This window comes from Rhineura floridana, chromosome 19 (assembly GCF_030035675.1).
Source record: "Rhineura floridana isolate rRhiFlo1 chromosome 19, rRhiFlo1.hap2, whole genome shotgun sequence".
Classification (NCBI taxonomy): Eukaryota; Metazoa; Chordata; class Lepidosauria; order Squamata; family Rhineuridae; genus Rhineura; species Rhineura floridana.
Genome location: NC_084498.1, coordinates 25252021 through 25365052, shown reverse-complemented (window position 1 = coordinate 25365052; position 113032 = coordinate 25252021). Strand labels below are relative to the sequence as shown.

General features: G+C 48.5%; 3 protein-coding genes and 1 pseudogene across 9 annotated transcripts; 2 read left to right on the top strand and 2 right to left on the bottom strand.

Moving 5' to 3' along the window:
• Window positions 1-3547: 3547 nt before the first annotated feature.
• On the bottom strand, window positions 3548-11363 carry LOC133373110 (phospholipase A2-like). 2 transcript variants are annotated; one of them, XM_061602400.1, is made up of 4 exons: window positions 9266-11363; window positions 7146-7320; window positions 5754-5881; window positions 3548-3835 (listed from the first exon to the last, which is right to left on the bottom strand). In XM_061602400.1, exons 1-4 carry the CDS (start codon window positions 9294-9296, stop codon window positions 3717-3719), a joined length of 453 nt encoding a protein of 150 aa, XP_061458384.1. In that variant the 5' UTR covers window positions 9297-11363; the 3' UTR covers window positions 3548-3716. The 2 variants fall into 2 exon arrangements, with proteins under 2 accessions (XP_061458384.1, XP_061458385.1); XM_061602401.1 differs by lacking the exon at window positions 9266-11363 and adding an exon at window positions 7966-8623.
• Window positions 11364-11450: 87 nt separating this feature from the next.
• On the bottom strand, window positions 11451-24279 carry NIPSNAP1 (nipsnap homolog 1). The gene is made up of 10 exons (XM_061602399.1): window positions 23951-24279; window positions 21212-21339; window positions 19589-19634; window positions 18391-18485; window positions 17078-17148; window positions 15313-15453; window positions 14867-14898; window positions 13708-13802; window positions 13409-13492; window positions 11451-12704 (listed from the first exon to the last, which is right to left on the bottom strand). The coding sequence occupies exons 1-10, from the start codon at window positions 24262-24264 to the stop codon at window positions 12640-12642; spliced, it is 1071 nt and encodes a 356-aa protein (XP_061458383.1). The 5' UTR covers window positions 24265-24279; the 3' UTR covers window positions 11451-12639.
• A 1620-nt stretch (window positions 24280-25899) lies between these two features.
• Window positions 25900-105936, top strand: NF2 (NF2, moesin-ezrin-radixin like (MERLIN) tumor suppressor). Of its 6 annotated transcripts, none has more exons than XM_061602442.1 (18): window positions 25900-25978; window positions 27072-27303; window positions 38198-38323; window positions 39759-39881; window positions 40381-40464; window positions 48979-49047; window positions 50301-50383; window positions 51299-51374; window positions 52333-52467; window positions 55774-55848; window positions 57157-57270; window positions 61678-61800; window positions 63402-63619; window positions 67685-67790; window positions 77199-77329; window positions 78762-78918; window positions 83747-83792; window positions 100327-105936. In XM_061602442.1, the coding sequence occupies exons 2-17, from the start codon at window positions 27190-27192 to the stop codon at window positions 83780-83782; spliced, it is 1770 nt and encodes a 589-aa protein (XP_061458426.1). In that variant the 5' UTR covers window positions 25900-25978; window positions 27072-27189; the 3' UTR covers window positions 83783-83792; window positions 100327-105936. The 6 variants fall into 6 exon arrangements, with proteins under 6 accessions (XP_061458426.1, XP_061458428.1, XP_061458427.1 ...); XM_061602444.1 differs by lacking the exon at window positions 100327-105936 and adding an exon at window positions 88514-88917; XM_061602443.1 differs by lacking the exon at window positions 100327-105936 and adding an exon at window positions 88502-88917.
• LOC133373624 (5S ribosomal RNA) lies at window positions 73636-73754 on the top strand (annotated as a pseudogene).
• Window positions 105937-113032: the final 7096 nt, after the last annotated feature.

The following is a 113032-nucleotide window of genomic DNA, read 5'->3' as shown; positions in this document are numbered from 1 at the left end:
CATGACACATGAGGAAAAATGAAGGGGAGGGAGAAGGGGAAAAGCAAGCTCAGGCACAAGCTCTTGAGGTTACAGCTCTTCAAGTTACAACCAATGCCAATGGCAGTTCTTGCTTATCTTCTGGTTGGCTTCTTAGTGGGTTTGCATGGGGAAGGGTAGACAGAGATGAGAACCTCCATGCTTCCTAGAGTGTTCTTCTGACCTAACCTGTACTGACCTTCCTTCAGGTGCTAGACTGATACGCTTAGGATTGTTGACCTTGTTTCCTGCTAGTAGTTTGCTTAGGGTGCTGGGAATTGTAGCTCTGTGAGGGGTAAACTACCGTTCCCAGGATTCTTTGGGGGAAAGCCACATGCTTTAAATTGTGTGTTAAATGTGCTTGAAATGTTTTGGGGCGGGGGATGTGACCTAAGCGGGAGGAAGCCGACAGACAGTGCCACCCCCTGGACTGGTTGGAAGCAAGGGGGCGGGCTACGAGCTTGGTGAGGCAAGACCCAACTTGCCCTAACAGACCAGCCTCCTCTCCTCCCAGGGAAGCATGTGTGGGATTGCAGCCAAAATCTGATTGCAGGTGCACAAACCCTGCCCGGCATGTGATGAGCTAAAGTGGTACCTCTATTTAGCAGCTGTCGCTTATTCCCAAAGACTCCTTAGGCTTGTAATAGCCTAGCAGCCGATGTCTGGGCCAGCTACCCTGGAAAAGAGGTGCAGTTTTGAGTCTGAGGTGGCTGGTAGAGAGCAGCTCTGCAAGCCAACCCATTCTGCTCTGATCTCCCATAGCTGCCGGCCTCAGGAGGGATTGTGACGTCAGAGGCGAAGGAGCCAATCCCTTGCGTGTTCCGGTTGTTGCCTCCAACACTGCAATTGTGACATCACAGATCAAGAGCAGCCAATCATTATTCCCAAGACCAGCTATCAAGGGTTTCTAGCCAAAATTGTTATTTTCTCTGTCCACTTGTTACACCCAGAAAGGTTCTTTTCATCTGGAGGAAGCTCCAATAATCACACCAGATGTGAAACCAGTAATATAAAACAACACCTTTATTGTCTTTTGCAAAAGAGAGGCTAGGTATTCGACTCGTGTCTGAAAACCCGTCTGAAAGCATAGCTACACAGATTACATTGATATATGGCTCCCAAGTTCTCCTTACACACAGCCCCTCCCTTATTGCTTGTTAGCAACATTTCTCAGTGAGGCATTGTCCTGCGTTGAGCTAGCTGTGGAACCTTGAGCACTTCTCACGCTGTTCCTTCCACTATCTACTTGGATGGCGTCCAATTACATGAGAAGAGCAAACTAGCATTTAGTATCAAACAGCAACTGATCATCTAGCCTTCACAGGCACTTTTAGTATCCACAGAGAAATTGTGCTTTTCTATTTCTAAGTTAAATCAGGTTAATCCATTTTCTGCTGTGTCATATTAACACTGCATACTAGAGTTCCCAAACTATATGCCTCTTTCATCACACACTGGCAGAGACAGGATGCCTTTGAATACCAGCTGCTGGGAATCACATGGAATACCAGCTGTTGGGGAGAGTCCTGTTGCCTTTTGGCCTAGCTAGTCTAGCCTCCTGTTCTCACAGTGTCCAACCACTGGGGTCCAGAAAGATTATTGGGAGGGCAGCAGGGGTGTAGTTGTCTTGGGGTCTTGGGGTGTGTGTTAGACCCCATTCTTTTTGGCGAGCAGGGTCCCAGCTGAGTCCCTATGTCTCCAGCATCCTACAAGTCAATCAGCATGAAAGGGGTGTGTGTTAGCCAGTAGTCTTCTAACATGCGTCCTTGTCCTTTCCAGCTGATTGGAGCCAATCAGAGCGAAAGGAGGTGAGCCAGCCACTGAGAAGACTCTTCTCAGAAGGTAACACTCCCCTTTCGTGCTTATTGGGCTCCCAGGGATGTCTGTTGTTGTGGGAAAAGGCATTAACAAGGATATCACTCTCAACTCAGCAGCAAAAAAAGAGAGAGGGGTGTGTGTAGCTGTGACTAATGTGAAGGGACTCTGCACTTCTGAATTTGTGCCACTACACAACTGGAGGACAGTGCTCACATTGTCCTATGTGAGCAGCCCCCACTCAACCAACAAGATAACTATGAAAAGCCCACAAGCAGTGCCCAAGCACAGTAGAGCTCTCCTCTCCTGCAGTCTCCAACAACTGGCACCCAGAGGTATACTGCCTCCAACAGCGGAGGTGGAACATAGCCATTATGGCTAGCAGCCATCGATAGCCCCATCCTCTACAAATTTGTCTCCCAAGTGAAGAAAAGGTGGGATTAGCCACTGAAGTTACCTGGGTTCAGACATAATGCTAAGCCAAACCGTGGCTTAGCTCCCAGTCGTGTGGCAGGAGCAGAGGAGGAGCGAAGCGGCTGCAGTGTTCTCTAGCCCCCTTGCTCGTTCATGCTAAACCATAGTTTAGCTTCGCATTGCATGTGAACCAGACCAATGTTCCATCACATTCTTCTGCTGTCCAACATTCTTAGGTGGGGGCACTGGTCGCTAGAAAAGCAGCCAGAACGGTTTTCTTGCCTGTGTTTTGAAGCGACTGTGCCCTTGGCTGGCCATACCACCCTTCCCCACTGCTGACCTCAGACCTTTCAGGACCTCCCACAGCAAAGCATTGGTCCAATCACTGTCTCTGCCTGAGCCTGCAGCAAAGTGTTTCCATTGGCCTCACCTGGAAGACAAATAGGTTGATCTACCAATCAGCTGCAAAATCTGCCTGACGCTGAATTTTTTTAAAAAAAAATGCACTTGAGCTGATCTGACAAGGTTATTAGTGTAAAAAGGGGTGGAGTTTGACTAGCGTTGTGTGCCCGTTTTCAGAAAAGAGAGGTGGAGACGAGCTGGAACCGGCAGAACAGCAAGTGTGCCTCTACCCTTAAACTCGCTCTTCTGTTACACCCCCATTTTGAGTTGTGGCCGTGTGTGTGGTGCAGGCTGGGGAGACACCTGTGGTTATTCCTTGCTGAAAGAACAGGGATGGATGCCTCTGCCAATTTTGGTTTCTCTCAGTTCCTGTCCTTCACATTTCCACATCAATTTGCGATTTTTTTTAAAAAAAAAGTTCCCACAAAAATTCATTAGCATTTTAGTGTGAATTTCTCCTAATGTCCATTTTTTTTGCAAAGCAAGGTTTCCCTCGCGTAATGCATTTCTCAGACCTTACTGTTTTCATGACTGTCGGGCACTTTTATACACTCCTTATACAAGGCATATGCATTCTTGTACACAGTACTCGGCTGGCGAACCGCATTGCAAAATTTGGAGAAGTGCAAATTTCAAAGGACGTCTGTGTTTCGGCTCAAGTACTGTTTTGGGAAGTGCAAAATGGGTAGATGTGTGAATGGAATCAAATTTCTCCCTCCTGTCTACCCACTGATGCAAAGTACTGCCGTGCTGTACCCAATTTGGCAATGTATAAGGTGGCCACTTTCCCAAGGGAGGAGCTGGAGGGTGTGGAAATCATGACAGTGGTGTCAAGATGAGGGTTTATAAATAAGGGAGAGGGAAAAAAGAATAAAACACAGTTTCTAGATGCCTGATTTTATTACTCAGAAAGAAATCCCTTTGCTGTAGAAAACACAAAATTGTTTTATCAACCCTGTTTCCGTCATTCCAGTGTTCCACAAAGGAAGAGATGGGATCCTCCTGTCCAGGGGATGAGCATGGGCGAGAGACAGCATCAAGAGCCTTGCACTGGTGAAACACAAACATCACTTGCAGTATTTACTTGTGTCCAGCTGCTTGTATTCTTCCTGGTATGGAGCCCCTGCAAAGCAGACGGCCGCACTGTGGTCACAGTTGCAAATAAATGCTGCACACTCGTCATCGTCTGGAGGAAGAAAAGAAAAAGGTGAACAATGAACTGGACGACTTCGCAGCTGCCTGAAGCAGTCAGACCTATTTCATTTCATTTTGGAATTGCTTCCTGTTAGGGATGGGGGCGAAATTCAGTTCAGCTCGCATTTAAAGCTGAATCTGCAGTAGAAGCTTGGAGTAGACACAGAGAGTACTATACTGCAGTGTTGCAGTGCAGTACTCTCTGTGTCTACTCAGAAGTAAGCCCTATTGAGATTGTTGGGACTTACCCCCAGGTAAGTGAGTAGGTTAGCAGTCACTTGCTCAATAATTTGCTTTAATAATGTTATTTGTTATCTAATTTTGAGAATTGTTATTTAATTTTGAGAATTGTATTTTATTGAGGTATTATGTTCTATTGATGTATTGTTATGTTCATTTTCTTTTGTAAGCCGCCTTGAGGGCCTTTTGGGCAGAAGGCGGGGTATAAATTTAATAAATAAAATAAAAATAAATAAATAACAGGGAAGTCAGGGGACAAAGGATGCACCCATGTTACAGGAATTCTGTGTTATTATGAAAACTGTGGTACTGTATGTAACATTGTACTCGGGGACATTCGTACCCGTGGCATATCTGAATCTGTGGTGCAGTGAGCTGTGTTATAACGACCTCCCACTGCATCAAATTTGAACTTTCTGAGCCAATATTAGAACCAAAACACAGCCCTCCTTTGCAATTTGCACTTATCCGCATTTTACGATGCACTTCCCCAGACAAACAGAAATGGATCTATGGAAAAAAATGAGAAGCAGAGGAAACCAAAACGGACTGATCCTTCCATTCCTATCTCAAAGTGATTTCACAATGAAAACAATTACACAGTTTTTATCCCAGTCTGAATCTGTATCGGAACAATCTTTACCTGTTTTTATATACGGAACTGTTTAAATGTTCTTATTGTTTACGTATGGAACTGTTTTTCATTGTGCTGACACTTTTCTTGTTTTATGGTTGTAACTCTTTTATTTGTTTTCTAATTGTATATATTTTATTGTTGTAAACCATCCTGGGACCTTATAATAAAGGGCAGGTGAGAGATCAAATAAATCATTACAGCCTAAAGATCTCCACTTAAAAGGCTTGGCAAAATGGTAAGGTCTTTAAAAAGCACCAAAAAGACCATTTATTTATTTTATTTATTTAACAAAATTTATATTCCACTTGATTAAAAAAACCCTCTAATTTACAAAAGGCATTAAAATTGTTGATAAACAGTTTAAAACAAGTAATTTAAAACATTTTAAAAGCAATTTAAACAGCAACAGACTAAAAAGATTAAAACACATCGACATCTATAGAGACGGCGTCTGATGTGTAACAGCAGGGAGTTCTAAAGAGTAAATGTTGCCATGCTAAAGGCTCAATTCCTACATCATATGAAGCAGACTTTCTTATGGGATGGTGTCAACAGGAGGCCCTCTCAGGCAGGATTCCATTCTGATTTTAGCCTTCTGTTTTAATTTTACCTCTTTAGTCCCTTCACTACCACTCCCATATATATAATGTATTTTAATTGCATTTTATGTGTTTTAGTTTATTTTAATGTTTTTGTGATCTTTATTGTGTACAATTTTTATTATGTACATATTCAATTTTACTGTAAGCCACCCTGAGTGCCCTATTATAGAGTAGAAGGGCGGGATAGAAATATTTTAAATAAATAATAATACATAAATAAACTCCCATCATCCCCTGACCATTAGCCGTGCGGGCTAGGGCTGCTGACAGCTGGAGTCAAACAACATCTGGAGGACCCCAGGTACTCCATCCCTGGTTTATAGCGGGAGGTGACAGGGATTTAATCTGGAGTACTGTGCGTGCAGTGCGGATGCTTTGCTGCTGAATTAGGGCCCCTGACACAGTTAAAGCGTAATGAAGGTTGCATTTACCAGTGCAGGTGATAACACTGCCAGAACAGCTGTATTTATAGGTCTTTGTGTAAGGGTTGTCCATGAAGAATTTACACGCCGGATGCTTGTTAGCCTCACCATAGCAATTGTCATGAATCTGGCAGCACCTGCTCAAAAAAGGCAGAAACGTTCAGGGTGATTCATCAGGCTTGCGAAGCGCTTAGGAACCACCTTGCTCAATGAAGGACCAAAGATTTATTGAGTCCAGTGTTCGGTTGCAGCCAGATGCTTCAATCAGTTTTGTTGGCTGACACCCGCCCCTCCAAGTTCTAGAATTATGAGAGGGAGGAAAAATGTCTCTCTGCAGACTTTGTCCAAACCCCTTGCATTTATAAACCTGGGCTCAAGCGTTATGATAATGATGGCTGGTCAGCAGCTTTTGACAGTCTCGAAGATGAAGAAGGCCTTACCAGTCTCCCCTCTCCAATAAGCAATACTCAGTGGTAGGCAGCCCCTGATTGTGGAGGTTTCACTTGGCCACCTTGCAGAGCTTGGAAAAGTTACTTTTTTGAACTACAACTTCCGTCAGCCCAATCCAGTGGCCATGCTGGCTGGGGCTGATGGGAGTTGTAGTTCAAAAAAGTAACTTTCCCAAGCTCTGCTACCTTGGCTAATAAATCAAACCTGTATGGGTATGTCCAACATAATAATAACATATCTTTATATAGCACCATCAGATGCACATGGCACTGTACATAAAATAAAACAATAAAAACAAGTCCCTGCCCCAAAAGGCATACAATCTAAATAATTTGTTCTCCTTCCTTTCCTGAACCTTTTGGTTCCCTGACACAGGAAGGGAGGGGAGAAGACAAAACAACGACTTCAAATACAGCATAGGACTCTGGATTAGACACTGAGATTTCAAAAACTACAACTTCTCCTTGCTAGAATTAAAAGGGCATTTTTGAAGGCATATGTGAATGCCATAAACTCTAGGTTATCATATTTCAGAGTGGCTAGTTTTAAGAGCACCTGCCTAATGATTTCTTCAGACAACCTATTTATTGAGCATTCATCCTGATTTGCTTGCAGAAAGCTTCCAGGGAAGTTAAATTACACCCGGTCTTTATTGAACATTTTTTCTGATTTGCATGTGGGGAATTTATGTATCTTCCTGTTATCATTTGTTCATCCCACCATTTTCAATGGACGTTCCCTGTCACTTTCCTAACCACAAAAAGTCAGTGCCATTTATAAAAAGTGGATTTGTTGCATGAGGTCACAGAGCGCTTGGTATGCACTCGAATCACTCCTCCTGCAAATTCCTGACAGTCTGCAGGCACCCTAATAAAACGAAAAGGTGCAAAGCCTAGGGATATGCTGCGGGGGTGGGCAAGGTGTACGTGCGAAGGCAAGAGATGTGCTTACTTGTCCAGGTCGTCGACGGGGGTTCCGCTGCCCCCCAAGCCACAGTAGCAGCCGTAGTTAGCGTAATCCTTCAGGGGGTCACTGCTGGGGATGGTGCATTTGATCATATTGTGTAACTGCCACACATTCCCGGGGATGAAGGCAGTGGTCGAACCCACTAAAAAGGAGACACAAACTTCCCACAAGAAGATCCCTGTTAGGGTTAGGACAGCATCTCCCAAACGTCTGAGAGCTGAAGCATACTCCCCACCCCCAGCTAAAATGGGGAGGAGACTACTTCACTTTTATTTACATCCTCAAAGATACCCTTTTGGAGCACACAAGCATAAGAATCATCAGCCTCAGAAAAGAGCAGATCTGCTACATTTCTGCGTAAGAAATCAGAAGAAGGCTAGGACTGGGGAGGGCAGCTATGAGAGAACTAGAAAAGGTCCTCAGATGCAAAGATGTGTCACTGAAGACTAAAGTCAGGATCATTCAGACCATGGTATTCCTGATCTCTATGTATGGATGTGGACAGTGAAAAAAGCGGACAAGAGAAAAATCAACTCATTTGAAATGTGGTGTTGGAGGAGAGCTTTGCGCATAACATGGACTGCAAAAAAGACAAATAATTGGGTGTTAGAACAAATTAAATCAAAACTATCACTAGAAGCTAAAATGATGAAACTGAAGTTGTCATACTTTGGACACATAATGAGAAGACATGATTCACTAGAGAAGACAATAATGCTGGGAAAAACAAAAGAGAGCAGAAAAAGAGGAAGGCCGAACAAGAGATGGATTGATTCCCTCAAGGAAGCCACAGACCTGAACTTACAAGATCTGAACAGGGTGGTTCATGACAGATGCTCTTGGAGGTCACTGATTCATGGGGTCGCCATAATTCATAATCGACTTGAAGGCACATAACAACAACAAATGCAAAGCAAACAAGCTCAGATCAAGCACTCATGCAGAGAGACAATTAACAGGAACACCTCACACCCCATCACAGTTTCCTGAATCCATCACACAGATGGTATCAAAATCCAATCTTGCATGCTACATGCACTGGCTTGTCCCCTGAACCAAGCATGCATGAGAGGTGAGCTGTATCCTTCCCTTCCTACTGTTGTTTTCCCCACGGTCTATTTGAGACCCAAGATAGTTTGCTGCCCGAAGCAGAGCTCAAAGCTCCACAAACGGTTTTTCAGAAAAGTCTTGCTATGCCCATGACACCAAAGTCAAGGTTTTTGTTTTTTTGGTGAACTGGACCTCAATCCCTGCCTTGGTCCATCTCCTTCCTTATAGCGTTGCCTGAATCAGGTTGCTTTATCTTGTTGCATGGCAGGGTTCTCCTTGATTTTGGTCTGTAAGCCCTTTGGGGCAGGAACCTACATTTCGTATGGAACTCTGCAAGGTGCCAAGCATACTGACAGCACAGTATAAATGATCTCTTATGGATAACAGGTTGCATCCAATGCTACTCAGAGTAGACCCACTGAAATTAATGGACCTAAGTTAGTCATGCCTATTAATTTCAATGAGCCTGCTTTGAGTAGGAGGAGCATTGGATACAGCCTATTATTAACAATCCTTTATACTGTAATAATAATGATGATACTATTAATAATGGGTTGTACCCAATGCTAGTCTCACTCAGAGTAAGCTCACAGCAGGACATGACGGAACCATTAATGTCAATTGTCCTACTTTGTTACCCTGGGCTCCTGTGGGAGGGTCTATCTATCTATCTATCTATCTATCTATCTATCTATCTATCTATCTATCTATCTATCTATCTATCTATCTATCTATCTATCTATCTATCTAATCATAAAAACAGCTAAAAAGTTCAAAAAACCCAATACAAAACCAAACTGAAAACAGGTTTGCAAACAATACAAACACCTGAGGCAGAAGCCTTTTCATCCACTTGTCGAAACAAAAATGTCCTGAATTATTTCCAGAACAGAGAGCAGGTGCCCATCCTATCTCAGCAGCAATGCTGCTCCAAATATCTTAATGAGTTTATTTCACCAGCCTCTCTGCAGGAACATTTCCCGTTCTACTAGGGCATGCCACAACACCCCAAGAGGACTCTATTGGGCAGCTGGCCCTGGATAGTTGCAACTTACCTGATGCAAGGAGGAGCCCGACAAAGTTCATTTTGTCGACAAGGGTTCTGCTGCTCGACTTCCAGCCTCTTATAGCATGGCTTCACCTTGGCCCCGCCAAAATCTGAGATAAGATGCTTGTGTGTTTACCTTTCTACAACTGTTGCTCGCTCGGCCTGTGATTAAGCCAAGGCCACCTGAAAACAAGCTATTTTTATTTCCAGGAATCAGCTTGGACATTAGGTTTCCCAATGGAGATCTTGGCTTTGTTTTACAGCAGATGCTCTAACCACTCAGCTACAGCCCCTCTTATTCCAAACCCCCATGAAGACCTTGGGTGTGTGTGTGTCACAATCACTATCATCAAATCATTTCAACTGACGGGGGTCTAGCAGGGGTGGGGAACCTTTGGCCCACCAGATGTTGCTGGATGACTCCCATCACCCCTGGCTTAATGGTCATGCTTGCTGGTGCCACATCTGGAGGGCCAAAAGCTCCCCACATCTGGACTGTGCCAGCCTTCCCTGAGCCTGCTACCCTCCAGACATTTTGGATGTCAACTCCCATCAACCCTTGTCAATGCTGGCTGGGGCAAATAGGAGTTGTAATCCAAAAAAACCAAAATAGCTGTATTCCTTTTGGTGCCTGCTTAAAACTTTTTTGTTTGGGAAAGCTTATCTTGGCAAGTAGATGTTTTCATCTTTTTAGTCTATTGCTGTTTTGTTTTCAATTACTTGCTTTTATGGATAAACTTAAAAACTTTTTTGTAAACCGCTTAGGGGTTTTCTACAATCAAGCAGTATATATATTTTGTTCAGTAAATAAAAACAAATGTTTAAAAAACATCTGAAGGGCACCGGTTTGGGGGAAGGCCAGGCTACACAGGTAGTTGTGAGTCATGTGACAAGGCCAGTGTCAACCTGTTTTGAGAATTCTCTTTCAGAACCTGTAGGCCGAGGGTAGGGAACCTACGGCCTTCCAGATGTTGCTGGATGTCAGCCCCAGCGCGCAGGGCGGCTGATGAGAGCTGTAGCCCAACAACATCTGGAGGGCCGCAGACTCCCCGGCTATAGGCTTTGCCCCGGCTGTGACTCCAGTAAATACATGCTGCAGCAGGGCTCCATTCCATCGACCCGCTGACAGCTTTGCAAACAGAACAGCTCATATGCAGATTATAGAAACGAACAGGTGGCATGGGATCCACACTCCTCCAAGCGCAATTTCTGTTCATGCCAGAGGGCGGGCGAACCCTTTTCGGTCCAAGGGCCACATTTCCTCCCAGACAACTTTGTGGGGGCCGCATCCCAGCAGAGGCTACACTGGTACATTTGTAGCACAGATTTCTGGGGCTCACACGGTAGCCTTTGGCAACAGCAAGCTAACTCTTCTCACTCTTGAAAATGGAAATGGACTGCCTTCAAGTCGATCCCGACTTATGGCTACCCTATGAATAGGGCAAGCGGTATTCAGAGGGGGTTTACCATTGCCTCTCTCTGAGGCTAGTCCTCCCCAGTTGGCCTGCTCAGCTTGCCACAGTTGCACAAGTCAGCCACTTCCTTGTCTGCAGCTGCCAGCTGGGGAGCAACTGGGCTCCTTGGGACTATGCAGCTTGCCCACGGCTGCACGGCATGTAACCCCTGAGCCACTCCTTGTGGGGGTGATCTTTAGCTGGCCCTTGACGCCCAGGAGACACAAGCGAGGATTTGGACTCCCAGCCAGGCTCTCCTCCCCACTGTGCTATACCAGCTGTTCTTCTCACTCTTGGCCTGCTGCAATATAGAGGAGTAACACTGATCTACAAACAACCTGTGGCCCTCCAGGTGATGCTGAACTACAACTCCCATCATCCCACTGGCTATGGCTGCTGGAAGATGCAATCCAGTAGTATCTAGAGGTCCACAGAAGTTCCCAATCTCTGATGGAGCCAATGGGAAGATGCCTCTTACGCACAGAGTGGGCAAAGAGAACAGCTGCTCTAGGCACCTTAGGAGTGATGCTACTGAGAGCCATGCAGTCCTTGGATTGCATCCATTGGATAGGCCCACTCAGAGCTGGGTTCCCATTCCTGGTCTACAAGTTTCCATTTGCTGCTTCCATGTCTTTGGAGCAGAGGAAATTTGACACCAACGCAGACACATGCTCTCTCACTCACACACACACACATACATAGCAGTATGTTAAATATTTCATTATATTTGCAGTTAGGTCACTTGCATGGTCCCTCAAAAGAGCACTTTATTATTATAATTACTAACAAGTACGTTCTCATAATGGTACCCACTGCCGAACACCTGTCAAAAGAAAAGGTGAGGACACTGACTCACAGCTAGGCCAACACAACGAAACAATTAGGGGGTGTGCTCATGTGTATACAGACTAAGTAAGCAGGCAATGGCCTACATTCCCAGAACTCTACCCTGTTAATGAGTATTTCCTGCAGATAAGTTTGGCAACCGCGTGCAAAACGGAGGTCTATCTTTGCAGCAATTAAAAATGTCCTCTAATGCCAATCACCATTGGGAGCTGGGGAAGAGAACAGACCTGCCTCAGGACACTTCCTTTGCAATTCAACAATGCTTCATGAGAGGAGAATTGCTTGGATGATCTGACTGCCCTGTGGGGGTGCCAGCCACCCAGACAAGACTAAGCTAGCAGAATGCAAGGATGCTACCACAGGGAGACTTATCCCAGGGGTAGCCAACGTGGTAGCCTCAAGATGCTGCTGGATTCTAACTCATAATCCGTGACCAGGAGTGGGGGGCCATTAGCCCTCCAGATGTTGCTGAACAAGATTGCCCGTCAGTCCCAGGAAGCATGGCCAACTGCCAGGGACAATGGGAACTGTAGTTCAGCAACACCTGGAGGGCCAAAGGTCCCTCATGCCATGCTGGTTGGGGCTGACAAGTTGCGAGTCCACCAGCAGGTGGAGGGCACCACGTCAGAACTCATGCATTCTGCCCTTTTGAGGCAGCTCTGCGTAGCACAGAACCTCAAAACGGAAGTGCCGCGCTGCTCTGGGATGGGGGAACGGAATGGGGGCCGACGTAGATTTGGGAGGGTCGGTGCGAGCAGGAGCCTTGGGTCACATCCAACAGCCAACACAGTTGTAGGGAGGGGAATGGAATGATTCAGGTGGGATTGAAGAAGGCGTGTCCCTCCGGTGGTTGTTGGACTCCAATGCCCATTATCATCCCTGAGCACTGGCCACGCTGGCTAGGGCAGGGAGTCCAGCAACATCTGGGAATTATACGGTTTCCAGCCAAAGCAGCAAGGGGTGTGTGTGGGGAGGGACGGTCCGAAGAGAACTGGGATGGTGGCGGCGGCGGCAACAGAGCAAGACCCCTTTCTGTGAGGTTGCCGAGGCTGGTGTAGAGAGAGGGCGCATGGGGACAGCATCACTGCAGTGGGGAGATCTTCAAGGGAATCATGATCCGCGATTCCATGCTCCGAACCAGAGGCACTGGAAACACAAAAAGGGGCTCAAATAGTCAGTCAGCAAGGAAGTCAGAGGACCCTCCCTGTAGCTTCCCTTCCAATGTTATGCACTTGTTGGTTAACAGAGATCCTGGAACAAACCATCCGGTCCACGGAGCTGAATATTCGACACTGGTCATCCATAAGCAAGGACTTCTCCAAGGGAAGCTTGCCCTTCGGGGTAAGAAGGGTTCTACTGTTCTCTTTGCTACTTTGTGAGCCTCATCAGCTGATCATTGTGGCTTGCATAGCTCCTCATGCAGTGCTACGCAAGCCCCGATAACCACCTGATTGCCCGCGCGGGGAAAAACAGGTCTTACGATCCTTCAATATGACAGGAAAGAAGTGAAGAACGGACAAAGGGGAGGCTGGCTGCAGCAAACAGGTAGGAAGTGCAAACTCCAGCAATCGATGGAGGCAGGTCCATGAGGGCAAATGGGGGCTCTGCCCCACCAACCTCAGTCCGCCCTCGGCTACCGCCAGCTTTCTACTTAGAGCCGGTCCAAGGGGTCTCCCTGGCTCTCCCAGCTCCCTCCTCCTCAGTCTCAGTGTTGCCCTTGTAGAACTCAGCAGAGAGGAGAAGAAGGCTAGAATTAGGTTGGCTCTGCCTGTCATTGGCTCTGGCACCACCTACTGTCGGGCTCCCGGCTTTCCGCCCCACCAGCCACCAATGTGCACAGGATGCCTCACCTGTATAGTACACATTCTCATCCCAGCCTCGCTTCCTCCAAGCCGCGTTCCTCGTTTCCTCTCGAGACTGCAGGTCTCTGTAGGCTGGAAAGAGAGCAAACCGACTCATCCCGGGAATGCTTGTCAAAATGGACAGAAGGGCAGGCTACGGCGGAGTTAACCCTGTGGAACTCACTGCTATGGGATGGGGTGATGGCTGCAGGCTTGCCGAAAAGGGTTGGCCTGGTCTCCCCCGACCTGGGGCCCTCCAGATCTTTCGGACGACAACTCCCATCAACCCCGGCCAGGTGGCCACCTACCCCACAAGTGGTGGACGATGTACAGCTCCCCGATTTGGGAGAAGAAGCCACCCACCGCTTCCTGGTTCTCTTGGCGATGTTTAATGGCCCGTGCCCTGTTAAAAATCAAGAGAGAACAATATGCAAAACCAGGAATAAACAAACAGCGGAAGCAGAGCATAGCCATCATGGCTAGTTGCCATGGTTAATAGCCAACTTTTAAGTCTCCTTTGTATGGCAAACTGGTTATAGGATTTGAATCTTATCCAGAGCCGTATGTGCAGTCCTGGCACATGGATGCGCAGTGCCTCTCGGACCATCCCTGGAGTTAGCATCTTTGCTCTGGTCGCTATGCTAACTTAAGGCTTCTTGCCTTCAATTCACTCCTATTTCTTGAAGTCACTTTGCTCATGCATTTTATGGGCCTGGCTACAGATACCCCCATTCTAACCTTACCTGGAGGACAACGGCTACTAGCCATGATGGCTATGTTCCATTTCCCATGTCAGAGGCAGTACGCGCTGCCTTGTTGCTGCGCTCAAGTCCTGCTTGTGGCTTCTCTTTGAGGCATCTGATTGGCCACTGTGAGAACAGGATGCTAGACTAGATAGGCCACTGGCCTGATCCAGCAAGGCTCCTCTTATGTTATTTCTGGATCTAGGGCATCACCCTTTATTTAGACAGGTGAGTTAACAAAAATTAAATTAAACTAAAAAAAAGGAAGCTATATCCAGTTATAGATAAGGGTGGGGAGAAACTCAGTTCAGTTTGCATTTTAGCACAAACCTAACTCACACCTCCCAAAACAATACGAACACCATTTCAACATCTCTGGATTTTTGCAGTGTGGTTCTCCAACCAAACAACGCGTACAAAAGAGTGCGTATTAGGGGAAAGGGTGTATAACAATTCATACATTACGAACCTGCTGTTGAAGGGCGGGGTAATAAATGTAATAATTGTAATAGCAACATTAACGAAAACAACATACAAAAATGTGCAGCAGGGGAAACTGCCAAAATGCTGAATACAGTTTTGCCTGAGGAGAAATGCACGTTAAAACAGAGATGAATTTCAGAGAGTAAGCCGCTTCTCCTTCGGAGGCTACGGGACAATGCATCGGCTCTTTTCGTCAACCGATATTTTGGGTAAAGGTGCGACGGAAAAATCTTCTGCTTACCAGTTGTTCCCCCACTCGATCATGGTGCCAGGCTGAAAGGAAAAGGAAGACTTGTAGCTGCTGGATATGGCTTGGAGGCGTCATTGCAAAACTCTGCGGAAAGCCACCCTCCCTCGAGAGTTGCGGGGAACTTCCACACCTCAGCCGTTTGGAGGCCTGCCGTTCGCAGACGCATTTTGGGCCCGGTTCCGGTGTGTTCTGGAGTCTGATGCACAATGCATCCGCGAAGGGGACCCTGGGCAGGGCTGCCACTGCCTGGAGCAAGGCTGGGGAAACTGTGGCCCTCCCAACAGCCCTTTACCAGAAGGGGCCCTCGAGAAGAGCCTCCAAAGAAAATCTAAGGGTCTGGGTAGGCCCATAGTGGGGGAGGCGTTCCAAAAGCTATTGGGGTCCTGAGCCGTAACACCCTCCCTCCCCTTCCCCAAGATTCAGCCCCCAGAACTCACTTTGAGCTTGTACGTCCTCAGCTCATAGATATTGGGCCCAGACCGCGGCAAAGGCTCATTCCAAAAGCTGAACTCCAACAGCAGCTGGTTCCTTCGCGAAAGCAGCATCTGACTCCTCTCCTTCCGAAATTCCAGGTACTCCTGGCGAGGGGAAGAGCTGAGAGGTCACTTGGGGGCAGCTAGTTGTGGGCTGGCTGCCTTAAGCCCTAGACCAGAGGGTTCCCAAAACCGTGGTCTGCAACACATCCGCAATAAACAGTCAAATTGGTTTTTATATTTATCGCTTCTTTTATGTCTTATGTTGTATTACAATTTGAACTCCATGGAACGCAAACTGTAATACTGTGAAATACAATATAAGAAAGAAAAGACATTAAAAACACAAATAAAAATCATAGGCAGCGTCTAGCACAGTGCATTACAATTGCAGAAGCAGGCAGAAAATGGTCCAATAGGACCATTAGCAATTTTCAAGTCGTCTGGTGGGAAATTTGGGAACTGCTGCCCTAGACTACGGTAACTTCCTCGGAAGGAAACACGATCCAATGGAGCGGGTTAGTAGATGGGGGAAGTATCACAGGTAGAGTGCTTGGGTCCCCCACCTCCCCCTGCTCTGCACTAATAGATGTGTTGTGCAGGCATAGAACTTGACTGGGCTTTTCTTTGAAACAAATTTCTAGTCCTGATTGACCTGAAAAGGCATGTTGGCAGTGCCTGGTAAAACCTCAGAAGCCATGGTGCTGAACAGGACTGATATTTGGGGTGGTTGCCCATTAGCTACCAGGCCAAGTTCAAAATTCTGGTTTTGGTTTACAAAGCTCTACGCAGCTTGGGACCAGGATAACTGAAAGACCGTCTTACCCCCTATATACCCAGTCGATCACTAAGTTCTGCAGGTGAGGGCCTCCTGCAGATGCCATCTTATCAGGATGTCCATTCCACACAATGTAGGAAGTGGACCTTTAATGTAGTGGCCCCGACTCTTCGGAATTCCCCCCTTTTAAATATTAGACAGATCCCATCTCTGTTATATTTTTGGCGCCTATAGAAGTCCTTCCTCTTTCAAGAAGCCTTTTAAGCAGAGACCTTATCCCAGTCTGCGTCTGTGTTGGATTGGCTTCTTAGTATGTTTTTAAAGCTTCTTTTTTTTTAAAAAAAAAAAGCTGTTTTGTCTTCATATGTTTGTAACGCTGTTTTGTTTTAATAAGCTTTTTTAGAAGTCTTTTGTTTTTATGATGTTTTAGAATATTTTTAGTGTTTTTGTTTGCTGACCTGGGCTCCTTCTGGGAGGAAGGGCAGGACAGAAATTCAATAAATAAATAAATGTTATGCTGGGCCAATCCACCCCTTGTTAATCAGGGTCTTATACCAGGGGTCACAGGTACAAACCCAACACTCAAACCCAGGCGGAAGCTAATGTGGTGTTTGCCAGATGTTGCTGTACTACAACTCTCATCATCCCTCACCACTGGCCACGGTGGTGGGGGCATTGGGAGTCCACTGCACCTTCTTGATTGTCTTTCCCATGCCTCCTAAAGACACGGAGGAAGGGCGGGGTATAAATTTAACCATAAATAAATAAATAAAAACAAGCCCTTCTAAAATCTTTCTCCCACTTGGTACCTGTCTCGGATTTGAATTTTTGAACATGCCGTTGCTTCAAGCAGTTTTTATTTATATATACTGTCAGGCTGAGAGGCAATAGCTAGCCAGATGTGGCTTGCCACAAATGCATTTAGAGAAGCGGCGAGACCGGGTGGAGTACCTGGTTCTGTTTGAGCTTGTTCATGCAGTCCATGAGGGCCGGGTAGCCGCCGATGAATCGCCAGAGGTGCACTGCAACACGAAGAGGGAACCCTCAAATTCTTGCAAGCCCAAGCAAAGGGAGAGGCAAAGGACCCCAGCGGTGAGCTGCCGCTTGTGCAGCTCAGTGGCAGAGCATCTGTGTTGCATGCAGAAGTCCCCAGGTTCAATCCCCAATGGCATCTGGGGAAGACTCCCTGTCTGAAACTCTGGAGAGCCGCTGCCAGTCAGTGTTGCCCATACTGTGCTAGATGGGCCGATGGCTTGACCCAGTAAGAGGCAGTTCCCTGCGTTCCAAAAACCAGCACTGTCTGCAAACGCCTAAGCTCCATGCCACGCAGCCTGAAATGCTACTGAGGAACACCTCAAGGTATTTCAGGGTGCACAAAGCAGAAAATCCCCTCCCATAGCGGTAAAAACATAACTGAGAATTTGGTAGCCTTCATCAATTTTGCAACAGCCTCCCTCCGGTCTTTCCCCCTTGGGTTACAGCGAATATCCTGGCTTTTCTTCGGGGGCTGAGAGCAGACTGAGGCTGGTGGTCTCGCATTTGCCCTCAGGGACTGGCCTCCACTCGACAGACAGCCACAAGGCAGCCTTTACTGTGGAGTTACACCTGGGCAGATGGCAAGAGAAATATACTTGGTGCTGCCCTGGGCACATCCAGTATTTTTGGCTGCATTTCACTGCCCCAAAATTGAGCGTGGGAACCTTCGCACCTCGGCCTAATTACACAATCATCAGTCAACACCACAAGAACTGACGCATATTCATACAAGCAAATTTGCCCGTGGCGTTGCTACCAGCTGCCGCTCCACTGCCACATTCAGGGGGTCGCATTCTGCCAACGGTAGCGTCAAAGCTTCAGCAGCTTCCAAAGAGTTGGAAATGAAGCGGGGCGAGGCCCAATATGCTCCTTCTCAACAACCAGATAGATGCCCCTGGAAAAGCCAGGATATACTTCTCTTGTGCATGAAAGTTCTGATTAGTGACTGTGGCAAATCAGTTCGTGAAATATATTATTTTTGGGGGGGGGGGGGGAGAGAAAAGGCCGAATCATTAGGGCTCCTGGGTTATGCACACAGGACCATTATCTAGGGATATAGTGCTCCTGAATGTGGAGGTTCTGATTAGCTGCTGTGGCTATTCAATTTCTGAATTTTGGGGCAGGGTGGGTGGGTGGGTGAAGGAGGGGCTGAATGACTAGGTCTTTCTGCCAGGGTAGACCTTGAAGCCCCCTAACCCTGCCCTGTTAGATTGCCCCCTCCCCCTCACCTGCCTGGTCCTGTTCACCATACCAAGTATTCCAGTTGCCAACCAGGTCGCAGGGGTAATCTGGATCCGAATGGAGCTTTGGAAGCACCTGCTCCCTGCAAAGCAGGCGGGGAATCAACAGGTCAGGCGGGCATAGGCAAGGCTCGCATAAAATATTATCATTGTTAACTGGATTTTTCACCTGTCCCTTCACCATAAGGTCCATGGGCGGGTTACAACATAAAAATACAGTATTAAAATCTGTCACAACCATTTAGTTGCTCTCATAAGTTTTTAAGAAACAGGGGGTGAAGTGTGGGGGGGGCTTCTGCGTTGGCTGTCCTCTAGGACTGCAGTCTGCCCCCTACTCCTTTCATGCTGGTGTAGAATCCCAACAGACCCTGCTGCTTGCCCCACGAAAAAAGATCCTAAGAAGTGCCCTGCTGGATCAGGCCAGTGGCCCATCTAAGTCCAGCATCCTGCTCTGAGTGGCCAACCGGATCCCTCAATGGGAAGCCCGCAAGCAGGACCTGAGCGCAACAGCAACTCTCCCCCTCCTGTGGTTTCCAGCTACTGGTATTCAGATGTCATCCTGCCTCCGACAGAGGAGGGAGAACACAGCCAACAGGGTTAACAGGAGCCAGTGTGGCGTGAGAGTCAGTGTGGCGTAGTGGTTAAGGTGTTGGACTACGACCTGGGAGACCCAGGTTCGAAACCCCACCTAGCCATGAAGCTCACTGGGTGACCTTGGGCCAGTCACTGCCTCTCAGCCTCATGAAAACCCTCTTCATAGAGTTGCCGTAAGTCGGAATCGACTTGAAGGCAGTACACATCTGGCATCTGGCAGCCTTCTCCTCCGTGAATTTCCCTAACCCTCTTTCAAAGCCATCCAGGTTGGTGGCACCATCACGACATCTCGTGGGAGCGGATCCCATAAGCTCAACAATGCATGGGACGCTTCCATCATACCTGACAAGAGAGCCCCGTTGGACTCGGAAGCCTGCGGACTCTTTCGCCAACAGAAAACAATCCGATGAGAAACAGCGCTGAACATGAAACATCCCACATTGCAACAAGATCCCGCTTGTGGAAATTTAGCATTGTTTGTACGGTATTGTTGTTAGGCCTCATAGCCATACAAATAAAACTTAAAAAAAAAAAATCTCTGTGATTGATCCCAGAATTACGTGTGTGTGATGAGAGAGAGGGAGATACTTACGTCAGGCTGTTATAGGCATCTAGGCACTCGGGCTTCACATTATGGACTGGAAAAGAGAGAAAAAGGAGCCATATATATCTTAAAAAAGACAAAGAAGCAAGAGCAGCGAAAGGGTATTAGAAGCAACTTGGATTGCAGCACCTCAGGCGGGCAGACTTTGCAGCAAGAGCCTCACACTCCCTTTGGAATACAAGAGGGCAGGAAGCCGCCTTGTACCGAGTGAAACCCTTGAGGTCCATCTAGCCCAGTACTGTCGACACTGACTGGCAGCAGCTCTCCGGGGTTTCAGACAGGGTCCTCTCCTAGCCCTATGTGGAGGTGCCCTTGCTGCAGCACTGAGCTATGGCCCTTCACTGTTACTGAGCCACTGGTCCATCTAGCTCAGTATTGTCTACACTGACTGGCAGCAGCAGGATTTCAGGGAGAGTTCTTTCCCAGCCCTACCTGGAGATGCCACTGGGGATTGAACCCAGGACCTTTTGCACGCAAGTCAGATGCTCTGCCACTGAGCTATGGCCCTGCCCCAATAGCCTGGCCTTGCCACTGGCAAGCTGGAAGGTGGGTTAGTGGCTATTCCGTGGCGCAAGAAAGGGTTCAAGGGAATAGTATAAAAATGTTCTGCGGCAGCAAGTGTTCAGGGGACAGCGCTCTTGTGCTCAGGCCCTGCTTGTGGGTTTCCCATTGTGGCATCTGGCTGGCCACTGTGCCTGATTGACCACTGGTCCCCTTTGGACTGATCCAGCAGGCTCTTCTTATGTCCTGGCCAGATAAAAGGCACCCCCCAAAATCCAGACTCTATTCCAAGGAAACCCAATTCCCAAGCCTCAAGGCAATAAACGCAATTGCTTTTTCGGCACAATCCTGTTCCATGTGCACGCATAATTCTGGATGTCACGTCTGCATCATGCACAGAAATTGGAACTTCTTGGGGGCAAAGAACAGAGTTGGTGGAGGAAGGGTGATTTGGGGTAAGAGTTTGCAACAGTGTCTTGCATGCAGATAGGATAGTGGCTAGAAGGGACAGGTAGCCACGTGGCCTCTAGAAAAGCCACATCGTGGACAACAGAGCCTTCTGCAGATGGCAGATACACTTTCCATAATCATGTGGGTTAGAAACTTGACTCTTCCCCCACCCTCAGCCTTAATATTAAAAAAAACAAAGCTCTGGGCCAAGAGGATTCCCACAAAGTCCATGATTTATGCTAAGGCTGCAGAGACACCATACATTTAAAGCACACCGAAAGCACATTTTCCTCCCGCCCCAAAAAAGAATACTGGGAACTGTAGCTTGTTAAGGATGATGGTAAGTGCAGTTCTCTGAGGGATAAACTACAGTTCCCAGGGTTTTTTTTTGGGGGGGAGGAATGTGCTTTAAAAGTATGATATGTACGCAGCCCGAGTGTGGAGCACTCTTCATTTATCAGTTCCTCGGACCCCGTTCTGCTGAACTGGAACGAGATCAGCCTACAAGAGATTGGAAAACCACATCTGTTTGCTGCAGCTTACAAACACAGCCTTTGGAGTGCGCCAGGCCTTGCCTGCAGACCAGCCCTCCGCCCTCACCCCGCACAGAAAGTGTCCAACAAGAGCAGAGGGAAAAGGAGGCATCAGAGGGTGGCTCACACTGGATCTTGTACAGGTGGATGGTCTCTTTCTTGGAGAGGAGGTTGGAATGAGCATCCTTTCGGGGATCCACTTTGTGGACAAAGAGGGAACGGAACCAGCTGCTTTCATTTTCTTTGGAATAGTCCCTGAAAAGAAGGTGCAGTCAGTCAGAAAGCCAACCCCACAAAGGGCCATGGTGGAGGCTTCTGAATTGCCGCTCGCCTGGTCACCTACGGCGAGTGAGAAACTACCTCCAGGCAACCAAGGCACAAAAGGGTTATGCATGTTTTTACCTCTCGTTGGCTAAAACGGATCAATTTCTCAGATGAGTTTTATTTCATTTAATTTGCATAATTCAGCATGTGGATGAAAAGGCAACAGTTCTGAAGCAAGTGGTATTCCTTGTTTTTAGATATTGGGCACCTGTGCTGTGAAAGACGCTGCCTCAGTTCACACACAATTCTAAGCCAAACCATGGATGAGCGTGCTTCCCCCAATCCTCCTCCTGCTGCGCTGCTGTGAGTTAAGCCATGGTTTGGTTTAGTGCGTCACCTGAGCCCAGGCTCATGGTTTGTCTCCTCTAGACAAACCACAAGCTGCCAACCCAAGAGAAAATCTTAGTTACAGCTCATGGTTTGCTTGGAGCAAGATAAACCATAAACCTGGGTTCAGACAACAAGTTAAGCCAAACCCTAGCTTAGCTTACATCAGCACCAGGCCTTTAGGAGGAGCAAAGCAGCCACAATTTCATTTCTGGGAGCCCATACACTTATGCATTCATGCTAAACCATAGTTTGGCTTAGGGTTACGTTCAAACCAGCAGTCTCTCTCTCTCTCTAAACACACACTTCTGTTTTTTTTACAAAATATATTTTTACATATTATTATCATAATAGACCGGCTGCTTGTTTATAAATTGGCGATACCTTTTTATAGTCAATTTATTAAACAATTGACTAATCTAACCAATTCGTTGATTTAAACACAATGGCTCTAGGGTAAATATTTTTATAAGCTAGACATTTTGTAGACTTATTTACAAGGCTCATCCAGACCAGCGGCCTTCAAAATTTTAACCAATAAGAGTCACGGATGTATTTCATGCACCCATCCTTCAGGTCTGAAATCTGGCTGCTTGCTCCCCAGCGGGGTTGCTAGTCCTCATGACGCAACGAGCGCCTCAGAAGTGAGCACATGGCATAAACAGGGTTACAGAGCAATCTTGATCAAGCTTCCCTCTCTTTACCTCTCCTCACATTAAAAAACAAACAAACGATCTATCTGCAAAGGATGCAGAATTAAAAACAAATGGCTTATCTCAAGAATTGCCCTACAAACAATGGATTCCATCCCGCTCTAGCTAGCATTATGGATCCAGTATTCCAACTGGATCGGGATCTGCTTCTGCTTTAAAATGACAAAATAGACAGATTAAAAGAGAGAGAGAGACCATTTCTTCTTGGCCAAGACCTTTGCCTCGACACTGGTCACTTATTAACTTGAAAAAATACATGATAAACAGCCTGTCACAGAGGCACGGCCAGCCCAGCAGGGTCTTCTCCACCAGCTCCCTCAAGTCTGGGGCTATTTCACGCTCTCTACACCAGCTTTCCCCAACCTGGTGCCCCCCAGCTGTTTTGGACTACAACTCCCATCAGCCCCAGCCAAGCACGTACAATGGTGGGGGCACAGCACATGGCTGATGGGAGTTGTAGTCCAAAACCGCTGGAGGGGGGGGGAAGGCTGACCTACAAAAAGGCTGCAACCCAATACATGCCTACTCAGAAGTAAGCACCGCTGGGTTCGATGGGACTTACTCCCAGGTGTGTACTGGATTGCAGCCCAACCTGTTAAGCCAAGGGGTAACAGCGCCTCCGCTTCCCATAGAGAACATCACTCACAGAGCAATCCTAATAACCATATCTACTTGGAAGTAAAGCTGACTGGAGTCAATGGGGGTTACTCCCAGGTAAACTGGATCAGGACTGCGGTTTAAGGCCTCATAATCAAACAGAAGCAGAATTGTTTTGGGTCACTTTCTGTGGAAAAGGCAACTAATAAATGCAATTAATGATAACAACAGACAGTAAATTGCAGAACAGTTTTCTGCAAGGATCAAACAAATACAGAACTTGCCAAACAAGTTGTACTACTGAAATTAACAGAACTAAGTTACAGTGCAATCCAAAACATGTCTACTCAGAAAGTAAGCTCCACTGGGTTCAATGGGACTTACTCCCAGGTAAGTGTGTACTAGATTGCAGCCATAGTCGTGTCCATTAGTTCCAATAGGTCTACTATGAGTAGGGCTAACCTTGGCTTCAGCCCAAAGTCTACAGCGGCTTCAGATACCCCCGAGACAACCCCTCACACCACCGTGGCTCGGCAGCATGTCAGCCCGGCACCAGCTTCCAACGCCAGGCCTCGTCAGCCTTGCAAAGAGAGTCATTTTCCTGCCTTCCTCGCAAACTTCCGAATTTGTCGAAGTTATTTGGGGGGGGCGAGGGGGCTTCAGTTTATGAGGATGTGACCCCAAGACACGCTTGACCTCCTCCCCCCCCGGTTTCTTGGAATTAACCCTTTGCCCCCAGGAGAGAAAAGGCGCGCGCGGCGCAAGCAAAGGCGCACGATATGGGCATGGAGAGGGGCGCAAGGGGGCAGGATCGTGGCCTCGGAAGGAAGACGCGATCCGACGGAGGAGGAGATCGGAACAGGGGGAGAGGGAGGAGAGATCTCCCGTGGGGCCCAGCTGCTCACCGGCCCCCGCCACCGGCCGGGCAAGAGCCTCCGCCCCGCGGCGGCGCCAGCAGCAGCCGCAACCCGCGCCGCGGGAACCCGCACGCCCGTGCCGCCATCTTCGCTGCTCTCCGTTGCGACTGGAGCAAGAGCAAGACCGGCCCCCGGGAGGGAGGCGGAGCGGCTGGGCGGGTCTTGGTGCTGCGCGACCGCCGAGCTGGAGCCGGCCGCGGTGGGAGGGACGCGCGCCCTTCCAAGTCGCGCTTCCCAGGAAGCGTCCCGGGTCTTTCCCTGCGTGCCTCGCGGAAGGGGCGCCAGCTCGCAGCAGCCTTCATGCGGACTAGCCGCCCCGTTTCACGCGCTTGGAAGCAGTAGTGTAGTGGCAAATTCAGACGTGCAGGGTCCTAGTCGCAGCCACGACCCTCCCTTTTTTTTGCCGCAGGTTTGAGAATGAGATCCTTGTTCATGCAGCCTTCCCCCACAACAAGAAACGTCCCTAGGAGCCAATATGGACGAAAGAGGAGAGTGTTAGCTACTGAATAGAGTCTTCTCAGTGGCTGTCTCACCTTTTTTCACTCTGATTGGCTCCAATCAGCAGGAAAGGACAAGGAAGCATGTGAGAAGACTCTTCTCAGTGGCTAACACACTCCCCTTTCATGCTGATTGGCTTATATGATGCTGGAGACATAGGGACGCTGGTGGGACCCTGCTCCCAAAAAAGTAAAAGGTTTAAGATTCCTCCCCCACCCAGACCCTGGACGACTATACCTGTGCTTGGAAGCTTTTCAGGACTTTGAAGCCCTGCAAAGCTTGGTGAAGGGGTAGAGTAGCTCCATGGTAATAGAGCATCTTCTTTCTTTCTTTCTTTCTTTCTTTCTTTCTTTCTTTCTTTCTTTCTTTCTTTCCTTCAACCCTATGTTTGTAAATTGGATCATCTGAGCCACATCCCAAATCTCAGCTAACTAGTCTTCTATTTCTAGGGGGGGATTTGATCCCTCCCCTCCTTCGTTCTTTCTTTCATTTCCCCTCCATGGGTGTAGTTGTCCGGGGTCTTAGACCCCTTACGTTTTTGGGAGCAGGGTCCCAGCCGGGTCCCTACGTCTCCAGTGTCCCATGAGCCAATCAGCATGAAAGGGGAATGTGTTCTCCACTGAGAAACAGTCTTCTAACATGCTTCTTTGTCCTTTCCTGCTGATTGGAGCCCATCAGAGTGAAAGGAGGCAAGCCAGCGATTGAGAAGACTCTTCACAGTAGCTAACACACAGCCTCCCCTTTCATGCCGATTGGCACCTAGGGGATGTCTGTTGAATTTGCCACTGCATTACTGCTCCCCTGTCTTCTTTTTCTTTGTATTTTTTCCCTTTCCTTCCTCTATCCCTTTTTTCTTTAATTCCCCCTTCCTCTCTGTTATTTCTGTCCCTTTGTACTTCATTTCTTCCTTTAGCTCAGTAGAGGGCGCTCAAGGCCACCCAATTCCCCGCCCGGTCTCCTTCCCTGCCCGCTCACCTTTCCAAGCTCAAAGCCGAGGCGGGAGCCGGTCTACCTCTTTCTCGTCTATGGTCTGAACTGGGAAACAGGAGAAGAGGGAGGTATTTCGGCTGAACAGCTAATCCGTGAGAGCGGGAGGCGTACAGTTCCCGCCCACTAGGCGATCAAAGGCGGTTGCGGGCATAACAAAAACTAGGTTAACACTTCCGGCTCCCTGTCGAAAGGCTGAGGGGTGGATGGGTGGGAAGGGGAAACATGCCAAGAAATCACTATAGACAACCCTCCATCCCCGCGAACTGTCTCCTTTCTTCGCCTTGTCTCTTTGCAAGAAACAGCGCAGGAAAGATTCTGGAAGGGGGGGCGGGTGGAATGCGGCTGCTGCACCCGCTTTGCCCCGCAAATGGCAGCCGCGCACCAACGAGTCCATTGCCGTTTCCTCCGCGTTCCTATTGCCTCAGCCGGAGGGAGGCCGGAAGGCTCGACGTCCCGCCTCCGGGGAGGCCGTCTCAGCCAATGAGAGGAGAGTGGCGAGGAGTGGCAAGTTAGGCTGTGATGGCAGAGGTGAGGGGTAGTTTCTCAGGGCGGGAGGGGGGTGGGGAGTAAGAAAGCGCCCCCCCCAGGCAGACCCCTCCTCTCCCCCCCTTTGGTGAGCCAGAAATACCCCCTCCCCACATATATGGGGCAGGATCTCTCCTTGCCTCGTCCCTGGGTGGGTGAACCCCACCCCTGACTCCCCTCTCCCCACACGCCCCCTTCCCCCCAGTAGGGTCCCAAAATAGCCCCCCAAATTACATTAGGAATTCTAACCCCCCACCCCACATCCATTGACTATCTGGGTTCTCCTGGCCCAGATCAAACCCCGCCCTCCTTTTACAACTCAAATCCCCCCCCACAAATATACATACGTATCAACAATGCTCCCCCAAAGCACCATCCGCAAAGGAAAAACTCTCCCCCAGTTGCCACGCAGAAGCTCCCCCCATTTCACTTCACCACCCTCGCTGCACCCCCTCCCAACTTTGTACAGAGTTTTTGGCTTGTGCATTATTATTATTATTATTATTATTATTTCTTTCCTGCAGGGCTTTTCCAAGGAGCCCCCTTCCCAACTGCAGCCAGCAGTACCTGCTTTGGAGTAGGGAGCGGGGTCCCCCTTCCAAAATGTGTATCTCTTCTTAAAAACAATACATTGAGATAACTTCACCATCTCCCTCCTCTCCCCAGGTCAGCGGTTGAGGAGCACTCTGGTCTTTCCAGGCTCTTCTCCCCCAAATCACATCGAGGAACCTTACCTGCCCTCCGCCTTTTCCCGCCCTGGGCACAGCCGAGGCCCCCTGGGTCGGCCATTGCCCAATTACTCTCCCCACATCACTTCGTAGCAAGCGAAGTGTGCATGTGGGAGGCGTTTTGTTTCCAAACAAATCGTTACCACTTGCCCTGCTGTGTTTTTTTTTTTAAAGGGAAGGTGTTGTTAGTCCCAGTTATTCCTTTGCACCCGCCTAAACACTTTCCCATCACCAAGGAGAGAAGCATTGAGGGAGCGGGAGGGGAGAGGAGAGGTAGATGTGCTGCTGACCGCTTAGCATCCCCCCCTCAAGGAATAGCCAGGACAGGTGAAATAGTTCTCTGAGGCTTCTCTCGTTTGATCCTCCAGTGTTGCATCCTGCACGGCGCCTGTACCGCTGCTCAGCCGTCGTTGGGGACGTTCCCCTGGCATTAGGAGGAGACGTTTGTGTCCTTGGGAGCTGGGCTAGCCCTCCAGTGTTTTTGCCATGGCTGGCGCCATTGCCTCCCGCATGAGCTTCAGCTCCCTCAAGAGGAAGCAGCCCCAAACCTTCACGGTGCGGATCATCACCATGGATGCAGAGATGGAGTTCAACTGTGAGGTAACAGGTCGTCGGCTGTGCCCACTCCAGAGCGCGGCGTCCTTGCAGTGACAATGCTGCTTAGAGGGTTGCTTTGGGGCAGTGGCGCCTTGCGCAATGTGACACCTCTGAAATCACTTTATAATTAAAATAGACAAAGGAGCCTGGTCAGTGGCCCATCTAGTCCAGCATCCTGTTCTCCCAGTGGCTAGCCAGGTGCCCAGGGGAAGCCTAAAAGTAAACCCTGAGCGCAACTCTCCCCAACTGCAATTCCCAGCGACTGGTATTCAGAGGCATATTGCGTCTGACGGTGTGTGTGTGGCAAGAACATAGCCAGTGTGGCTAGTAGCCGTTAATAGCCTTATTCTCTGTGAATTTGTCTGATCTTCTTTTAAAGCCATCCGGGTTGGTGGGTATCACCACCTCCTGTGGGAGCAAATTCCATCATTTAGCTATGTGCTGTGTGAAGAGGTACTTCTTTTTTCGGGCCTGTCCTGAATCTTCCCACATTTTGCTTCATTGGAAGGCCTCAAGTTCTAGTATTATGAGAGAGGCAGAAAAGCTTCCTTCTAGCCGCTGTTTCTGAACCATGCATAATTTTATACATCCCCTATATTGTCCCCCGCAGTCCCCCTTTTTTCTAATACCCCCTCAACACTGAAACCTTTCTTCATAGGGGAAGTTACTCCTACCCCTTGATGCAAATGTGTGTAAGGATCCCTAACAGATCTCTAGTTTTTTGTGGGTTTTTTTAGGAAAATCTGCTCTGGAAGGGGTGATTTTTCAAGAGCGAGTGAAAGCAGTGTCTGTTACCTGTTGTGTACCTGCACCGTGATATCGGTTAATGACGGTTAGGGGTGTAAGAACTAAGGTGTACAAATTGGCCATTATTGTCAGTGGGGAACGGGAAGATTAATAACTCATTTAGAAGTGGAACACTTCTCAGATCATCTTGGAATAAATATGAGAATAATAAATGCTCCCAAATACATTTTATAAAGGATCATCCTGATGGTTTCAGCCGCTTTGACAATGGAACAGATTGCCATGGAGGCTGTTGCCATGGAGGTTTTTCAGCAGGGCTAGACAGCCACCTATTTGCGAATCCATAGGAGTGGATTTCCTGCATTGCAGGTGTGTAGTTGTTGGGGCTCCCAGGGGACAGGAGACCCCTTACTATTTTAGGAGCCATATCCCAGCAGGGCCTCTATGTCTCCAGTGTCCTACGAGCCAATCAGCATGAGCAGGGAGTGTGTTAGTAACTGACAAGAGTCCCAGGGAGTGTAAGTTGCAAGCAAGACTTTGTTCCTACTTCAAAAAGCCAAGCCAAGTTGTGGAGAGGGAAAATTCTGTGATTGCAGAAGCAGAAACAGTGAATCCTGCTGATAGCATCCTATCTACCTCATCAAGCAGTTTGGTATCAGCAGGAGATAAAAGTGTAGACGCTGAATTCAGTAATTCAAGCAATATCTGTGGCAGTGAGAAAGGACAGTCAAATGGTGACAGTGGCAGAGAAGCAGGAAGCAGTATTCAAGTCTGGGCAGATCATTCTATAATCTTAGAAGGGGCCGTGGCTGTGACTGTCATGAAGGGCCACTGCACTTTTGAATTTGCCAGTACGATGGGGTTGGACTAGATGGCATTTGAGGTACCTTCCAACTCCGTGTTTCTTAAAAAAAAATTGCCCTCGTGTGTTTTGATTTCTGAGCACTCAAGGGCTGGGCACTTTTTCAACCGATCTGCCTCTTCGACAAACAGATGTCAGGAAAAACTTAAAGAGCTCCTTAACTATGCCGCAGGTAGAAGCTGTAAAAAAGCTATTTTTATTTACCTGTGCTGCACGACAACTTGATAATGACTTTTTAATTAAAAGCTCTTTCTGCGCCCCCTGCAAGGAGACAGTAAAACATGGCAAGGTATCGCTGCTGAAACACTCGACTGGCCCTCTGACATCTGTTTGTCGAAGAGGGAAATGAAAGGAAAGCAGCTGATTTTCTGCCTCCCCCCCCCCCGGTCAGTTCTCAGCGTCTCTGAAATATTATGACTCTTCTTCAGTCGCTCCTCATCTAATGCCGGCTGCTAATGTTTGGCATGATGATTGGGATCTCAGTATACCCCATCACTGATATGTTGCTACTGATGAGCGGCCCTTGGAAGACGTCTTGTGAAATGCTCCAGTATCTTTCCAGACAGTGGGAAATAAAGTAAAAAAAAATCATTGCAAGTCGACCAACTCTAGGGATATCATTGTCTGCCCCAACTAGACGGAGACTTCTTGGTGGAGGTCCCCTGTTTGTGAAATGCCCTCCTTAGGCATTTCACAATTTCCTTCTGTCACTATTAACTTGTCAGGAGAAATTTAAAAACATTCTGGTTTACACAGGCATTTGTTGGCTGAAAGACCTGTCCCTGGCAACCCTGAGATTATTTTGAGAGTAGGTGATTGCTTTTAGGGAGTTTTTAACTGTTTTTGCAAGGCTGCTTGTAACAGTTTTTGAGAAGGTTTACGGGTATTGTTTTAGTATTGATATGTTTGGTGTCTTGGGGTCCTTTAGAGGAAGAGGCGGGATGTAACTTTAATAACCAGCAAGATGATGAGCGATGTGGATAGCATGTAAACAAGTAAGAATACGTGAAATAAATATGGCTGCCCCCTCTTTTGTTGCAGAAGGCTTTGAGATATGTTTTGCTCACTCCAAAGGCCTGACTGGTTGCCATGTTGGAAGCCAGGCAGGTCTTTTGTTGTGTTCAGCTCTGATGCTGGATCCCACGGAGAAAGCAGTGAGGTTGCTGAACCACAGACAGCTCCAAGTGAGCAACTCGCTCCTGTCGGGAGCAGACTGAGGCCTTCTGAGCCCCAATGGGGAGGAGAGCCTGGCTGGGAGTCCAGAGTCTGTGAGTTTGAATCCCCACTTGTGTCTCCTGGGTGTCAAGGGCCAGCTAAAGATCACCCCCACAAGGAGTGGCTCAGGGGTTACGTGGCCTGCCACCTGTAAAGCCGTGGGCAAGCTGCATAGTCCCAAGGACCCAGTTGCCCCCAGCTGGCAGTTGCGGACAACGAAGGGGCTGGCTTGTGCAGCTGTGGCAAGCTGAGCAGGCCCTAGCCAGCTGGGGAGGACTAGCCTCAGAGGGGGGCAATGGGAAACCCCCTCTGAATACCGCTTACCATGAACACCCTATTCATAGGGTAGCCATAAGTCAGAATCGACTTGAAGGCAGTCCATTTCTCCAGCTTCTTCCTCCCTGGGTCACCTGCCTTGAGAGAACTAGAGAGCCTGCAAGAGCCAGCCCTCCGGCCTGAAGACGGGCACTCCTCCTCCGTTCCATCGCCTCCCTCCTGGCATGCTCCCTGCGCTGCTGGACTGGTGCTGTGTGATGGGAGGCCTCTGGTTCCTCAGGGGAAGGTGCCCGGGAGGATCCGGCCTTGTCCTGTTCTTGCCAGGCTCCCTAAGGAGGCAAGAGACTCCCCAGCAGAAACACAAGGGTGTGGGCAGCACAAGGGTCAGTCCGCCATGAGATTCCAGAGCCTGCCTTGACACCAAGGGGGTCAGGCGAGAATCAGGGTCAGAGCGGTCCGAGGTCGGAAGCCAAGCAGCCTGTGAGCAATGCAGGCAAGCAAGAGACAGGTCCGGGGTCCTCAGGCAATCGGTAGACTGGTCAGGGACAGAGGTGGAGGATAGACATTGTTCCAGCAGCCTTTCCAGCCTAGTACTGGAGCTGCTGAAGTCTCCATTGACACCCGTTGATCACCTCCCACCAGACCTTTACTCCCAAGGAGACCTCCAGATGGGGGATGACTCTCCCTTGGGCTCCGGGGCTGGTTAGCCTCAATGCCAGAGGCCGAACTTGCCCCGGGTGCAGATGGCCCATCCTGAGCCTTGTCGCAGGACCCTGGCCTCTCACGCACAGATGGAGCCTGAGCTGAGGTTGGGTCCAAGACTGGAGTCTCCTGGTTTTCCTCCCATGAGGAGGACTCCTCTGGCTGGGACCTGGCAGGGCTCTGGCCCTATAGGCCCTGGTGATCTGGAGGGGGGGGGTTCTTTGGGAGTTCCCGCCCAACAGCTTCAGGTGCAATGTGCTCCCCATCTTCAGCAGTCAGATATGAGCCCTGACCCTGACTCCCCTCCCATCTCTGTGTCTGGACGCAGGGGTCGTGACAGCTTTTCCACCTGGTCAGGGTGGATAGAAACTGTTGCAGGAGATTGTGGGGTCGCCTCTTGCCTGCATTTGTCGCTTGGCTCCCTTGCTTTAGTGGCATCTAGAAATGTCTGTTTGGCCAGCACGTTTCTGCAGTGCGCCTGCTTTCAATCTGTCGTGTAGCCAGATAGCTGTGTCCCTGGCCCTTTCCAGCTCTGCGCGTCAATTATTCTAAATATGAACCTGGAACAATGAAATCTGTGGCACTGAAGCAAATATAGGATTGAGCATTTTTAAAAAAAAAAAAAATCTTTCCAAATGTTCCATTATGCATCTCTGGAAGGACCTGTGTCCATTTGACCCTCGTCTCTCTTTGCTGGGATCTGCGGGGGAATCTCGGCTCTGTGGCTCAACTGTTTGCGATGGGGGTTGAGGGGGCCTTGGCCTAGAGTTGGAGAGGCATTGTGATGTAGTGGCTGGAGTAGGATCTGGGAGATCAGGGTTTGGCTTTTCCACTCAGCCATGGAGCTCAGTGGGTGACCTTGGGCCAGTCGCCATCTCTCAGCCTAGCCTACTTCACAGGACAAAATTGGGAAGGAGAGAGCCACGTACGCCACCTTTGAGCTGTTTGAAGGAAAAGTGGGATAGGATAAGATTCAGGACAGACAAAAGGAAGGACTTCTTCATGCGGCACAGAGTTAACCTATGACATTTGCTCCCCAAAGAGGGAGGAATGGCCGCCAAGTTGGATGGCTTTAAAAGACGACTATGGGAGAGGATGAGGCTATCCGTGGCTACTAGCCACAATGGCAATGTTTCCCTCCACTGTCAGAGGCAGGATGCCTCTGAGTGGCAATTGCTGGGAATCAAGTGGGGAGGGCACTGTTGCGCTCAGGTCTTGCTTGTGGGCATCCAGTAGGCATCTCGTTGGCCACTGTGAGAACCCAATGCTGTCCTAGATGGGCCATTGGCCTGATCCCACAGGGTTCTTCCATTGTTATTCCATGGTCCTGACCTCTTCTAAAGGGGCTTCTGGACTCCTACTGGGAGGAAGGGCAGGGTATATATCTCATAAATAAACAATAAATAAATAATTGGAGCCTCTTGCACACTGGATCCCTCTCCAGCAATGGCAGCTAGTGGCTCCATGCCGGTGGGGCAGTGGAATCAACTCCAGATCCCAACCCTAGCTTTCAAGGAGCTGTCCAAGGTGCTGAAGCCATTGCGGGAATGGGTTTCAGAACTGTGGACAGCTCCTTGAACTAAAACCTGGAGCAGATTCCACCGCCCCACTGACATGGGGCCACCAGCCACCACTGCTTTCCAGCAAGGTTCTGGGTTCTTTGCCTCACTTTATCCCTATCGCCATGTGAATGCCTTTCTCCTAAAACTTGCCATAACTTCAGAGCTGGCTGTGATTGCCGAAGAAGCCATTGTGTGGCATTTGTAGGAAGGCCATTGTGTCCACATAAATTGTGTTATCAGTGTAGTGCTTTGCTTGCCTGCCAGTTGCAAATGACTCCTGTTGCAGCTTAATAAATAATGTACACCCTATTAATAGATTCCTCCTGTAACCCCCCCCCCCAAAAAAAACCCGCCGACATATTGGCCAGAGAACAAGTGTACGTTGGGAACACTCCCTCTTGCATCGGCTGGTTGCTGAGTTTTAAGTGCTTACTCCTGTTTACTTAAAAAACACTAGGCACTGATAAATTGCAAGCACTCTGCACTTAGTCAAGATCATAAATCCCATCCCTGCAAAATAACAGCCTTGCAGCACTTAGGTCAGTTTATAACGGGAGTTTATCCACGTATTCCGGCAAGACTTGCAAATATATCTAGCAAACCATGTTAAGATAAAGCTAATGGAATATGACAGGGCCACCGAAGAGAGAACATTCATTCTGCTGCTGCTGCCTCGATTGGGGCATCTCAGGGAAGAGTGTGCGTGTGTGTGTGAGAGAGAGAGACACCGCCAAGCCCCATTACACCCAGACAGGAGTAGGGCCATTGCAGTTTTGTGACATTTAAATCGTGGTTACGCTTCTAATGCATTTTTTTATTTTATTTTAAGGATATAGCTTTATTATATCATTCCGGCCACGACTCTAGTTTATGGCAGGGGAAGAACTTGTGGTGAGAAGCCACACTTTTTCACATGGCAGTGACCTTCAACAGATGCCCTTTTTTTAAGTGTGTGCGTGTATGTATGTGCTAAATCTAGTTACTGTTGCTGGAAGAGCAACAACGGCAGGTGGGTTTTAACGCTCGCTCTCTTGCAGGCTGTTGGTTTGACTTGGAGAGGTTTTACTTTACTTGTGCGTTGCGATAACTGCACTGTTACAAATGATGCAAGGTCGGACATCATCTGAGGATAAGGATGCGTCTGCAGGGCTCAGGCTGTCTTATCAGCCAGGAGAGCATGGCTGTTGCTTCAGCAGTGGTCAGCTCAGCTGTGGTCTAAGAGAGCAGCATTCAGATGTTGCTTCAGCACCAGTCAGCCTTAGACAGGAGCAGCAGTTCTGTCTCAGTGGTGAGCTCCGCCTTCTACTGAAAGGCCCCTCTTCCGTTAAAGGCCCCCAGCCTGCTCCAACTGTCTTTTACTCTGATGGAGCGGAGAAGGCTCTCGTTCGACTGGGGCTTCTGCGACGGAGTCCTCCGAGTCCGAGGGCAGCAATGTGACTTTCTCGGGCCGGAGGGGCACTGACAACAGCGCTGTGTGGTTGCTCTAGTTGGTTTATTATTTATTTTATTTTATTTTTTATTTGGTTGATGCTCTGCAGATTGGCAGAATCTGTTCTTAGTATTGAAAGGAGGGAATTCTATCAAATATCCTGGAATTAACAAACCAATGCCACTAAAGTTTGATCTTAGTTAAGCTCCTATAATTACAAAACAAGAATGCCGAGTGTGGTTTTGTTGTTGAGCCTGTTGACATGCACAAGTCCATCTCGGCGTCTACGGCTCTCCCAGCAGCTGTTGGTGTTATTGCACTTGTGAGTTGAGGCATAAAAACCTAATAGCATAAACAGTCGCAGAAGCTCTAGTTTATATGCACGGGACCAAATTGCAGTTGGGAGGGAGGGAGAGGAAGGCGTATCTCTGTGACACGTTGACGATCAGTATTTGAAGACCAATCTCAGAAATCATCTCGCGCAGCAAAAGCCAACTGGATGTCGTTTACCCCCCGCCATCACCCACATTCCAGACCTATGCGCTAAAACACGACATTTAAAAATCTTTTGAGAACTTCGCTGTCGGGTTTTGTACGAGCTTACATAACATTGCCCATCATTTGCAGTCTGTGGATGGGCTGGAACTCCTGGGAAGGCAGGCGTATGTGCCGTTTGTAGCCTAAAGCACAGCTGGAGTTTGAAAACATTGATTCCGCAGGGTACAGATCTGCATCTGTGGATGAAAGCCTTTTTCTTGGCAAGGCTGCAGCGGCCTGCCTTTCCAAGCGCCTCCTTTGTCGCCTCTTCCAGTGAATGGACTAATCTCTTTGCACACAGACACTTATCATTTGAAAAAACCCTTTGGAACAATAAGCAAGAACGATGGTCCTCCCCAAATATAAAATATTTAAAAAGTGGGGAAAGAGGCCAGGTCCAAAACGCTGATGTTGCATGTGGGTGCGATTTATCCCCAGTAGGAAATAACCTCATGCTCAAAACGTTAGCCCGTTAACTCCTGTCTTGGAAAACCGGAGACCCCCTGCTGCCAGCCAGTGTAGGTGATACTGAGCTCGATGGACCAATGGTCTGATTCGATATATATGGCAGCTTCCTACGTTCCTATTGGCTGTCTGAATGCCTGGAGCCTCATGTCTTTTATATCTTCAATACTGTACGTGGACATGTTTCTTTTCAGCTCAAAAGACTGTTTGTGAGCCAAGACCTGGACAAGCTGGGGTCAAACATCCCCACTCAGCCATGATGCTCACCAGGTGAACTTGGGCCACCATCATGGTTTCTCGGCCTAACCTACTTCACAGGGTTATCACGAGGAAGAAATGGGAAGGGAGGGGAACCGCGTGCGCCCCCTCGAGGCCCTTGTGCAGAGAAACGAGGCGCATGAAAACAAGCTTCTCAGATGCCCCAAAGTTTACAAGTGTCTAAATCTGTGCCCCCCTTTGATCTCCAGGCCCAGCCCAAATGGACTGGGCAGAATACTAAGAATGAGGAGTGTGTGCGCGTGTGTGTGTGTTGGAATTGGGGTTCGCGCCTGTTCTTCTTGATGCAGGGAGGGCAGCAGCCACAAGGGGGCAGTGTGCAACAGCAGAACAGCTGGAGGAAAAGCAGGGCTGAAGCGGAGTGAAGATTAGTATTAAATGCTTGTGGAGGTGATCCTAAGGCTGAGCGATGGGTGTCAGCCTTTAGGAGAGTGGCCGTATGGCTCTACGTGCAATTTCACCGATTCCCCGAGGTAGAACAACACCAGGATTGTCCTGTGCTTCATTTCCATCCTTGCTTCCACTGTACCCGGAAAGCCTTGTTTTTTGAGGTTGATCTGCAGCCATTTAGAAGGCCGCGTCTTTCATAGACTGCCCCGATTTCCCTAGCTCCAGGTGGGGACGGGCCGTGGGGCATCTCGACATGCAAAAGGTCCCCGGTTCAATCCCCAACGGCATCTCCGGGGTAGGACTGAGAGAGACTCCCTGCCTGAAACCCTGGAGAGGAGCTGCCAGTCAGTGTAGACAATACTGAGCTAGATGGACCAATAATCTGATTCAGTATAGGGCAGCCTCGTATGCTCCTATTAATTTATCTGCTTATTGCTAACCCCAAGTCAACGTGCAGCTTTGCTTAACTGCAGCGATCCCCCCGTGTTAACCCAACAGCCGGGCTGCTTACATTGAGAGGCTGCGTTGTGCAGACTTTGTGGACGTGAACGCTGCAGTGAGCGGCCTTACCATCACCTTTTTTGGTCGAGGGCCGTGTTTATTTATTTCATTTATTATTTGATTTATATCCTGCCCTTTGTCCCAGCAGGAGCAGGGTTCCCTCGGTGGTAACCTTCCGCAGTGTCCCACGTGTTGAAGGGAGGAGTGCATCCGTGCTCCCAGTTTAGTTGCATGCGTAATAAAACGAATGCAAACATGTGAAAGCCGCTTGTTGCACAGGAGGCTGCGATGGCCACCAACTTTAAAAGGGGCTTGGACGAATTCATGGAGGATAAGGCTATCCATGGCTACTAGCCATGGCGGCGATGCTCTCGCTGCATGGTTGGAGGCAGCATGCTTCCAAACACCAGTTGCTGGGAATCGCAAAGTGCTTGTGGTGCTCAGGTCCTGCTTGTGGGCTTCCCATTGGGACATCTGGTTGCCTACTCTGAGAACAGCGGCCTAATCCAGCCGGCTCTTCTGATGTGCTTATGCCTCTGTTCCTTTCTTGCCCTTCTGTTTTGTAACCTGTTATCCCGTAAATGCAGCATTTAAAAAATGTGTTATGCTTCCTCTCCCAACAGCTTAACTGAAGGAGAGCACATGTACTGAAAGAGAACACAATTGTCGCTCTAAAAATAAAAATAAAAATGAAAGCCTAATTGTCAGTGTAACCCCCCCGGTCACGTTGCTGTAGCCTTCTCAAAATATCCATGGGCCCTGTTCCACTCACAGAACTCTTCTCTTTTACCCTGGCTGCTTTATACGCTTGGAATATCTACGATGTGACCCTTTCGTTCAGTGGAAGGTGTGCGAAGTTAAGCACATTCCAAGAGTGTATCCTTATTATTTATTTATTTGTTAAATTTGTATCCCTTCATTCTTTCCAGAAGGAGCCCAAGGTGGCAAACAAAAACACTCTAAAACAAAAAACAAAAGACTTAAAAACTTATTAAAACAAAGCATCTTTACAAATATGTTAAAACAAACAACAAACATCTAAAAAAGCAATTCCAACATAGTCGCAGACTGGGATAAGGTCTCTGCTTAAAAGGCTTGTTGAAAGAGGGAGGTCTTCAGCAGGTGCTGAAAAGATAACAGGGATGACGCTTGTCTCATATTTAAGGGGAGGGAATTCCAAAGGGTTGGTGCCGCCACACTAAAGATCTGCTTCCTGTGTTGTGCAGAATGGACCTCCTGATAAGATGCAGGAGGCCCTCACCTGCAGAGCAATCAACTGGATATATAAGGGGTAAGACAGTCTTTCAGGTATCCTGGTCCATAGTATACAAAAACCAGAACCTCGAACTTGGTCCGGTAGCTCATGGGTAGCCAGGACCTATTATTAGGTATGTCAGAGAATTCCAACAGAAACAGGAATAGAAATGGCCAATGTTTGCTTATTTGTCCCATGCCTAGAACAGAAATGGATCTGTTGTTGCTTTTGACTGGCAAGCAACACATAATTGATTTCATCCCCCCCATCTGTTGAGTTTCCTTTACAAGGAAATGAATAATGGAATAATGACAATATGTCTTATGCCTTAGAAAAAAATCATATAAAACATTCATATATGGGTGCAACACCTGCAGTTCATAAATATTTACGTAAAATACATACTCCATAATAGCCAAAAGGAGCGCTGGCATCATACTCTCAGCAGAAGAAAATCAGCTTAGCCCATCAAAGGCCTTGGGATAAAGGTGTTTACCTGGCGCTTAAAATATGTCAGCGAAGGTGCCAAGCAGACCTCACTGGCGGGAGCAACCACTGGGAAGGCCCTGCTAGGTCTTATTTCTGCTTTTCCCACTCTCGGTGGTAAAAGGCAAGGCCAAACCTCAGCTGAACTTGCATTTGAGAACTGGAAGGTATAACGTTTTGTTTCCTTGTGGCAGGTCAAGTGGAAAGGAAAGGACCTGTTTGACCTGGTATGTCGGACGCTGGGCCTCCGTGAAACGTGGTTCTTTGGACTGCAGTACATGATCAAGGACACTATGGCTTGGCTCAAAATGGATAAGAAGGTAAGGATGGTGTCTTTCCCTGGAGGAAATGCGAGCACATGGAAGGAAGGATAAGGACTACATCGACCCGACAGGGATGCTCGAGACAACAGATATGCTTGTGTTTAATGGAGCAGAAAGTACTTCTTCACGTAGTGCATAGACAAACGGTGGAATTCGCGAACAGGGAATAATGGGCAAGGCTACTCTGAGATAAGAGGAAGGGGAATATTACAGCAATTGTCAGGAACGAATGCTGTGGGCTCCCAGATTCTCTTAAAAAAATGGATAAAAAGCCTTAACTGTGTTTAAACGTTTAGGAAGTGTTAGGACACGCATAGCCAAGAGCGGGCCTATGCTTGTGCCGTGGGGGTGCACCAGGCAATCTTCACATCTGTTGCTGAGTTCTTATTAAATATTTCTTGAGAAGGACTCAGTCGTAAGGCGACGTAGGACTAGGCTTCCAAATGTGGGCTCCCACTCGACGACTTGCACTTCTGGAGAGTCACCAAAGCACGGTCTCTTCTGTGCGGCTTTGGAGACAGAGACATGATGGTGGTAGATCTGTGTGGTCTGCTGTGCAGCTGTAGAGCGGCGTTGGGTTAGAGGGGCAATTTATAGTGGAGGAGGGGCGGGAGGGAAACGGTGCTGAGCCCTGCCTGCCTGCCATTCGTGCACCCAAATCTCTGCTTTTCAGACACAAAAACACAAGGAATGTCCCCCCCCAACCAGCAACATATTGAATGAATGAATAAGCTTTAACCAGTAACATATTAACAATACTTTAAACATCAATACATCCATCTTAGTTTACACAGCCATATTAGTTTACGCATATAGCTTGGTAGATTCTATCCAAATATAGTAAGTATCCAGGCAAAGTTTTTCTAAAAAGCGCTTTGAAACGTAGCAAGGGTGTTAAGCTTTTTGGAACATTGCATAATAGGTGGTGGACATTTATTCTTCCAGACTCGAAGTATAAGTCTCTTCGCTACCATAAGGGCTCGCAAAATCCATTTTTTGTCTCTTTCATGTTAGAAATCAGGGGCATCCAATGAAGCTGAATGTTGGAAATTTCAGGACAAACAAAATAAAGTCCTTCCTCACACGACGCATGGTTAAACTATACCATTCACTCCCACAAAGAGGCAGTGATAGTCACTAACTTGGTTTTCAAAGAGGATTAGATAAATTTGTGGAGGATAAAGCTATCAGTGGCTGCTAGCCATGGTGGCTGTGTTTTGCGTCCGCTATCGGAGGCAATATGCTTCCGAATACCAGTGCTGGAAAACACAGGAGGAGAAGAGTTGGTGGTGTCCTTCGGTCCTGCTTGGGGCTTCCCAGAAGAGGCATCTGGTTGGCCACCGTGAGAACAGGATGCTGGCCTAGATGGGCCACTGGCTCGATCCAGCACAGATTTTCTTATGAGAGATTAAATGGAGATCTAATTCTGCAGGTCCTCGACCATGATGTCTCCAAGGAGGAGCCGGTCATGTTTCATTTCCTGGCCAAGTTTTACCCAGAGAATGCAGAAGAGGAGCTTGTTCAGGAAATCACTCAGCACTTGTTCTTTCTTCAGGTGGGTGTTTTATAGGGGGGCCCTAATACTTGTCCAGCCCAGTGTGGGGAGAAGCATTTTCAGGGGGGAGTCCCAAGGGCCACATGGTGAGGGCTGGAGGGTCATGTTCGGCCCCTGGGCCTGAAGTTCCCCAGCCCTGGTCTAAATGACGGGGCCCTGGACCAGGAAGGAAGCCATGGCCTGTTCCTGTACTTTAGTCGGAGATTTCTCTGTGGCAATGGGTGAGATGCTGCCTCTCAGCCACAGCTTCCCTATCCGTAAAATGGGATGAGCGACCTACGCTCATTGTGTGACTTTGTTATGTATAAATGTGCTGTTTAGATAAAATGCTTGGGCTGCATTCACTGGCTGGCTCGCTAATGGTGGTGGTGGTGGGAGCACTGATTTTGGGTTGGATCCAGACTTAGAGTAGACCTGTTGAAGTCAAGGGGACGACTGTGGCCGTCCACTGGGGCTGCTGTTCTTAGCAGTGCGACCTCTCCCTTGTCGTTTTGATCAGGTGAAGAAGCAGATCTTGGATGAGAAGATCTACTGTCCCCCAGAGGCATCTGTTCTCCTTGCCTCTTATGCGGTCCAAGCCAAGGTGAGGACATCACTGGGATTCTCTCTCTCTTTTTCTCTCTGTCCCAGTCTGTGCTGGGCTCTGATTCCTGTACCTTTAAAGCAAGGGTGCGGAACCTTTGGCCCGCAGGACAAGTTGGCCTGTTGGGAGTTTACGGTTGGCCTGCGAGGCCATTTCCCCCTAAACCACGCCCACCTGCTATCATATGTGATGCAAGCTGTGGGGCAGGTGGGTGTCAGCTGATGCCCGGGTACAACCTTGCGCCCCCGAAGCCTGCAGAAAAGAAGGCTCTGCCGCCCATGCTCACGGTGCTTTGAAGTCCCGACATGGTGACATCATGCGATTGATTAAAATGGAGTTCCATTTTAAAGCGGCACAGAACAGTTCACCAAGATCCTCTGAAACATCAGTATGAGCCAAAACAGCTGACGGGTGGGAACCATAATAACTACTGCATGCATGCACGGACTGCCTTCAAGTCGATCCCGACCTATGGTACCCTATGAATAGAGATTTCATGGTAAGTGGTATTCAGAGGGGGTTTCCCGTTGCCTCCCTCTGAGGCTAGTTCTCCCAAGCTGGCGAGGGCCTGCTCAGCTTGCCACAGCTGCACAAGCCAGCCCCTTCCTTGTCCACAACTGCCAGGTGGGGGGCAACTGGGCTCCTCGGGACTATGCAGCTGGCCCACGGCTGCACAGGTGGCAGGGGAAGGAACCCTTGAGCCACTCCCTGTGAGGGTGATCTTTAGCTAGTACTTGACATCCAGGAGACACGAGCGGGGATTGGAACTCATAGGCTCTGGACTCCCAGCCAGGCTCTCCTCCCCACTGTGCTATACCAGCCTATAATAACTACTTTTGTTGTCTGTACTGCCTTCAATTCCGACTTATGGCAGCCCTACGAATAGGGTTTTCATGAGGCTGAGAGGCAATGACTGGCCCAAGGTCACCCAGTGAGCTTCATGGCTATGTGGAGATTCGAACCCTGGTCTCCCAGGTCGTAGTCCAACACCTTAACCACTACACCACACTGGCTCTCTAGCAGACCAAAATACAGCATGGGGAAGGGCTGTAGCTCAGTGGTAGAGCGCCTACTTTGCACGCAGAAGGTCCTAGGCTCCACCCCGGGCATCTCCAGGTAGGGTGGGAACGTCCCTTGTCTGAAACCCTGGAGAGCTGCTGCCAGTCAGTGCAGGCGATACTGAGCTAGATGGAGCAATGGTCTGAGTTAGAATCATAGAGTTGGAAGGGGCCTATAAGGCCATCCAGTCCAACCCCTCCTCAACGCAGGAATACAGGCACCTTCCTATGCTCCTATGTCTTAAAGGAAGGGCTGTAGTTCAGTGGTAGAGCATCCCCTTTGCATGCGGAAGGTTGCAGGTTCAGTCCTTGGAGTCTCCAGGTCGGTCTGGAAATACTACTGCCTGAAACCCTGGAGATGTGCTGCCGATCAGTGTAGGCAGTCTTGAGCCCGAAGGACCCAAAGGTCTGACTCAGCTTCCTGTCTTCCTGTCATATGTGGAGTGGGGATGGATTTGGGCACCGGCGGACCCTGCCAAATGCTTCTCTGGTTGCCGGCCGTCCTGTTCCTCCTGCCTCTTGTGTCATTTCGCCTTTGTTCAAACAAAAAGGCAGAACTCCATTCATGGTTGTACGGTTGTGTAGAAAGACGATGTTTGAGACATAAATATTGATAAATGATTATTTTTAACGATCCCGTCTTCTTTGCGGTTCCAGTAAGCTGTGACTAATGCATCTTACCTTTTCCTTTAAAAAACCACACAAAAAAACACAGCGGTATTTCATTTAGAGAACTGGCCAGCTGAGGCAGATGAATCTCTTAACAACTGTTTACAAGAGCGTATTGTATTGAACCCCCATGTGCTGTCCTGCTACTAGGCGGCATGGGTGAGTGTTCATCTTCCCCTTTTCCTGTCTGCGCATCATGCTCTCAAGCGGGAGGTGTGTAGAACAACTGTAATTGGCCAGAAAAATAGCTTGGCAGAGCAGACTTCACCTGCTCCTACCTGTGGAGCTCAGAAGCCATTATTCCACAGTGTATTTATCACCAGCAACATTCCATCTTCTTGCAAAGGGATTCTTGCTTGTTCATTTCCTCCATTGGCCTCGTGGCGGGCAATGTAATATTTGCCGCATGTATCTTTTTGAGAAACTGTTGGCAGGGTGGTTTTGTAAATCTGCTCTTTGATAGTGAGCACCCTTCCTGTCTGTGGCAGTTACCTCCCCCCCACATGCCCTGCCTGCAACAGTAGAGGGAGATCATAGTCATCAGGTTTAGCAGCCATTCCAGTAGATGGAATGAAATAAATATATATATTTTTTCAGATCCCCAGTTAACTGATGATAACCGAGCATGGGCACCTCACATTCTCGCATGCGCTCTCTCGCATGTGCGTGCACACAGGCAGACATGCACACAGGCCCTCTTCCTCAGCTGATCCATGCAGATTGACTGAGGAGGGAGGGGTATTGCCCTCCCCCCCGCTCATGAAATGATCAAACTATTGACCGGGGAGATGGAGATTGCATCCCTGTCAGGGCATTGGGCTTCATTCAGCCCAGAGCTACATTCTCCCTCCCCTTTTGCAGATGCTACCAAAATTGGTGAGGTCTTGGAGGGGGCAGAAAAATTTGCTTGGGGAGCTGGACCTGTCCCCCAAACCGGGGATTGCCTTCATGCCGTCATAACCATTTTCCAGCACTGGGCTTTTTAAAAAAAAAACAGCAAATGTTAAAATAGAGAGAGAGAGTAATAAATGCCCTTTTCCAAAGCAATAAATGCATTTCTTTTTTCCCCTTAGAAGCCTGAGTCATCATCGTAAGTGACTCTTGCCTGTTACAGCCGCTTGCATTTTGTAGTATCTCTGCTCCTGCCAGCCCTCTTCCCCATTTGCTTGAATATAAATGTGAACAAATTTATTTGGTGCAAGGAAAACCAGATGTCTTGCTGATAGAAAGACAATCTGCAAGTGAAAACATAAACCTGAATCAGTGTTCGAGAAGAGTCGCTTTCCTGACATTTTTAAAGATGTAATTTAATTGAAAAACTTTGTATGCATGTACGTGTGTATGTTTTTCTCCTAAAAGTTTGTCAGGTTACACAAACCAACATCTCTTGAAATATTTATGATATCCTTCATTTCAACAGCTTTCCCCCTCCCTTTCCTAAATTTGAATCTCCAGTTCTTCATCCAGGCCTGCTCTTGGCAAATCACTGCTGTGATATTTGTTAACCGTGGTCTTTCCTAAGGAAGGCTGTCAGCTGATCTAAAGATTATTATTTTAATGGGTTTGATGTTTTCACCAGTCAGTTAAACGTGAATGATCGCAAAGCCTCTGTGAAGGTGCCTTTTGGGGGGATTTGTGAAGGTTGCTGTCTCTCGTTAAGTGTGCGAGAACTCAAGGAAGCTGCCTCTCGTTGTATAAAGGAAAAGTCACCTTTTTTTTAAAAAAAAATGTCCCTTTTGATTAAACTTAGGAACACGAAAAGTACAGAATCTTCCCTATTACATCAATGCACCAAAGACAAAATGGCCTCAATGAAAACAACGGGTTGTATTCAATGTAACGCTAAAGAGATTGTTCCATCAGGGCAAGCATTTCTGCTTGCCCAACAGAACAATCTTCCTCCTGCGTGTGGTTCTCCCAACTAGAACTCGGGGACATCCAATGAAACTGAATGTTGGCAGATCCAGGGCAGACAAAAGCAAGCCCTTCTTCACACAGAACATAAACTATGGAATTTGCTCCCACAGAAGGCAGAGACTGCCACCAACTTGGATGGCTTTAAAAGAGGGTTAGACAAATGCATGGAGGAAAAGGTGGCTACAAGCCTTGATGGCTATGCTCTGCCCCCGTAGTTGGAGGCAGTATGCTTCCGAATACCACTTGCAGGAGAGGAGAGTGCTCTTGTGCTCAGGATTGTGCGCTTCCAATTCGGCCATCTGGTCGGCCACTGTGAGAACAGGATGCTGGACCAGATGGGCCACTGGCCTAGCACAAGTAAATATCATGATTAAAATCCATCTCCCCCAGCCCGCTCCCCAATAAATCTATGGTTGGAATTGTTCTGTTGTTGTTATGCGCTTTCAAATCGACTACGACTTATGGCGACCCTATGAATCTGTGACCTCCAATAGCATCTGTCGTGAACCACCCTGTTCAGATCTTATAAGTTCCGGTCTGTGGCTTCCTTTATGGAATCAATCCATCTCTTGTTTGGCCTTCCTCTTTTTCTATTCCCTGCTGTTTTCCCCAGCATTATTGTCTTTTCTAGTGAATCATGTCTTCTCATGATGTGGCCAAAGGATGATAACCTCAGTTTCATCATTTTAGCTTCTAGTGATAGTTCTGGTTTAATTTGTTCTAACACCCAATTATTTGTCTTTTTTGCAGTCCATGATCCGCAAAGCTCTTCTCCAACACCACATTTCACATGCGTTGATTTTTCTCTTATCAGCTTTTTTCACTGTCCAACTTTCACATCCATACATAGAGATCGGGAATACCATGGTCTGAATGATCCTGACTTTAGTGTTCAGTGATACATCTTTACATTTGAGGACCTTTTTCTAGTTCTCTCACAGCTGCCCTCCCCAGTCCTAGCCTTCTTCTGATTTCTTGACTATTGTCTCCCTTTTGGTTAATGATTGTGCCGAGGTATTGATAATCCTTGACAAGTTCAATGTCCTCATTGTCAACTTTAAAGTTACATAAATCTTGTGTTGTCATTACTTTAGTCTTTAGTTTAGAACCTGCTGCCCTCCCCATAATCTTTAGTGCATTTAAGAGGACTGCCAGAAATCCTACATTCATCTTCTCTGGACATAAATGAGGCTATTTTGCTCATCTTTTGCTCAGCCACACCCTTCTAATGGTGGTTGGGTCCCCTCCCCCAAATATCCTTCTGAAGCCAGTGGGGAGTTGCCAGGTGCCCAGCACCTCCCTGGATTGGCTCTTGCGACATTTCTTGCATGAATTGGAATCTGAGTCAGATGCTGATCTGGCATTTCCTTTTGCATCTGTGCTTGCTCCAAATTTGGCACTTCCGTCTTGAAGCCCCTCTCTTGTCTTGTATGAGCTACGGAGCGCCTTTGGCCGCCTTAGAGGATGTGCACGTGGCTTGTTGAGGCTGATTGTCAAGCTCTGCCTTTTTTTGCTCAAAACTTTTAAATAGAGGCTGATTGAGAGTGACTCTTGACTTCCTGTCTTTGCTTTATTTTATCATTTGTCTTCCTTTAAACCCCGCCCCACCCCCAAATTACCACGCCAGATTCTCTTCCCAACTGAATTGAGTCCTCATGGCAATGGAGGACATTTTTTGCTTACTGGGGTTAATTACTGAAGGAAATCATTGTCCTGGCTTTATAAGTGAATGATGGCAGGACGTTGGCAGCTCTTGGCATCAATGAGAAAATCAAATCAAAATATTTCCGGTATATATCACTTGTTAATTGCCCTCCCTTGTAACACTCGTTTGAGAGGCGGCTATTTACGTGCCCCTTTGTACAGTGTCTCTTCTGTATGGCTTATGGGAGCAGCTGGCCTGAATTCTTAATTTCCAAAGTGATGGTTTTGTTGGGCTTCTTGTTACTTGAAGGGTATTGGCGTAAAATGATGGATTGTAGGAACTCACAGGAATAATGATTTGGTACTGTTTAGTGGCCCAATTTAGGTAAAAGAGCTTTTGGCAGCCAGACAGGTTGCTGTCTGAGGCATCTCCGACGGCCCGTCTAAATCTTGCTTGCATGGAAAGTTCTTCGTGGTTGACAGCCGGAGGCCTTAAGTGTGATCCTCTTGAGAAGGACAGAACAGTTGCCATCTGCCTAGTGACGTACAATAAGATGCTGCTTTGGGGCTATTCCTTTGTATGGAGAGGTGCAGCCTCATAAATCACCACAACAATAGTTTGACCCTCTCATAATACTAGAGTCTAGGGACATCCAATGCTAAAGTGATGAAACTGAGGTTACCATACTTTGGACACATGAGAAGACATGATTCATTAGAAAAGACAATAATGCTGGGAAAAACAGAAGAGAGTAGAAAAAGAGGAAGACCAAACAAGAGATGGATTGATTCCACAAAGGAAGCCACAGATGTGAACTTACAAGATCTGAACAGGGTGGCTCACGACAGATGCTCTTGGAGGTCGCTGATTCATAGGGTCGCCATAAGTCATAATCGACTTGAAGGCACATAACAACAACAACAAAAGGGACATCCAGTGAAGCTGGAAGACTCTAGACAGATAAAAGCAACTCTTTCTTCACACAGCGCGTGTTCAATGGAATTTGTTCCCACAGGAGGTGGCAATGGCCACCAACTGGGATGGCTTTAAAAGAGGTGGAGGCAAATTCATGGAGGATAAAGCTGTCAATGGCTACTTAGCCACAAAGGCTATGTCCTGCCTCCACTGTCAGAGAAAGCATGCCTCTGAATACCAGTTGCTTGGATTCACAAGTGGGGAGGGTGCTGTTGCGCTCAGGTCCTGCTTATGATGGGCATAATGGGCATCTGGTCAGGCACTGTGAGTGCTGGACTAGATGGGCGTTTGACCTGACTAATCAGAGCTCTTCTTCAGTGCTTATGACCACCTCATTTGTCAGGGCAAAGCAGGATCAAACCACCTGGATCTAGACTTGGAAGGTCCCTAGCTTGGGAGATTTCTTGAGCAGGCATCCGGAGCCTGAAATGTAGCTGGTAGAAGGCACTGTTCTGCTTACCGGGTAAAGAGAGAATGCCATGTTTCCAATGTTTACAACAGGATGAGGGAATCCAGAGGCTTCAGTCCACCTGCCCTCAGCCGGGGCTGCTGTTGTACACCTTCGTTCTCCCTTGGAACCTGAAGAGGACTTTGGGATTTGAGTTCGGGCAGACTATGGCAGCTCAAATCCTGAGGTTTTCAGTTTTGTCTGCTAGTTTACAATGTTTGTACTCTACCAGTTCTAGTCTGGGAGTCCCTAATGCCCACCAGGAGCTTTGACAGAGAAGTGAAGGACAAGGAAAGCAATTGCTCCTTTTTCAGTGCTGTGATTGGATTTGACCAGAGCAAAACCTTAAGACCCCTTCACAGAGGTAAAGGAAGAAATCTTAACTCAGCTTATCTCTGCTGTGGGATACCATTGCGCTCCTCCAATTTTCCCCTTTTTGCTGGTTTAGGTCCTGGTTGGATGAAAATCCCTTGGATGGCATATAAATATTTTTTAAATAAAATAAATAAGTTGTGCATGCTCTGCCTTCCACAGATTCCATTGATTTGCCCCCCCATGCAAGTTTTATCCTTTCAAAAAAACCAATAGTTGATGGACCGTTTTCTCAAGTTTCATAGCCATGCTATAAATATTGCCTTTGACATGAAGCACCCAGTTTTTATTTTGCAGACATACAAATGTATATGTGAAAGCCAAAGAAACCTCCGAAGCCAGACTTAGGAGCTCAGTAGGGAAGAGTTTCCGTGCTTGGTTGAGCGCCCTCCTTCCCCTCGTGCTTAACAAAAGTAGAATAAATGATACTGCTGAATATTTATGCAGGGTTAATTTGTGCAGCCTTATGTGGGATGCAGAACGTGGCTTTTCTTCCTACGGTATTTGGCTGGGTAACGAAAGGTTAGGGCAGGCAGGTCATTGGGCCACTTGTTCTTTATATATATTTTTTAAATTAAAACCACTGCAAATCTTTTAATTTTTTTTAAGGGATCTTGGTTACCTTGCAAATAGAATTTCAGATTTTCCCCCCATGGTTGAGTATACCAGGTTCTGGGCAGTATCTAGAGTGCTTGTTCCTTTAGCGCAAGGAGTTACGCTTGCGCAGTGAAACTTCCTCCTCTCGCTTCCCTCCGCGTGCATCTCTGATCTGCTCTGGAGGGTTGGGGAAACCTAAGAACAGATTTTTTTGGGGGGGGGAGGAGGAGGAGAGATACAGCACTACTTTGGATAGAAGCATATGGTTTTAAGTTGTTGGGGGAAAGTAAGAAACCTTTAAGGGTGGCTGCGTTGAACCAGCCGCAGTCAAAAATGAGTGTTGGACCACTGAACAGAGGAGAGCATTGTCCTCTCAGATGAGCCGGGGGGGGGGACTTTGTACCTTCCCTAGCAGCTGTCTGCCGCTTTGGATTCCTTTGGCAGCAAGGGAGGGGTGTAAATTTAGTATTATTTATTGCATTTATATACTGTCTCATAGCCGAAGCTCTCTGGGCAGTTTACAACAATTAAAAACATTAAAAACAAGTATCCAAATTTAAACCCTACCAAATTAAAACCCATAAAAACCAATAGGCAAGTTAAAAACACACGCTATTTAAATGCTGTTTAAAATGCCTGGGAGAAGAGGAAAGTATTGACCTGGTGCTGAAAAGATAACCGTGTTGGTGCCTGGCGCACCTCATCAGGAAGATCAGGAAGGCCCTCTCCCTTGTTGCCGTCCTCCAAGCAGTAAATAAGATATTCTCTTCATCTGCTGGGACTGCCTGTTGTTCCACTTGTTCTAATGCTGCGCCTTTCCGTGTCTTTTGCAGTATGGAGATTATGACCCCGCCGTGCACAAGCGGGGCTTCTTGGCCCAAGAGGAGTTGCTTCCGAAGCGGGTAAGGATCTCGCCTGCTCAGTTGGAGAGGCGGCGAGAGGCCACGGGTTGCTGGGAGAGAGAGCAGCGAGCCGGGCCTGAAACCCTGGAGAGCTGCTGCCAGTCACTGTAAGGAGTGAGCTAGATGGGCCAGTTGGTGGTGACTCTGCGTAAGGCAGCTCCCTACCTTCCTTGCATGTAGGACGACTTGTTAAATTTATAACAGAAGATTTGCACGGCCTCTTTCCCACGCTGGCCTCTCGCGGCTCTGCCTGAGACAACGGTGGTGTTTTGGCTGAGGTTTGGTCTGCTTCGCAAAGGCTCTTGAATAGGGAAGGGCTGTACCTGTGTGACCGAGCGCCTGCTTTGAATGCATTGGGTCTTGGGCACAGGCCTCTGCCTCTCCAGGTAGGACTGGGAAAGACTCCCAGCCTGAAACCCTGGGGAGCTGCTGCCGGTCAGTGTAGACAGCACTGAGTGAGAGGGACCAGTTGCCTGACTTGGCGTAGTGAAGGGCCGTCGCTCGGTGGCAGAGCCTCTGCCTTGCATGCAGAAGGTCCCAGGATCAATCCCCAGCGGCATCTCCAGGCAGGGCTAAGAGTCCCTGCCTGGAAACCCAGAGAGCCGCTGCCAGTCAGTGTGGGCGCTACTGAGCTAGATAGAAAAATGGTCTGACCCCAGTGTTGGCTTCCTGTGTTCCTACCAGTGGGGGACATGTCTCTGGGCTTAATGCCTCTGCTTGTGTGGCTCATTTTTCTTTGTTTCTTTAGGGCAGTCTTCTCCAGCCTGGTGTCCTGCAGACTCTTTTGATCACACCTCCCGTCACTCCTGACCTTTGGCGATGCCGGCTGGGGCTGATGGGAGTTGTCGTCCAAAACGTTTGGAGGGTACCGGCTTAGAGGAGCCCAAGGTCCTGTCAGTCTGGGCAAATAATGGAATTGATCTGTAATCTGGTAAACGGGGAAGTGACTTCTGTCATTCCTTTTTCTTCCCTTTCAAAGGTTAATACCTGGGATGGGAAAAGAAAAGAAAATGCTGTGCCCAGATATTCATTCATTCATTCATTCATTCATTCAGTTTATATCCCACCCTTCCTCCTGAAGGAGTCCAGGGTAGCAAATACAACACTTGGCTGGCCACTGTGACAGAAGGATGCTGGATTAGATGGGCCACTCACCTGATCCGGCAGCCTCATCTTAGGTTCGTTGACCCCTTTTGTGAGACTAAACTGCAGGTAGGCTGACCTAACGCTCTTCCTTTGTGGCTCCTTCTCAGGTGATAAACCTATACCAGATGACCCCAGAGATGTGGGAAGAGAGAATTACAGCTTGGTATGGCCAACATCGAGGCAGAGCCAGGTGAGTCTTATTTATTTATTTTTATATATATATTTAAAAAGCAGCCGTGTTGGAGGCAATGAACGCGTCTCAGCAGCACTGCTTGAGCCCTCTTCATTCGATGCACAGTTACATATGGGAGCCGCTGCCCCTTGACTTGATTCTCCATAGCTGCGGCACATGTGCGAATAGTGCAACTGCCAGGGCTGGTCATGTGAATCTTGCCCATCCAATCGCCAACCAGCAAGGACGGAGAGCCACCATTGGGTAGGATAGGCCCATGTGATTGACCCTGTCTTTAGCCGCATTCATGCATAAACTGCAGCTGTCTGGGATTGCATCATGGGGAAATTTGTGTGTGTTTGCGCGTGTGTGAGAGAAGGGGCGTGAGATCTTCCTTGTCAGCACAGTGCATAGTTAAAACTGTGAAATTTGCTCCCACAAGAGGCCGCGAAGGCCGCCCACTTGGATGATGGCTATGCTCTGCCTCCATAGGCGGAGGCAGCATGCTTCCAATTACTAGTTGCTGGAAACGGCCGGAGGGGAGAGTGCTCTTGTGCTCAGGTCCTGCTTGAGGGCTTCACATTGGGCCGTCTGGTTGGCCACTGGGGACAGGATGCTGGACTACATGGACCATTGGCCTGATCCATCAGGCTCTTCCGATGTTCTGACTTATGTTCCATAGGTATGCTAGAACTTGATCCTTGGGGGTCTTCTGCAGTCTAGGGAAGCACAAGTTAGGATGCAATAAACCTGCAGGATGGCATTGTCTGTCTGTCTGAGCTAAATATACCTTGATTCCATCTTGCCCTTCATGTAATATGCCTGTGAAGCTAAGAACCTGTTTTATTTCTTTGCGCTCTCTCTTCCAGACGATTTCCCTCTTTCTGTCGAGCTTTTGCAACTGTAAACCTTTTCCTTCCGTTCACGTTACAGAGATGAAGCTGAAATGGAGTACCTGAAGATCGCCCAGGACCTCGAGATGTACGGCGTGAACTACTTTGCAATCCGGGTAAAAGTCCCAAGTCCTTTTGGGAGCAGGCAGGTGACGAAAAGCAAAGAGGAGCCGGCTGTGCGGAAGGACTGTGATCTGCAGGCCATTTTGCTACAACCTGCCTCCGTATTGCAGAGGAGAGTGTCATGCAGAGCCTTTTGCTGCGCTGGCGGCTTTCCTGCCGTAGCTTCACCTGCAGCCAGGAAGGGGCCACCGAAAGCCTTCCCGTGGGGAATGAATGAATGAGTCACTGCCGCTGCGGTTCATGTTGCCTCGGGAAGCCTGAGTACTTCCCCTCTGCCCTTTAGGCCGGGTTAATCCTCTAGGGCAGGGGCCACCAGCCTTTTCAGACCTGTGAGCACATCTGCAAGCCGAAGAAGCTGCTGAGGGCAGACGCTGCCCTGTAATCAAGCACACGCCATAGCCTGTTCTGTTGGTCACAACAGAATGCTTCTTTCAACCCTAATTTGGGGGAGGGCTCTGGCTGAGTGGAAGAGCATTTGCTTTGCCTTCAGAAGGCTCTAGGTTCAATCCCTGGTATCCCCCAGTAGGGCTGGGAGAGACCCCTGCTTGAACCCCAGAGAGCCGCTGCCAGTAGTGTAGACCAGCCTTTCCCAACCAGTGTGCCTCCAGATGTTGTTGGACCACAACTCCCATCAGCCTCAGCCAGCATTGCCAATGGTCAGGAAGTTGTGGTCCAGCAACATCTGGAGGCACACTGGTTGGGAAAGGCTGGTGTAGACAGTACTAAACTAGATGGATCAATGGCAGTTTACCATGTTCCTTATGGGGGGGAGACAGGAAGGGGGCAGAGGACCCTTTGAGCCCAAGGGAAGGCCTCTGCGTGTAACTGGGCACCCGTGGGTGCCACACAGGGGTGTTGGATCATTGAGCCACGGTTGCACAGAATGAGACGCAGTATGTGTGTCAGATCCTTCAAATGGATGTGACCTGTTCTTTCTTTCTTTTCCCTTAGAACAAGAAGGGAACCGAGCTATTGCTGGGGGTCGATGCTTTGGGCCTCCACATCTATGATCCGGAAAACAGGCTGACCCCCAAAATTTCCTTTCCATGGAATGAGATTCGGAATGTCTCGTACAGCGATAAGGAGGTAGGCATGCTCCTCCTCTCCCCTGCGGACACCTCAGTGTCTCTCCGTGGTGGCTGGTCCATTAGGGTGCACAGGGCAGTGCCCCTTCAAGCCTAGTCTGCCATTAGCCAGCTCTCACCTGCCTGCCCTCTTACTTGCAACCGGTCCAGGGGGTGGCCCTGCCTGTCGTCGTCCTCCTCCTCTGCTTTAATCTCAGTGTTGCCCCTTGTAGAATTCAGCAGGGAGGGGAAGGAGGATGGGAGCGAACCTAGAATCAGTTGGCTCTGCCTGTGATTGGCTCTGGCTCCACCTCCTGTTGGGCTCCCTGCCTTCTGCCCCACCAGTCCCAGTGAACACCAGCCGCCACTGGTGTCTCTGTACAAGTGCTGGATAAGCTATAATGGATGAGGATCTGTCTTTAAAATCTCCTCCTTGGCCAGGTTAACCCTCATCGGAGCTCCGCTGAAGTCTTAACACTCGGGCTTGCTAAACGCAAAAGCAGATACTCTCAAGCCTGGAGCAATTTTTCCTTCTTCTTTTTAAATAGAACCTTTTGGCTTTCAGTTTATGCTCAGCCCATTTTGAATCTGCCCATTTTGGTTTCTCATTTTCCCAGTCTTAAGCTCCATTCCACATCAGTTTGCAATTTGTTCATTTTTGTTAATAAAAAAAAAAGTTCTCGTCGAAATTCATCGGCGGGTTAGCTCAGATTTCTCCTAATGTACCCATGTTTCTATGCAATTTTGCCCAGCACACACACTTCTGCAGAACAACATTCCTTGATATACTGCATTTGTATATGTTGTTTTCACTAATATTTGCGTTTGTGTGCACGTTGTTTTCGTACACATAGCGTGACTGGAGAACTGCATGACTGTTTTGGACATTAGGCCAGTTTGCCTTTAAATGTGGACGGATTCAAATTTCTCCCCCCATTCCTAAACCCAGAGAGTTCATCGTTGGACACTGCCTGCCCTACCACGGTTTCTGCTCTGGCCTTTCACAACCCTTTTCCACTGTGTTTATGTGAAGGAGAGTCTTTGATCCCTTGCTGTCTGGCAGTGCCGCAGAGAATTCTTAACTTCCTGGACTCTGCAGTTCTTAAAAAACAAAACAGAGGCACCAGTTATAATATGAACAGAGATTCCCTACCCTCTGTATTGGAAAGCACGGACTGCAGTTTTCTTTCTTTAGGATTGATGCAGAGAGGGACACACAGAAGAAATTTGGTGTTTTATATTTTTGGCAGGAGGGGGACAGGAAGAGGATTGATAACATTTAAGCATTATCTAGCAAGTGCAAAGAAAAGTTCCACTTCACTTAGTATCATTGCTGAAGCGTAAAGCAATTAGCTTGTGACGGGCTGGTGTTTATTTTTTTTAAAACTTTTGGATACATAATCTGATTACTGGAATTTTTTGGGGGGGGGTATTATTCTTGCACGATCTCTTTTCTTTTTTGCTGCCTGTACACAAGTCTTCTCAGTTTAGGTTTTTCCCCCGAACTGTCTATTCCACCAGGAACTGAGGGCCCCGAGACCTTACCTGCTGGGCTTTGAACATAATAGACTGTAATAGAGCAGCCCCTCGAGGGAAGGATCTGTCATCTTTTATCATGTCAACAATCCTCACAAAAAGATGGCCACAAGCAAGATCTAACGCAATAGTGAGGGGACTTAGTAGTGGTGCGGGACAGCTGCAGCGAAACATCAAGAGGTGTTTAATCTAGTGCAGAGCTTGGAAAAGTTACTTTTTTGAACTACAGCTCCCATCAGCACAATCCAGTGGCCATGCTAGCTGGGGCTGATGGGAGCTGTAGTTCAAAAAAGTAACTTTTCCAAGCTCTGATCTAGTGTGTCCATTATCAAGGCTGGGATGGCCCTTGCGAATGGCAGCGAGCGGAGGTAGTTTTTGCGAGCGTTGGAATCCGAGGCAGCATGGCGCACTCTCATCCTAGGCTCGGTGGAGGCTGGTCTATGAGGGCAGATGGGATGCTGCCCCACCAGTCAGCATAGTATATTGGTGTATTAGGCTCCTACTGGGAGAAAGGGCGGGATATAAATTTAATAAATGAATGAATGAATAATATAGAGTGCTGAACTAGGACCTGGGAGACCCGGGTTCAAATCCCCACGCAGCCATGGAGCTCACTGGGTGACCTCGAGCCAGTCACTGCCTCTCTCAGCCTTAACTACCTCACAGGGTGGTTGTGAGGATAAAACGGGGAGGGGGAAGAACCGCCTTGAACGTCTTGAAGGTACAGCAGGGTAGAAATGTTATCACAACAAGAGCAACAACCTCAGCCAGCTCCATCCTCCCTGCCTTCTTGCTTACAACCTGCCAGAGATTGCCTGCCATTGGCCCTGGCTCCACCTACGTTTGGTCTCTGTGCCTCTCGCCACTGGTCCCAACAGGCATCAGTCGCCACTGCCCAGGATGGTGATTCACCTGGCGAAAGAGCCCATCGCGCTGCTTTCCTAAGATGAGCCATGCTGATCTCCCCCTCCCCGCTCCAGGCATCGGCAAAGAAGAATTTGTATTCAGTGTAGCCTTTGGGCAAAGAATTGCTTGATTGCCGCTTTCCCCGTGCATTCCCGAGGGAGGGGAAGATGAAGGCAGGAATCTCCCAGTGGGCCGCCGCAAAGAGCAGCTTAATTTTGCTGCAGCGGCTACCGGTTTGATTTCTTCACACTGTCCTCGAGCCCTCTTCCTTTCCGGCACTTTTTGATGTTGCAGATTGGCTTTGCTGAGTGGGATCTCGTTTACAGGGTGTGAGAACTACCTGAAAGCACCGAATTTCCCCAGCCGAAGGGAATGAGTGTCCCTTGATAGGTTCTGCATTAGCGGCCTGCCAGACAGTAAAACGTCTTGCTCATCCTTTAGGGGAAAGGCTGTAGCTGTCAGTGGCAGGAGGCCTAATTTTCCCGCAGAAGGTAAGGCTAGGAAAGACTCCTGCTTGAAACCCTGGAGAGCCACTGCCAGTCAGAGTAGGCAGTACTGAAGTGGGTGAACCCAAGGATCTGACTCAATATAGGGAAAAGCCATAGCTCAGTGGTAGAACATCTGCTGTGTGCGCACAAGGTCCCAGGTTCAATCCCTGGCATCTCCAGGTAGGGCTGGGGAAAATAACCTTGAAGAGATGCTGCCAGTCAGTGTTGACAGTACTGAGCTAGATGGGCCAGTGGTGCGACTCAGTAAGAGGCAGCTTACGACGTCCCTTTGGAATGCTGTCAAGACCCAGCTTAGCCATCAGGCTGTATCTTCTTCCTTTTGTTTTATTTCACCTTAGTTCGGTCTTTGAGTTTGATGACTTTTCCCTCACTTCCAGTTTACGATAAAGCCTCTGGACAAAAAGATAGACGTCTTCAAATTCAACTCTTCAAAGCTGCGTGTGAATAAGCTGGTAAGTAGGGAGAAAGACACAGCAGTTGCATTGTGGCAATCTGCCGAGCAGTGAGGCGGTCTTCCAAGGCAAAGCCTCTGTGCCAGGAAATAAAACAGAGGATGGCTCTGGTGAGCTGAAAAGGCTCCCAGGGTTCTGCAGACCTGGAGAGTTGCTGCCCGTCCCATCTACGGTACATCAGCCTTCCGCATCCCGGTGCCCTCTAGGTGTTTGGGACTACAACTCCCATCAGCCGTATGATGATGCTGGGGCCGGTGGGAGCACAGCTGTGCTGGCTGGGGCTGAGGGGAGTTGTAGTCCAACACATCTGGAGGGCACCAGGTTGGGGAAGGTTGATATAAATGGCCCAGTGGTCCGATGGTATGAGGCAGCTTCTTGTTCCCAGCAGAAACAAAGCCCAAATATATGTAACTGCGTTAATAATATCCATCCTTCGTCTGTTCCATTATATATACATACACGACCTCTGTTGGATTGTTATCCTTTCCAAGCCAGGCTAAATTTAAACTAAGCTCCTCTGGGCAGATATCGTTTGTTGTGTTGGTACTTTGCATGCCTCGTATAAAGGACCACAGCTCAGAAGAAGGGCCGTACTTCAGTAGTGGAGCATCCATCTTACCTGCAGAAGGTCCAGTCCCCAAGGGCATCTCCAGGTAGGGCCTGGATAGACCCCTGCCTGAAACCCTGGAGAGCTGCTGCCAGTCAGTGAAGACAATACTGAACTAGATGGACCAGTGGTCTGACTCAGTATAAGGCAGCTTTCCATTGTTTATGTGTGTTAAGGGAAGATCATCTGCTTTGCACACAGAAGGTCCCAGGCCAATCCCCAGTGGCATCTCCAGTGTGGACCAGGGATGAGGAACCTGTGGCCTTCCAGATATTGTTGGTCTCCCAGCTCCCATGAGCCGCAGCCAGCATGGACAATGGTCAGGGATGATAAGAGTTGTAGTCCAATGACATCTGGAGAGCCAAAGGTCGCCCAATCCCTGGATCACAGCTTCACATCTTCCCTGACGTAACCAGTACTGAGCTGGAGGGGACGAGTGGTCCGACTTGGCATATGGCTGCTTCCGTGGGACTGTGAGACTGGCTCAGTCATTGCAGGTGCCATGTGGCAGCCACTGGGAGTGGATCTCCATGCCACCCCTTGACACAATTTGCGGCAGCGGTGGCACGGACCTTCTCCACGTGGCGGGGTTGCCTTGCTGTTCTGGGCGACCAATGGGGCAAAAAGGGCCCTGCACAAAGGCGCTGTGGAGTTGAACGAAAGCTTGCCAGCCCTCTTCCTCTTCTCCTTGGCCGGAGCAGATCCTTCAGCTGTGCATCGGGAACCATGACCTGTTCATGAGGAGGAGGAAAGCAGACTCCCTGGAAGTCCAACAGATGAAAGCCCAGGCCCGGGAAGAGAAGGCCAGGAAACAGGTGAGTGAGAGAAGGGGCTGGGTGTTTTTGTCAGAGTCTTGACATCTTGAATTGTTGAGCCAGGTTCCCAGAGGAAAGCGCTACAACCTCAGCATTGCCGTGACCGTGCGACATCCCAGCACAGCCGATAGTCCTTGGTGGATTCTGCAGATGTGCAAAAACTCAGAAATGCATCTTCTGAAACAAGGATTTCTGCTTCCGCTATGGAATTTCCCCCCTCCTCCTCCGCCCCCCCAATCTGTTCTAGGGTTTTCTCTAGCCCTCTGGGGAGGGCGCAGGGCACACTCGGGGGGAGGTCCTGTTGTGCAAATGGAAATCCTTGTGCTAACGGGTTACAGAACATGCATTTCTGAGTTTTTGGACTTTTGCAGAATTCACTAAGGACTGTCGGCTCTTGTGCTGGGATGTCGTCCCTCATGGGGGCGCAGATTGTCCCTTCCCCAGTCATCAGACTGATTATTCGATGAGTGGAAAGGGAGCAATACCCCCTACCCCTATCAGATCTGTGCAGTTCAGTTGAGGAGACAGAGGAGGGATGTGTGCTTTCTTGTGTGCTTGTCGTGTGTGTGTATGTGTGCTTTTGAGAGTACCACTTTTGGCTGCATCCACTGCTGGCGTGCGCCCCCCTTGGGAGGGTTGGCTGAGGGCGAAAAAAGGGTATCTACCCCTGGATTTAGAATATTTTATTGCATTTTATTTTACTACATTTATATCCCATCTTTCCTCCAAGAAACTCAAAGTGGTGTATATGGCTCTCCTGGCTCTCCATTGTATCCTCACAACAACCCTGCAAGGTAGCTTAGGCTGAGGGCCTGCAACTGGCCCAAGGACACCCAGCGAGCTTCATGGCCAAGTGGGGATTCGAACCTTGCTCTCCCAGGTTCTAGTCTGACACTCCGACCACTATGCCACACTGGCTCTCTTTAAATGCTCCTGTCTGTTCTTTGCCATCTATTCTGTCTCCCCAAATCTGTAATCCTAGTTTTTGCTTGTGGCATTGGTATGCTTGCTATGTTTTGGGGAGGTTGGCTCCAGTTAAGACGGGGCCTGGGAGGGAGAGCCATGCACTCCGGCGTCCTAATTAGATGGTGATGGAATGCACGCCGACCTGCCGCTGCGTGCCGCCTGCATGCTAATTTTGAGCCTGGCCTCCTTCATCCTCTGCGGGTCAGCCCAGCCAGCAAACGCAGCACATTGCAGGCCGCAGCATGGAGCCAATGAGCACATATCAGCAAATTGGATTGTATGAATCATTGTTTTCTGCTTGTAGACCTTTTCTACTCACTGAAACCCACACAGCTAATCTGTGTAGTGCTGCTTGGAATATAGATAGCCACTTCTGGGTAAACTGCAAGGCGGCAGCAGAGTGCATTACTGGGCCAAGAGATGTGCTCAACTCATGGGGAAAGTGTTAGGTTAAGAGGACTCTTCTTGTGGATTTGTCCAGGTCAGTGATGCTGCAGCTCTGGCTTAAGAGCTAAGTGCCCACATGGGCAGTGATAATCGCTCTGGATTTGCTGAGTCCAAGACCTTCGCACAGTTCAACTTGAGCAGTAAAAATCGAGTGGGTCCCATGGGACATGAGGGCTGCTTCCTGACTAGGGATACAGGAAGGCATCGATTTTCATTCTGCCTTGTATTCATCGCACCCAGCTCTGTTTCTGTTCCGCTGCAGGTCCTCTTCTGGCAAAAATGGCGTTATTCTCTCGCTGTCTGCTGTGGCAACACAAAGTCGCAAATTATGCTGTTGTTACATTATTCCATCCCTTTTAAATGCAAAGGAAACACAATGCAAATGGGAGAAGAAAAATAATCGGTCAGGTGCCGTTTGCGGACTGAAAGCAACAGCAACAGCGAATACTGACCGTATTTGCTGGATTGATTTTTGTTCTGGACATGAAACAAATAAATAAACACTGTCAATTTCTGCATTCAATTCCATTTCTGTTGGAATTCTCTGACGCCTCTTCTCCTGAGTTAGCGGGGGAGGAGAAGTCCTTGTCTTAAGCTGTGTCACTTAGTTTGTAAAGACTTTTTATGGACTAGCTGAAAATATCCTTTTTTCTATGTGGGGCCACCTTTCGGCCTGGTCTGGAGGCTTCAGCCAGGGCAAAATGCTGCAGCTAGATTGCCAACGGGGACAGACTACCGCCAGCCCATAACTCCAGCTTGCACTGGCTGCCCGTATGCTGCCTGGCAAGGGTCAAGGTTCTTGTACTATTAATTTCAAAGGCCCTTAACAACGTGGGTCCAGAATGCCTAAAAGGACTGCCTGATTCCTTAGGTTTTATTCCGGTATGCATCTGTGTTGGAATTGTTTTTTACATGTTTAAAAGATGCGTTGGTTTAAAAATGTTTTTTTTTTATCATTAATTTTTTATTCAAATTTTCAAAGACAAACAAAAACAAAAACAAAAACAATGAAACAACAAAATAAAATGTCGACTTCCGATTTGTCGCAGATCAGTTATAGGTCTAGAATATATAACAATCCTATCTCTAAAATTATATTATAAAATCACTTTCCTCCAGTAATTATCTTAATTAATCATCAAATCTCATAAACATTATTTTATTCTTTCCACAAAAAGTCAAAGAGAGGTTTCAATTTCTTGAAAGATATATCTTTCAATTTTTCTCCAAATAAACATGTCGCTTAATCCATCTGATTCAAATCTGTTAGGCCCAATAATTTCAATAGCCATTCTTCCATTATCTATATTAACTCCATCTTCCATCTTCAATAATCCTGTTAAGTCCAGTAATTTCAGTAGCCATTCTTCCATTATCAGTATCCCATAATAATCTTGTTGTCATAACCATAGTCCAAATAAACATATCGATTAATCCATCTCGTCAAATCTGTTAAATCCAATAATTTCCATAGCCATTCTTCCATTTTCAATATTAATTCCATCTTCCATCTTCAATAGTCCTGTTAAATCCAGTGGTTTCAGTATCCATTCATCCATTATCAGTATCCCATGATGATCTTGCTGTCATAGCCATAGTCATATAACAAGAGTCTGATGGGAATTTCCCCCATCACAAATACGTCTTTGCCATCAATTCTGAATATGTTGTTGAAATATTGTTGTAAAGTCACATCTCTGTTCTGAGTGCATCTCTACTCTGTCACATATTTGTAGTTAATTCCATAAATTTTTTCCATGTCAGGCCCCACATCACATCATTCCAGTCAAGAATTCTGAATATATTACTGAAGTATTGCTGCAAAGTCATATCTCTGTTCTTCTTTTTTACAAAATGCAGTGGCTCATCTCTTAAGAGTTTCTCCACTGTCACATATCTGTAGCCAACTCCATAGATTTTTTCTATGTCAAACTCCATCACATCATTCCAGTCCAGAAAATTATCCAAGACATTGATAACTTTACCACCAAAATCTTCATTAATTTCTTCAGAGACAACGTTGAATTCCAAACAGTCAACTTTATTTCTAACATAAAACTAAAAATGTTTTTTTTAAAAAAAAAAGTTGTTTTTTTAAATATGTTTTTTGGTGTTCTGTCGCTTGTCATTTGCCGCCCTGGGCTTCCTTTGGGAGGAAGAGCGGGATGTAAATATTTATTATTATTATTATTATTATTATTATTATTATTATTATTATTATTATTAGATTTATTTCCTGCCCTTCCTCCCAGCAGGAGCCCTGGGCAGCAAACAAAAGCACTAAAAACATTAAAACATCATAAAAACAAACTTTAAAACACATTAAAACAAAACATCTTCAAAAAGCTACTTTAAAAAAGCTATCAGAACATCTTCCATGATTAAAAACATTTTAAAAAAGAAAGTTTAAGAACATATTAAAAAGCAATTCCAACACAGATGCAGACTGGGATAGGTCTCAACTTAAAAGGCTTTATAGGTTAATAAATAACCTAAGTCCGTTAATTTCCAATGGGTCTGCTCTGAGCTGGATACAAGCCTATGACACGGCCGGTAGAGGTCAGTGATATTGCTCACCTGGAGGGAACAAAAATGGATTGAAACTTTGCAATGATAACAAAGAGCTAGAATGTAAGGTGTTATTGTTGAGTGAAGTCAAGAGGGTGCACAGGGTTGGACTTCCACTGAGAACCCTCAAAACGGCCTCTGCCAAGGTGGCTGCTGCCCCTACCACCAGCAGCCTGGTGGCAGACTCCTTGCCTTGAAAACTCCCTGCTCTTTAACAAAACATACGCGTTATTTTGCAAATCTGGATCATGGAAGCAGAATTGACTGTGCCAAGTGAATCCATGAATTCTGTCGCTAGCACCATCCTAATAAATTGGATTTCTCTTCAGTGCAGAATGCACATCATCTGCATGCATCAGTTGCTTTTAATGCTTATGAATTATTTTCTGCCTTCCCCTCTTCCCCATCCCGCCACCTCCCCCCCAGATGGAACGCCAGCGTTTAGCTCGCGAGAAACAGATGAGAGAAGAGGCAGAGCGGACCAGGGACGACTTGGAGAGGCGGCTGTTGCAGTTAAAGGAAGAGGCAACGATGGCAAATGAAGCCTTGGTAGGTCTCTTCAGGAGCTGATTGTCACTCAATGTGGTGGCATAGTCCCATTAACACGATACGCATGGTAGAAATGAGATTCCCTCAACAGACAGGCTGATTTTACCAGTCAGAGTGGATACTCCGTTCTCCAGTTTTCAAACTGGCAATGTTAAGCTTGCTAGCCCAGTGGCAGAGCATCCGCTTTGCATGCAGGAGGTTCAGGTTCCAGGTTCAATCCCTGGGATTGCCAGGGAGGGCTGGGAATGTCCCCTGCCTGAAACCCTGGAGAACTGTTGCTGCCAGTCGGTGTAGATAATACTGAGCTAGATGGACCAGTGATCTGACACAGTTTAAGGCAGCTTCCTATGGGAAAAGGCCATGGCTTAGTAGTATAACATCTGCTTTGCATACAAGAGGGCCCTGGTTCAATCCATGGCATCTCTAGATAGGGCTGGGAATGCCCAGGGTTTTCAGACAGAAGACACTACCAGCCCTTCCTAGAGATGCCATGGATTGAACTGGGGCCTTCCTGCCTGCAAAGCAGATGCTGAGCCCCTGAGCTATGGCCCTTCCCCTAAAATTTACCAGCATTTTAGTGTGCATTTGGTATAGCACAAGAGAGCCAGTGTCGTTAAGGTGCTGGGTGGCCTCGGGCCAGTCACTGCCTCTCAGCCTCAGAGGAAGGCAATGGTAAAACCACCTCTGAATACCGCTTACCATGAAAACCCTATTCACAGGGTCGCCGTAAGTCGGAATTGACTTGAAGGCAGTCCATTGGTATAGCACAGTGGGGAGGAGAGCCTGGCTAGGAGTCCAGAGTCTGTGAGTTCAAATCCCCGCTCGTGGCTCCTGAGTGTCAAGGGCCAGCTAAAGATCACCCCCACAGGGAGTGGCTCAGGGGTTCCTTCCCCTGCCACCTGTGCAGCCGTGGGCCAGCTGCATAGTCCCGAGGAGCCCAGTTGCCCCCCACCTGGCAGTTGTGGACAAGGAAGGGGCTGGCTTGGGCAGCTGTGGCAAGCTGAGCAGGCCTTAGCCAGCTGGGGAGGACTAGCCTCAGAGGGAGGCAATGGTAAACCCCCTCTGAATACCGCTTACCATGAAAACCCTATTCATAGGGTAGCCATAAGTCGGGATCAACTTGAAGGCAGTCCATTTCCATTTTTTTCTCCTAATATATACATTTTTGTATGCAATTTTCCCTATTGCACACATTTTTGCAAGCAATTTAGATAAGGTACTGCTTTATATTGAGTGAGACCTTTGATCCATCATGCTCAGTATTGTCTACACGGATTGGCAGCAGCTCTCCAGGGTTTCAGACAGGGGCCTCTCCCAGCCCTACCTGGAGATGCCAGGGTTTGAACCCGGGACCTGCTGTCTGCAAAGCAAATGTTCCACCACCGAGCCATGGCTAGTTTTCCATGTGTCGGTTTTTTTCCCCTTTTCTTCATGGTGGGCCATTCAGTCCCCTGAGCCTGAAGGTGAAGTGGTATAGCCTTCACCAGAGTCTGTTGCAGGAAGGCTTTTGACCGCATAACGCGGCGGCGTTGGACCAGTGGTGAATTGCTGCTGCGTGAAAACTCGCTGCACGTAAATTCTCCCTCCTCCTTGTTGCCCAGATGAGATCTGAAGAAACAGCAGACTTGTTGGCTGAAAAAGCTCAGATCACAGAAGAAGAAGCGAAGCTCCTGGCTCAGAAGGCAGCCGAAGCGGAGCAGGAGATGCAGCGGATCAAAGCTACGGCCATCCGGACTGAGGAAGAGAAACGGCTGATGGAGCAAAAGGTGCTGGAGGCAGAGATGCTGGCGCTGAAGATGGCGGAGGAGTCCGAACGGAGGTAAGACGGGGAAGAAAATGTGCCCGACTTCAGGGACCGTTTCTCTGGGAATATGGCATACAAATACACTGATGATAGTGTGTGGGGGTGGTGGCACTCTACCATCTGAGGATGTGTCTCCTGGGCTTTTTTATCCAGGAATAGTTTAATCGCTAGATTGCCCATTATTTTGAACGTGGGAAGCTGAGTCAGACCATTGGCTTTTCTCGGCCAGGGGTGGGGAACTGCATCCAGCCAGTGGGCTGAATCCTGATCTCCTGAAACCTCCGTGGGCCATTATGACAGCAAGAGCCAGAGTTTGGCTCCCTCCCCGCCCCTGTTTCTTTGAAAGTCAGCCTAAAGTTGCATCTCTACATATAAATGATCATATGTAAATGTTATGCACATTGGGTTACGGGCCTGTGCTCAGTAGAGGCTGACCCACTAGGGCTCAAAGGGCACTGCCCCACCAACCTCAGTCTGCCTTCAGCCAGCCCACCCCCTCCTACCTTCCCACTTACAACCAGTCCAAGGGGGTGGCCTTGGCTGCCAGCTTCCTCCACTTCCTTAGTGTTGCCCTTGTAGAACTCAGAAGGGAGGATGATGGGAAGAAAACTAGTGTTAATTGGCTCTGGCTGCCATTGGCTGTGGCTCCACTTAGGGTTTGGGGTCCCTGCCTCCCGCCCCACCAGTCTCAAAACGGGCACCCACCATCTCTGCCTGTGCCCCAAGTTGATCAGACATCTGCCACCACCCCATGTGAAGCGGATTTCAGGTTCCACCAAGAGAGAGTCTCCCTCTAGAATGATAAAAGTCCTTGTTAATTTAAACCTGCCTCTGGCGTCGTTGAGGCGGGCCCCTTGCAATCCAGAGAGCAAAAGTAAATAAGCTCTCTTATTATCAAAGCTGGAGGTTGATTAATGCTGAGATTGTTTTAGTTTTTATTCTTTTGAATGTTTTTTTTCTTTTTAGAGAAAGAGTTGTGTACTGTTAAGCCTGTATTCAAAAATGTATAAACCGTAACAAGATATAAATTAAAATAACGATCCTGGCCTGTCTTACAGGGTGGTGGTTTGGATTAATGAGGTACTGTACACAGAGTGCTTTGAAGCACTATACAAAGTGCAATAAGTTTATAGCTAGTTCAGTGCAGAGAAAAATGAAATGGAAGCGGACTGCCTTCAAGTCGATCCTGACTTATGGCGACCCTACGAATGGGGTTTTCATGGTAAGCGGTATTCAGAGGGGGTGTACCATTGCCTTCCTCTGGGGCTGAGAGGCAGTGACTGGCCCAAGGTCACCCAGTGAGCTTCATGGCTGTGTGGGCATTCGAACCCTGGTCTCCCAGATCGCAGTCCAGCACTCTAACCACTACACCACACTGGCTCCAGTACAGAGGGAGCCCTTAATTTCCTTGGGATAACTTGTCGCTATCCAGTCTTTCCCCATCCTTAGGGAAGGGCCGTTGCTCAGTGGCTGAGCATCTGCCTTGCATGCAGAAGGTCCCAGTTCAATCCCCAAGGGCATCGCCAGGTAGGGCTGGGAATGTCCACTTGCCTGAAACCCTGAAGAATGCTGCCAGTCAGTGTAGACAGTACTGAGCTAGAAGGTCTTATGGTCTGACTCATTATAAAACAGATTCCTCTGTTCCATCCCCCCCATCACTCATTCTCCCCGCACTTTAGCTGTGCAAGGAACCCGTCCAGACAAACTCTGAGGTTTTGGGCACTGACTGATTCTTCCGCTGCTCAAGACACTCAGTGCTGTATTCTCCGAAGCATTCGGATGCCATTAATTAAGTTTTTGGCCTCTAGATATTCAACTGAATTCATTACTCCTCCCCCCACCCCCGTCCCAGTGTCTCCAGCTCCAGACCTCTCCTTCCCCTCCCGACTAATCACGAGGCTCTTCTTCTGCGCCAGGCCTCCGTGCTCACGATCCTTTGGGCATACGAGGGCTTGTGCTACCAAGGGCTTTTATTCACAAATGGCATTCATTAGTGGGTAAATTAACAGCAGCACTGATTTCATTCTGAACAATTACTTCTCCCCCCTCCTCTTCTTGTGTTTGGCCCTCTGCCTTCTCACGGTTGGCAACCTCCTCCTCCGTTCTGCACCTTGCTTGCCAAAATCCTCCATACCGGCTATTGCTCAGAAAAGCTGCTTTACTTATTTTCTCTCTTCTCTTTTCCCATCCCTTTCTCCTCGGGAAGTTTCAGAGTGCGTGGGGTATGCCCTAGTTCTTGAAACCGTGTAATTAAGTACTGTTTTTTAGACGGGCAAACCAGACTACCCATAATAGCATTTAGAACAGGCAGGGGGAACCTCTGGTCCTCCGGATGTTGCTGAACTACAACTCCTGCAGCCAGCATGGCCAGTGGCCAGGGATGATGGGAGCTGTAGTCCAGCAATATCTGGAGGGCCAAAGGTTCCCCACACCTGATTTAGAAGGCAGAAACTTCTACTCCAGGAGATGAAAAACAACTTGTATGTCCTAAGTGCTGCTCGGATAACAATTGCAAATAACTGGATAAAATCATAGAATCGTAGAATTGGAAGGGGCCTATAAGGTCATCTAGTCCAACCCCCTGCTCAATGCAGGAATCCAGCATCCCCAACAGGTGGCTGTCCAGCTGCCTCTTGAATGCCTCCAGTGTTGGAGAGCACACCACCTCCCTTGTTTGCCAACGGTTAATAAAAGTGTGGGACTTAGTATCTGTGGTATAGTTAACTGACATGATATGGGTAAGAGAGGGCCACCAACCCTATGGTAACCTTGTCAAAAAATGGTCTTTTTTAATTGTATACTGGTTAGGGAAAAGTCAAGATAATATCTGTCCTTATGCTCTTAAGAGTACTTTGATTTATGTATTAGACATCAGTTTAATTTTTAAGCTTAAATTTTAATTTTCATTGTTAGTCACTTGATAATCGACTGGTGTAGTACTATATATTGTCATTGTTTCATAATCAGATATTTTGATTGAGGTAGTCCTTTTTTATGTGATGTCATACTTGCTAAATCTATTCTTTTTCAATAAATTCAAGTGTTATAAAAAACCTGCCCTGGACTACATTTAAAAACCTATTTTCTGGCCCACCACCTTTTTATGTTACTATTTTATGTATTACTTTTATCTTCTTCCCTGGACAACAGTCAAGAATGATGAAGTGCTGCCATTTCCTTCCATTTTGGGAAGGAGAGATGCAAAAGTTGGCATAGTGGGTAGAGCAGCCTTTGCCATGCTGGTGCCCTCCAGATGGTTTGCATGCTGACTGTCATCAGCCCCAGCCAGCTTGGCCATTTTGAACTGCTCGTGTGATTAAAGGCAGCCGCTGGCAAGATCACATCACTCCAGTGCTGAAGGAGTTGCGCTGGCTACCGGTTGTTTACCGGGCCCAATTCAAGATGTTGGTCTTGACCTTTAAAACCCTATACAGTTTTAGCCCAGTCTATCTGGAGCGCCTCCAGCATCGTCAGGGATGCCGCTCAACAAGATCAGCCTCAGAAGACCTTCTCTCGATCCCACCGGTTAAAACAGCGAGACTGGTGAGGACTAGGGAGAGGGCTTTTTCAATAGTGGCCACCACCCTGTGGAACTCTCTCCCAAATGATCTCCGCCATGCCCCTTCTATGATGAGCTTCCGCCGGGCCTTGAAGACCTGGCTCTTCAGGCAGGCTTTTGGGGTGGGTTAGGTTTTTACTGTTATGGTTTTAAATTTTAACGTTTTAATGTATTTTTTTTTTATCTTGTACGTCGCCCAGAGTGGCTGGACAACCAGCCAGATGGGCAACTAATAAATTTAATAAATAAATAAAATAAATAAATAAAAAACTGCAACTCCCAGCAAGCTGGCTTGGTCTGATGGGAGTTGTAGTTCAAAATGGCCGTGCTGGCTGGGCTGATGGGAGTTGGAGTCCAAAATGGGCTTGCTGGCTGGGGCTGATGGGAGCTGGAGTCCAAAACGTCTAGAGGATACCAGAAAGACATCACCATGTTGGTGAAGGTTGGGGTAGAGTGTTGGATGTGCTCCATCATGGTCTAGGTTTGGCCTTTCACCTCCTCTTTCGTGTTGCGGCATGCAGGGCAAAGGAAGCTGATCAGCTCAAGCAGGACCTGCAGGAAGCCCGTGACTCTGAGCGGAGAGCCAAACAGAAGCTTCTGGAAATAACCAGCAAGTCATCCTACACGGTAAGAAGACTTTTTGCACTTAAGAATACACTTCTCCTCAACGACTCCATGATACTCGCCCCCTGCAATCTGCTCGAAAGCCTCCGAGCTCTGCAATCCCAAGCCCTGAACCCAGCATTTTGATCATGCACATTAGACAGTGCTGTTCCTTTGCCTGCTTTGTATACGATTTTCATAGATGGAGAGGATTCTTATTTTTAAAGAATCTGGGAGAAATCCACTTGCAGAGCTAGGGAATATAGGAGGCTACCTTATACTGAGAGGCCATTGTTCCATGTAGCTCAGTAATGCCTACACTGACCGGCAGTGGTTCTCTAGGGTTTAAGGCAAGGGACATTCCTAGTCCTACCTGGAGATGTTGGGGATTGCATGCAAAGCAGATGCTCTGCCTCTGAGCTTGTCACAGGCACAGAGGAAGCTGCCTTATACCAAAGGGGTCAGATCACTGGTTCATGTAGCTCAGTCTGGTAGCCAATCTGCAGGGTTTCAGGCAGGCATCATTACCAGTTCTACCTGGAGATGCCAGGAATTGAGCCTGGATCTTCTGCCTGCAAACCAGATGCTCTACCAAGGAGCCACCCCCCATGCCCCCGTGTGCTAGGCTCAGTTAGGAAGCATTTAGCAGAAACGTCAACACTTGTTGCTCCAATTTTCTGTAACCATGAGGTCTAGAAACTTTTCCTTTCAAAATGAAAGCTTTGACGATCAGGGATTCACCTTCTGAATTTCTAAAAGCAATGGCTATGAAAACCTTCCTTTAAAAAAAAAAAGGCTGGCAACTGTGGCTTTTTCCTAATCGCAGGAGCTTCTCTAAGATTACCTGCTGTGTGTTTGGTGAGCATAATCAGTCTGTTTGGAGCTTGTGCAATTTAGGCATCTGTTCCTGGAGTTTTCAGCAGGTGGCTGACTCCTTTAATCCCTTTGTCATCATCACCTGCAGTAGAAAAACAACAAGTCCTCCAATTAAACTGAAAGGGTGAGGGACTTTCACGAGGAACAAAATGCTGTGCTTTTGTTAAACGGTCGCGTTTATTAACCGGCAGAACTTGGCCTTACGGAGCGGCACTGAGCCAACACGTTCCCCTCCGCAGTTCCGGCATCCTGTTTTCTTCTGTTTTGCTTCAGCAAGCGCCACCCCGGGGCTTGGGAGCAGAGAAGCAAAGAGCACAATGGCGCAGAGCTCGTCCCTGTCCTGAAAGCTGAAGGTCAAAAAAGGGAGAGGGCAACTTAAGGATGAGATAAAAGGAAAGTTTTGCGTGTGAGTTAAACGGGGTTTGTGAGGTAAAGATGGTGAGCCTTCCCAAATGGTATAATTCAGGGATGGGGTCCTGCCAGCCCATGGGCCACTCATGGCCAGCTAGGGGGCCCAATTTGGCCCAATGTGTCCATTTCCCCACAACCTCGCCCACCTGTCAGTCAGCTGGTGTCACTGATGGGTGGGTGACATTGGCGGCTGGTTGGGGTTCAATTCTGCATTGGCTATGCCTGCCAGATCCTTCACAGTCAAAGCAGCAGGTTTTAACCCCCCCTACACATCAGCTGATGAGTGGAGGGTTAAATCCTGCTGGGTGCTAAAGAACATGACAAAACAGACCTCTTCCCCCATCTTCGTGGGTCGACTTACCAGTCACCAGACATCATTACGATGTCTGAAGGTCCCCCACCTGTCAAAGTTGGCCCATGGAGGAAGGGGGAGATTAAAGATCTGGCGCACCAGACCAATAAGGTGTCTCTCTCCCTGCCCCCGCCCCAGTGCAATTGAGCTGGGGGACAACGTAGACATAAAGGTAAATTTGGATCAACAGTTGGTCATTTTGTTTTATTTTTCATTCATTTAGGTCGGATCCCCACCATGCATTTAAAGCACATCCAATGCACATGACTTCCCACAAAGAATCCTGGGAACTGTGATTTTTGGCTCGCAGAGCTGCAAGAATCCCAGCACCCTTAACAAACTACAATTCCCAGGATTCTTGCAAGGAGCGTGTGCTTTGAATGTGCATTGGATGTGCTTTCAATGTATGGTGTGAATCTGCTTCTAAATCACACTTGCACCCCGGCCTTCCTCCAAAAAGGGAGCCCAGGGCGGCTTACAGCATAAAACAACACGAAGATAAATCTTTAAAAAACGTTTGAAAAGCTGTAAGATCCACAGTCGCATGTAAATAGTCGCAGTTTAAAGTCCACAATATGACAATTCCACGGAGTGCGATCTTGTGAATGTGGGAAGGATGAGGAGAAACAGTAGGGCATGGGATGCAGGAAGCCAGGAAAGGCTATTCCTGGACCTGCCTGATCTGACCAGGGTGATGCATGCCTTGGTCACATCCCGCTTAGACTACTGTAACGCGCTCTACGTGGGGCTGCCTTTGAAGACTTTTCGGAAACTTAAATTGGTACAAAGAGCTGCAGCCAGAGTACTAACTGGGGCTGGTTACAGGGACCATACAACTCCCCTGTTACAACAGCTCCACTGGCTGCCAATTTGTTTCCGGTCACAATTCAAAGTGCTGGTTTTGACCTACAAAGCCCTATACAGCTCAGGTCCAGACTATTTGACAGATCACATCTCCCTACATGAACCTGCCCGGGACTTGAGATCTTTAGGTGAGGCCCTTCTTGTGTTCCCTACACCTTCGCAAGCACATTTGACGCGGACACGAGATAGGGCCTTTTCGGTGGTCGCCCCTAGGTTGTGGAACTCCCTCCCGAGTGAGGTATGATCAGCTCCCTCCTTGCCGTCTTTTCGGCGACAAGTAAAGACTGTTTTATTTCAGCGGGCATTTGGGACAGAGAACGACCAGGATTAATGTCTTATAGGCTTGGTGACCATATTATATGATTATTATTTTAAATTGTTCGCTGTTTTAACTTTTATCTTATAGTTTTTAATTTTCCCTTATAGTTTAATTCTTTTTTAATAATATACTCTGTATGTTTTAATGATGTTGTTTTTAGTTGTAAGCCGCTCTGAGTCCTATTGGAAAAGGGCGGGGTAAAAATAAAGTTTTATTATTATTGTTATTTGGGATCCATCAGAGATCACAATCAGGACGATAAAAAGAACCGTAAAAATATCAATAAATACTGGTTGGCAAAAAAAGAAATTTACTTTGCAAAGGCCTGTCTGAATAACACAGTTTTTAGGAGACGTCTAAAAGAAGGCAGGTATTATTTCTGCCAAACCTCTACTAGCAGGGAGTTCCAGAGGGCAGAGGGCAGGGCCTGCTGCACTAAAGGCTCGGCCTGTAGTAAAAGACCAGCCGGACCTCAGGGGTGTGGGGAACGTGCCAGTAGTTCCCTTTCAGAAGATCTCAGCAGAGTTTGGCAACAGCACAAGGAATGCCCCATTCGACGATTGGTACTGTCCATCGCAATTGAAAGCATTCATATTACTCATCCCTCCCCTGCCCTAGTCATTTAATAAGAGCTTTGGGAAGCTTCCCCCGCCCCCCTTAGCACAAAATTGTTGGCTTCTTTTGCAGGGGTGTGTGAGTCGTGTTTTGCGCTGTCACAAATAAACATTATAAACAGGTTCCTTTTTACAGCAGTTCCCAAGCCTCTCTTGCCATCACAATTTCTCTTTGACACTGCATCACCCCGAGTGAGTGCTTATAGAAGCAGAACAAAGGTGGCTTGAATTTAATGGCTTTTCCCCCCGGATTCTCTGAGGCCCTCTGCAAACGTTCAGAAGCTTTTAAGAGCACGGGCTGCAATGGTGAAATGAGCCTGCCATTTCTAGCTGGAGGCCCCTCGAGTTGAACACGAGTCGCTTTGGCGCTTTGTCAGAGAAATCTTTGGAATGCACGTGCTTTCCGAGCCTCTCTCCCGTTCTCCTGTTGCTAACTGCAAGGGCCCCTAGCTTCAGTGAGTCAGCTGCCAGTCGTCGCGTTCGTGGTGACTGCAATTCAAGATGGACAAAGTACCTCTCCACCCGGCGCATAGTTAAATTACGGAACTCACTCCCACAAGAGGTAGGGATGGCAACCAACTGGATGGCTATCCAGGGACCGTGCTAAATATCAGCAGAGGCTGGTCTGTGAGGGCAAATAGGGCACCGCCCCACCAACTTGATTCCTCCAGGCCCACCTGCCTGCCTTCCCACTGAGGTGGCACTGCCTGCCTGCTTCCTCTTTGGTCTCAGCACTGCCCTTGTAGAACTCAGGTGGGAGGTAGTTGGGGAGAAAGCTAGAATTAGGTGGCTCTGCCTGTCATTGGCTCTGATTTCACCTACTGTGGGGCTCCCTGCCTTCCGCCCCACCAGCTGCAATGGGCACCAGGCACCACTGATAAACATGGTGCTGGGCTGATCTGTAAGGACTGCTTTATGATTACAGTAACAGTGGCATTTGAAAATGATCACCTGACCCCTTAAGGATTGTTTATCTTCATAATCTTTACAACAACCCTGTTGGGCAGCCTTCGTCAAGCTGATGCCCTCCGCATGTTTTGAACTGATGGGGCATTGTGAACCCTTGAGGTATAACTAAGTATTATATTAAAACTAGGGGAAGGGGGACTGTCCCTCCTGAAGCCAGAAATTCCAGGTGGACTCGGTTCTGTGAGTTTTTCTCTTTTTATTAAAGTTACACACAACTTCAAAAGCCTTCCAACTCATCCACCTGTCTACTTTGTAAGAACTAATTTCCTTACTAACTGTAACTATGCTGCCTCCAAGCTACAGACGTTGATGCAGCAAAGTAACCTCCCCCCCTGTGTGCCTTCTTAAGAGGGCTTGACTTTCACGTGAACTAGTCTTTGGCTCCGCCTGAACCCTGACCGTTCCTCTTCGCGCCTCTGAATTCTTCTAGAGCGAGGCGAGTGGGGTTGGAGCTCAGGTTCCTGCTGTGAGTGGGGAGGGCTAACGGGTCGGGGAAACATGGGAACCTGCTGGGCACCGGGCTGGGTATCTTCAACCTGGTTCCTCTGGCGCGAGCAAAGGGGGTGTGCCCATACGACCAGTCTCTGCCAGTTCACTCTGCCAGCCCTGGGGGGGTCAAGGGACTGAGCGTGTGGTTCACTGTCCTCCCTCAAGTCTTCACCCCAGTCCTGCAAGTCCCAGTCCCCCTCCACTAAGACCCCCCCCTTTATCCTAGGTCACAACAGGGGCTGAGAGAGAGGATTGCCTGAGGTCCTTAAGCCATACAGTATATTCTTTGCAAGGTGCGTGAGCACCATTAGGGCAGTGTGTCTTTGGCTGAACTACGCAACAAAACAGGCATGCACCCCAGGTTTTCATTGGGAACTAATAATCAGAAATCCAAGTATGTTGTAGCCACTGGAAATGAAGTATAATTTAGGGGAAGATTGCGAGACAGCAGCAGTTTAACTCCATCCCTCCGGCTGCATCAATCCCAGACATGTTACATAAGAGAAGCGCTTCTCCCCCTTCTTTTAAAACACACCCCACCACAGTCTCTCCCAAGGATCTCTTAAAGGGGCCCGTCTGCGGATAAGGCTATCAATGGCTGGCAGCCATGGTGGCTGTGCTGTGCCTCCACAGTCAGAGGCAGTATGCTTCTGAATACCAGTTGCTGGAAACCACACTAGGGGAGGGTTGCTGTTGCGCTCAGATCCTGCTTGCTGGCTTCCCAGAAGAGGCACCTGGTTGGCTACTGAGAACAGGATGCTGGACTAGATGTGCCATTCTGAGCCGGGTGCCCATTGCAGCTGATGGGGAGGAAGGCAGGGAGCTCTGGTGAAATCTGGTAGGTGGAATCAGAGTCAATGACAGGCAGAGCCAACCATCTCCAGCTTTGTCTCTATTCACCTCCCTCCTGAGTTCTACAAGGCCCATCTAGTTATGTATGCACCATACATTTAAAGCACATCTAAAGCACATGGCGCCTATGGCTGTACTACCCTCAACATGCCCAATCTCGTCTGATCTCGGAAGCGAAGCAGGGTCAGGCCTGGTTAGTCCTTGGATGGGAGACCGCCCAGGAATACCGGGTGCAGTAGGCTTAGAGGAAGGCAATGGTGAACCACCTCTGAACACCTCTTACCGTGAAAACCCTATGAATATATCCAAAAAAAATCCATAGGGTCGTCATAAGTTGTAATTGACTTGAAAGCATATAACCACAACAAAGCATATGGCTTCCCCTGAAGAATCCTGAGAGCTATAGTTTACCCCTCACAGAGCTACAGTTCCCAGCACCCTTAGCAAACTACAGTTCCCAGGATTCTCTGGGGGAAGTCATGTGCTTTAGATATATGGTGTGTATGCAGCCTAGCGCACAGACCCAGCAAGAGGAGGCAGAGCATTGGAGTGAAGGTACTTTGCATCACTGCAACAGGTTTCACAGGCTTTTGTACACATTCCTCTTCTTTTTGGCATTTGCATTTCAGCCGGAACCTGCGATCTGAACAATTCCGCCTGACTGTGATTTCTTAAGCTTTTCAAGTGAGTTGTAAAAAACCATTCAGCCTGCAACCCTTTTTCTTGGCATCAGCTGTCTGGAAGAGTTACGATTATCAGCTTGGCTGTTCTGACCAATTTGTAGTGTAGGTTTCCATCACATCTCTCTGGTTCTGAATAAATGTCAGGTTCACGGACTGGTGGAATGAGAAGGGACAAAAAAGCTGTCTAGTCCCAGTCCGCATTGCAAGGCAGGATCATCTACCCACTCCTCGCCTCCCGCTTGCACCTGCCTACACAATCAGGGGCAAGGTGAGCTTTGCAGCATACGCTGGCTGAGCAAATTGCTCCAGCTGATTTGAGCCGCAGGAAGGTAAATAAAACCTCTCAATCACCAGACAATCTTGGGATTCCTTCCCAACCCTAGACATAGAAATCAGAATCTGGGAGGAATCAGAAATCATGACAGACTCATGCTGCGGAAATTTTGTCAGCTGAAGGACGTTTCAGTATCCGAGGACCCTTTTGCATTGGCTAAAAGTTCCCAGACTTCAGCAACAAAAACCACAACTTTGAAAGTGAGGCTCCGGTGTGAAATTGCTGAACTAGAATTCATCAGCAAACTTGATTATATTCAGTGCATATCTAATCTGAATTCTGGGTTTCTTTCACATGAGAGGTGTTAAATTAGCTTGCCTGGAAAGAGAGTATTCTCATCAGCGATTGCTGTTATGATGGGATCTGGACATGTATGCATATGAACTATGCATAGTGATGGCATAGACCACCCCTCCCCAACCTGGCGCCCTCCAGATGCTTCAGACTAAAGGTGTCCTGCTGGTTTCCAAACCACTTTGTACCTTTTATTACATTTTGTGTAGGGGCATGAAAGTGATAAGATGCAGACGCAGGGACTTTGAGGATTTGGAATTATCTCCCTGTTGAGATCTGCCAGTGTCAACCATCACTGGGTTCTAGAAAGTGGTACAAGTCTTTTTTTTAAAGTAGGGCAGGTGTGAGGAATCTCGTTTAGCTCAAGGACCATATTCCTTCATGGTCATCCTTCTGGGGGTGCATATCAAGGGTGGTTGGTGGCAAGGGCAAAAGTGGGTGGGACAATGGATGTGGCTCTTACTGTTGTACAGCAGGCTCCATTCCTGCCCCACACAGGTCAGAGGAAGGGTCCTTGCTCAGTGACAGAGCATCTACCTTGCATGCAGAAGGCCCCAAATTCAGTCCCCAGTGGCATCTCCAGGCAGGGCTGGGAAGAGCACTCCCTGTCTGAAATCCTAGACAGCCACTGCCAGTCAGTGTAGGCAATACTGAGCTACATAGACCAACGGTTTAAGGCAGCGTCCTATGCCCCTAGGTTTTAAGGGACGGGCTGTAGCTCACTGGTGGGAGCATCATCCCAGAAGGCAAGACATGGAATAATGGGCTCAAGTTGCAGGAAGCCAGATTTATTATTATTATTATTATTATTATTATTATCTTTATTTACACCCCACCATTTTTCCAAAACTGGAACTCATGGCGGCTTCCAGTTAAAAATACATATAATTAAAAACATACAAAGTCTACATTAAAATAAGATTAAACTATTTCCAATATTAAAACCATACACACATATAGCTGAAAGAGTTCAGACTAGTTTAAAAATGATTTCAACTGACCATCAGGAAAAAAACTTCCTGTTAGAGCGGTACGACTATGGGACCAGTGACCTAGGGAGGTGGTGGGCTCTCCAATGCTGGAGGCATTCTAGAGGCAGCTGGACAGCCACCTGTCGGGTATGCTTTAAGTTGGATTCCTGCATTGAGCAGGGGGTTGGACTAGATGGCCTTAGGAGTCCCTTCCAACTCTCCTGCTCTATGATTCTATCTGCCTTGCATGCAGAAGGGCCAAGTTCAAGGTTCTAGGCTTGGTGTACAAAGCCCTATACAGCTTGGGACCAGGATACCTGAAAGACCATCTTATCCCTTATATACACAATCGATCACTGTGCTCTGCAGGTGAGGGCCTCCTGCTGATTCCATCTTATCAGGAGGCCCGTTCCGCACAACATAGGAAGCGGTTCTTTAGTGCTATGGCACCGACCCTTTGGAATTCCCTCCCCTGAAATATTAGACAGGCGCCATCTCTGTCATCTTTTCGGTGCCTCCTGAAGACCTTCCTCTTTCAACAAGCCTTTTAAGTAGAGACCTTATCCCGGTCTGCATCTGTGCTGGAATTGCTTATAAGATGTTTTTAAAACTTTTTTTTAAGATGTCTTGAAAGCTTCTTTTAAAAAAATGTTTTTAAAGTTTTGTTTTAATGTATTTTAAAATCTGTTTTTACGATGTTTTAAAGTGTTTTTAGTGCTTTTGTTTACTGCCCTGGGCTCCCGCTGGGAGGAAGGGCGGGATATAAATCAAATAAATAGATAAATGCAGAAGGCCCCAGGCTCAATCCTCAGCGTCTCCAGGTAGGACTGGGAGGTACTCCCTGCCTGAACCCTGGAGAGCCGCTGCCAGTCAGTGTAGGCAAGCTAGACCACTGGTCTGACTCCCTATAATGCAGCTTCCTATGAGGTTTCTATACACATGTAGAAACAAGCAAGAGGCATCATCGCCATTCAAGGACACGCTCCAGCCAGGCAAAAGCACTTGAGGAGGAGGCAGAACAGGGCCAGTGAGGGGTGGAGAATCTAGAGGGCCACATCAAGGGGCCCTTACAATATCGTAATAACATTGCAATGTCTTAACGGGAATATTTTCTTGGGTATTTTAATTACGGGTGTTTGTCTTCAAACATTTGAAGAACTGGGGCTGAAGCCAGCTACTCAGAGTAGACCCACTGAAGTTCATGAACCCAAGTTAGTAAATGTCCTTTTAACTTCAGTGGGTCTACTGTGAGTAGAGCTAGCGTGGGATGCAACTCTTGGTTTTTGTATTTGCCGACCGCCGAGAAGCCTGCCTTTGCATCGGGTGGCATATAAATTAATCTATAAATGGCAGTGCTGAGAATAATCCCCTGCGGTGGGTAATTAATGTCTGCTTTGCCTTTAGCAGCCCATGAACTCGAGCACGACGGCGCTGCCTCCCGATTTGCCAAACTTCAGCCTCATCAGCGAAAGCCTTTCCTTTGACTTCAAGGATACCGACATGAAGAGATTGTCCATGGAGATTGAGAAAGAAAAGTGCGTTCCCTGCTCCCTTTCCTGCTCTAACTCTTAGGCTGTTGGCGCCACGCAGGAGCAATACGGGAACCCCCCTCCCCGCTTTCTCAGAGTGACGTTTCGCCGAAAAGCAGAGGAATGCAGGAAGCTGCTTAATAATCGAGTCAGACCCTTGCTCCATCTAGCATTGTCTACTCTGACTGGCAGCAGCTCTCCATGGTTTCAGACATGGAGTCCTTCCCAGCCCTACTTGGAGATGACCTGTTTGGGGATTAAACAGGACCCTACAACGCCTGCAAACAGATGCTCTGCCGCTGAGCTATGGCCCTGCATAATATTTTACTGCATGATAATGCAGAGCAGGGGAGGCCCTTCAGGCCTCTCTGTCCGGACCTTGGGAATCTGATCGGGTGACACCATCCCAAGCCGGACCTCTCACTGGCCTTGCCCTGCGCATTCCTCTAGTGATCTTGGAGAGAGCACAGTCTGGGGGTTCAGGACCATGGATAGGGCTCCTGCTGTTGAGGCCAAACATCCGAGTTGTCTCAGCAAGGTCCTGGAGCAACTGGCTGAGTTTTAAGCATCACGTTAATTGACGCCCCTGCTCTGAGTGCTGTCTCCTGGCCAGTGAAAGGACCGGTGCCTCCTTCTGCTGCCTTTGGCTTCTTCCTAGTAATGGGGTTTCTGGCTGTGGGGGTCTCTCCTCGGGGTTATCTTGATAAGGAGTCTGGGGACCAATCACCAGAGTCTGGCAGCAGTGGCCTCCTCTTAGGGCGGGGAAACGGGCTGTGGTGCAGGACAGACTGGAGCACTGGATCCATATCCTCCTTGGAGCTGCAGTTACCAAAGGACTCTGGGAAATCCTGGTCTGGGGCCATGAAAATGCAGCAGGTTGTTCTCCCCTCCTCGTGTTCCAGGCACGGGGGAACGTTGACCCTCCAGATATTGCTGAAGTTCAGCTTGCATCATCCCAGGCTGTTGGGCCATGCTTGCTAGGGCTGATGGGAGTTGTGGCTCAGCAACATCTGGAGGGCCAAACGCCCATCGTATTACCTTAGCAGAGCCGAGGTGAAGCCCAAAGACTGCCTGGCGACAGCAAGATCGTGGGCACAGTTGTGCAAATGCTGTGTTCCGAATTGCATATCGTTTGTCCTCCATCTCAGAGGTTGGGAGGCTGAGCGGGATGACATGTAGACCTGTTCCAGTCCTGCAGTTCTGTGGGGAGGGGGAGAAACACCCGCCCCACACGCACACACACCCTCTGCTTTTGCGAAGCTTTCTGTTGCAGTTCAAAGCGATATCATCACTTTCATCCTCCAGGCCGTGCTTCGGGGATAATTGGATAAGAAGCCTTATCGATTTTAGCTGCGTCTGCAAGAAAATCATTTTGGTTTCACAGCTAACTGCAGGCTCCTTTTCCTTCTTCTTTGGGTGTGTCTGTGCATGTGCGCAGGGTGGAATACATGGAGAAAAGCAAGCACCTCCAGGAACAGCTGAATGAGCTGAAGACCGAAATTGAGGCTCTGAAGTTGAAGGAGAGGGAGACAGCGATGGACATCTTGCACAACGAGAACGACCGGGGGAATGGCAAGCACAACACGATTAAGAAGGTATGGCGGGCTTTTTGCTATGACGCAATGGGTTGTCGGCAATCCTTGGCCTAGTCAGAGTAGACCCATTGAAGTTAATAGACGTGACTGACTTAGGTCCATTCACTTCAGTGGATCTGAGTAGGACTAGCAGAGGATACAACCCAGCGCTTTACGAAAATGGAATTTCTTGGCTTGTGAAAACGCGACTCTGCTCAGTTTCGGCCCTGTTGCACAGAGGGAGAGATCTTGCGCGGTGTTTTGGAGATCCTCTTTGGCAATTGCCTTAGAGACCCTGAGAACGAGAGTGCGTGGGATTCCCGCCAGGGCTCCTCATTTTGTTAACGTTGCCAGTTGACAGCATTAAGCTTCGTATAGAACAGGCCTGGGGAACCTTTGGCCCCCCAGTTGTTGCTGGACTACAACTCCCATCTGCCTCAGTGAGCATGGGAAATGGCCAGGGATGATGGGAGTTGTAGTCCAGGGCCATCTGAAGAGCAAAGATCCTCCCGTCCCTGGTGTAGAAGTTCCATGTCTGTCTGTCTGTCTCTTTCTCTCTTGTTCTTCCGGAGAATTCTCTTAAGCCAGCCTGGTGTCCTCCAGATCGGATGACAACTCCCACAAACCCCAGCTGCTGTACGAAACAGCTTGAGGCCCCCAAGTTGGGGAAGGCTGGTTTAAATTTTCCTAACTGTTGCCTTGCCTGCATTTCCCGTGCCCTTCGATGTTGCTCCGCTCCTGAGCTCTTGTTCCAGTGGAGACCACAAAGCCCCTGGGGGGAGGCAGTGTCCTTTCAGCCTCCTGCACAGTGCACAGTGCACCCGTGTCCAGTGAATGTTAAGTAGCAGCAACAGCCGTCCTTCCCGCCAGCAACAATGATCTGGCCATCTTGACAAAGAATCTTACCTTTTTGCTGCAGGCCCTGTTGTTGCCGTTATTTTGTAGATGTTGGATGCTGGGAGAGGGGGAAAGCTCCCCGTCGCAGCATGTAAGACTTTTGCTTTCTAATCCACACCGGGGTCTAGGCACATCTGGCCATCTAGCTAACCTAGGCTGGAGCCGCGTCGCGGTGTGGGTTGTGCCGAAGTCTTCCTTGGCAAAGCCAATCAGCCTCATGCTGCCGCTCCCCTTAACAGCTGCAGTGCTGTGTAACCGTGATAGAAAAACAGCCGATATATGGACGCTTTATAAATGAGAGGAATGCACACACTGTGTGAATGGTGACCCCCTTTATTATGTAATGCAACGAGCTGTGGTGGGAGAGTGGAGGGGAAGCCTGTACATTTAGGGTGGGAGAGAGAAATTTAATGCATTTCCTAAATGCCTTGTTGGATCCAGAGCAAAGGTCCGTGCAGTCCAGCCTCCTGTTTATTGGGGAAGGGCCATAGCTCAGTGGTTAGCTTTGCATGCAGAAGGTCCCAGGTTCAGTCCCCAAGGGCATCTCCAGGTAGGGCTGCAAGAGACTCCCTGCCTGAAACCTTGGAGAGATGCTGCCAGTCAGTGTAGACAATACTGAGCTAGAGGGAACAGCGGCCTGATTCAGTATAAGGCAGTCTGCTGTGCAGTGGCCATCTAGGTGCCTCTGGGATGCCCACAAGCCGGCAAGAGCCTTCCCTGCTTTTGCAGCCCAGCAGTTGGTATTCAGCAGCATACTGCTCCTGAATATGAAGGCTCCACTTAGATGTCATTTCAAAGCCTCTTTCTCCCATATTACTGATCTCAGCCAAGGCTGCCGAAATGAAAGATCAACTTTAAAATTCACTTTGTGTAAACACCTTCTTGGTGTTGGGAGTCTGCTTGCGCTGTGTGCCTCATTCGGTTGCAATTGTTGTCTTTTCTCTCTGCCTGTTGACTTGCTGTCTAGAATAATTCTTCTTGTTTGGATCCCCCGTTCCTATGGAATTCAGTGATGCTGGCGTTTGTGAAATATTTGTTGGGAGGAGTGAAATCATCTTTGGATTGCCTTAAATGTCTCTTTAGAATCTCAAGGGCCTTTGCCAGCAAGGAATTCTCCCTTTAAGCCGGAGATAAGAAGGCTTCTGTGAATAAATCCCATAAGATGTGAGGAGACAGAGGGATTGTTATAGACAAGAAGCTTTGAGCTGTGGGACTTCAGTTGCTTAATCTCATCTCACCTCTGTTTTATTTTGATTTCTTTCCTACTCCATGTCAAGAGGTCAGGGCTTTTTGAAAAAAGATGTCCAGATGCGAAGGAGGCTCTTGTGTCATTAATATGCATTGTTGTTGTTCTTGTTACTACCTGCCCATCACTAGCAGGTCCAACGGTGGGTTACAGCAGTTTAAAATTCAGTATTAAAAGCAATTATAACACATGGCTTTCACCGGAATAGGGTGAGTCCTGCAAACACACATCTCAAGTGCTACAACCAGGTGGAGAGTTGAGTCTTTAGCATCCGCCAAAAACTGTACAGCGAGGGTGCCAGGTGCACCTCTGAATGTGAATTTTAGCCAGTACCAGGGATGTGCAGGAGTGGCTGGAGGGACATGGCGGCGATGTGCATCAGGACTCCCCACTACTGCATTGCTGCCGCTTGCTGGGAAGGAGAGGGTTGCGATGGTGGGAAGGTTGGCGTTACCTAAGGGCACTGGAAAAGCTTATCTGAGGCTCCTGCCGGTGTGCCCGCACAAAGGCAACCTCCCCACCACCCTCACCGTCCCCTCCTGGTACACAGCAGCGATGCCGCAGCCCGGATGCCAGATGTATTTTGCTGCCCCTTGCCACCAGCTGCTCCCGGATATAGGCAACCTACATCTTCTGGAATTCCTTCCCCTGCACACGTATTCAAGGAGTTCTACATCACGGCGCCTGTGTGTGTGTGTGTGTGTAGAATACCAGCAACGCAGCCCACCTCTGAGTGTGGCAAGATCCACCAATCGAAGACCCAGGGGTTAAAACTAAGGCACTGTTCTTCAACCTTGGGTCCCCAGATGTTGTTGGATTACAATTCCCATCTACCCCAGCCAGCTTAGCCCAGTGGCCAAGGGTGATGGGAGTTGTAGTCCAACAACATCTGGGGACCCAAGGTTGAAGAACAGTGAACTAAGTGACAGTAGGTTGTGTCCCGCTAAGTTCTGCTCAGGGGATACCCATTGCAAATAATGAGCCTACATTAGTCATGCCCATTTATTTCTGTGGGTCTACTCTGAGTATCAGGGTGGTTCACGACAGATGCTCTTGGAGGTCGCTGATCCATAGGGTCGCCATAAGTCGTGGTCGACTTGAAGGCACATAACAACAACAACAACAACTCTGAATATGATAGCATTGGATACAACCCATTTATTTCACCAACATCTCCCATGTTAGCCCAACACACAATAGAGTGGGATCGGACCAGCTAGTCTTACCTGTTTTGTACAGTGGCCACCAGCAGGGCCTGAAAGCTGTTTGCCCCACAGCAACTAGTTCTTGGAGGCATAATTGCCTGTGAACCATGGAGGTTCCCAGTTAGCTGTTGTAGCTTAATAGGGCCATCAGCTGCCATCCTCTATGAACCTTTATTTTAGTTGTACCAAAAAAATAATAATTCAAGATAACATACATTAACAAACTCAGGTCTCCAATATTTACATTTGCTAGGAGCGTCAGTGGCGGGTTGAAACAGGTTGACCCAATAGCCAGTGTCCTTTAGCAACAAGCCTCTCCAAAACCTAGCATGAGATCCAGGTGGCCGCAGACCCTCTGCTGACATTTTAATGAAAGGTAATAAAAGGGAAAGCAGGAAGCTTTAAACATCTGTTTCGTCTTGGCCCTTTGCCAGCCTAACACAATGCATTAGTTATTGTAAGAGGATGATGCACCAAACGCGTTCATACCAGTTCTCAATCGAAAAGCTTGAAGCAGTCTTCTACCCCCCCCCCCAGCCAGAGTCATCCTTGTAGCAACCAGAAGGGAAAAAGAATACGAGGACTCTGCGAGCGAATCTGGGAGCCTGAGAGGAGAGACAGCAAGGCCAGTGGAGGTGATGTGGCACAGATTGGTTGGGGAACGTACAGATGTGATCAGAAACCAAGTCTCTGACATGAGCTACATAAAGGCAAAGCCACCACCTGTGCTTGTAGGTGCCCTGTTCCTCGCAGGCCCCCCAAAAGTTAGGAGACCTGGTAGGATTCATGAATTCAGCCTTGTTAAATCTGTGCGCATCACCACATCTTGTGGGACATTTTCCCATAAATTAGTTGGGCATCATGTGAAGACACAGACTGCCATACCACTCTGGTGCTTCTCCTATGTCTACCAATGATAGGATTTGCCCTATCAGCGTTTTCTATTGAAAGCTTAGTTTGCACCTTCTTCCCTCGCTGAGGAACAGCCTCAAAACAGCTCTGGTGTTGATCTGTATAGCAATTTAAACAAAAGAAAAGGAATCAAGTTATGAATGATGATGTCCACTGCTGTGACAAGAAAACACTCTTCTGGCCCATGTTGGGTGTGTGAACAGGTTGAGCCGGCCTGACCTTAGTAACTGTCAGGTTTGGCCCAAGGCATTTCAGCACTTGAAAAGGTACATCCTCTGCCCTCTGATGAACACAGAGCACAATTCTCTCCCCTCTTTCCGGGAAGTTCTCTTGTGCAAGTCCTGTTGAAGTTAACGGGGGTTGCACAAGAGCACGGAGTCTTCCAGAAGACGACTTCCAGAACTTGCACAAGAGAACTTTCTGAGTGGTGGTGGTGGGGAATGTGCTCCATGGGTTAGAAATGCCAGCTAAAACTTCACACTTTTGGCCAAGGGTCGTCGCGAATACACATCTGGGAATGTTGCTACTCTTGATTTCACAGAAGAACCTCTCTTTGTGTGTGTGTTTGTTTCTTATTTTGCTTGTTTAGCCTCAAGCCCAGGGCAGAAGACCAATCTGCATTTGAGACCTTCCAAGTAGGTTTTTCCAAGATTACTTTGCGTGTGGTGATGGGATGGTCATCTGTCATACTAACTCCTGCATGAGCTTGCTTGTGAAAATCTGCTGCTGTAGCTGGCTTTCAGAAAAACCAAACCTGACAGGGCAGCTTGAGCCTGTCACACCGCAGCGGGGTGCCTTGCAAGTGTGAGGTTGGGTGACGTGCCGAGGACAGCACACGGCACCTATGCTCCCAGACAAGGACTGCCCCTCCTTATTGATGCATTTTCCCGCTTTTGCTGACACAATTGATAAGTCAGGTCTTGACAGAAGCAGATTTTGTATTGGGAAAGAAGGCAGATGGTAACATTTGTAATATTACTCCAGCGCAGCCCTCACCAACCTGATGTCCTCCAGATCTTTTGGTCTACAGCTCCCACCAGCCCCCAGACAGGGCAGCCCTTTTAGACAACAACTCCCATCAGCCCCCAGCCAGTGCAGCCATTTTGGACGACAACTCCCATCAGCCCCCAGCTAGTGCAGCCATTTTGGACGACAACTCCCATCAGCCCCCAGCCAGTGCAGCCATTTTGGATGACAACTCCCATCAGCCCCCAGCCAGTGCAGCCATTTTGGACGACAACTCCCATCAGCCCCCAGCCAGCACAGCTGTATGATGTTGGGGCTAACAGGAGCGTGGCCATGCTGGCTGGGGCCGATGGGAGCTGTAGTCCAAAACATCTGGAGGGCACCAGGTTGACAAAGGCTGCTCTGCTGCCTGTGCTCAGCTGAGACCCAGCAGTTAAAGAATACAGGCAAGTAAGTTGATTTGCTTACCATGCATCAGATACGCAGCTGTACAGCCTCCTTCCTTCATTGCAGGAAGGAGGTATTCTTTGTGTGCCTATAGGGGAGTATTGCACTGAAACTGGACTTGCACACATTTGTGATAATGCATGGTGGGGAACCAGACCCATAGGTGAGGGCCTCTAATTTTTTTCTGACATCCCTAATTTTTAAAAGAATTAAATTGATTACAGGAAAAAAATAGTCTCCCGCAGAACTTTTAGGCCCGTGGAGAAGGTAGGGGCAGATGCCTCTGCCTCTATCATGCCAATTACCATCCAGTAAGCAAAGTTAAAGTCAAGGCTGCTTTGTGACTCATCTCCTGCCCCCCCCCAATCAAGCCCTAATTCCCTTTGCAGCCAGTGGGATTTTTTCCCCTCCTCCTGAAAACTAGACCTTCTGAAACCTTTTTAAAGCTGCCACTTTGCTCTTTCTCTCCAGTCGAGCACTTCAAAGCAGCTCATGGGTCTTTGGAAGCCTCCGTGAGGGCATCCTCACCACCGGCAGCTGCGGCGGCGGCTGCCGCTCTGTGCCCTTGCTCTGCACCCTGCGGTTTGCTCAGCAGAATCACTCGGAAATTGACGGAGGGGAGGGGCTGGCACTGCCAAATAGGCAGGAATGCCGCCAAGGCTGTTCCTAGGGGACCAACCTTAATCGGAGAGGGCTGCCATCATTGACACTTTCAAGATGCGTGGTGTGTGTGTGTGTGTTTGGGGGGTGAAGGGGTGGGGAGCATCCAGAGTCTACTAATTGTCTACAGTTAGCTTTGGCTCCTAGAAGGGAACAAACAGCAAACTCTTAGATTTGTGGTTCCCGTTCTGCTGTCTGTTCCTTATTTTCAGAGGCTTCCGGTACCAGTAGCTCCAAAGACAGTTTTGTAGCTGGTCTGCTTGCTAAACGGCAGCACTTGTAAGGCCGTTGACTGATTGTGTAGCCAACCCTACACCTGGACCCACATAGGAAGAGGGGGTTCCAGCTGCTTTTGTACTAGGGAGGAGTCATAGCTCAGTGGGTAGTGTGCTTGCTTTGCATGCAGAAGGTCCCAGGTTCTGTCCCCCGGCATCTCCAGGTAGGGCTGGGAAGAGACCCCAGTCTGAAACCCCAGAGAGCTGCTGCCAGTCAGTGTAGACAATACTGAGCTAGATGGATTCGGTACCAGGCAGCTTCCACATGGGCCACCAGTCAACAGAAAGCACGTCCTTAATGAATGCTTGCCCTGATCGCTCCCAGTTTTCCTTCTTGCTCCATCGCATCTTGCCCATCGCACATGCAAAGTCTGGCCAGATGGGCATTTTGTTGGGGGGTTTGTCTGTGTGTCCTTCAAATGTACTGTTAATGAGGTCCAGCTTGAGGCAACTTTGACCATCCAGAACTTCTGGCTAGCTAAGTGTAAGGAATTGTTGATGCAGTACATTGAACCCATTGGAGTCTGTGTTGGCTTTGGCTCAACTAGGACTGTCTTTACCCAAAAGCTAAAACAGGTTAGATTTTCACTTCCTGCTATTGCTGAATAGAGTTGCATCTCCCTGCAGCATTTGCCCCTCTGGTTTGTGGTTTTCTCTAGGTTGATCTGATGAAGCCACATGAGCTAAGGACCCAATCTTTAAAATTCCAGATCTGTCCTGAGGGAAAGAGTCTACGAAGCGAAAGCTCACTGTGGAAAGGAGATGCAAGTTTGTTGCCCTAGACCACATACATTCCATCTATTTAAAGCACATGCTTTCCCCCAAAGAATTCTGGGAACTGTAGTTTGTTCAGGGTGCTGGGAAGTGTAGCTCTGTGGGGGGTAAACTTCAGTTCCCAGGATTCTTTTGGGAGGAAGCAGTGTGCTTTAAATGTATGGGGTGTGTGCAACCTTAGCCTCCAAATGCACGGAGGATAGCTCTATCAGTGACTACTAGCCATGATGGCTATGCTCTGCCACAGCAGGGGAGAGTGCTCTTGTGCTTAGGTCCTGCTTGTGGGCTTCCTATAGGCACAGAGCCTGCTGGATCAAGCCAGTGGCCCATCTAATCCAACATCCTGTTCTCACAGCGGCCAACTAAATGCCTCTGGGAAGTCTGCAGTATTCTATGATTCTGTGGGAATGCTTGATTTGGATTCCTGCATTGAGTTGGGGGCTGGACTTGATGGCCTTATAGGCCCCTTCTAACTCTACTATTCTATGATTCTATGGGACCTGAGTGCACGAGCACTCTCCCGACCTACTGTTTCCAGCAACTGATATCCAGAAGCACGCTGCCTCCGACTATGGTGGGAGAGGACAGCCATTGTGGCTCGTAGCCGTTTGTAGCCTTATCCTCCATGTTATCAGTCTAATCCTCTTTTGAAGCCATCCAAGGTGGTGGCCATCACTGCTTCCTGCGGTAGCAAATCCTGTAGTTTAACTGTGTGCTGCATCGAGAAGTCCTTTCTTTTGTCTGTCTTGAATCTTCCAACATTCAGCTCCGTTGGATGTCCCCGAGTTCTAGAGTTACGACAGAGGGGGGGGGGAAACCCTTTCTCTGGCCACTTTCCCCATGCCATGCATAATTTTATACACTTCTGTTCCCTCTTACATTTTCTCTAAACTGAGAAGCCCTAAATGCTGCAACCTTTCCTCACAGAGGGCTGGCTCCATCAATAGACAGACAGCAAGATAGAATGATTAGGAGGAAATTTCATTTGTGCATGTTTCAAATTCGTTTCATTGGGGGTTGCAGACTGAGGGTGTTAAACCAAAGGTTCCTTGGAAGAGCTGGGCACTGAAAGAGAATTTAAACGGGATGTAGGAGGTAGTCCTGGGAGGGAATTTGTTTATTAAAAATCTCTCCTTTCCACATTTGAGACAGCAAGGAGCCCTCAAAATAATGCTCGGGGAATTTTAGGTATAAGGAGAAGCAACGTGATGAAGCTTTACTGTTTGGCTCCCCCCAACAATTCTGATTGATGCTTTATTTAGAGTACCTCTGAATCTGTAATTTGATGATACTGCAGAGATGTCCCAAGGAGGGGAGGGGAGGGGAGGGGAGACCTGTCTGCATCCACACCGAGAACTCAGTTTAGAATCTGTAGGTTGGATAGAGCCCTTTCTGTCATGAAGCCCTGATGGATGAGCGAGTGTTTTTTTTAATTATTTATTTCTTTATTAAATATATATCCCACCCTTCCTCTCAAGGGAGCCCAGGGTGGCAAGCACCCTGATAAACCCATTAAAACATCAAAAAAATTAATTGATAAACCAACTGAAACATCTAAAAACAATTCCAATGCAGAGGCATACTGGGATAAAGGTCTCTACTTAAAAGGCTTGTTGGAAGAGGCAACCAAAAGACAACAGAGATGGCACCTGTCTAATATTTCAGGGGAGGGAATTCCAAAGGGATGCCACAACATTAAAGGTCCGCTTCCTATGTTGTGCAGAATGGACCTCCTGATAAGATGGAATCTGCAGGAGGCCCTCACCTGAACGCAGTGATCTGCTGGGTATATAAGGGATAAGACAATCTTTCAAGTATCCTGGTCCCAAGCTTTGTATAGCGCTTTGTACACCAAAACCAGAACCTTGCACTTAGCCTGGTAGCTAATGGGCAGCCAGTGCAATTCTTTCAGCAGCGAGGTTAACATTCATTTTTGTCACCTCCGAGTTTCCTTCTCCACCTTGGAAGAAGTCTGCTAAGTTTTTCATGTTTAATTATGTGGTTAACATGCTAATCCCTTTTTATGAGCTCTGCGGGCACAGCACAGGCATCTCTCCTGGAAGCTGATTTCCTCCTCGTGTAGCATGCTGGCTTTGCTAATTCCAGCTGGCTAAACTTCAGGGGGGCTCGCTGCTGCTTTAGACTAGAATATGAGAGACCAGGGTTTTTTCTCTCTCGCCGTCGTCTTCTTGAGGATCTTCCATTCTCTCCCTGATTTCAAGGGTTTCTCTTAGGCCAGGCGGAAAAGCCATGCATTTTGCCTGTGAAGCAAAGGAAGGGGAGCAGACCAACAACGTTATATTTCCCGAAGAGAGTCTATCCTGGCATGAGCTGCGCTAGGCTTTCCAAGGATGTATTACCTACTAGAATGATACGGATTCATGAAAGCTAATTTTCTGCGAGGTTACTACGACAGTTGCCGCCTGCTCCAGCCCTTGTCTACTCAGAAGCAAGTCCCACTCACTTGTTCCAGATTGAATGTGCACAGGGCTACAGCCTTTCTGCGTCTAATGCTTATATTCTGTGTTCCTGTGGTGCAATGGACAAGGTGCAACAAATGCTATAATTTATTGCTACTCATTCATTACGTGATAGGGACGTTTCTTTTCTGAAATGTTTCATAAAGTTCCTTCAGCTTCTGAATCACGAGGCCGAGCTTTGCATTTGCTGTTTCTAAGCGCCGATAATGAAAACCTTCCTTTCTTTACTACCACTGGTGGATGGTGCCCATTTGGGAGTGGTGGGGCGGAAGGCAGGGAGCCCAACAAAAGGCAGAGCCGGAGCCAATGAGAGGCAGAGCCAACTCACTCTAGTTTAGTCCCCCCATCTGCCTCCTCCCCGCTGAGTTGTACAAGGGCGGCACTGAGACTAAGGAGGAGGAGGAAGCTGATGATCAGTGCCACTCCCTGGACAGGTTGTTAGTAAGAAGGCAGACTGGTGGAGGTGAAGGCAGAGCGAGGTTGGTGGGGCGGTGCCCCGTTTGCCCCTAATGGGTCAGCCTCCAAAGGAACACAGGAAGCTGCCTTATAGTGAGTTAGACCAACAGTCCCATCTGGTTCACCACTGTCTACACTCACTGGCAGTGCCTTTTCAGGGTTTCAGGCAGGGTTGTCCCCTAGACTTTTCTGGAGACGCCACTGGTTGAACCCGGGGCCTTCTGCATGCAAGGTGGATGCTCTACCACTGAGCTATGGTCCATCCCCAGTTGTTCAGCTAAGTGTTGACAGTTTCCATTTTCAGCACCCACTTAATTTCCCCATCCCTTTATTTTCAGTATTGACAATAACGTAAAAAAATCTACTTGGGTACTTCAGGTTATGGCTTATAGGCTACAGAGGTATTAATCACAGGAATATGTAGAATGAGATAACTCGATGTAAGTGCAGGAAACCAGTTAGGGTCCAGTCCCAGCTGTGCCACACCGAGTTCAGAGCTGGCTGTTCTGGTCTTCCTCTTTTTAAGAGAGGCGGTGGAGGCAGAGTGTTGAAAGAGCAGAAAGAAACAGAGGAAAGGGGGTATGCGTCTGTCACTCACCCAAGGTCAAATCCGTGCCCCACGGAGGAATTTGCAGCTTCACATGCATGCGGTGGTTGAGAGATCCCTGGGAAGTTGATAGGAGTGTTAAAAGGCAAGGACTTAGATGTCGGGGTGACCTTGTCTCTATAAAATACAGTCTCTGTGTAGTTTGTCAGCGACAGGTAAATGAGATGCCATTACCTTTTTTATGCTGCTTAAATCTAAGGCAAGGGTGGCAGCATAGATTTTTTTTTTTTTTTAAAAGGATGATTTAATGTTTGCATTTTGAAAAGGCCAAACTAAATGTTGTGTGCAAATTTGTGCAATCGCACCCTCTTTCTTTTTTGTTTTTATTTCATTTTGAGAAAAGCTCAGGAGGGGAATTTGGAGTAGTGTGTGTACACATGCTTAATACTTTCCCTCCCTGCTACTTCAAATCAACCCCTTCTAGGGATGTGGTAGAATTCCACCTAGTTCGGATTTGGTACCGAATTTTCCATTAATTCACCTATTCTATATCACATTTTCACGTAGCTATTTTCAAAAATAGGTTGGTTTTTTTAAAAAAGAAAATCTGTCTCTAAAATACTGATACTAAGAATGATAACTTAATTGATATTGCCTTTCATTTATCGATATCTCCTTTCAAAATACTGATGTTTCCTCTTTAAGTATCGATTTTTCCTTTAAAATTATACTTCTCTTAAAAATGTTGATATTAATATCAATACTTTCTGCAGGGCAGGAGGAACAGACTGGTAAATGCAGCTACTAGCGGACAAAGAATGAACTCAAATCAGTACCGGCCTGTTAAGTTGACTGAATGCTTTCGTAGCAGCACCGGCCAACGAATCTTGTGCCTGAACCCTTCCAGAGAGGCTTCTCTCTCTCCCTCTCTGTGTCTTTTAAAAAAGCCCATCAGTTTTTGGTTATGTCCTAAGGCTCCACGCCACCCCCATTTTCTTGCTCTGGTGTCAGAAGAAGCCGCGGCTGAGATTCTTGACTTGTGGAAGCGGAGGCTTCTGACTCGGAAGGGTCGGGATGGCTTCCTACTCGCCTGCTTGCCATCTCTCTACCACTCGCCCTTCATCTCCGGTTTTATTGGGAAAGGAGCCTAAATGGATTTGGTGGTCTCATTTCAATTCTGTGTAATTTTGCAAAGCCAGCGAAAGTTCGGTGCCTGCAATTATTGGGTTAGCTGCTGTGGAACAGCCAGGGCTGCCATGGAGTTATTGGTTGCTTAAAATCAAATAAGAGCCGCCGGCTTCCTGTGGGAATACAGAAGCCCCAGGCAAATGGAGCAGGGATATTCCCCTGTTGGTTTTCCCTTTTCCTCCAAATTCTGGCTGCTTGATTGCCTTCCTGTTCTTCTACTCCCTTGGCCCCGAAACCGTTCTTTTATTTTCTTTTATTTGCCCTGGTAGTACATTGTAGAGTCTATTCTCTCTCCTCTCTCCCTCCTTCTCCTTCCTCCCTCCTTCCCCTGGGGGAAGGAGACGGTCGCACAACGCACCGCCTTGTAAGATCAATGTTCTCTCTGTGACAAAAATGTAATTTGCTCTTAATCACTCGGATTTCGCTTGCGTAACTTTGCAGCCCGCGCTTGCACTCCTGTTTTCCCTCCCCGTTGCACCTGTGCTGGAGGGAATCGCGCACATCCAGGCACACCTGTAGCAAGCAGAGGAGGAGGAGCTTCTCAGGGCTGATCCCGCCGCTGCTGCTGTTGCTTTTTAGAGAAGGGGGTGCTTAGGGAGAGAGAACAGGGCTGGGGGTGGGAAAAAGATCGGTTGATCTGAACCCATCCTGTTTTGGATAAGAAACGGATGAAGGAGAACAGGGAAACCAGTGCCATATGCAGAGCTAGCCTCTCCCTGCAGATCTCAGCGTAGGGGGCACTGGCCGCCGAGGTGTGCCAAGCGTGGCTGCCGCTGATTAGCTTGATGCAGTGAAACTGGTCGTTTCCAGAATGACGGGTGAGGTGTTTTGCGCAGGATTGTCCTATGCCTTTAAAACAGGGGTGATGGTGGTGAACGTCTGGCCTAGTGGCCAAACACAGCCCTCCAAGCCTCTTTCTCCACATACTCTCTCTCCTGACAGACCAAGTGAGACTCCTTTGGGCTCATAGAATCGTAGTGTTGGAAGGGTTCTGTGAGGCCATCCAGTCCAACCCCCTGCTCAGTGCAGGAATCCAAATTAAAGCATCCCCGGCCGGTGGCTGTCTAGCTGCCTCTTGAATGCCTCCAGTGTTGGAGAGCCCACCACCTCCCTACATTATCCATCATCGTACCGCTCTAACAGTTAAGACGTTTTTCCTGATGTTCAGCCAAAATCTAGCTTCCTGCAACTTGAGCCCATTGTTCCGTGTCCTGCACTCTGGGACGATCGAGAAGAGCTCCCAGCCCTCCTCTGTGTGGCAACCTTTCAAGTACTTGAAGAGCGCTATCCTGTCTCCCCTCACTTTTCTCTTCTTCAGGCTAAACGTGCCTAGTTCTTCCAGTCTCTCCTTGTAGGGCTTTGTTTCCAGTCTCTGAATGCCTTTCCGCTGGGCTGGACATGTCAGCCTCTGTTCTGGCCACCGCACAAGCCTGCACATCCACTTTGGATGCCATCAATAAGTGGCAATCCCCAGAGCTGCTCTGAGCCATCCCTGCAAGCGTGGCGGCTGTCAGAAAAGCAACAGGCAAGCTGACGAGTGATGAAACACTAGGCAGGGTTGGAGCGGATTCACCGGAGCATTTTCCACCAGGGCCAGACGAGTGTGGGGCAGGGGAGGGGAACACGACGCTGCTTGGGATCCCTTTGCAAGAGGGAGAGAGGGAGAGATACTCCCTCCACCCAGCATTTCATCTCTTTCCCTGTCTCTCTGTTTTTTGGCCTTTTCGAGAGCACCGCGTTCCCTGCAGGATCAGAGATGGAAAGTGGCCCACCGCTCAGTCAAGAGCAAACTTAATTCCTCCAGCGGCTGTGGGTTTGCACTCGGCTGACTTTAATTGGATGTGAGGAAGCGGCTGGAGGATTGATGTGGGTCAGCCCCAGCGGCCCGGCAGAAACTCCCCCAATTTGTGAGATTGTGCCTGAGGCTGCTGGGAGTCCTCCCACGCCTTGGCTGGCGAGCGCAAACAAAAAATACAGCTTGGAGCAGCCCAGCCGGATCTCCTTGGACAAGATCATATCCTTCTAAACTCTCTAGAAATAAAAAATGGACTGCCTTCAAGTCGATCTCGACTTATGGCTACCCTATAAATATGGTTTTTTTCATGATAAGAGGTATTCAGAGAGGGTTGACCATTGCCCCCCTCTGAGGCTAGTCCTCCCCAGCCGGCCAGGGCCTGCTCAGCTTGCCACAGCCGCACAAGCCAGCCCCTTCCTTGTCCGCACTGCCAGCTGGGGGGCAACTGGGCTCCTTGGGACTATGCAGCTGGCCCACGGCTGCACAGATGGTAGGGCACATGTAACCCCTGAGCCACTCCCTGTGGGGGTGATCTCTGGCTGGCCCTTGACACCCAGGAGACACAAGCAGGGATTTGAACTCAGAGTCTGGACTCCCAGCCAGGCTGTCCTCCCTATTGTGCTATACCAGCTGTTCTCTAGAAATAAGACGCCTGCAACTTGTCCTCGAACACCCTTCCTGTACTCGAGACTGGCTGATGGAGACTTGAGGCTAGCCTCAGCCATAAGCAGGCCCCTTTTGATCCACACACCCGTCTTGGCCTTTTGGATTCGGAACGTCGGGAGCTGCCTTATAACGAGTCACCCCATTGGTCCATCTAGCTCAGTACTGTCTACACTGACTGGCAGTGCTCTCCAGGGTCCCATTAAGGGGCCCTCCGCATGCAAAGCAGTTGCTCTGCCACCGAGCTGTGGCCCCTCTGCAAAGGGGGAGAGCAGAGGAGAGTCAGCCCATTGGTCCACGTAGGTCAGTGATGTCTACTCTGACTGGCAGCAGCTCTCCAGGGCTTCTGGCAGAGGAGCTCCCCAGCCGTACCTGAAGACCTTGGGAGATTGATTGTGGGACCTTCTGCACGCAAAGCACATGCTCTCTCTCACTACAACCCCTTCACTTCGTTATCCCTGGACACAGCTTTCCAGTGGTGGGAATTTCCTTAAAACCCCCGGCACAGCCCCGTAATCCTCGTCCCTGACTATAATTAAAATGAAGTACAAGGAACTGAAATAAATACACGCCTGCCCTCCTTCCCCACATCTCCATTTCCATTGCCCCTTTCTCCTTCCCTCTCCTTGGGTTGAGTAATTGATTGTAAGTTCTAGGGGCAGGGACCTGTCCCCTTGATCCCGTTTTGCTAATCCTACAGGCAGATTTCCTCCTCCTCACCCCACAACATCCTCCACTTTGCTCTCCTCTTCCTCCTTGACAATTTTGGAGCGGTCTTGGATAGCTTAGGTGAGAGCCACAGTGCTCTTTCGGTCACTCCTTGGGTTGGGCAGCAGGACTGTTGTGTCCTTTTGGCCGGTTCTGAGGCTCGTTCTGTGGGGAGTCCTCACCCTGTCATTGGCACCCGAGTGGCGCCCACGCAAAGGTTGTTTGGGCTGCCCGCTGCCATTAAGAAAAGGTCCAGAAAAGGGCATCCAAAAGGATCATGGGGATGGAGCGACTCCCGTACAAGGAAAGGGTGGCAGCATTTGGGGCTTTTTCCTTTACAGAAAAGGCGAGCCAGAGGTGTCATGGCAGAAGTGTATAAAGTTATGCACGGCATGGAGCAAGTGGACAGGGAAAAGTTTTTCTCCCTTTCTCGTAACACTAGAATTCGAGGACATCCAATGAAGCTGGAGGTTGGAAGATTCAGGACAGACAGAAGAAAAGAGTTCTTCACGCAGCACATAGTTAAACTATGGCATTCACTTGCACAGGAGGCAGCGATGGCCACCAAGTTGGATGGCTTCAAAAGAGGACTAGACACATTCACGGAGGATAAGGGTGCCCATGGCTACTAGCCACGACGGCTGTGCTCTGCCTCCACGGTCGGAGGCAGCATGCTTTCAAATACCAGTTGCTGGGAATCACAAGTGGGGAGAGTTGCTGTTGCGCTCAGGTCCTGTTTGGGGGCTTCCCATTGAGGCCTCGGGTTGGCCACTGTGAGAACCGGATGCTGGACTAGATGGGCCCCCTTTGGCCTGACCCAGCAGGCTCTTCTGATGGCAGTCCTTCTCAGAGTGAAAGCTAGTATTGGGGTTTGTTGTGAGGTCTTTTTCCTTTCACCCATAATAATACTTGGCCCAACTATTGAAATCAGGCTATTATTTCAATTGAGGGTGGCCAACTGTGGCCCTCCAGACGTTGCTGGACTGCAAATGTTGCGTGGCCAGTGGTTAAAGACAATGGGAGTTGTGCTAGATCTACCTTACAGGGTTGTTTTAAAGGTTAGCGTAAAGACTAGGCAATGCGTGGGAAGCATTTGCAACACTGCGAAGCGCTATGTAAATACTTTGTTGTTTTCTTCAAACTCTGGAGCTTCCCATTAAGTCTCTTGCTTGCTGTTTTCCTTCCTTAAGCCTGGAACTGTTGGTGGATTCTGCGCTAGCAAATGAGTTTCCAGTACTCGTTTGGGGTTGCTGTGGTAACCTACGGTGGTAGGCAGGACATGTATACACCCTGATTCCACAGAAAGGTGGCAGAAAGGCTGCAGAATTCAGTTTCCTTAGAAAAATAGCTTTTTAAAAAAAAAAAAACCAAGTTTCTAGTCCTTGTGGGTGGAAAGATTTATTTATTTAATTTAATTTATATACCACCCTAAGCCCAAGGGCTCTCTGGGCGGTGTACATAAAATATATGCCCTAACACACATGGGCATTGCCTGCTGAAGTCTGCACAGTACGAGGAGTGGTGAAATAGTTTCCAGAGGTCACAAGTGGGGATTCAGAGGCCCTGTGCAATTTGTTCACCCCCCTCCCCACATTTAGCAGAGCGGGGACGCTTTGTGCAGAATAGCATTGTGAAAGCCGATTTCTTTGTCTGTCCATGCAAAATGGTAAAGGCTGCTGATTTAAATGATGCAAACCGAGAGAAAGCATGCAATTTTGCATCATTTATAGTGACCAAAGGCCTCTCTTGTTGCAGAGTTTGAGTTTCCCTTGCTGCGGATTTATTTATTTATTTACTTATTTCTCTATCGTTGGCCGAGCTAAGCCTCTCTTCCTCCATGTGTGAAAAGGCAGGATGCAGGACTTGCTCGGCTTTAAATACGCCAGTTCCTTCCTCCCGCCCCCCCCCCCCGGCCAAGCATCTGTGCTCACTTGCAGATGGCCGTGATTTTCTCCTTAATGCCGGAATCAACTTTGCAATCCCTCCAGCCAGTTAACGAGGAGAGGAGGGTGCCACCAAGGCTCTCTTCCTCCTCAGCATCAGGCTGGGGCCAGAAGTGGTTGGGATTGCCTGCGCTTGTCACCTGGGAAAGTGTGTGTTGTATGTAAAACGCAGAGAAGAGTAGAAACTCGCCAGCCATAGATGCAGCAACTGGATAGATTCCAGCAGAGGGCATTAAGCCTCTGCAGTAGTTTCTTCTTCATCGATCCAGGATTTTTCCTAACAGAAGTAGTGCGTGGGAAGCTGTCTAATTTGTACCAGGTCAGGCCATCGAGCCTGTCGTTCTTATTCTAGCAGTGGGTCTTCCCCATTGCCTGCTAACTGATCCTTTCAAACCAGAGATGCCAGTGGTTGAACGTGAGACCATCTGCACGCTCAGCACCGCAAGGCATTGATGTGCAAAAGACGTGCGAGGCAGGGAAGCCAGCAGCAAGTGTGAGTTACGGGGCTCGGATGTTTTCGGATGTTTCCCATAAGAGGGTTGCAAAACGCCCGACCCTTTGACAGGAGGTGCTCATTGCTTTGTCTCTGGGAAAGAAAGAAGTTCCCAATGCATGGAGCGCCTTTTGCTAATCTGGAAGGCCTGATTCGTCCCAGGATGCCTATTAGAGAGGCAGTAATCAAATACAGTAATTGTCAAGGTCTATGGTGATTTCTTTTCACATTCACCTTCCTGCGGTATGGCAAGAAAATTCTGTCTCTTTCCTTTTGAAGGGCTGGGGTATTTCCCCTCTGCCCTGAAGGGATCTAGAGAGTGTGTTTACATGAGAGAAGCCAAACCAGTTTAACTGTCACCAGCTTCTGCCGACATGTCTTGGAAGCGTAACTCTGTGAAGAGGAAAATGGGGAGGTCTTGAGAGAATTCTACAGCGCTCTTGCAAAACGGAGATTGCCAGAGTTGTCTTGGTAAAAGCTGTGACAAGTTTGAATGTGGATGCTCCACACCAAGAGAGCTCCCGCATATTTAACGTGTGGAAATGTACAACCACAAGACGTTTGGAGTTAATAAAAAGCCAGTTAAACTATTGGTTTAAATGGCTCATTGTTCTGGTTATGAATTGTTATTAATATTATTTATTGTTATTTATTATCACTGATTGTTATTATTATTTTAGTAAAATATTTCTAGACTGCTTATCTCACATCTGGATACAAGAGCACTATACACAAAGTATGAATAAAGATAGTCACAAAAATACAACAAATAATGGGTGCCAGTCGCACTCCTGTGAGGAGGGCATTCCAAACTCAGGGGGCCACCACAGGGAAGGCTCTCTTGCTTGTTGGTGGATAACAAGCCTCACTCAGGATATGGGGAAGTTGATCTAGGAAGAGGTGCGGGATAATGTGACTCCACATGACTGTACAGGCAGCATAGCCAAGTCAGGCTGGTGAGGGGCCCTTCTGAGTCTCTGGGGCCTTTAGCCAGTGCCTGATGTTGCCAATCGCAGGTGCTGGGACTGGTAAAAATAATGATTGTCAGAAACTGAGCACATGGTGGGTGACCGCTAAGGGGGGGGGGCTGTAGCTCTGTGGCAGAGCAGCCTCTTTGCATGCAAAAGATCCCTTGTTCAAACCCCAGTCAGAAAGGTTCTGGTAGCAAGTGATGGGGAAAATATTTGGAGAGCTGCTATTGATCAGAGTAGCCAGTATTGGGCCAAGTAGTCTTGCACTGGCCTCGACTGAGCAGGAACAATCCATCCCTGGCACAACAAGGTTTTCTCACTTCTGTTGTGGCCTTTGTGGCTGGCTGGCGGGTGCTCTTTTGAGCCCTCAGGTCTGTCTGCAAGGTTCCTGGAGCAGGGCTATAGAAGAGGTAGCTGAGAGCCGGCCCGCCATCGTGGAGTTCCCTTCCACAGACATGCACTCGAGGGTCAGCTGCAATGCCTTCTGTGCATGCTGGGAATGTTTCTCATCTGCTGGAGTTAACCAGGCATGGCACCATTTCAGGAAGCTGCATTTTTAAGTCAGTGTTTTTTTTAAAAAAAACAAACCGAAAGGCTTTTTGTGGAGTTTTAAGCATTGCGACTTGCCCCTGGGGCTTTGGGGTGGCAGAGAAATATCTCCTCCACCACATGATTAATAATGGGGCAGTAGAAAAGTCAGCATGCTGCTTCCAGGTGGCCCACCTTTTCGCAGGGGCAAATCTGTCCCAAACAAACAGTCCTGAGCGAATCCTTCCTGTTGAGCTGCCAGGCCCATTTTTCTCAGTGTTTCCAACTGGCAGCTGCTCTTTTTAAACAAATAACACTTTGAGCAAAAGGTGTGCAAAATGCATGTTACTCTGTGATGGTTCAGCTCTTGGTTGTGGTGCCCAAATCCTTCCAGCCCCTTACGGTGTTTGATTTGCCTGCTAATGCAGTTCTGTTTAATACATTCAGAACCAGGAGGACTGGAACCTTTATTTTTAGGGAAAGGCCTGTTGCTCAGTGGCAAGAGCATCTGCTTATGCATGCGGAAGGTCCCAGCTCCAATCTCCCGCCACTCCAGATAGGAATGGGAATGTGGAGAGTTGCTGCCAATCAGTGTAGACAATATTGAGCTAGATGGACCAATGGTCTGACATGATATAAGGCGGTTTCTGATACTCCTAATGAAATCAGCCATTCATAGAGAACCATGAGGACTGGAATCTTACTGACTTAAAGAAAGGCCTGTAGGCTCAGTGGCAGAGCATCTGCTTTGCATACAGAAGGTCCCAGGATCTGTCCCAGGCAGATAGGGATCGGGTTAGTAGGCGATGGGCATGCCCCCAGCCTGAGAGTCTGGAGAGCCATTGCCAGTCAGAGTAGTTAATACTGGGCTAAATGGACAGGTTGTTTGTCTGTCCTGGTATATAGAAACATAGGCAGCTTCCTTCCGCCACATCGCACCATTGGTCCAACTAGCTCAGTATTGTCTACACCGACTGGCAGCAGCTCTCCGGGGTTTCAGGCAGGGGACATTCCCGGCCTCACCTGGAGATGCCGCCAGGGATTGAACCTGCAAAGTGGGTGCTCTCCCCACTGAGCTACGGCCCTTCCTAAAGATACGAGGCAGATTCCAGAGTTCCTAAGAAGGGCTTCTGTAATTTGGCATTTTGGACGTTCTTGTGGAATCCCTCTGGCCTCTGTTGAAACATCTCTTGCCATCCCCCTCTGCGTTCATCATGCCTGGTTCAGTGCTCCGTCTCCCCCTTGCCCTGCCCTGCCTGCCCCTGTATGGGTAACTCGTCTTCCTCTGGAAAGAGGAGCCGGACACATGAGGGAAACGCATTGGGGCAGGACGCACTTGGGAAGGCCAGAGCCTTCATGAATAGCACTGGAGGCGGCTCTGCTGCAGTCTTGGCACCGCCCCTGCCTTCCTTGTGATTGCAGAAGCACAGGGGAGGTCGATTGCCAGCCTGATGGGGAAGTGAGTGGCAAAGTCCCCCGGGTGTTTCTCAAACTTTCTCCGCTTCAGTGTGGGGAGCGGGCTTCTAGGCTTACTCTACCCCCCTTTTTTTTTAACAGGACCATCTCCCTCCTCAAGGCTATACTGGTCATCTCTGTGGATGAGGGCATGGAGATTTTTTTCACATGGGATCCCACACCAGCCTGTGGGTGGGGGTAAATCAGCATTTTAACAAAAGAGCAGTGCCTTCTCCCCCCCCCTCCCCTCCCCCAGTTCTTTCTTGGGTCTCAGACAGAGAAACAGAACAGTCGCCTCTTGCTTTTGCTGTTGTCAGGGCACTCTCTGGTCCCTGTCAGGCCCTTCATCGCCTTTTATAAGTTGAGAGGGAGTTTGTATCTGTTTTCTGCCTCTCTCACAGTGCTAGACCTCGGGGCCACCCAATTGAAGCTGAATGTTGGAAGATTCAAGTCAAACACATGCCTTCTCTACCCAGCGCACAATTAAACTGGAATGCACTCCCCCCAAGAGGCGGTGAGGGCCAGCAACTTGGATGGCTTTAAGAGAGGATTGGACAAAATCACAAAGGGTAAGGCTGTCGGTGGCTACCAGCCATGATGGCCATGCTCTGCCTCTGAAGACCACCAGCTGCTGGGAGTCGCAGGTGGAGGGAGCGCTGTTGCGCTCAGGTCCTGCTTGCCGGCTTCCCATTGTGGCATCTGGTTGGCCTCTGTGAGAACAGGATGCCGGAATAGGTGGGCCGCTGGCCTGATCCAGCAGTTGGGCTTGCCTTGTGCTCTGACGTGTGTTTTGTCTTTCTCTTCACCCCTCTCTTTGCAGCTCACCTTGCAGAGCACAAAAGCCCGCGTGGCGTTCTTCGAGGAGCTCTAGCAAGCGAGCCGGTCCCCGTTGCTCCTGAGCCAGCCCGGCTGCCCGGCACAGACCCTCTCCGTTCAAGACCTCGACCATAGCCGACCTTGAATCTCTTCTTCCCAGCTGTCCGAACTGTGACTCTCTTCGCACGCGCATGTGGTGAATCCCAGCGTCTGGCGTCTTGGAAGAGTTTGGCTTGATGCTCTCTAGCTTCATACTTTGTCGTTTTAAATGCTCTTCGTAGAACACAGAACTGTGCTATACGATTTAGCTGCTTCTCTTTTTTTTTATTTGTATTGATTGTGACCTGTATTATATGCTCCCAAGACAGTGGGCATCTGCATGATACCTTTTTTTTCCTCCTTGCCTCTTCGTAGGGGCACAGTGAACAGTACTTCCTTCCGTAGGCCAAGAGAGGCCTTTCCGAAGCTCCGACTGATGGATTTTAACGTCTGCGCTGTGCTTTCTGGTAACCGCTTTTCTCTTCTCAACAAATGGAAGAGGATCCTCACTGAACCTTGTCAGGATGTTAAAGTTCTTCCCCTCCTTCTGAATTGAGCTGGCAGAGGGTGACAGGTGGGCTTTGAAGGAGCCCCTGCCTTAGGAAGGTGGGAAGGTGCCCTACACTGAGTCAGACTGTTGGTCTATCTAGCTCAGTATTGTCTACACTGACTGGCAGCAGCTCTGCAGGATTTCAGTCTGGAGCCTCTCCCAGCCCTAACTGGAGATGCCAGCGGGGATTGAACCTGGGACCTTCTGCGTGCAAAGCGGATGCTCTTCCACTGAGCACACACTGCTAAGCGCAGAAGCTCTCATCACTGAGCTACAATCAGGACCATAGAAAGCTGTCTCATACTGAGTCAAACCACGGGTCCATCTAACTCAGTACCGTCTACGCTGACTGGCAGCAGTTCTCCAGAATGTCAGGAAGGGAGTCTCTCTCAGCCCTACCCGGAGATTGGACCTGCCACCTTCTGCAAGCAAAACAGATGCTCTACCAACCGGGCTACGGCCCGTCCCCTGTGCCAACTTGATCTGTGTTGCATACAGAGAAGGTCAAATTCTGTACAAGGAAGGTTGGTGCTCAGTATTTAAAAAGCCCTCTTTTTTTGTTTGTTTACACTTTGCTTTTAGGCGTAGCTTTTAATTGTGGGATTTTTACAACCAAAAAAAGGCTTCTTGTAAGAACTGGGGTAATGTCAGGCAAGGGGGAGAAGTGTGCGGGATTTGGGCCCCACAACTAAGATGCAGTGGAAGGTACGGAATCTTCATGCATGCGGCAGAAACCCCCCACCATCTCACATCTGGGAGACCTGTCCCCAATGCACAGCAATCCCCTATGAAGTTTTGAATATTTAACTGACACGGCAGGCATGTCTGTCAGAGGTTGGACCTCCTATGTGGGCAGAAAGCCTTTATGCTGGCACTTGAGAGCCCCCCAACACAAGGTGGGGTGCCTCAAGTGTCCCCAAAGCAGTTAAGATCTAAGCCAGTTTGGTGGCTCTTTGAAGAGCATACCTGGACAAAAAAAGGTTCGAGATTTTTCGGGTTATACTCTTTTATTGTTTAACAAAAATAGATACTCTTTTATTAGTGACAGGATTTATAAAAATAATAAGAATCTGTTGAAAAGCCCATAGTCAGCTATTATTTTTTTAAAAAATCCATACCCTCTTCATCAACCCTACCCAGGCAGGCAGGCACAGGCAGGCAGTAAAACATGTAACTAAAAAATTCCTTTTTTTTTTTTCTTTTTTAAAAATTAAACAGAGCACAACACTGCAGTGGCTTCAGGCTGCCTGAAAAATATGGAGCTGTGCAGGAGAAAACAGTATTAATTATTATGGGATGCCTGTCAGGGAGCAAAACGTATACACTACACACACATGCATTCACTCCCCCTTTTCCCTCTCGGCTTCAATTATTTTGTGGTCATTTAAACAAAACTCTTGTTTGTGCATTGTGACATCTCCGGGAGGCATGTCTCTCTCTGCAAAGTCTCAGATAATTTTCTCGCTTCCAGGCCTCTGTGCCACCACTGGTCCCTCTGAATGTCTTTCTATGCACTTAGCAACGGGTGTAATGACTGAAGGAGTTTGGCATTTTTACCAGTGGAGTTTCTATCACTTTCAAAGTGGCACTGTTGCCGGAAAATGCCAGCAGCTACGGTCTTCCACTTCCAAAACGCCCAGACCTCTGGGTTCTCCTAGTGTGATCTTCCATAGTTTTCTCCTCGAAACTGTGGATCCATAAAAAGTTGGAGAACAGGATGAATGGAGGGAGAGGGAAGCTGCAATTATACTGGGATCACCGCTTGCAGCCCGGTTCTTAGTGAGACAAGCTGAGTCAGTCTGAATCTCAACCCAGATTAAAGGTACATCAGGCAGAGTCCTATCCAAATACTTGCCAGGTCCCCAAAGCTTCTGTCCTGAACCTCTAATGACTTAAAATTAGACATACAGAGCTGGATTTTCAGGACAGTTGGCAAGAGAGGCTCTTGCTTTCTGAGCTGAGTGAGGGAAATAAAACACTGTGTTTAAGATTAAATAATTTGTGGAAGATATGGCTATCGATGGCTACTAACCGTAATGGCTATATTCTACCTCTGCTGTCACAGGCAGCATGTCTCTGAATGCAAGTTGCTGGGAACTGCAAATAGCGAGAGTTGCTCTTGCACTCAGGTCCTGCTTGCGGGCTTCCCACAGGCATCTAGTTGGCCACTGTGAGAACAGGGTGCTGGACTAGGTGGGCCACTGGCCTGGTCCAGCTGAAGGACTCTTCTTACATTCTTATGATAGCGCTTCTTCTCTCTCTCTCTCTCTCCCTCTCTGTCTCCCTCCTCCATTAATGGCAAACCACATTTCGGCTGAGATTGTCAAAGCCATTCTTAAGTGCCCTTTTAACTTTTAGAATAAATGAAAACTTTTTAACGGATGGCTATAAGACGCTGGCATTTCCATCCCCCTGCCAATTCACGCTGGCATCCTACATGTGCTGAGGCCTAAATCTTTGCACACTTTTAATCTGCACTTATCGGCGGCCTCGGGAGAGCCACAACACGTGCAGTAAAACAGATTTTAGTTGCCTGAGACGGCTGCCTTGGGTACTAGTACAGTGGCATTTGGCCGTTAGTAACTAGGCCATATCCAATGTGCTCTCTCCCTCCTGCTGCCGCCAATCCATTCCCCCCCTCTTTAAATAATCAAAACCAGGCCCCAGATTTAAAGATACAGCATGTTCCTGCTCTGCATTGCCAACACTTCATTTTAAGCCGGGTCTTCTCTGCATCATACATTTGCAAGCAGTTGAAGCTGATGTCTCCATGTCAGTGGGGCAGTGAAATCCGCCCTGGGTTTTAGTCTGAACTCTGACATCTCCTTGAAAGTTCAGACTAAATTCCAGAGCAGATTCTACTCCCTCACTGACACGAAGCCACCAGCTGCCATTGTCTGCAAGCACTTTTCAGAAGTTGGCGGGGGGGGGGAAGAGAGAGTGAGGCCCTACAACCGTGCACTGGTTGTGTTGCCTTACCATGCGTGAGTTGAAGTTGTATTTTCTGCACCACCTACACCAGGGGCCGCCAACCTTTTGAAGCCCATGGGTACATTCGGTTTTTGAGCGAGTGCCATGAGCATCATTCCGTTTGGTCAGTTCTCTCTTCCGCCTCCTCTGGATCTGCCCCCTCTGAGAGAAACAGAAGTGCACATGCACGTCCACGTTTGGCTTTTCCAAGGGATCTCAGTAAAAAAAAGTCCAGTCCAGCAGAGTTAATCTGAGTCCTGAGCGTCCTTTTTCCAACTTCCTCTTTCACCTCTATAGGCAGTTTCAAGGGAGAAAAAGGTAATCGCCCTCCCTCACCCCCTCATGACAAAAGGGGCGGGGGCTCAGAGGCTTTGTGGGCATCAGGAGAGACCTCAAGGGTACCCTTGTGCCCACGGGCACGAGGCTGCTGACCCCAGACCTACCCACTCTGGCTGTCAGAGTGTGCCTTCTAGGTGTGGGCCTGATTGCCACTGAGGGAAGCTTTATGTTTTCTGCCCACATTTTGAAGGGGTGGCTGCCTGTGTCTTTAAACACAAGAAATGGACAAGTGGCAAGGTGCTATGACTGGCCCCGGCTAGCATGTGGTCATTGGCTGTTTCCCTTTCAACGTGATGGGGCTGGTACACAATAAGTATAGTTGAAAGAATGAGATGCACATCACGTGTGTGTGTGTGTGTGGTGCAGTAGAGTCGTAGCTCCCTGTGCCACACTTTGGGTTTTGCCTCTAGGCCAGGAATGGGGAACTGGCAACCCTCCAGAGGTCATTGGACTACAACTCCCACCATCCCTGACCGTTGGCCATGCTGGCTGGGGCTGGTGGGAGCTGGGAGTCCCTGAACATCACCTAGAGGGCTGCAGATTCCCCATCCTTGCTCCAGGCTATTGATGCAGGGAGCAGACAGCAGGCTTGACTTTCTCTCCCAGGCCCTTCTGGTCCTCCCCATGACCATCGCCTGTCCTTGCCTCATCACTAGTAGGGCAGTGGCAAGTTCAGATGTGCAAAGTCTCTTTGGGTTAGTCACAGCTGCCCCTTCCCATGTTTTGCTGCTGAGTTGAGAATGAGATCCTTCTTAATGCCTTCTCCCACAACTGGCATCCCTAGGAGCCAGTAAGCATGAAAGGGAAGTGTGTTAGCTACCGAGAAGGATCTTCTCACCTCCTTTCACTCTGATTGGCTACAATCCACAGGAAAAGACCAGGAAGCATGTTAGAAGACTCTTCTCACTGGCTAACACACTCCTCTTTCATGCTGATTGCCTCACAGGATGCTGGAGACACAGGGGCCCTGCTGGGATCCTGCTCCCAAAAACATAGGGCTCTAAGACCCCCTGAGACCCTGGGCGACTACACCCCTGCCCATCACATAACAATTTGTGGCTCCTCTTGAAGGCCTCCAGTGTTGGAGAGCCCACCACCTCCCTAGGTAATTGGTTCAATAGTCATACTGCTCTAACAGTTAAGACGTTTTCCCGATGTTCAGCCGAAATCTGGCTTCCTGCCACTTGAGCCCATTATTCCGTGTTCTGCACTCTGGGACGATCGAGATCCTGACCCTTCTCTGTATGGCCTGGCCATGGGCCCAGATGGCTGCTTGGTGGATGGGAGTTGGGAGCTCAACATCTGGAGGGCCAAAGGTTCCCCACCTCTGAGTTGGGGCAGGGAGGTCCAGTCTTCGGACACTCTTCTCTTAAAGCACTGCTGGTAGATCCCAGGCGTGAATCTGGCCTAGATGTTTGACCCAGAGTTTGGTGCAATGGCCCCTTTCTCCCTCTCCTGACTTGTTTTAGCAGATAGGGTGTGTGTGTGTCTCTCAATACTTTTTTATTTTTTACAAATAAAACCTTTGTACTGAACCTTTTTGAAAAAGTATGTCTGAAGTTCAGATATCTGAAGTATCCTCTCTCCTCCTGCCCAACTGTGTCGTTTCCTTAAGCAGGGTCTTTGTATGGATAGACCCTATTTTCTATTGTCCATGGATTGTTATATACTCTGCAGAACTGATTGTTTCTCATTTTTAGTTTTAATAAAAAAATTCCAAGCACTTGCAGAGATCAGCCGTGGGTGGTTGTTACTGCCGTCTCGTCGTTTCTTCCAAAACACAGGTGGGCGGGCTTCACGTTTGTGGGATCGGCTTTCATGTTTCCTGGAGCCCCCAAGTCCACTGGCTGGAGGCGAGTGCAAAACGGCAGCTTAGAAAGGCAGTACTTAGAAATGAAGGGAGAACCTCTGCCTGCAGGGATTTATTTTCAGTACCATTGCTGAGCTCATAGTCCTTCCCCCCCCCAACCCCCCCCCCCAGTGCATACCTCACTCTTCTTCATTTCAGCAGCCTTAATTGTTATTCCTGAACCATTTGCAGTCAGAAATTCTTTATCCTCACAACAAATGCTTAGTGTTCAAAACTTAATACGAATATATATTATAAACTTAATACAAATATATATATATATAATTTTGAACATTGGACATTTGCTGTGAGGATAAAATGGAGAGGGAAGAGATCTATATATGCCACCTTGAGCTCCTTGGAGAAAAGGTGGCATAGAAATTTAATAATAAAATAAAACATTGCCATATAATGAAAAAGTCAATTACATTGATCCCGTTTACTGTCAACAGGAGATGTGAGAAATTCTTGATGATCTACTAAAGATCATCCAGAGATCTTTCAGCAGATCCTGCCTTCTGCCCACTCCTGTTCTAAATGACCGTGGGAGCAGTTTAATTGGGATACTGTTACACAGCGTTGTGAGACGATTCTAGTTTCCGAGATGAGCTATGGGCTCCGAAACTGTGAAAGGGACATCAGTGAGCTACTGATGCACAAATCAACTTTCTGATCCTGTCGTCCTTTCATTGCTGGCGCAGAAAATCACAGCAGCAGGGCATCCTCCCCAATTGCTGCACTGCCTCTCCTGAAGCACCTGAGGAATTTCAAACAGTGTGTCTGCGGGTGTCAATTCTTACCTGCTGGATCCCTATTGGAATTGATCCTGTATTGGAGGAGCAAGTTATTCCAGGTTAATTAACCTTCATTTCACTGAGGATCAAAGCTGTTAGCTTGCATGGGCCGGAGTTCACAAGTGTGGTCCATGAAACCTTATGCCAGGAGTGGCCAACTTGTAGCCCTCTAGATGTCATTGAACTCCCATCAGACCCGGCAAGCATGGCCAAGGGTCATGGATGATGGGAAGCCCGAGTCTTTATGGTGCAACAAGGCTGTTTGTTCATTAGTGATGGGAGCCATTCCTGAAGGAATCTTGACGACGATGGTGTCCTTTGAAGGTTGTGACACATTCATCCCTGACGGGTGGGGAACCTCAGGCCTGAGAGCCAAATGTGGCTCTCCAGGCCTCTCTGTCCGGCCCTCTAGACTCCCCAGGCCGCAGCCTCACTGGCCTTCGCTTTGCATCCTCCTTGAGAGTTTTGGCCTGGCTGGCACGTGTCCTTGAACTCTGATCGTGCCTCTTGCTTGGATGGAGGATGGAGAGATGTGCACCGGTTTTTGCAGAAAGTAGCCTACTGCACAAGGTAAAATTTACATTTGCTGCTCCTCCCATGTTTCCTCTGTCCCTGCCCACCTCTGACATGTGGCCCCTGGAAGGTTGCTTGGAAGGGAATGTGGCCCTTGGGCTGAAAAGGGTTCCCCAAGCCTACTTTTCACAGTGTCAGGCCTCTCTCTCTCTCTCTCTCTCTCTCTCTCTGTGTGTGTGTGTGTGTGTGCGTGCACCGGGCCCTTCTCTTTCCCTGGCAAACCTTGCCTCCTCTTGGCTCATTATCTCCCTTGTCTCTCCAAACCCTTCCTCAAATGCTTGCCTTCCTCATTCCTTGCCCCCAATACTTACGTAATCTTGTTTTGCCTGTCAAGAGGCCTACCCCCCCTCCCCTCTGTACGCTGATGGCCACCGTGCCTCTCTGCCAGATAATATGATCCCTGGATATTCCCCCTTCCAGTCGTCAAACGCTTTGGCTCTGAAGAGATGCGGGGCTGTGTCAGTCAAAAGCTCTGCCCGCTAGGAGGGGGGGAAAGGAGGAGGGGAGCAGATAGCATAAACACAGCTTGTCCAAAGGGGCTGCTTTGCTTTGTCATATCTGTCACCGTGAGAGGTCGGGCAGAAGCATCCCCTTTACGATTTCCCGGGAATGCTGCTGTGTCAGCGGATCCTGAGCTGGGGTGCAAAGGAAAGCAAGGTCACCGGGTGCCGGATGGACTTCTTCTGTGCCCACAGGTTAAGGCTGTTTCCAGACATTGCATGGCGACAAAACCAGGCCGGCCTACAGCAGGACACCCATGTGATGTGGTGGGCTTGGACTGGGCGACTCTTGGGTGCAGCTGAGCTGCTTCCTGCGTAGGTTTCGTTCTCTTGGCCTCACCCACTGCACAGGATAACAGTGATCCATAGGGAGGTCTATCCCTGTGGACAGGTGATGGCCCGAGCAAAGGGGAGGTCAGCAATCTCAGGGTTCTAGGAGGCAAATAGCAAGGCAATGCAGAATCAGCACCTTGGAGAGAGCCTGCATTGTGGGACTTCATTATAACAGTTATAACAGTTAGTTATCCTGCAACTGAGGCAGAATATGCAAGTTGTCTCAGCAGTGGCCAGGAGCCCATGGCAGATCTTTATAGCCTGGGCTAGGGAGTCATTGACTGGAGGCCCCGACCCCCTTAAATACTGCATCTGGCCAGTTAAAGGGCCAGTGCCTTCCTCTGCAGCCATTGGCTTCTGATGGGGAACCTGTCACCCTCTAGATGAGGGCACAGGGCTCAGATCTCCCACTCAGCCATGACTCTCACCGGGTGACCCTTGGGCCACTTATTTTATGCTAAGATAAAATTACATATTCAAATAAATGTCACATTTACATGCCAGGGTAGGCTTGGTTAAATAGAAAAGGTTTTTGCAGGTGCCAAAAACAGTACAACGAAGGTTCCTGCCTAATATCAATGGGCAGGGAGTTCCAAAGTGTCAGTGCTGCCACAATGAAGGATCGATTCCTTGCAGGTGCAGAGCAAATATTCTGTAGCACTTGTAGAAGTACCAATTCCACAAACTGACATGTCCTCCCAGCCAGCTTGGCCTATCAGTCAGCACTTGTAGTTGCAAAACCACTCTGGTGAAAACCTCCCTCCCTCCCTCCCTCCCTCCCTCCCTCCCTCTCTCTCTTTCTGTCTCTCTCTCTGTCTCTCTCTGTCTCTCTCTCTCTCTCTCCTTCCCACAGTCCAAGCCACTGGCATTCACTTTTAGCCAGTGTGGTATAGTGGTTAGAGTGTTGGACTAAGACCTGGGAGATCAGAGTTCAAAACCCCACATAGTCTTGATGTTCTCTAGGTGACCCTTGGCCCAGTCACTCTCTTTCAGCCTAACCTACCTTGCAAGGTTGTTGTGAGGATTAAAATGGGGAGAACCTTGTCACCACCTCGAGCTCTTTGGATGAAGACGATGGGATATAAATATAATAAATAAATGAATGAAACAGGCTTGCGGCCTCAAGGCAAGATAAGAGGGGACAGAGCCGTGTCTTTAAGAAATGTCTAACCCACCCTTCATTAAATACAATCCCAGGCTGATGAAGGTAGCAGTGAGGAATCTCTGACTCAAGGCTATTTTCCCCAAAACTATGCCCATCTACCCTGCAGCTAGCACCTTGGACAGCTCCCCGGAAGCTCCGACCAAACCCCGAAGTGAATTCACTGCCCCACTGACATGGGAGCCCCCCGTCTCCTCTTCCTGTATGTGGCATCAGGGGTGTGGAGTCAGGTAAAGACCCAGCTGGGACTGACTGCGCAAGGGTGTTTCCTCTTGGGAGCCCCCTCGTGCCACCGGGGGGAGGGCGCTGTCAGCAGCTTTTCAGGGAGCAAGGAGAGTTTGAGAAATCTAAGAACGTAAGAAGAGCCCAGTGGCCAGATCAGGCCAATGGCCCATCTAGTCCAGCAACCGCTTCTCATAGTGGCCAACCAGTTGCCAACCAGCTCTCACAGTGGCCAACCAGCTGCAGGTGACAGAGGTGGAGAAGCCAAGGTCACCATCGCTGGGAGGATGAGAAATCACCTTTGTACAGCCTTCCTCAACTGGATGCCCTCCGGATGTCCCGAACAAGCGGCAGCTGTGAGCAGCACTTTAAACATTTACATTGATGGGTGTGCCATGGCCCTTCAAGTGCTGTCTCGCTCAGGTCCTGCTTGCTGGCTTCCCACTGGGGCATCCGGTTGGCCACTGTGAGAACAGGATGCTGGACTAGAGGGGCCCCCCTTAGCCCGATCCAGCAGCCGGGCTCTTTGGATGCTCTTAAAGAAGTTGGTCTTTGGCAAGCGCCAGCTGTGGTGTGCATCCCTGGCCTGGTTCCTGCTGTGCTGGTGTTAACCCCCCCTGCACACACACATACACGGCAGTTCCAGATTTGCCTGTGTCACTTAATGAAGGCGCCACCAGAATTGTTTATCCTCTGTGTTTGCACAGGATGGAGGGGGATGGGGGGAGAAGAGAAAAATCCCCTGGGGATTAAATTTAGCTTTTGATAAGGATTGTGCTTCTGTTTGTCATATTTGATGCACCCCTCCTCCCCCTGCACCTCCAAAATCCAATAATTGGCTCAGAAGATGAAGCTGGGCTCGTCTGGATTCTTTTCCCTGCCCCCTTTCTTTCCAAGCCAGACAGGAGGTGCAGATGAGTGGACGCAAAGAGGGAATTTACGCCTCTTTGGGGACAGGAAAAGCGGGGAGGGTCGAAGAGGAGGGAGGAGGAAAAGGGGTCTGCCCGCTCTGGGTTGAGAACAAGCTTGCCAAATAAAATATATATGTAAAAAAAAAAAAAACAGGATTGAAACAAGAATGGCTGACCTAATTTCAGCACCAAGCAGAGAGAGGAAGCCTCCTTGTTATAAATAATGCAGCTTTCCTGTATTTGTGTCTGTGGTGACGGAGAAGCGGGGCTTTGCTCTTCGGGAATGAAGCTCCGGCCTCGACCAAGGAAGAGGCTGCTTGAAGCTGGCTTCCCCCGGGGTCTCCTCTCGGCAAGAAAGGAAAGGGGGAATAGCCTCAGCTCGGTGGTACAGCATTTGCTTTGCATGCAGGAAGTCCCAGGTTCGATTCCCCAAGGGCATCTCCAGGTAGGGCTGGAAGGTTCGTCTGCCTGGAACCCTGGAGAGCTGCTGCCAGTCAGTGTAGACAGTGCTGAGCTAGATGGACCAGTGTTTCTGACTGTGTATAAGGCAGCCTTGCTGTGTTCATCGATGGCAGGATACTTCCGTGCACAATGAAAGTGCCCCCTTGGCCCTCATGTTTTTTATTCCTTATTCTTTTAAGCTCAGCAACCCGCAAAATATGCCTGATTTCCCTTGGGATTGATGGGGAGGCTGAAAGAGTTATTATTTAGAAAGTGGGCAAATGGCTTTCACGGCCCTTCCAAGAGACCTCAGGCTGCTATGAACTATAGGAGGGGCGGGGGAACCTGTGGCCTTCCAGATATTGCTGAACACCAACTCCCATCATCCTTGACCATCAGGAGCGTAGTCATCCAGGGTCTCAGGGGATCCTAGACCCCTTACTATTTTAGGAGCCAGGTCCCAGCAGGGTCCCTACATCTCCAGCATCCCTATGAGCCAATCAGCATAAAAGGGGTGTGTGTTAGCCACTGGGAAGAGTCTTCTAACTTGCTTTCTTGTCCTTTCTGGCTCATTGGAGCCGATCAGAGTGAAAGGTGAGTCAACCACTGAGAAATCAATCACTGAGTAGCTAACCCACTTTTCATGCTAATTAGCTCCTCAGGACAGATCTGGAATTTTAAAGATCAGGTCCTTGGCTCATGTGGCTTCAACAGAGCAACATACAGAAAACCCCAAACCAGAGGGAAAAAATAAAAATGCAGCACGGTGATGCAACTCTTTTTAGTGATAGCAGAAAGTGAAAATCTAAGCTGTTAGCTTTTCGGACTGGAAAACCATAAATACCAAAGAATAAAGGAACTGGTCAAGCTCAGTGCTCTTGCACTCAGGTCCTGCTTATGGCTTCCCATTGAGGCGTCTGGTTGGCCATTGTAAGAACAGGATGCAGGACCGGATGGGATCGTCTGATGCGCTGATGTTCAAGTGTAGGGGAGGGAATTGTTGGGCAATCCCAGTTCTGTTAGAATAGTATAGTAGAGTTGGAAGGGGCCTATAAGGCCATTGAGTACAACCCCCTGCTCAATGCAGGAATCCAGATCAAAACATTCCCAACAGATGGCTGTCCAGCTGCCTCTTGAAGGCCTCCAGTGTCGGAGAGCCCACTACCTCTCTAGGTCATTGGTTCCATTGTCGTATGGCTCTAACAGTTAGGAAGTTTTTCCTGATGTCCAGTCGAAATCTGGCTTCCTGCAACTTGAGCCCATTATTCCGTGTCCTGCACTCTGGGAAGATCGATCATCCCACCCTCGAATCAACCTTGGCAGGGATTGATTTAGGGTAGTAGCCGGCAATATACGTCAAGTGACTTTCAGTTTGCTTAGCTGCAGCCATCCTTGCTATTACAAGGCAATTGCTCTCCACCTGTCCCCAAGACTGGCTTTCTTCTGAACTGTGCAAACACTGTTGAGGAGGGTATGTGCACGGAAGAGCAATGAGAGGAGAAGCGAGCGTGGGCAAATGACCACCCGCCAGATTCGAGCGAAAAGCTGTCACATCTGGACAAAAACAGCCAATGGTACCAATGACGCATATCCGGCCGTCAAAAAGGCCAATCAACACCAGCTCACCAAAGGAGGGCATCTCTTAGGGGAATATGTGGGGAAGCCCCAGCCAAGATTGATCTTGGGCCTTCTGCAAAAAATGTTGTGACGGCTCCCGAGCAAACTGTGTGTTATTTTTGAAGCAGCAGAAAGCAATCCATCTGTACAAGATCAACACAAAGCAAGGGAGCCCTCCCCGGGCAAGCCCACAGCTGACTCGAGTTGAGAGCAACTTCTGTTGCTCCCCGGCACAGTGAGAAATGGCTGGCTGAAACGTCGGCCGCTGGTAGAACGGAGGCAAAATAAGAATCCTGGAATGAGCGGCTTCTTCCGGCTGGTTGGAAAGCTTTAAGGGGGAGTGGAAATCTACTCTTTATTTTGGCAAGTGGTTTGCCTGTTTGCTATGCGTTTGGGCACCTCTTAAGATG

What these genes read in the sequence shown, in the direction of transcription:
- NF2 (XM_061602440.1), top strand. Translation starts at nt 27,190, where the DNA reads ATGGCTGGCGCCATTGCCTCCCGCATGAGCTTCAGCTCCCTCAAGAGG. An exon ending in AGATGGAGTTCAACTGTGAG is followed by an intron (nt 27,304 to 38,197) that starts GTAACAGGTCGT and finishes TCCTTGTGGCAG; the next exon opens with GTCAAGTGGAAAGGAAAGGA. An exon ending in ATGGAGATTGAGAAAGAAAA is followed by an intron (nt 77,330 to 78,761) that starts GTGCGTTCCCTG and finishes GCATGTGCGCAG; the next exon opens with GGTGGAATACATGGAGAAAA.
- NIPSNAP1 (XM_061602399.1), bottom strand. Translation starts at nt 24,264, where the DNA reads ATGAAGGCTGCTGCGAGCTGGCGCCCCTTCCGCGAGGCACGCAGGGAA. An exon ending in ACAAGCTCAAACAGAACCAG is followed by an intron (nt 15,454 to 17,077) that starts GTACTCCACCCG and finishes TCCCCTCGCCAG; the next exon opens with GAGTACCTGGAATTTCGGAA. An exon ending in ATCGAGTGGGGGAACAACTG is followed by an intron (nt 13,803 to 14,866) that starts GTAAGCAGAAGA and finishes GATTTTTAACAG; the next exon opens with GGCACGGGCCATTAAACATC.
- LOC133373110 (XM_061602400.1), bottom strand. Translation starts at nt 9,296, where the DNA reads ATGAACTTTGTCGGGCTCCTCCTTGCATCAG. An exon ending in CGGGCTCCTCCTTGCATCAG is followed by an intron (nt 7,321 to 9,265) that starts GTAAGTTGCAAC and finishes TCTTGTGGGAAG; the next exon opens with TTTGTGTCTCCTTTTTAGTG. An exon ending in CAGTGTTATCACCTGCACTG is followed by an intron (nt 3,836 to 5,753) that starts GTAAATGCAACC and finishes TTCTTCCTCCAG; the next exon opens with ACGATGACGAGTGTGCAGCA.